Source organism: Crocodylus siamensis, chromosome 6, assembly GCF_052110815.1.
Source record: "Crocodylus siamensis isolate JL-2025a chromosome 6, ASM5211081v1, whole genome shotgun sequence".
Classification (NCBI taxonomy): Eukaryota; Metazoa; Chordata; order Crocodylia; family Crocodylidae; genus Crocodylus; species Crocodylus siamensis.
In genome coordinates, this window is record NC_143400.1 from 9,159,111 (window position 1) to 9,270,689 (window position 111,579).

The following is a 111,579-nucleotide window of genomic DNA, read 5'->3' on the forward strand; positions in this document are numbered from 1 at the left end:
GCTCTGGAGACATTTCACAGCCTGTGTGGGACTGAGACAGCTAAGTGGCACCCAGCCTAGCTTCTCAGCCCAAATGTGGGCTGTGGTTTGCTTTGCAAGTGGCTCTCAGGAAGTGTGACCTTCATTAACCAGCTGTTTTTTGTGTAGGGCCCTCTGAAGAGGAGCAAAACCTTTTAACTTGTCTTTTGAGAAGACCTGCCTCTCACTGCTGTATGGACTACACATCAGGCAGTTCAATGATGCAGTAACTTGACTCCAAGCATGGCAGCGAAGCTCAGCGCGACTGAAAACCTCAAGCAGGGCTGGTTATTCAGGTTAAACCAGGCTAGGATGGAGGCTGTAGGACTGTTTGGACCCACAGGTCCCCTAGGATTGTCACCCAGCAAGAAATTGGTTTGCTTTGGTCTCCCCCCGCCCCCCAACCCCTTCACTCTTTTGGAAATATGTCCCCCCCCACACACACACCTTTCATCCACAGCTTTGAAGGTGCATATCCCAAGACATGAGGACCCATGGGAAAGAGCCGGATTCGTTTCATTCAGGGCCTGATCCAAACTGGGAATCATATAGAAAAAAAATAGGGCTGGAAGGGATCTTAGGAAGTCACATCTAGTCCAACCCCCTAGTCTAGGTAGGATCATTCCTGCCTGAACCATCTCTCCTTTTGGTTTTAAAGGGGCATGTGACAGAGTTGAAGGACCCCTGCCGGGGCAGGGGGTTGGACCTGATGATCTGTTTAGGTCCCTTCCGATCCTAAGCACTATGAAACTATGAATTGAGGATTGAAACAGGGGCCTCTGGGATGAAAAACATGATGCTTTGCAGCTTGAGCTAAAGTAACAGGGGTCACTCTGCAAAAAGCAGTCGAAGTGTCAAGTTATTAGGCTATCCTCATAAGCGCCTCAGATCTTTTACTGACTCTTAGTAGAGATGATATCTTTTATTAGATCAACAAGATTTTTGCAAAAAAAAATTCTTTAATTGCAAGGTTTCGGGCACAAACACCCTTCACTGGGCATTGGAGGAAATATTGTAAAAGTTCTCCTGGGTAGAAATGGAAGTTTATATCTCATAGGATTTCACAGAGGAGTCAATAGGTGGAAAACTCCACTCTACTACGAGTCCTGATTGCCTTTTCCTCTAGACCAATGCAGCTACAACCTGGATACCTGATACATGGAAGATCTTGAGTTTTAGCCGACTTCTTTAAATGAAATTTTCATCTTTTCCCAGGCAGAAAGCAACTGTGACCACCTGACACCTGAGCTCCTGCTCCTGCCTTTGTTTCGAGGTTATTTGCATCATCACAGATCCTCACAGGCTGTGAGAGGCTCCGTGCCAGCTATGAACTGCCTGCCCAGAGGAGTTTTCCATCTATCAGCTCCTCTGTGAAATCCTATAAAATATAAACTTTCATTTCTACCCAGGAGAACTTTTACAAACTTTTCTCCAATGCCTGATGAAGTGTGTGTGTGCCCGAAAGCTTGCAACTAAAGGCTTTTTTTTGCAAAAAACTTGTTAGTCTAATGCCACAAGTCCTGATAGCTTTTTCCTTTCGACCTGGATATCAGATCTTTTATGTGGATTAGGGATAGGCAACACACGCAGGTCACACTGCCTGAAGCATCGGCATGGATAAGTTCTCTGTGGTTCCAATCAGTTAAAGAAGACGACAAAGGCAATTTTCGGCACATGCACTCAGAGATGCCCGCTGGCTTATGGGATGACTTTGCATTTGCAATTCACATCAGTTGTGACACAGACCCAGATTCCAATTTTCCACTGGGAACTTTTGGCTCTCCCTTATTGCCTCCATTGGATCCTACCAGTTTAGCCCACATTCTTGTGTTCTGAGCTAACCCTGTCCTTTGAACACAGATGGCTTCCGTTGTAGATGAAGAAAAAGCCACTGAGAAAAGGGCAGAGCGGGGAGAGGGGGGAAGGGGCTGGAGCATTTCAAAAGAGCAGGGTGTGTTTGCCTCCTTTTGTCACATGCTGCATTTATCCATGCACTTTTACATCCCATGCAGGTGGGTGGCTGCTGGGGTGTGGGGTGCACAAGCTGGCTATGTAAAGCTGTCTGCAGTGCAACACCAGGAAGGCAGGCAAGCCGTGTAATTAGGGTACGTGACTATGAAACAGAGTTCCCTGGGCTCTGCTTCTCCCCGTGCCCCATCTTTACCTTAGACAAGTCAATTTGCCCCCTCTGTGCCTCAGTTTCCCTCAATGGACATCCCGGAAATAAAGGAGGACACATCCCAGAAATAAAGCCAATGAGTGAGGCACCTCCTGTGCCTTTGGAAAGCACCCCCTCAAGGCTGTATGTGCAGATAGAAAACTTTTTAGCTGATGTAAATCAGTGGCTTTACTCCCCAGTGCATCAGTTTCTTCAGACCCAGTATTGCACAAGTCAAGTTTATGCCCTGTACTGTGGCCATGGTTATCCAGGAGCAGCTGGACAAAGATGAACGTCACCCCCAGAAGCAAGGGATCCGTTCGGGATTCCACCTCGGGGCGCATGGGGGTGCTGAATGTCCCAAGTGCATTACAAAAACAAATGTATTTGAGGCATGTACTTGGTAGCCATGTTAGTCTGAGACAAAAATAAATGCGAAACGTCTAGAATTCTTGGTTCGGAGACGATACCCTTTTTATTAGACCAACTGAGAAATTGCAACAGCAAGAAAAACCATATTTTTCTGCAAACTTTCAGGCTCATGTGTCCTTTATCAGGCTCAGGGTAAGTTAAAATGGTAAAAAGGCCCCATATGGAGGGAATAAATAACATATTTGAAGCATTTCAGCCAGGAACCAGTCTTCCTGGGCACACTGGCTTCTCCCTGAAGTTGCTCTTCTGCAGACTGATTACACTTTGCTTTTCCTGTAACTACACCTCTAAATCTCTTCGATCTCTGCAGAAGTAGTCATTGTAACTTCATTTCAATGCAGATTAGTGTGTGGGACACACACATACACACACACAAGTGTGCAGTGAGACTTCAGCCAAATTACAAGTCTTACGATGGCAGGAAGGGGAAGAAACAGAGCACTCGGCTGTGTTTGCCCAACTTTGGCAGCTATAATTATAGCTCTTAGAGAAAACAGGCACAGAGATAACATGGTTTACAAAACAGGAAATACATGGGAGAGGTGGGATATCATCTAAAATCCAGGTTCACCCATTAAACAGTGCTAGGACTGGTAGCCATGACTATTCATTGAAACTCTCAAGCCAAATGGTTGTGCCCTGTGGCTACTCCAGCAGATAAGCAAGATCATTAACTCCTACAGGCTGGCATAACTCTATTGAAGTGAATGGAAAAGCACAGATTGAACACCTAGATATACAAATTTACTCAGAGGCAGATTCAAAGCAATTGCACCATATTCTACTTCAAATCTGGAATTGCAGCTGTTTCCATCAGCCTTAAATTCATCCAACAAGGGCAAAGGAACAAGCTCATGTGATCGCTGTATCCAGCCCAAATACCAACTGCGTGCTCTTCAGTGAGAACGCATGGCAGAGATTATTCAGCAAAGCAGGAAAAATAGGAATAAAGGGGGGAAAACTGTGATTTGTTCACAACTGGGGAAAAAAAATCAGATTAAAAAAATCATTGAATAAATCATTTGTTCTGAAGATTTTGCTACCCATCCATTCGCCAACCTCAAAACATGATCTCTGTTTACAAAGAGGGAAATGCTGAACAACTTACTCAGGGCTGCAATCTGTATCAGAGGTTACAATTCAGAGCTCTTGATTTGGAGTTCAACACTTACATTACACTTCTACACGCAGCTCACCCGATTTCTGCGCTGTTGCTGGGCTTAGTGTCCCTGTCAATTAGGGGAAAACCAGTTTAAAGACGCTGCCTTGTCTTGACCTTGCCAAGCTATGCATTCACGTCAGCTGAAATCCTGGCCCACAGATACCATGTAAGGGGAAAAAAGAAGCAAAGGGGAGTAGTTCAAAGGGAAAGAAAGCCCCAGAATACCTTTGCCCTGTTCTTTTCCCAGCCTGAAAACTCATTTCAGATGTTGCAATCATGACACTTGCAAGAACAATGAAATGCAGAACCTCTTCTCTGCATTCACCGCGGAGCCAAAACACTAGTACGGGCAGAAGCGCAGGGAGGATTCGATGTCTGACTGGCAGCCCTATGATCAACGTGTTCACCAGACTAAGTGCACGTGCACCAAGATAATCAGGAGCGTTCCTCCATCTGCACCCGTGGAGGCTTACAAGGGGATAAAATAGGTAAAACCAGTCGGGCCCATACAGTGCGTGGGTCCAGTCTCCCTCTGCCCTGCAGTTCGCGCTAATTATTTGCACCTGAGCAAAGGGAAGTACAAGGTTTATCAGTGAGTCCAGAAGAAATCAGGAGGTCCTGTAAGGGCACGGAGCTGGTATTCACTCCTTTCACGTTACACCGTAGGGCCTGAATGCACTGAGGTTGCAGAGGGCACGTGAGTCACTGCTGTTAAATTCAGCCCCAGGAGTTAAAACTCGGAAGAATTAGATTATGCATCAGAATTAGAGTGGATTAAAAGGCCTCTCTTCAAAGCTTGCATTAGGATTCACCCTGACACGGGCACACGTGTGCTGGCGTGCACACCCAGTCATCCCCAGCAGAGCCCATCAACTCATAAAGCAAAGATTCATTCCCTCTTTACCCCTCGAGGAGCAGCACATTTACCCGGAGCAAAGCCGGGGCACAACGTATCACATGAGCCGCCCAGGTAGGCAAGCCAGGATAGCAGGTGGCACCAGCTTAAGTGCAGGCTTCCAAAGTAAAGAGGCCAGAAGCTAATTGCCCACAGGGGTCATCAGCGCACGCTTAAAAACATGACAAAGAACAATTTTTCCAACTGTTTAACTCGTCCAATAAAAGATATCACATCTACCCAAAGAACCTCGTCTGCCTACAACATGACACACATCCATGATCTTCCTAATAGCCAAGCCAATGGCCAGGTGGGTCTGTGCAAGTCTTCCAATAGCACCTATTTACACAGAAGATCGTGTCCAACAAGTAATGCCTAGGTCATACAGCCCCACCTGTTAGAGGGGGAGCTTCTTGCAACATTTACAAGCTGGTCCACGATGGAAGTGATGCAAATAGCCCCAAGCGGGAGGTTGGGGGAGGAGTAGGTGGTATTGAAAACCTTGCAACTCCCTGCAAACACCTGTTAATGGCACAAGGTTAAAGGGAGAAGAGAATCAGGTACAATGAAGTTACAGCTGCCTCAATAGCAGGAAAATCAGGTTCTTTGTCTGATAAAAAGGCTCCCAGTAGAGGTGTACAACAGGGAGAGAATAGGCACAAGGCAACTGCAAGTGACTGAGACCCAGCTCAGTTCAGAAGATACGAAGGAATCGCAAGCGAAGCTGGTTGAGAAGGAGAGAAACAATTCTGCAAGACCGTTCCAGGTTGCAGGGTTGAAAATTGACCAGTTCTGAAATGCTCCCAAAACCGCTGTCAAAGAACGACAGGTTTCCATTTAAAACTACATTTTAAAAGGCAGATTCCTGCATTGTGGGCATTTCTTGTTTTCAAAATTGTGAACTCGTTTCCCTCTTTTTTGCCCTTTTTTCCCTGCCGAGTGCCACAGAAGGACTGACACCTTTGGACTTTTTGTCTTGTGCACGGTTTCCCCTATTTCCTTTTTCATTCCTTTAACTCAGGGGTGTCAAAAACACCCCTGGGAGCCCAAAGAACTGTCCATCCTTGGGTAGGATGAAAGGCACAGAGCCAGCCCCAGAGGCCAGATTGGGTCCACAGGCCACCCCCATACTAGATCCAGTGCACACAGTGCCCACTCCAGCCAGCCAGGACCCGAGCTGCATGGAGCATCAACCCCAGCCCCAGCCCCAATCCAGGACTATGTTGCACAGGGCATGCATATGGGGCTGGTCTTGGCCACAAGTTGCATGTGCTCACTCTGGCTGGTACCGGCCCCATGCGGTATACATGGTCCACCCCGGAGCGGTTGGGGTGTGCACCATGTGCAGCATAGATCCCAAACCAGCTGGAGAGGGCACCATGTGCAGGTCCTGGGCTGGCCAGAGTAGGCTCCACGTATAGCTCACAGCTAAAGCCGTGTATGTGGGGTTGGTCTGGCATGTACCGTGTGCATACACTGTGGGTAACTCCTGACCCAAGGGCAGCACTGACCCCTGGGCCATACTTTGACCCCCTGCTCAACTTTCCAAACTCCCCTGTACTGGAAAAGACACCTACTGCTATTCCATAAAGGGGGGAAAGGGTGGAGAGGGGAGAGAAAAGAAAGCCCAGATGGGTGTTGTTCCATCAATTGAATCCAGTGGCAAAAAACCATGGAGAGAAACAGGAATCTTTTTTTGTCTATTTTTTGGGAAACTATAATAATACAACTTTATAGCTAAACATTGATATTTCAATCCAGTCCAACTAGGAGATTTCAGCAAGAACAAAATTCCTTCCTGACGCAAACTCTCCTTTCCCTGCCCTCCTTTCACCCTTAGACTCCATCAGACTCGCGGCCACCACTTCCACTGGGACTCAGCTTATCTCTGCAGTCATGTCCCAGTTTACAGCCACACACCTTGACACAGAACTGGCAGAGCCTTCCAATTTCAAAGGTAAACACCCACCTGCAAATTCCCAGCGGTTGTTTTGTGGCTGTTTCCAGACAAAGGCCCTATTCTAGCTTCACTGCAAGCAGGTATGCAGCTCCTAAGTAACCGTCCCACCTTCCAAACCGCTGGCTGTTCAGCGCTTGCAGTACTCGCTGGAAAACAATGCATCCTTATGCGTGCCCTAAACCAGGAGAGAGTGAGATCCACCACAGTAACAAAGTGTGTCATTTAAAGGGGATGGTGCAATAATGCAAGCCAGACCCTAATTTCACATAGGAGGTGTATATTCAGGGTGCTAAACATGCAAGGAAATCACTTGCTTTAGTCTCAGTCAGTGGCACCCAACGTTCTGGTCCTGTGGACTGGATGAGTAATGCAGAGTTGGTCCATGGGCCATCTCACATAGGGTTGGGTCATGGGTTTGGTCTGTGGGCCTGATCCACCCATACACTGCCCCAGTCTTGCCACAAGGCACCCTGATCTTGTGCTGACTCCATTCAGCCACGTGCCATGGGCCCAGATCCAGCTGACACAGCATGGTGCAAAGGCCGTATTATCTGGCCCACATGACTGGCCACAGGAAATCTGGCAGCAGAAGAACAGTAATTAATGCTGTTACCGCTCCCCCAGAACCAAATTTTTAGGTCCTTAGGGAGCTTCACTGGCTGAATAACGAAGCTCCGCAGGTCAGGTTCGGTTTGTGGGCAGGGGGTTGAGCACCTCTGGTGCTCAATCCAGTCCAACTAGCTTACTGTTGGACAGTACTTTTTGTTAAGTGTTCATTTCATAGTAGCATCTAAGGCTGTTTACACATGTACTAAGTCAACTTAAAATAAGGCGACTTAACTAAATCAACTTAAGTTGAACCATGTCGGAGCATATACATATACACCTGCTTAGCCATAGGATGGCTGCCACCGTGTCAAGTCAACTTAACTAACAAGACTCAAGATAATACAAGTCAAACCATACCCCAGCAGGGAGTCTGGTTTTGCAAAGCCAGGCATATAAAGTGGACGTAAATGATACAAGTGGGGAAACTGAGGCAGCACACGGTGAAGTGATGCTCAACCATGGTGCCACAGCACCTTGGAGATCCTTTTAAGGGTGTTGCAGGATGCTATGCAATATTAGCAGTGAGGTGTGCAAACACCTACACATGATTCCCAAAATCAACCCAGAGATTTCAACAGGGTCAAAACCATTCTGTCCTGTATGCTTTCTGAGTTCTTCGCCACAGAAGAATTGATCTATTATTTCTTCATAGTCAAAAAAATGAGTGAAAGCCAAGAGCTGGCATCTTCCGAGGAGGTGCTGGAGCCTGGCAAGGCTGAGAATTACACTGGCCAAGACCTCCAGGGACCTAGCAGACCTCCTAAGGCTAAAAAGAAAAGCCTACAAAGGATGGAGGACAGGATTCATCTCCAAGGAGGATTATTCTGCACTGGTTTGGTCCTGCAGAGAACAAACCAGGAAAGCCAAGGCTGCAACTGAACTCCAACTAGCTTTGAGCATCAAGGACAACAAAAAGTCCTTTTTCAGATATGTGGGGAGCCGGAGGAAAAGCAAGGGCAACATTGGACCCCTGCTGAACCAGATGGGGCAACAGACGCCCAGGAAAAAGCCAACCTATTATGGGTACTTTGCGTCGGTCTTTCATCAGTCCCATGGGACGCCCACGCCCGCTATGGGACAGAAAGGTTCGGGTGGGGGACATTCCCTGCCCTCCATAAATGCTGACCTCGTGAAGGAACACCTTGAGAAGCTGGATACCTTCAAGTCAGCTGGCCCTGACAACCTGCACCCCAGGGTACTTAAGGAGCTGGCGAGCGTCATAGCCCAGCCCCTGGCACGGGTCTTAGAAAACTCCTGGCGCTCTGGTGTAGTGCCCGAAGACTGGAAGAAGGCCAATGTGGTGCCGATCTTCAAGAAAGGGAGGAAAGTGGATCTGGCTAACTATAGGCCCATCAGCCTGACTTCTATCCTGGGGAAGATCTTAGAAAAGTTTATTAAAGAGGCCATCCTTAATGAACTGGCCGACGCCAACATCCTAAGGGATAGCCAGCATGGGTTTGTTGTGGGTAGGTCTTGCTTGACCAATCTCATTTCCTTCTGTGACAAGGTGACCTATCACCTGGACAAGGGAGATGAGATTGATGTCATATATCTTGACTTCCAAAAAGCCTTCGATCTGGTATCTCATGATCACCTCTTGGCCAAACTGGCCAATTGTGGTCTTGGGTCCACCATGCTCGGCTGGCTGGGAAATTGGCTCCGTGGTCGGACTCAGAGGGTTGTGATTGATGGCAGTCACTCATCATGGTGTCCTGTGACCACTGGGGTCCCCCAAGGCTCTGTCCTTGGACCCATATTGTTCAACTTCTTCATTAATGATGTGGACATTGGAGTCAGGAGTGGACTGGCCAAGTTCGCCGATGACACCAAACTTTGGGGCAAAGCATCCACACCAGAAGACAGACGGGTGATCCAGGCTGACCTGGACAGGCTCAGCAAATGGGCAGACGAGAACCTGATGGTATTTAACACCGAAAAATGCAAGGTTCTCCATCTTGGGAGGAAAAACCTGCAGCATGCTTATAGGCTCAGCAGTGCTACGCTGGCTAGCACTACGGAAGAAAGAGACTTGGGGGTCATCATTGACCACAAGATGAACATGAGCCTGCAATGCGATGCTGCGGCTAATAAAGCGACCAAAACACTGGCTTGCATCCATAGATGCTTCTCGAGCAAATCCTGAGATGTCATTCTCCCCTTGTACTCGGCCTTGGTGAGGCCGCAGCTGGAGTACTGCGTCCAGTTTTGGGCTCCACAATTCAAAAAGGATGTGGAGAAGCTTGAGAGAGTCCAGAGAAGAGCTATGTGCGTGATCAGAGGTCAGGAAAACAGACCTTACGATGACGGGCTGAGAGCCATGGGGCTCTTTAGCCTGGAAAAGCGCAGGCTCAGGGGTGATCTGGTGGCCACCTATAAGTTTATCAGGGGTGACCACCAGTAGCTGGGGGAACGTTTGTTCACCAGAGCGCCCCAAGGGATGATGATGTCGAACGGTCACAAACTACTGCGAGACTTTTTCAGGCTGGACATAAGGAAGAATTCCTTTAGTGTCCAAGCCCCCAAGGTCTGGAGCAGCCTGCCATCGGAGGTGGTTCAAGCACCTACATTGAACACCTTCAAGAGTAAATTGGATGCTTATCTTGCTGGGATCCTATGACCCCTGCTGACTTCCTGCCCTTCGGTTGGGGGGCTGGACTCGATGATCTCCTGAGGTCCCTTCCAGCCCTGATGTCTATGAAATCTATGAAACAGAGCAGATCATTAAAAGTGAACTCCTCCCAAGGCCCCAGCCTTAATTCTTCTCAGGCGAGAGGGACAAGGAGTATCTTGTACAGAGTGTGGGCTGCATGGCTTACCTATGGAGAGCAGAGAGGAAATAAGCCAGTGTCTGCAGAGACGGTGAAGAACAGGAAGAGTCTAATGATCTCACCCCCATTTTAATTAGTGTTATTGCTGCTTATTTTTTAATGCACAGAAAGCTCCGGCACTTACGTGAGCGGGGAAGGGGCTGGAAACCTTCCTGAGTGCAGAGCCCAGATCCTCCTGCAGACATGTCCCATCTTGCCTCTTAAACCACCTGAGAAATTCTTTGCAGGTGACGTCTTTTCTTTTTTAAAAGGAGCAAACTGCCATTAGCTGCCGCCAGACATCTGAAAAAGAAGGGGAAGTGGGATGGGAAAGTGAGAGGAAGGGAAAGAGCGATCTAGAGGGGCTGGTAAAAGGAAGGGGAGAGAGAAGAAAGACATGAGAAAAGGGGGAAGACTGAATAGAAAGGTAGGAGAGCAATGGAGGGGAGATGGGACATGGAATCAGGCTGGAACGGCATTTCCCAATCTCTTTCTTTTCCACGCTCTGTCACCACTCACTTACGTGAGCGAGGAAGGGGCTGGGACTTCCCTGCCAGTGAGCAATAAGGAAAAGGAGAAGGGACACTCATACAGAAACCCACAGGCTGAGCCCCCTCAGGCCAGAGTCACAAGCCAGGCATGCTGGCAGGAAAGAAAGGAGGGAGAGGGCCCAACCAGAAAGTTGAGTGATTGTCTGGACAGGTGGACAGAGATGAGGGGGATGGCTTGTTGTTGCCAGACCTGGCTTTGGGTCCCTGCTCTGCCACTGATCTTCTGCATGACCTTAACCAAGTCACTTCATCCCTCTGCACAATGGAAGTGACAGCACTGAATGATCTCATGAGGTCCCTTCCAGCCCCTAATGTCTATGAATACACTGGGGGACACTAGGTATGACACTAAAGCAGAGGGGCATAAGTACCAAAGAGCAGGAGCATAACTAGAGCAGGATGAGAGGGACACCAGCCCTAGGCACTGACTTGGGCCTACCCCCACAAGGAGTCTTTCTGCAACACACACAGCCCTGAGCAGCCTGGCCATAAGAATCAGGTACAATACTTTACTTATCAGCGCTGAGCCCAGCAGTGTATCTGGTGATGCCCCTTCCTCGCGGTGGGCTTTGCAGCAGTAGCAGCTTCCACTCAAGTGAGCAGAGCCCAGGCAGGTAAGACTTCTCTCCTTTTTTCCTTTCTCTCCCCTCACCTTCCCCTCCAACTCTGCAATGGTCAGTGTAATTTCTCCCCCACCCCAGGTGCTGACACGTTTGTGATGCTTCCACCAAAGAGAGACAACACAGCGAGCACAGGAAGGGCCGGAGACCCAGCAGAGGACAGGAGGTTGCTCTCCTGCACACCAGTGTAATTACTCCAGTCTTGAACTGGGACAAGGGGAGGCTGAAGGAACTGGCCCTGCTGGGCTGTGTATGAAGGCATCATCCTCTTTGCATCCCTGGGAAGCAAGAAATGTCACAGCCCCATTCTTAACCCCGTGCTGTGATGTGCGTTACTGAGCTAGCTAGCCAGGAGCCGAACCCCAGGCCAGCACCCTGCTCCACGGACTTACCCACTCTCGGGTGACTTGGTTTGCAGAGGTCCAGGGAGCTGGCCACCCCAGGGTCCACAACAATGAACCCCTTCCTACCCACTTCAGATACAACCCACATGTGGCTCCAGTGAACCCTACTCCCCATGCCCTGACCAAGCCACCCCCCCCCCCAAGTTCTCTACCATATTTCTGCTATTTAGACCCCTTGGAGCAGGTAATCTGTGCTATCCTGAGCTCAATATACAGCTATTAATATTCGTTAGCTAATCAAGGACACCAGCAAGCGAGGTAAAGGTGGGCCAATAACTGGAGCAGGTAACTTTCTGGGTCAAATGATCCCACCCAAACCTGACATCCCATTAGACTGGCATGCTTCAGGCAAGGCCAGTTTTGGTAGCCGACGGCACAAAGGCTGTGATGGGGCTTGTATCCAGGCACCTGGGCATCCCAGCTCTCAGGGTGGCTGGGTACAGTGAGGAGCTGTGCCCGACACCATGCAGCACCATAATGCCCAGTCTGGCTCATCCATCACTTCCCCCAGTTTGCTAACAGCTTGGCTCAACCGAGGAAGACCAGCCCATTCAAAATTGCACCAAATACCTGGCCCAGGAGGAGCACCAGGAACATCAACAGGAAGGGAAGGAGCAACCTGAGTCAGAAATGCCTCTCCCTTTGACTCTGGGCCTAGAGACCAAATAAACATGCAACATGCTGCACGTGGACACAGCCCACAGCACCCATCCCCCTCCATACCCAACACACAGAGGCACAGACTCCTGCCAATGGACCAGGTGATGCAGGGCAGCTCCATGCCACCAAACAGCATGGCCAAAACTGAGTTCGATCAATGGGAGCTCTCACACAGCAGGGTCCTGGCTGAACTACGTTGGAGTCCCCCGTCTGCAACCCGCCCTGCCCAATGGGACCCCAGCGATGCCAGCTTGCTAACGGTGCGGCTTCTTTCATGAATGGGCATTTAAATGTTGGCTGCCACATGTGTGGATGCCACCAGGGCTGTGCACTGCCTTGCAGCAGTGCCCTGCAGACACCAGTGCCTAGCCCTGCCCCCGAGCAGCAGCTGAACAAAAGTTATTTAATTCTTTGCTAAGCCCAGCTCCTTTAATTTCCATTCCCTTTGATTAGAGGGATCATTCCTAAGGAACCACAACTGCCCTCAAAACCACAGGAAGCAGAGAACCTGCCTGCTGGCCCAAAAACCTGATGTGATTAATTAATATTAATGAGATGCCCATCTTTAAGCCACAAACAAACAGGCTATATAATGAGAGAGAGAGAGAGAGAGAAAAAGTGAGCGTGCAAGTCTTGCCTTGTCTTTCCAGAGCCATTAGCTTTGTCAGTTCCCAGCTATAATTTTGTACTTTGAGCCCCATTATCACTTATGGTTTCTATTGGAAAAACCTCATTATTATTAAGTATTGATTTCATAGTAGCATCTAATGGGGCGTACACGTGTATTAAGTCAACTTAAAATAAGGAGATTTAACTAAATCGACTTAAGTTGAACCATGTTGGAGCATTTACACATACAGCTGCTTAGCCATAGGATGGCTACCACCATGTCAAGTCAACTTAACTAATGAGACTCAAGATAATACACCTCAGAGGTGAGTTATCTTGTGTCACAGTTAAGTCGACTCCGCTCCACATGCGTGTACATTCAGACAGTTAACTAGAAAGTTAAGTTGGCTTAACTGTCAGAAAGTTAATACATGTGTATGCACCCTAAAGGCCCCAACCAAAATGGCAGACCCTTCATACTAGATACTATACAAACACATGAGCCCCTAGAAACTTTCCCGATAGGCTCCTTTTTAATTTCTTAAAAATCATTTGCAGGAATGTGTCAGTTGGACAAAAATTCATTTTAAAAAAGAGGAGGGGAACCAACATTTCAGGGAGGTGAATTTCATTGGGATGGCCTCCTGGGCTTTTGTCCTTTTAAAGCTTACACTTCTCATGGTCTGCACACGATCACCTTTGCATACAAACTATTCTATACAATCACACGATTTCTTAAGTTCAAAATCAAGTCTTTAAATTTATAGAAACTGGGCGTTTCAAATCACCAATTCGTTCATCTTCCGGGGAAGGTCCAACTAGCGGGAGAACAAACCCATGTGGAACGAAACTAAGTTCCAAATGGAAATTGAGAGTTTGGGGCACTGCCGACAAAACCTTTCCACTAAGGAAATACCAGACAGCCCTTTCCCTGAAGGCCTCAAGATTGAAAGAGATGGGAGAGAGGAAGTATGATTTTATCCCTGTGGGATTTTCAAAGGTGCTTAGGCAGTGAGAAGCCTTGGAGGTTTTTGAGATTCCCCACCGGGTGGCTTGAAATGCCAAAATGCCTTAAGGTGTGTTGGTTGGTTGTAGCCGTGTTGGTCTAAGGACAGAGGCAGACCAGGTTCTTTGGGTAGATGTGATATATTTTATTAGTTCAAGAAAAATTCTTCTTTGCAAGCTTTTGGGTACAAACACCCTGCTTCAGGCAGAGGTGAGCACAAAACAACCTGCAGACACTCACTGTGCCTGAAGAAGGGCGTTTGCACCCAAAAGCTTGCAAAGAAGAATTTTCCCAACTATTTGAGTTGGTCTAATAGAAGACACCAGATTTATCCAAAGACCCTTGTCTGCCTGTGTCCTTAGACCAACATGGCTACAACCAATGCCCCTGAAACATGGAAGATACTGAATTTGCCGTCTGAAATGAAAACGCCTTAAGACTCTCTGGGTGTCAGCGCATAGCTTGCTTTTGAAAATAGGGTTTGGGCTCTTAAATGCTACTGACAATTGTAACTTTGCCAACCTGCCCATCACAATTACAGGCTTTGCTTTTCAGGTGCCCCACTCGAGACACCAGAAATTCAGACCTCTTCGTGGTATCTCCCAACTGGGCACTCGAAGTCACTGGTTCTGTGACCATCTGGGTTAATAAGGCTACTTCAGAGCCAAGAACCAAGCCCGCATTCCTGAATCCATCTCTCCCACTTAGCTACAAGCTAAGCTGGAGCTCAAAGCCTGTTGTTTTCATCACCATTTAAGGATGAGGAAGCCAGCGCTTCGCAGCACGTGAGAACCGGCTGCGAGTGATTTAATTTCTCAGTGTGTGTGTGTGCTCTCCACCCAAATAAGCTCCAAAAAGGAAGGAGGGAGCAGTGTGAAAAGAAAACCCAACAGGTTGATCTGGATTACCTCAGTGGTCACACCCACCCCGCTTAATGAACATAGGAGAACAGGTGTTTGCAATGCATTAGCTCAGGGGAGGCAGGAGTTCAAACGTGCCACGTCTCTTCTTCCCCCCGCAGCAGCAGGCAGCTTGGAGCCCACCGCCGGGAGAGCCGGGATGGACGCCCCTTCCAAGGCTTTCAGCACCAGCTCGCTCTCCTCCGGAGGCGCCTCAGGAAGGATGAGCAGGGCTAGCTCCGTCCTCGCCGCCGCGGACTGCAATGGCTGCGGCAGCCCCGGCAGCACAGCCAGCCGAAATTTCAGCTCCGCCAGCCTCAGTGGAAACAGGCCTTCTGCCTACCCGCCCCTGTCAGTGGACAAGACCCTCTTGACCCCGCTGCACCTGGACATCGACCCCAGCTTCCAGGCCATGAAGAACCGGGAGAAGGAGGAAATCAAGGTCCTCAACAATCAATTTGTGGCCTTAATCAAACAGGTAAGAACAGCTCCAGCTTCTGGTGGCCAGGATGGAGCAGATAGATACCCTGCCGGTTGTCAGAGACCTCTCTGGAGCAGACGGATGCCCAGGGCTCTCAGCGAGCTGCTCCTGGGCTCTACATGTTAGTCTAATTTCTCCAATTTGTTTTGCCATCCCATGGGTTTGAATCATCATTAGCTAATTCTGGCACAGGCCCCGTGCTGGAGCTCCTGAGATCCCCGGGAGGCCTCCTGCTAGTAATTGCCCTGGTGGACCACTGGGAAACAGACCCTGGGTCAGATCTGGTACTTGGCTCAGCACCACAGACAGGGACTGTGAAGACGGGGCATGAAAGAGAGGCACTGGTTTCAACCAAGTGACCAGAGAGCCAATGCAACAGCCAGGGTCAGTAATCCTGCTTAAAGTGCCTGCTATGCCTATTTTCCAGAGGCTGGAGGAGAGAAGTTAAGCATAGAAGAAAGGGAAACCACCTTCCTCTGTGAAGGCCCGGGGTATTTGGGGCTGCAAGGCCAGCGAAGGAAGCTTCCCTTTCATCTACGAGTCAAGAGAAGGCAGAACATTTTCTCAGAGGAAAACAATTCATCCGCAGGAGGCAGGTTCCTGCAAAGCCCTGCGTCTCTGTAAACAGATAGTAATCTCCTGAGAGAGGATTGCTTCACGGGGGTGTATCAGCCAGGCAGGCGATGCCAAAGTGCTGCTTTGTTTTGTTTTAAAACCCAGGGCAGGCCTGTGAATGAGCCCCGCGAGATCCCCTTCCCAGCACCATGCATCCGTTCTGCACAGATGCCAACAGCGCCTGCTGGCACAAGCCATCACCCAGATGTGCAATGGTGCCCACTTGAGCGTGCAAAAGGCCATGCACGTTTTCAAGTGCCCATGCTGACAATGCTCCCACGTGCACGGGGCACTGAAAATACCCGCTGGGTGAATTTCACCCCAGTGCAGAAAGGCCAGCACGGGGCCCAAGGTGCCACTGAGTACGGGGCTGGAGCAGGATTTAAGGGGCGCAGCTGAGCAGGTGCCTTTTCGATCGAGGCAGTGAGTGGAGCAGCCCTGGCAAAGCAGCTTTACTTTAAAATGCTGCAGTTCATCTGTTTGGCATTGCTGATCCCTGGTTGAGTCCTGAGGTGTGAACCCAGATGGCAGCTACCACGCAGCAGCGCACTGACTGTCCTCAGAGAGGCTGTAGGTGCTAAGTGTTCCCTGTGCGAGTGTGTGTGGCTGGGCGGATAAAAGCTGGTTGGTGGCTTCCCGCTTCTGACATCTTCCTGGGGCCCCAGACATGGAGCAAGAAAGCTCCATGAGCGGCATGCGCGGCTAATCCTTCTGCTCTGTGCCCAGGGATGCTGCCGTAGGGAAAGCAAGCTAATGTTGCAGTCCTCTCCCCTCCACCCCCTACAAAGCATATGGAAAAGGACTCCAGGAAGAGCATGGCATGCTCTCCCCTCCATCCAGATGCAGAACAGAAAGTTTGCAGCCATCTGTACATCCCAGGAGCGGCAGCAATCAGCGATGCTCCCTCCCACTGGGGTACCAGAGCAGAGCAGCTAAGATGTCCTGTGGCAGCTCACAAACTCAAGCCCTGCTCTTCTGTGGTGGTCTCAGACAGAGGATCTGGGCTTTGAGAGGACTGGGGATCCATTTCCCCAGGCCGCTGTCGGCAGCCCCACGGCAGCATCATTCTGCAGTACTCAGGGAGGCATGGAGAGTGAGCCAGCTGCCCTGTATACCTGGCTTTTGCCAGGACCTTCTGAGCCCTGCATCCATCTGTGGGACTTTGCCCAGTGTTTCAGGTCAGACCTTCCCATAGGAACCACTGTAAGCATCTAGTCTTCAAACTGGGTCCTTTAAAACATGAGGAGCCTTCAGGGATGAGGCAAGATGATCTAGTAGCCAGAGGCACTGGACTTGGGGCCTCAAGAGGCCTGGGCCCTTCTCCCACCTTTGCAGTCCTGGCTCCTTTGCTTCTTCTGCCTCTTGTCTTTTGGAGATGGAAGATGTTCAGGATAGTTGTGCCTCTTGCATAAAGGCAAGCACTCAGAGCTTTGAAGCACTCAGAGCTTTGACTTCTTTGATCCTCATGCATATCTTGGTGGGACCTCCTTGCAGGAGAATGAGTCTCTTAGTCCCAAGAACATCAGGATTTTGATCTCCCCCCTGCCCTGCAGAGAGGTTGTGGAGCGTCTATCATGGCAGAGCTTAAGTGCAAGCCAAGGCAGGGATGGTTTAGACACAGAGAAGGTGCTAGATGGCTTCATACCCCCTTCCAGCTCTGTTTGTATGTGGTCACATATTTGCAGCCAGCACTTTGCCTGTGAACCACCAAAGTGAGACTCCTGATCTTTCCTATTACTCCTTTTATGGCAACACCTTCAAGTCACATGTGGGATCCCATTATGCAAAGGGGTGCACTACCGAATAATCCAGACAGAACCAAGAACAGAGCAGCAAGGTAAAATGCAGTCCTTTAGCAGATGCTATCCCAAAAGGCCAACACGTCTTTTCCATCCCATGGAAACATGAAAGTTGATTCAGCCCACAGCTGCTCAATATACAGGACTGGCAGGGGTGACACCATCACATACACAATGCTGTACCTCTTCATAGAAAGATGCATGGGATGTTGTGGAGGAGCAATTCCCCCTGATGGATTTAAAGCCAGGATCCACTACTGGAGGCAATTAATGGTAGATTAAAGTGATTGCAGACATTTGGTTTGTGCACAGAGCAGGGAAAAGGGGGAAGAGGGGGCAGTGGTTAAATGCTTGAAGCTGGCCCGGTACTTTGGAGATGCTACCACTGCAGGACTGCCAAGCATTAGCACTAGATCACAAAGTTTAGGGAGATTTGAATGGATGGTGGATGGCAATACAGTGATGTCCATGACCAGGCTTCCCCACTCCCATGGCTGGCCAGGATTATGGATTATTCAGTAGATCTCCAGAGCTGGGCATGTTGTTTTACATTACAAGCCTCCAGTCAGATTCATTATTCCAGCTTTACTCCAGTGTAAACCTGCTAATTCCATGGCATATGCTGCAGTAGTGACTAAGGTCAACAGCTGCATTTTAGGGCCAACGGTTCCTAGTGGCATCTTCTGTGACGCAAGTGTCACGTGAGGCCATCCAAGCTGAGGAATATCATAGTGGACTGTGGTGCCCGAATTCCCCAGCTAAGAAACAAATCTCAGTTGTGCTGGAGGCCCAGATAGTCAGAGGTAATTAGGCAAACTCCTGTTTAGGAATCTGAATCCCTGTGTCCAGCCTCTATATGCTCAAATCAGCAAAAGAGGCGGGAATGCTAAAGCTTAGATTGAGATTTGCCTCTTGAATTCATGCAGGGAAGTCCCGGCTGTCAGCTTTGGAGGTCCACAGCTGCATGGTCCCATGCAGTCCCAACCACTAACCTTCCTAAAGTCTCTGGATACTGTTCTGCAGGTCCAAAGCCTGGAGCTGCAAAACAAGATGCTGGAGACCAGGTGGGACTTCCTCAAAGATCAGGACAATTCCTGCTCCGAGGTGGACATCAAGTGCATCTACGATGAGTACGTGGGCAGAATGGAGCAAGAGATGAAGTTGGTTGACCAAGAGAAAGAAGAGCTGGAATCCGAGCTGACAAAGGTGCTGGATTCCATGGACGACTTTCGAGCCAAGTAGGTGTCTACACATGTTCATTGAGAATAGGAGGTAAATCTTCTACCTATTGCCAGGTATCAGGTCCACCATATGGCATAAGCAACAGAAAGAACACGAAGTTGCTGTAATGCATACATCCCATTATGGATACTAATAAGCGCAGAGGGGGCAGATGAGCTTTCCATAGTGGAAAAAACCAAACACAGTTTCTTACTCTTTTCCTGTTTAATGACATTGAAGACAAGAGGGAAGGGCTGCAAAGAGGCGCTATTTCTTTCATGGAGAAAGAAACAGTGAGCAAGATACTAAGGAGAAGCAGGATACAGGAGAACTAGGTGATGATGAGAGTTAAGCTTGGGGAGCATTGAAGCAGAGGCACAGAGAGGAATATTCCTGTGAAAGATTTCCACCACACATGATAGATAGATAGATAGATAGATAGATAGATAGATAGATAGATAGACATGGGTTGGGTTATTAAAATTACATCTTGATCAAAATTCGTCATTTGACCAAAAAGCCATTTTCCATGGAAAATCTACAAGCCACAAGTACAGCAACCATTCGATCCAAACCCCAAAGGGAAACAGGGACCTATGAGCACAAAGCCGAGCACACCGACCTTCTCCAGACATGTCATTCCAAGCACAGCCAAGCACGTATGGCTGAAAAAGCAGCCTCCCAACATGCCCCAAGTCAAGAAAGGATAATGAGCTTCATTTTAGTTCAATTTACAGAGAAGCTGGTGCAGGACACCTTAGCAAGCCAATGGCAGAGCCAGAAACCATGCCCAGGAGATGTGGTTCTTAGTCCGGTGGTCTAATCATTCCCTCCAGCAACAAGGCACAGGGGCACAGCAGATCTCTCTAGGAATTCACATAAGTAGCCAATGTTACCAATATTGACTATATCAAATATTCTTTAAGGGATGTTGCTTATTCCACCATTTGCATGGTAGCACGAACTCTGCAGAAGTCCCAGTGAGTGTTGTGCTAGTTCTTACAGATCTTGGCAGGTCTAATTCCTCAATATACATACAAACATATTCTCCTAGTCCCACAGATCACAATCTCGGGCAAAAAGTCGCCTCTCTTCTTATTCAGTGGCATCAGCATATCCCAGGCAGGCAGAGAGACATAGATATGCCTGTCTGCGCTGATGTGCGCGTATTACCTACAATTGACACTTCCTTTCTTCGATGCGGAAGTTTTTCCCCTGCCCCTGTGCCTCCTCCACTGGTCCGTAATCTGCAGTGAGCCCTTGTCCATGGTCTGAAGGAGGTGATTAGTCTCATCAGTAGGTAGTCAAGTTTCATCACTATCACATCACAATATTAACCCTGAGTTCCAGGAATAAATGAATTCCTGGGCATTGCCACGTGGGTTGCAGTTCCACCTTGGTGGGGCAGTGAGCTCTCAGCAGAGGCGTGATCACTACATGCCAACCTGGATCCAAATCAAGTTGCAGTCCCCACCTACACATCAGTCCTCTTACCCCCCTGCTAAAGGGCTGGCCCATTGGACCAGCTGGCTTCCTGCAGTAAATGGTCTCATGGCTGTAGATTAAAGAAGTGGTAGGGCTTTTGTGAACACGCTGAGACAGCTTTTCCCAAGGGAAAAAAAAAAAAAGCTTGGGAGAAACTTGCTGCTGGCATGACTAGGGTAACCGCTACATTAATACCTCCTTTTTTAATTGCCATATAATCTGCAGATAAAATAAATCAGTTTCTTGTTAGACACAGTGCAGTAGCTAGAATCTCTTCTCGCTGCCAGAGCCTGGCACCACCCTTGCTCGGTCGCGTTCCCTGAAACTCCCAAGCCAAATTTGCAAGAGCGGGCTTCTTCCAGATTAGGCCTCTTAGCTGTTGGCCCCAGCCACCTCAGAGCCAGGTCACCAACTGGGGTGAGATAGAGTCCAGGGTGCAAAGGTGATTTGCATCAGCTAAGCAGCTGGGTATGTACATGCCTAACCAGAAGCTGATGTGCAGTCGCACCTGCACAAGTGCCTCTCGTGTTCCTGGGGTGGTGGTTGTAGCTGTGTTGGTTTGAGGACATAGGCAGACAAGGTTCTTTGGGTAAATGTGGTCCAACTAAATAGCTGGAAAAATTACTCGTTGCCAGCTTTCAGGCAAGGAACATCAAACACCAGCAGACTCTGCCTATGCCTGAAGAAGGGTGTTTGTGCCCGAAAGCTGGCAAAGAATACTTTCCCCAACTATTTAGTTGATCTAATCCAGGGGTGGGCAAAATGAGGCCCACGGGATGGATGTGGCCCGCCAGGCCATTCTATCCAACCCACAGGGCCCCTAAACAATTTAGAAAATTAATATTTATCTGCCTCTGGCTGCCTGTCATGCAGCCCTCGATGGCTAGCCAAAACTCAGTAAGCAGCCCTCCGCCCAAAATAATTGCCCATCCCGGTCTAATTAAACACATCACATTTATCCAAAGAACCTCGCCTGTCTCCTGTTCCCATACGTGCACAGATCCTCAGTTTGCATGTACAGCATGTCACCTGCATGTCCAGATGTGGGAGTTTTAGATGCATAAGCACCCCTCTACCCAAGTCCATCACGGGTGTTGCACTGCATCTTACCTATTCCAAGGAAGGTTGTCCCCACAGCCCAATGACATCTGCAAGCCAGGGGGGAAGCAGAGTCAGAAGAGAACTCAATTCAGTCCCTTTGTGGACTGGTCCACCCCTAACCCATGTAGTGCAGCCTTGCCTAGAAGTTTTGCTTACCCCGCTCCGTTGCAGAGCAACCAGCCACATCATACTCAGTTCTATGTGACTGCCACACAAAAACTCAGGATTATCTGTACAGAGGTCACCACGATCCATTTGCAGTCTGAAAGGAAGTCTTAGCCCTGCCAAGAGCCACCTCTCTGTTCCCAGCCCTTCCAGCCCCAGAGAAGACCCCCCACCCCAGTAGGTGTATTGCTTGCTTTGCTGGCTCTACCGCAATCCCGTTTGATGATTGTTTGCTCCGTAGATGAAATGACCTCAGCACCCTGCAATGCACAAAGCCTTTTTTGGCAGGCTGAGGCAGACAAGGGGTAGGGTGAGGCCTCAGCAGAATGAAGGAGCATAGTATCAGACTATAATTAAGCACAACACGTGCATGGTGGCAGTGTATCTGTCATTCCAGTTTGGGAGCAGAAAAACCAGAAGAGCCAATGTGCCTCCCATCATCCATGCCATCAGGGCTTGTGAAACAGGTAAATACTGCAGTGAAGTGGAGACACTGTCATTGCTTGTTTTTTGGTTTTGTTTCCACAGCTTCCCCCGCCCCCATTGCTCATCTTTTTCCCCTGCATCCAAACTCCTTTGGGTGCTTAAGTTAGCCCTTGAGGTGTAAAAAGTCTTTCTGGTACAAGTTTTTAAAGCCCCAAGTGCTAAGGACCATGGCTTGAAACAGGAACTAAGGAGGAATGCAATGCAATTATTACTACTGCACCTTTGTTGGGCAAGGTCATTCCTTTAACATTTAGATTCAAGGTATTATTTATAGGTTAAACTCTCTCACCACCGAATAACATTGCAATTATGCCTTGTATTGAGGCCGCATTTACATCACAATAGCATGTGCTAATGAATGATTAGCACAGGATAGGAGCAGCGTATGTCACAGAAGGCTTTTTGCCACCGTAGCAAGCCAGAGGCCTTCGTAACTAAAAGTGCAAACTGCACAGATTGGACTTAGACAATCAGTATTCTCCAAAACATTGCAACCAACTCCTCCTCCTCCAGAACAAGCATAGCCTCCATACATCATCTACTACAAACTCAAGGCCCATTTGCATTTCGAATAGGACACTGGTCCAGTTGGGGATGAGGTGACATCTCTGGACTAAAGCAAACATTTGTGCCCTGCTGATCCAGCCATAAATGGGTAGAGCCAAACTTCAAAGCCCTAACTATAATTGTGAGCTTAATTCTGCAAGATTTCATCCCAATCTCCTCTCTCTGTAGATACGAAGGTGAAATGCAATTGCGCAGTAGCTTGGAGTATACCTTCATGGAGCTCAAGAAGGTCAGTAGCAATGGGCTAGCTGTCCGCCTGTTCCTATCCAGGCTGGAGATGAGCTTGTAGATGGTCCAAGTTTCAGTGTAACCATCTGTAGGGTTAATCTTCCCACCTCTTTGTGCAGCAAAGCATTGAGGGCAGGGTCACAACACTAAATACCCTCAAAATGTTCAGGTACTTCAGGAGCAGAAGCCATGGAAGCCCCTCAGAGTGACAGTGGAGTCATGCTGGGTCTGTATTTGAGCAGGAAACCTGCCCCTAAGGAAAACCTAGGGTGCTAAAGGCATTGGTGGTACAGATGAGTAAGGGGCATTTCTCTCATCTTATATCAGACCTCCCAGAGTGGTCTCTACTGTCCAGACTCACTTTCTGAATCTCTCTGTTCCCCTGCGTCATCACCATGCACCTCCCAGCTCGTATCCCTGCACTCACCACTCTGACCCGCCTCCCTGCAGCCTCCCTTACCTGGGGCTGCCCTATCATCCAACCACCAGCTCTGAAGCTCTTCTCTTCTTGATAGGCTGGAGCCAACTGACCCCTTAACTCTAGCTTGCTCCTTATATACTCTGAAATGGGCAGAGCCAAAAGTAAGCTGCTCCCCTTCCCTTAAAAGGGCCCTCCTCACAAATAATGGGGAAAGGAGCCCCCACTGTAAAGGCATCAGACATGAAGTCCAGACCATTTGGTAAAAAGCATGGGGTATTATCTCCAGAGTCTTGAGCAGATGCTGTCCCATCAAGGCTTTTGTATTGATTCAGTTACAAGAACTCAGCCCAGGGGCACCTGAACTCCCAGCAGGGTGACAAACAGGCTGCAGACACATCATGATTTTTCCCATTTCCTTGATAGAAGAAGGACCCCCCAAAATATTTCACCTGCTCTGCAGGCAGGAGACCAGAGTTAATGGGTAATGAGTGCACAGTAGGAAAGATCTCTCAGCCCCAGACACAAATCCCAGCCCAGCCTGCAAACCACTCATGGGCATGTCTTCCTTAACTCGCAGGATCTGGATGCTGGCTCCTTGCACAGAACGGAGCTGGAGGTAAAGCTGAATGGACTTCAAGAGCACATGGAGTTGAAGAAATCTGTATATGAGCAGGTAAAAGGCAGAGATAAGGACAGGAGCGTAGGTATGAGCTGCTAGGCTGGGGAGCCCTTGTCTCCTGCAGGGAGGTTTCCCTATGAATAGGGAATGGGTTCCAAGGGGCCCTACAGAGAAGGAGCCCAAGATGATGCACCAAGTGGCTGAGGCTGTAAGCTCTCCACAAGGGCTCCCACAAGAAGACAGTCCTAACCTCACTTCTCTAACCACTGAGCCCTGCTGCACCCTCAGCACAAGGCAATGGGAACTCAGACCCAGCATATCTACCGATGCTAACTGCATCTGTGGGGAAAAGACCAGTGCCACACCTGTACCCTCAAGGTTGCTCACTTAGGAGGAGCCCTGCCCTCCTGAGACACAGGCCCATCATCTCCTGGAGCTGCTTTGCTTGGGAACGCATGCTGTTGACTTTGGCAGCAGATTGCATTTTTGCATGCGCCCTTTGGGCAAAGTGACAGCTGCCTGCCCGGGCCCTACTCCTCCCTCCTGATGGAGCTCAGCTGCCATGGTGCTCCTGGCTGAGCTAAGGGACATCAGGGATCTTGCTTCAGCTTGGACAATCTCCTCTTTTCCTGTTGGGGGAGTCCAGGGTACAAATCTTTCTCAATCCCTGCATGCTAATCTGTTGCCCATAACTTTTCTTTAGCACAAGAGGTCTCAACCCCTGGCCAGTGGAGCTGTCATCTGGCCCACAGGGCTCTGCACGGATCTGAAAATATGGCAGTGAGGGAGCAGTGGCAGCAAATCGCTTCTCCTTTGCTGTCAGATTTTCTGAACCCAGGAGGAGCCCCAGATACCAAGGCCTTGTGAGCTAGACTGGATGCACAGGGCTGGCAAGCGGCTGATCTGAGTGGCACAGGGCTGCTTGGGGAGGCACAGAGTTCATCAGCACTCATCAGGGCAGTGTGGAGCATATTCCTAGTGCACGGAGATGGGCAAAGGTGGCATGGAGCCCAGGGACTGGCTCCATGCCACTCATCCAGCCTGTGGTTGAGCACCACTGCTCCAGTATAATCCACCACTGGGAAGGAAGGGTCAGCAGTCCTAGTGGTTTGACATTTCCCACATCTCACAGCAGAAAATCTTTTATGCTGCACAGCCTGATGTTAGACTAGGATTAGGACAGAATGGGAGCCAGGACTCCTGGGGTCCATTCCTAGCTGGAGGAAGGCCTGGTAGACTAGCAAGTAGAAAGAGAGCCTTGATTTCTGGGTCCTGTGCCCAGCTCATGGGAGAAAGGCAGTCCAATGGTTAGAGCAGGGAAGGAAGACTCTTGGGTTCTGTTTTTTGCAGGAAATGCTGTCAAGCTCTGGCAAAATAAGGGCAGAAGGGGAAAGAAAGGAGAGAGAAATTGGAAAAATCATCCTGATTTGATTCAAAATGAGAAATGTCCACAGCAAAGCCTCAAATAATCAAAAGAACATTAATGACATTGGGAAATAATTCCCATTTTCTTCCCAGTCAACCCACCCCCACAAAGAAAGAGGCTACAGAGTTTGCCGCTCTGCCGAGCTAGGAAAGATGATCTGGGACACGATTCTGCTCTCGTGGCCCGTTTCACATGCATGTAACCCCTGATTCTGGGCAAAAATCAGCAGCAACGTATTTACTGGCATAAGAAGGGGAAGAATCAACCCTCTGTGTTCCAGCCAGAGCATGCATTTGCTCATCCAGGTGCTAGCTGCCTTTTGTATGCCCCCTAGGTATATATGCACTAGGGATTAAGCTCTGGTAAGAAAGAAACACACTTAAAATCCTATTCCATGAAAAGGGGTTTCTTTTCAAAGGTTACAGTTGAATCATCCAGCCTGGCCTGGCTTTTGTTCTGCCAGTCAGGGAAAGGAAAAGAAAACAAGGTCATTTTTCCTTCTGAACAAATCAAAGCATATCAATGTATAAAGGAACAAGAAGGTGGAATGAAAGCAGAGTGATGGAGATGAAAGGCAGGGATTGGAAGAGGCTTATTCTGCTCCTGCTGGGATAAATCTGGAAGAGCTCCGCAGAAATCAATAGTGCTACACCACTAAAGGAAGGGGAGGACTTCTGAGCTGCAGGGAAAACTATGAAAGCCATGTTTGCCGTGGGGTTAGGAAGCCTTCAGGTTTGGTCTTGCCTGGCTGCAATGTATAGAGAAACATGGTATACAGGTAGGGATTAGGGGTCCTTTCAGATCCACTGAGCTGTATTTGCATCCACCATTGCTCGGATCCTCCCCTCTACCAGTGCCATGACTGTATCAATCATCAAAATAAATGGCCCAGAGCTGGGAGCTGCAGCTTTTGTATTTTGGTTGGCATGTGCTTGCAACTGCTGTGGTTCATCGCCCGGGTTCAGACATTCTCAAGAGCATGAGGTTCACTCTCGGACATGTGTGATGCCGTATTAAAGATGTGTCTCCTCCTGGATAGAATCAGAACTGCCCAAGCATGTGTCCTAAGCCCTACAGTGTTAAGGAGTAATGGAGATTCTCCGTTAGCTCAAGTGCTCAAGGGCATATGCTGCAACAAATGGACGCAGCAGCAAATCCCAGCACAATCTCAGCTACGAACTGTGCAGGTGGCAGGGTATAAATATGTTCCTGCGTTTAGCGCCCAAAATAATCCATGCTGCTGCGTCCCTAGCTCACGTGCCCATTGGAGGAGAATGTGGCATCTGGGAAGATGCACAACCAAAATCTGTTGCAGGGGCAGTGCGCCAGTGGTCTAACCCAGCACGGGTGACAAACTGCAGGTGGGAGAGATTTGGCTGGTCACATAGCTGACCTGCCAGGGCTTAGCTGATGAGAACTTCCCTTCCCACACATCAGCTCCACTCTATTCTCCTTCCCTGTCATCCAGGAGCTTCAAGAGCTGCTAGCAGAAGTGAAGGACATCTCAGTTGTCCTGGGAATCGATAGCAGATGCAACCTTGACCTGCACAGCATTGTGGAGGAAGTGAGGGCTCAGTATGAAGCCCTGGCTGTTCGGAGCTGGAAGGAAGCAGAAGCACATATCTGGAGCAAGGTAGCTGTCTAACCAGCATGGGAGACCCACTGCTGGTGTGGGGGGAAGGGGAGAGAAAAAAAGTACCAACCTCAGTGATAGCTAATGGATGGATGGGTAGATGGGTGTGTCTATGGCTGAATTAATGGAGATAGATGGGTGCACATGAGAATGGGTGGATGGATGAATAGATAGCAATTAGAGGCGGGGAGATGGGTACAAGCAAGGATGAATGGATGGATAGCAACTGCAGAAATAAAGGAGCATGTGTGAGCCTGGATGGATAGAGAAAGAGCGAGATGGGCACAGATGGATGACTGGATGGACAGGCAGAAGGCTAAGTAGATTAGAGAGCTGGTTGATAATGCCTCACCTGCAACCGAAAGACAGGATACTGTGATCAAATAGATGCATGCTCATGAGATGGACAGACATTAGAGAGACAGGGATATGGGTAGACTGGGGCTGGGTGGCTGGAAAGACAGATGGAGTAATTAAATCAGACAAATTGAGGGGAAAGAGGCTGAGAGGGAAGGGAGCAGGTCAGCAGGTGAACAAGGGAAAGGAGAGGGGAGGCAGAGAAAAGGGGAGCTCAGAAGTTGAGTAAAAGATGAGAAGGAAAAGAGAGGGAGGAAGGGAAGGGAAAGGAGGGCACAGCACCATGTCACTCCACTGCCACACACTGTGTTTGCCATCCTGACATGGCCACAGGAGACCCCTTTCCCCACCTCTGAACCCTGCTGCCATCAGGCTTGGTCTTGTCCCCACAAAGATGCGTCTTTCAGTAACCACTCCAGTCCCAAGGACAAGCTCACCTGCTGTCTTGGGAGCTGCCTTTGCTGGGGCTGTCGCTGGGGTGCAATTCATGCCAGACTCTTCCCTGCAGCTGAACGAAGGCGTCCCACGCTCCGCCACATATGGGAACCATCTCTTTAACAGCCGGCGGGAGATTGCTGACCTGAACATACGGATCCAGAAGCTGAGGTCCTGCATAGTGTCCCTCAACAGCCAGGTGAGCTCGGCATCTCGAACAGGAGACAAATGGCAGCTGTGCCCCGCTCCAAGCCAGCTCCCCCCAGGCAACCTTCGTAGAACAAGTCTCCTGGGGTTGACTATTATTTATCATTAGATCCAAGGCTTCTAGCAAGATTAGATCTGCATGGTGCTAGGTGCTGCACACAGACTAGGAGACAGCCTTTGTCTCATGAGGCACTCACACACAGAGATGGGAAGAGAAACTGAGGCATGGGGTGGGGTTTTGGCTTGCTATGATGGTTTCTTACGGAAAGGTACAATGGCTGGTCTCAGGCCTGGCAGTGCTGGGGCCTGAGTCTCTGCCCCTCATCTAATCTGCTGAGGACCAAAATGCTGGAGGCTCCCCAAGAGCTCAGACTGGACATGGGACATCGGGATGAAAGGTCACAGTCTAGGCTATACAGACTGCAGAGGATCTCATTGTCCCTTCTGGCTTGAAGCTGTAGGCAACGCTGAGCCACACTGTCCTAGATGCTCACTGCAGTAGGGCCAGCCCACAGGATACTCCAGAGAGCACAAGGGAGGCCATGCAGACAGCAGGTAGCACAGGCCTGAGCCAAGGATGCTGGGGGGTGGATACTTCCAGCTGGGTCCAAGCCACCCACGTAACTCCTCTGCCATTCCCCTTTGAACCCTCCAGTGCCTGAGTTTGGAAGAAAGCATCAAAGAGGCTGGGGAACAGGGTGAGTTTGCTCTCCAGGATGCCAAAGCCAAGCTGGCCAGTCTGGAGGAAGCCTTGCAGAAAGGCAAAGAGGATGTGACTCACCTGGTGAAGGAGCATCAGCAGCTAATGAACACCAAGCTGGCCCTGGACATGGAGATCCTCACCTACAGGAAGCTGGTGGAAGGGGAGGAGAGCAGGTGAGTCGGGCTGACTGGCCGGGGAAGGGGGAAGAAATGTCCATAAACTGCCCAGGGAGCCATGGCTTGGACCTGTGCCTCGTCCCGTGCGCTTTCAGGACAGCAGAAGAGCAGGCCCAGAGCACCAGCCTGTGCCCGCGCCCTGTCTCTGTTATGAGACCCAGCCTCGGGCTCTGAAACTTACTGCCTTCAAATCCAGGGGTGGCTCCATGGTACCTCTTGACATCACAGCAAAGGTGGTGGTATAACGGGGGGACGGGACCATCCTGCACCCTCAGCTAGCTCCACGCTCATGGAGAAGTTCCCGCAGGCTCCACCAACACCTCCATTTACACCTAAGCCAGCCCCATTCTGGTAGTAATGGCACAGGGGGTCAAATCCTACATCCAGGACCACAATCCCTTGGAAGTCGCTAGCTTCTAGCAGCATGGGTCCGTGTTTTGGGAAGGGGAGCATTTTGCACAAGGGTCTGGCACGCATCAGCCCACCTTACTGCCGGCCATTCATTTCACAGCATAGAGTCTCCAGTGCTCCCGGTCATTACCAGCATCCACTCCAAACCAAAGTCTGGTAAGTATTTATCCCTTTACCTTGATGAAACCAGCAGCAAGGTGGGAGGCGAAATCCAAAACTGCTCCCGTCCTCTCTCTCCTCTACAGCTGCAGCCAGCTTCAGCAGCTCAGCAGCTTCCAAAGCAGATCCTAGAGGAAGGGGGAACCCCACAGAGATGAACCTAAACAGAGGCACGGTGGAGGCTGTCCTCTCCAGAAGCCAGAGCGATGGATCGGCCTCCCAAAACACACAAGCCCAACATGACGGGGCCCGTCCAAAGCCTCGTTCCCTGTCTAACGTAGAAGGCCACCTCGAGAAACCCAACCAAGAGAAATAAATCCCAGGCACCCTGGCAGCTGCACCTGAATGGAGACCACCTGATGCCCAGTCCTAGCCAGCATCATTGGCTAGAACTGGGATTCGACCTCAAGCCCGCCCCTTCCAACCAACACGTGCCATACATCGTCCCAGTTTGCACCTCCACTACCAGTCGAAATGGGAGCCTGTATTGGACATGATCCCCCTTCGAACTTGCCAGACTCTCACATCCAAGCCCTTCCAAATCCCTCCTGACCTTAGGCCATGTGAAGCTTAATATGCTTCAAGATCTTTATACGCAAAGCCCTGCAGAAGGGGGAAGCGTTATCCCGCAAGCTTCGATGATGCTGAACCAGAAGCCATCAGGACAGTCCTTTTTACCAGTATTAGAAAGCTGTTCCTCTCTTTCCTTCTTGCTTTATTTTGTGTGTGTGGGATTGAGGTTGTTCCTTTCTTCTGGCTTACACGGGCAGCGCTGGGTGTTTTCAGCGAGTCAATGTTGGGTCACATACAAGTGTTTGAAGCCCAGTAGGTTTGCAAGATCTAGGCTTGTATCCCACTTTGTGATATTTTCCTGCGCACACTGGTTACTGCAGGAGAATTTGTGACTAATATCAGAATATTTGGTAAGAGGTGGAGATTTTCCTTGTTGCCAGAAGGCATTGACTTTTGCTGATGTTCAGCAAACCATCCTGAGAGCCTGACTCTACTCTCGATAACACCAGAAAAACCTCGTTGACTTCCAAGGCATTTGGTAAAATTTCTGATCTTAATTGCAGTGAGGCAAAGCCAAGATAACTTTAATTATAGGTGTTGCCTCTCATCATCCTTATACTCCCAGAAACCCAGAGTGACTCCAGTTACTTCGCATTCGTGTTGTTGCAGCTGGGATGGTCCAGGGAACATGGCAGAGGATAGATCTGCTTAACGATCTATTACTGGACCAACAGCATACTTGGGAGAGATGTTAGACAAGCTTTCAGGAACCAAATGCCCGTCCTTCAGGCTGGGAAAGAAACTGATATAGCCTGAGCTAAACAAGAGCAGAGCAATGACTTTTGTTTAGCACTGTTTTATAAAGCAGAATGGTTACTCAAAAAACAAAAAAAGTGGGGGTGAAGGGGAAGAGAGTAGGGAAGGTCTCAGAAGTGTCTTCAGATCACGCAAGCAGATCTTAAACCCCGCCTGTCTCTTTCCCATTTTTGCATTACCTGTGCTCGCTCGCTCTGATTTCGTGGGGCATGCAGAGGACTTTAGAAGAGACGTCTGAATATTTACACAAGTGCTTTCAGGCAGTGGTTTCCAAGCTGCAGTCCATGGACGATGCGCCTGGGCACCGCAAGGTGTTTTCAAATTGCAAAGGCAAGGATCGTGAAATGTAAAAATTGGATGCAGGGACTGTGCAGTGATCCATGGGAAATGGAGAGGGGTGACAGTGGTGTGTTGGCCTAAAGTGCTTGGCTGTCACTGCCCTAAGGATGTCCTGTTCCTTGATGGTTCCCATTGGCTTCTGACCTCTGCAAGCTTACGGGGAGAAGTCACCCTTGCGCAGAGAGGCAAGATGCTCAAGATGCACTTAAGCAAGCAAAAGCAGAACTTCAAGCAAAGCCCTGTCAGAGCAAGACCAGGCTTGTAGACAGGGGATGATAAGATCTTGCCTCAGAAAATTCATCCCACAGCCTGGTGTATATACCATTAACAGCTGGGCACACTGCTGCTTGTTCTGGGCTATTTATTGGTCTTCCTTTAAATGGAATAATCCACATGACATTATGTATGTGTATATATGTTTTTTTGGTCATAACTTATAATGTCGCTTTTAACTTACAGGGCCAGGCCTCCCCGATCATGTCAATGAATATTATTTTATTAACATCAGTGGAATGGTTCAACTGATAACAGCGGAGAATCTGCCTTGAAGTATATAGATAGGTCAATGGATTCCTCTTTTTGCACATAGTACTATACACCCTGCCTTGCAATATTTCTCCACACCAGGGCCAAACTCAGCATTCAGCTCCATTCATGCAGCCCCATTCAAGTTAATGGGCTTGCGCAGAAGTTAACAGAGAGGGCCTCTTTGTGTAGTTCTGTTGAGCAAAACACAGTATTTCCAGGTTTCTGTACAGTAGCTAATTGCTGTAGCATCCCTGTAACCAGTATGTCAGGTCCCCAGTGCTATGGTTGTTTAATAAAGTATGAAGTGGGCATGGAAAGGGAAAAGACTGGTGGGTGTCAATGATTTTTTTACAGCATCCAGAAAGCAAGTGCCTTTGAGAAATGGGCTGCTCCTTGCTATGCAAGCAGGGAACCTAGTTTTTGTCACTCACAGAGAGGGGAGGTATCTAGGGGAAGATCAGATGAATGCCCCGAAGAAGTGAATGCATCATGCATATGCTAAGGCTTCCCTCGTGGATGCTCACCTTGAAGAAAGATTAAGCTTGTTAAGGGCACGTTGCTCTGGAATAAGAGTGTCCCCACGGAGATTGAATGCACTTATATGACTTACCCTTCCAAGCTCCCAGTCCAAGATGCAGACACCTACTCTTGCTGCATTTGTATGCTCTTTCCTGAGGATCCCCACATAGCTCCTTACCCACAGTGCACCCTTACTCCAATACCCTGCTAGGAGAGTGAATCAACTGAGCTCCAGGGTGATCAGAAGGATTCTTGGCCAGCACTGATTGAACACATGCCTTCCCCAAGAGCATCCATTGTGCCTTTTCTGTTGTCTCATTGGAGATGCTCTGAAATGTCACAAACAAGGGGAAGAGCTGCTGTGGCAATGCTACCTGGCACAACTTCGCCTGCCCAGCCAGGAGGTCTAAGCGTGCTTTGTTCCCTCTCTGGGAAGGGCAGGGTGGCAGGCTCACTTAGTTCCTGGCCGCCCTTTCCCTGGCTGCCATGGAGCCAAGCCTCTGGCTAGACAATACTGGGCACATCTACACATGCGATTAAGGTAACTGAATAAACTCAGGAGCGGTCTGCACCGGAGTTCATTACTCCAGGGTACGCCATTTGCACGTGCACCTGGGACAGCGGCATGCTGAGCCAGGCTGGAGCAGCCCTGGCTGGTAAGAGGTCCCAGAGGTCAGCCTACCAGCCTGGAGATGCTCTGACTTGGGTCAATGTGCTGCACAGGGGCTAACTGGCGCACGAGGATGCTCCAGTGTGGGGCTAGCCAGCAGGCAGCCCCATCAGCATCTACACATGCGTTTTAGTGCACTAAATGTATCTTGACTTCAAAAAAGCCTTCGATCTGGTATCCCATGATCACCTCTTGGCGAAACTGGCCAATTGTGGCCTCAGGTCCACCACGATCTGCTGGCTGGGAAATTGGCTCCGTGGTCAGACTCAGAGGGTGGTGGTTGACGGAAGTCAATCGTCATGGTGCCCTGTGACCAGTGGGGTCCCCCAAGGCTCTGTCCTTGGACCCATATTGTTCAACATCTTCATTAATGATGTGGACATTGGAGTCAGGAGCGGACTGGCCAAGTTCGCCAATGACACCAAACTCTGGGGTAAAGCATCCACACCTGAGGACAGGAGGGCGATCCAGGCTGACCTGAACAGACTTAGCAAATGGGTGGATGAGAACCTGGTGGTGTTTAATGCTGAAAAATGCAAGGTACTCCACCTTAGGAGGAAAAACCTGCCGAGGCTCGGCAGTGCTACGCTGGCTAGCACTACGGAAGAAAGAGATTTGGGGGTCATCATTGACCACAAGACGAACATGAGCCTGCAATGCGATGCTGCGGCTAGTAAAGTGACCAAAACGCTGGCTTGCATCCATAGATGCTTCTCGAGCAAATCCCAGGACGTCATTCTCCCCTTGTACTCGGCCTTGGTGAGGCCGCAGCTGGAGTACTGCGTCCAGTTTTGGGCTCCACAATTCAAAAAGGATGTGGAGAAGCTTGAGAGAGTCCAGAGGAGAGCCACGCACATGATCAGAGGTCAGGAAAACAGACCTTACGATGACAGGCTGAGAGCCATGGGACTCTTTAGCCTGGAAAAGCGCAGGCTCAGGGGTGATCTGATGGCCACCTATAAGTTTATCAGGGGTGACCACCAGGATCTGGGGGAACGTTTGTTCACCAGAGCGCCCCAAGGGATGACGAGGTTGAACGGTCACAAACTCCTGCAAGACCGTTTCAGGCTGGACATAAGGAAGAATTTCTTTACTGTCCAAGCCCCCAAGGTCTGGAACAGCCTGCCGTCGGAGGTGGTTCAAGCACCTACATTGAACACCTTCAAGAGTAAATTGGATGCTTATCTTGCTGGGATCCTATGACCCCAGCTGACTTCCTGCCCTTCGGTTGGGGGGCTGGACTCGATGATCTCCCGAGGTCCCTTCCAGCCCTAATGTCTATGAAATCTATGAAATAATTTCACCGTAGGATAGCACTTGTGTTTGGCAGTACTATCCTATGACAGAGTTAACTAGTTTACTCTATCCTAATAGCACTTCATGTGTAGAGGGTGATGTTTTACTGCAGAGCTTATTAGGCAACTCCACAGCAACCAACTTTTGTAGATGCACCCACGCTTGCTCAGATTAGATAAACTGGAACATACCTAGGAAGGTGTCTGGATAAGGATACAACCAGGGACTCAGGTTCAAATCCCTGCCCTGCCTGTGCAGCAATCTGGGGCAAGTCACTTAATCTCTGGCTAGCATGTTATATCCAAGGGCTGCTGAATGGAGTACAAGTCTTGGAGCAGGAACTAGGAGCCAAGATATCTTACCTCTCAGGTGCCTGCCCTAGCCATTGAGCTGGACAGCCAAGCTCCCTCTCTCTGGGCCAATGAATGCTTAGATGTTCCCTGCAAAGTACAGTATCTTCAAGGGGTGGCAGGGGTGTAAAAATGCCCCACCCTGGCATATCCATAGCCTGGCCATCAGAGCTCCCCTGGAAAACGGAAGAGGTGGGTATGTGCCCTCTCAGCCTCATATAGAGAAACTGCAAGGGCAACAAAGGAGCAGCTATGGTGATGCCCCTACAATGCCAAAAAACCTTTTTGCTCAGGTCCAGCTCTTTCTACCCCCAGGGCCAGGTTAACCCTGTAGTGGGCCCTAGGCAAACAGCCTCGTGGGCCCCTACTTAACACTGTATATTTATATTACTTTTTTCACTCAAAAATTATAACATGTAAAATAAGTACAACTGGGCCCCTTCTTCACTTAGGGCCCTAGTCATGTGCCTAGTTTGCCCTATGCGTTGATCTGGGCCTGCCTACACCCCTTTCCCCACTTACAAGCCTCTTGGCACCTTTGGATCACAGGCAACAGAGATGCTCATGGTTAAAGATTAGCAACAGTTAGCTCCAGCTGGTCACCTGCCAGCCCCAGAGCAAATGAGTATTGTTACAGATGGGGAAACTGAGACACAGAGACACAGCAAGGTGCCAGGGGTCACCCCAAAAGCACCAGGAGGAGAACCCAGGTGTCCTGAGGCCCACTCCAGGACACTACCCACTCAGCCACACTGGCTCCCGCCCACAGGGGTTAATGAAATCACTCCTTGGGGTGAAGGACTTCAGAATCAGGCTTGCTAATGCTTGCCAGGGGCTCAGACTGCTCTCAAAAGGTGGACCACGGAGAGACCTGACTGCAATGCCATGCATCTCCACGGTGCCCCAGTGCATTTCTCACTGCTGCAGAGCCCCGCTTGGGTGCAGGAAATGTCCCTGGGTGCAGAGCACCCCCTGCCGGCGGGACCCAGCCCAGCCCCGCTCCAGCCCAGCACAAAGCAGGGCTTGTGTGAAACAAAAGGTGCATGGAAGCGGCTCTGAACAGCACCAGCTGCATTGGAGGCAGGGAGCTGCTGGAAGTGCTGGGACTCCCAGCACTGAGCACACAGCACAGTCTCTGCTTCTTGAATGCTGGGGCAATTAAGCCATGGGGCAGGCTGAGAGCCAGGTCCTTGGAGTGGGCTGTAACCCCATTGCAGCCACAGACAGCCCTGCTGTCTGCCCCTAAGCTGGGCTCCCTTTGCTTCTCCCCTCCCCTAGGTCTCAGGACCCACCCCTCCAAATGGCAAGGAAGAAGGTAGAGGAGTGGGAATACAGGTCTGGTTCTGGGACAAGGAGTGAGATCCCACGGCTGGAACAAAAGACCAGGAGTCGTGATCCCCGTGATCTATTCCTGAGTCTAGGAGGGGAGTGAGGTTTCGTGGTTGGAACGGGGAACCAGGAGCTGAGATTTCTGGGTTCCTATTTCTTCCATCAGGGACCTAGGGCCGGCTACTATACCGCTGTGTGCCTCAGTTTCCCCATCTGCCATGGGAAAAGTAACATTAACCAGCCTGGCTGGGGAAAGGGGATAATATGCCCACCAAGGAGCTGGCCCCATATGCAGCTCACAGGAACCAGCTCCAGGTCTCCTCCGCTGAGAAAGCAGCGAGGGATGACAGTGGCAGAGACCCATCCTGCCATGGCCACCCCGGTGCACACACCACGCAGCTGTGCGGAGAGGCTTGAAACAGCCCCCATGCGTGGGGCACTCTCAGGAGGAGTAAGTGTGGGTGGGGGCAGGATGGGGGGGGTGGCATTTGGGGGAGCCCTGATTGTCCCGGAGTTTGGGACGATCAATAATCTACGCTCCCCTCATGCCTGTGCTCTACAAAGCTAACTCCTAAGGGAGGTTTTATGTGACCACCAAGTCTTTGCTCAGTGCCCTGCATCCATGGAGAGCATAGAAGTTGCTCCTGTATCACCTGGAAATGCTCCTCAAAGGTCACCCTGGCTTGCTGGCAGGAGAAAAGCCCCGGTGTGGGGTACCTGGACACTTCAAGCCCAAGGCACGGCCCCGAGGCTGGAGAAACACCCCAAGCCTTGCAGCCAGAGACAAACAGCAGCAGCCCCGTGGGAGCAGGCGGGCTCCTGGGGGAGGCATTCAGCTCTGCATAGCACCACCTGGAGTGGGATCCAGAGGACATGCCAAGGCAGGGCCCCATGGAGATGTCAGGGCTCATCCCTGGCTTCCAAGTGTGGGAGAGGCTCGGGGCCAGACCGCATCCAGGCCCCGCTGCATTCCTGGGCCATGCGCTGATACAGCTCCCTGCACCCAAGGCTGAGCTTCTGGCACCCTCTCCTGGCCAGGTGTGGGCATTGCAAGAGAGGGATCCACCCCTCAAGTCCAGGGGATCCTCCATGCTCTGAGCTGCCCCTCTCTTCCTCCACGCTCATGCCAGGCCCAAATGAAGCTGCTAACCCTGGAACCGGCACGGTGAGCCGCCAGCTAGCAGCCCCAGCCAGGACAGCTCCTTCCCAGCACCGGCGCTGAACAGCCACAACAAAGACAAGGCTCCTGTTCCCAACCCCGGAGAGCTCAGTACTGCAGGCCCCTGAGCACCTTGCAAGTTATTCAGAAAGCGGGAAACTGGGGCACGGGGTTTTGCTCTGCTCCACAAAGGAGAGCCAGGCACACAACTAGCTAGCCCAGCTCCCAGGCCACCGGACTTCACTGCCTCTGCCAGAAGGAAAGCCCGGCGGGAACATCACTATGCTCCTATAACTCGGAGCCTCCTTCCAGCCTGCATTTGTTCACGTGCATGTGTCTACACCCCCTTTTATCCCTACCCCTTCCCAAAGGCAGGCAGCCCCCGTGAGAGCTGGCCTGCAGGCAGGGCACTGGATTCCCAGCAGAATCAAGGACACCAAGAAACCCCAGCGAGTGAATGAATGAATGGCTTCCTGCTCCTTACTCCTTGGCACCTGAGCCTGGGCGGCACCCGGCACTCGCAACACAGGCTAGTGTTTGTGCTGGAAGTATGAGCATTTGTTCAAACAAGGTCTTGGCCCTGATCCTACACAAGCCCACAAAAGCCCAGGTGTTTGGCAAAAGCCCCAGCTCAGCTGCCCAAGGAGAAGGGTAGCCTGTGGGAGTGGAGACCCTCCAGCTGGGACTTTGGCATTGGGTGTCTAAATCCCATAGGAACTGGGCAGTTAAGTCCCATGGAAACCCCAGGCTCTAGTCTATCTGCTATGCAGCCAGGGAGATACTCTGCCACAGGTCTTCTACCATCTTCTGCTCCTCCATAGAAACAACTGATTTGATCAAACAAGCGCTGGCAGAGATGGAGCAAGTCACCTGGGCCCCAAATGGATAGGCAACATTTCTAGCTACTCAACAGGCATCTGGTCCAAAGCAAATTGCTCCCAGCCAGCAACAGCTCATGCAACTCAGCCCCCAGCCAGCAACCTCAAGGCAGTCTCCTCCATGGGGCAATGCAATCTGGGCCCATGCCAGTCTGCAGGGTTCCCATCCAGGGTCCTTCAGGCTTTGGCATGCCCAGTTTGGGAATCCCTCCCTCGCTGATGACTGGATGGGACTGGGAGGTGCGAACCAGCTAGGAAAAGCCCCAGTCCAGACACATGTGGTTCAAAATTGCCCCCCACGGGCTGCAATTTTGCTCCCTGTAGATTCTTAATCCAGTCATTTGTCCACTACAGCTCAACCAGCGCCCCCGTCTCTGATCCACTCCAGCCCGCTCCTGGCTTCTGTGCCCCCAGGCAATGCGATGTGCGCACGGATGCAGACACGGGGACAAAGGGTCTGTTGCCTAGGACAGAAGAATGGGGTTCACCCATGCTGACCCTCTTGCTACATGCTGTTACAATACCAGTTGGTCAAAAGGGGGGACAAAGGAGCCCTTCCTCCACCCACCCGTAATCCCGTCTCTCCCGACAAGGGACAGACAGTGCTGAGGGAGCCAATTCACGTTGCACAATGTGTTTTTAAGGCCATTTTGCTGGCTACAAGGCCGAAGCAGTCATTCCTCCAGGGCACCTCTGCTCCCCAGAGAAGGGCAGAGACGCACCCGGGCCGGGCCACTATCTCCGACTTTCTCAACACTTCTTTCCGTTGTAGAGGCGGAGCCCAAATGTAGCAATTTTCATGGCCATATATGGCAATCTCATCCTTGGTTGCTGGCACTGGCCAATCAGAAGAGGAATGCAAACACCTTGGCCTTACCTGAGATCTGTGCCAGGGTCGCCCCCCCGCTTCCCCCGCTAATACATGTGTAGGGATTTGCGTGTGAAGGGGGGGCAGTGTCGCTGCAAAACTTCTGCAGGTAAATGCTCAGAGTATCTGGTGAGAAAGGAGCAGGGGCAAGACCGCAGGCCTCTACAATCCCCCTGCCTGCAGAGCACAAAGCCCTTGGGTTTGGAGTGAGCAAATGTCACTCAGTGAGAAAGCGCTATACCTAATAGCCCTTCAGATCGCCCTGGGCCTGAGAGGTCCATGTCCCCCCGCTGCCCCCAGGCACAGCCCCAGAGCTTTTGCATACACCAGCTGTTCCAGTTGGTTGCAACACCAAGGGCACGATCTTTAGCTTGGGGTCTGACTCAGCCGGCCAGACCAGGGTGTGATCAGCAAACTGAAAGCAATACAGCTGCAGTTCAATGTCCCCCTTCCTAAATCTACCCCAGAAGGCAATGCTTTGCAAGCACGTGACCCCTCACTCCCCCAAACCCTCCCCAAACTCTTCATATAACTGTTGGGGAGACCAGGGCATTGGGACTTGCAGGATGAATTGCGTGCCAGGATGCAAAAATCTCCCTAAACAGCAACCAAATTCCCTCTTCTGGGTTCCTCAAAATGTCTACTTTTGATCAGAGACTTTTCCTTCCACTGTCAGCCCTGCAAAGCTTGTTCTTTAAGCTATCTGATGCCTTAAAAGCCTAGAGTTCACTGGAAAAAACAAGCTCTGTTGAAATGAAGAACTGAAACACCACATTCAAAAGAAATGTTGGAACAGGCTCTTTTCCACATGATTGCAGAGTATTTATCGGGAAATGAGAGAAAAAAACCCAAAAACCTGGAGTGTTTCAATCAAGTCTGTTATTCACCCATTAAACACCCTGTTCCCAGTCCCTTCTTGCCCACATGCGTGCCTTGCTTCTGCCATCTCGCCCTCACTCCTTTCCCCTCCACAGCTACGGGAAGGTGCTGACAGGGCTCTAGTAGGTGATCACCAGCTTACATTTCATGCTGGGAGGAACTGGAGCTTGGCGAGGTGGCACGGGACTCCCCTTACGAGAATCAGTGCTAGTCGCAACACAGCTCTAAGCCAAGAGCTGATGGTGGGTGAATGTCTCCACAACTGGCCAGCTGCAGCCCATGGGCACGTGGCTGCTAGGATGGGCTACGTATGGCAAGGAAGGCAGGAGCCTGGCATGGAGCTGCTGCAAAGCTGGGGTTTGCTCAAGGGCATAAATGCTGCAGGTACAAGTCAGATAGAGAGACCTCGCCCTGCCACAAGCTGAGACCCCCTTAGCTGGACCCTACTGTCGGTGGGACAGAGCCCGACGTCCCCTCAGTGAGTCGCCAAGCCCCCACCAACTTTGCAGCGGCAGCAGGGCAGGCACGTGCCAAGCCAGCCAGGACTCTGCACGCCAGGCCCTGATCGTACGAGCCCAGGAATGCTCTGGGAAGCCAATGATCCCTTGTTGTGCTGCCAGGACGCAATGTCCTGCCTGCCAAGCGGCTTGGTTAGAGCAGGCGGGATTCCAGAGGGGCTGTGTCAGCTCACCACCTCTGGGCTTGCAGGGTGGAGGCCTCCCCAGGTGCCCACGCCTCTGTCTGGAGGGAGGCCAGGCGCTCATTTGCACAGAGCAGCACCCTCAACGCGCTGCCAGCCCAGCCCAACCGCTGAGGTTTCCACACAGCTGCCCCTAGGCATTGCAAGACCCCAAAACAAAATGGCAGCAGGGGCTGGCCACATGGCGCAGCCCACGGTTCTCCCAGCTGAGCCGTGGCGCGAAGAGTGGGTGCGGGCGCCAAGGGTTGGGTTCCTCCAGAGACACGAGTCAGGAGGATGGAGCACCCCAGTCTCTTTGGCGTTGCCTTGTGGTTTGTTCACATCAGTCAAAGCAGGGGGCGGTGGGGCAAAAGCATCGCCCAGTGGCATTTGGGGGTCCTGGTGGGGTGACAGCATAGGAGAGCAAAGGCCATTTTCTCCCCATCCGTGGAAGGGATGGGTTAGGGACCCAGCCTCCCTGCCCGAGGTGCAACGGATCAAACATTTGCACACACAGGCGGGCGTGCAGACAACACGGTCACAGCACAGATGGATTGCACAGAGCTGTACATAACTTGGCGGGCCTCCTGCAAGCTGGGACAGCCTTAGCAGAGACAGAGATGTTCCCTGTGCTGGAGAAATGCCGTGCCTCAAAAGGTCAGGCCGTATGGGACTTTTGTCACGACAGGCAGACTTGCCTGAGCTGGCTGGAGCTGCCCTGGGTCAATCATCTGTATTACGCTGACATCCAGAGGTCCTGGTGAGATCAGGCCCTCCTTGTTCCTACCTCTGTGCAAAACCACTTCAGATCAGACAGAACTGTGTACACAACAGGGCCTTGAACAGACCCCAGCTGAAGTCAGAGCCGTCCTGTATCCAAAACTATTTGAACCCACACCCAGAGGTAGCTCCCAGCAAGACTGAGGGTGGCCAAACACTTGCAGCAGAGAGTCCCCACTCCCTTTGTACCAGACCCAATGACCAAGACTAAGACGGAATACCACCAGGGAAGTAACTTGCCCAGTGTCACACAGACAGTCAGTGGCAGAGTTGGAAAACGAACCCAGGGCTCCAAGTGCCGGTTTAGCTCATTGCCTGCAATGGTAGCATATGCTGCTCACCGCATTAGCTTAATGTAGTGCAGGGAGCCATAGCAGGAGAAATGCGATGTGGGCTGTAGCACGTGTGAGCAACCAGCCTATGCAGCACTGTCTGCAGAGCGCTCATCCTCTGCTTGGTAGCATGTGCAAACCCAGTGCGGTCGCTTCTTCCTGCCTGCCATTACCCAGGCTGCCTAGATTAACCTAGCAGAGATATGGCTAGCACAGTCTAGCCTAGCATGCAATACCACAGCACCCTCCTTTCACCATGCAGGCACAGATTGAATGTGTACAGAAGGCAGAGACTTCTAGGTCTCAACATCCTCATATTGTGAGCACCCACTGCTACTCGAGTCCCTCGGTGGGAAGATCTAAGGGTATCGGGGAAGCAGAAAAAAAAATAAATCCAGCATGGAGCAAAAATACAGACCAGATCCCTGTCTAAATCAGACGTAGCAAGCAAGGATATTATCTCAGGAGCAGCTTTGCTCTGAGGAGGTTGCCCAGCAAACCCTTGGATACTGCCAGGGGTCTTCCAACCCCGGGTAGGCTGAAGCTGCAGCCTGAGCTACAGGGAGGCCTGGGTGAGTTGAGGCAGTGCCAGGGGCAGGGCAGGGTGGAGAAATTATTTGAGATTGAAGGCGAGGCAGCAGTGAGTCATGCCAGAGCGCAGGGACATGAGCTGCCAGCGCTGCAATCTCCACCCCTTGCTCTGCTGAAGCCTGGGAAGGCCCGAGCCGTGGGAACCAGGACTGGCCGGCAGGTGGGATGGGTGCAAAACCACAGCTGCTGCTGAGTGGGGATGAAAAGAAACCCAGACCCAGGGCTTAAGGAGAGGAGCTAAAAACGCCAGCGCTCAGCAGGTCTGGGCGCTCCACGATTGGCAGCGGAGCCTGGCAGGGTCCACGTGGCAGCGGGCCAGGTATTCACGGCTCAGTGGGAAAGGCGCTGCCTTCTTCCTGCCGAGGCCTGTGCGTGTTTGTGCACTCTGGGGACACACCCTCTGATTCAGGGCTTTGAAAAATCTCAAACGCAGCAGCAGCACCCGGGAACGGGGAACAAAGGAGCCAGCTCAGAGCTGAGGAATCTGGGCATGAGTCACAGCCTCCAGGGACCCAGTGCAGGGGACTGGGTGCCCGACCGGGGTCTGCAGGCTTGGAGGAGATGGTCCGGGCACCCACCCAGGCAAGGGGGTTAAGCTTAGCTGGTGCCAAGGGAGACTGGCTTCTTTAGTAGGAGGGCAGCTAATACAGACAAGCCAACTTTCCTCCCCAGCATCAGCAAGTCTGGGCCCTCATGTGAAGCAATCGTGCCTGGTTGCCTCAGTGTAGATATGCCTAGGACCACCTACTGCAGCAGTGGGATGACAGATCCCCCCCACACCCACCCGTGTCCACAGCTGACTCTGCAAGACAACCCTCCACCCATCCACGAGTCCAGCCCCACGGAGGGTTTCAGCCTGGTGAAAGCCAAGCCTTGCAGATGTCCCTCACTCCCAGCCCCTGGGAATCTCCAGGCAGCAAATGGGAGGTGGTAGCTCAAAAGGCAGCAGAGGAAGGGAGAGCAAACTGAATAAAGATGGGCACTTGGCTTTCCTCTCCATGCCCCCAGTGTAAATCAGGAGCATTTCATCATTTACACCTATGCAAGTAGAGGGAGGAGGGGGACGAGTGTCACTGCCACTGGTTTGCAGAGTTTGGAGCCCCTTGCATTGGGTTAAAAACAATGCAAGGTGCAAGGCCAGGGAGTTGCAAACCTGCAGGCCTTGATGAAGTCCCTCCTTACTCCATTTTAACTACTGCATAAGTCCCTGAATTAGCCTGATCCCCGGGGGCTGTAAATCAGCCACAGCACTAGGAGCCAAGTGTCCAGGTGGGGGAAATCAGCATAGCTCTACTGAACTCAAGGGGCTCAACAGAGGTAGAATTTAGCCCAGCTCTATTGAATTATCCCCATGCTGCTAACTTCACACACTAGACATTTTGTCTTAAAGCCCCAGCACCTGGAGTCAGGCGATGATGTGGGGAATTCTGTATCCTTTTGAGGGAAGTTTCTAGCCCTGATAGTTGCTGGAAAAGCTTGAAAGCAGGACCCCAAACCAGACAACTCATAGAGGAACCTCAAATGTTCTTTATAAAACTCTTGTCATTACTAAGCCGGAACCCTAGGTCCCGATTTTCTTCAGTAGCTGGGGGTTTAAAGGCTGCACACACCACCTGAGCATCTGGCCCGTGTACAGCTCTCAGGCAGTCTGCTTTCCAGCAGGAATTGCTCCCTCACGTCTATTTTCCAGGGCTCGTTCCAAGCTAAGCTTCTGTGTGCCAACCTGACAGGGCTTCCAGGTGTTTTCCAGCAGGATGGAGAGAGATAAAACAGAAGAGCCACCCACGGCCAGCACAGAGGCAGCTCCGTGTGTACAATGTACCCACGTTTATGCCACCCGCCACCGAGAGGGCATGCTCCAACCGGAGCATCAATTCGGTGCTCCCCTGGGGTCATCGCCCACATATGTACCTGGAGTGTGCTCTGGAGGTTGTGCAAGCTGCGTGGGATGACAAAGTGAAGCCTATCCAGAGAAAAGGGTCCCAATCCTGCCAGGGCCTGGGCATCCATAGCTCCTAGGGCTTCAGTGGGAGTGGAGGGCTCTCAGCATGGCCAGGGTAGAACTGTAGCACTTCGCAGGACCCCTCGGGGTGCAAAGTCTGCCACAAAGGCAGGATTGGGATGGTACTTAGATCTTATCCTGGCCCTTGATGAACCCTTAGGATAGGCAAGTAATGTCTGAGGGCCGTCTCTTTGGAGGATGTAAATCAGCATAGCCCCAACCTCAGTAGAGACAATCTGGCCCATTCTCCAGTAAGGGTCAGTGGTTCTCTCTTCACCCTTAGCTGCTGTTATCACAGATCAACCCAGCTTACCCCAAAGACCATCCATCTCCCGAAAAGTCTGCCCTCTCCACCACCGCTTACTTCTGCTGGGAGCAACCAGGGTGTCCTACCAGTGAATTCCCAGCCCTGTCTTGCCAGGGCAAGATGGGACAGTGGTTAAGGCTGTGAGATAACCAGGAGAAATTCTCTCCCCTGCTGCAGATCTCTTCATTTGGACAAATCTCGTGGTGTATCTCTGTGCCTCAGTTTCCCACCCCACAGAGGAGCATATCAGAGCTCTTGCAACTGGAGCTGGAGGCTGATGGGTTTTTTGTTGGGGTTTTTTTTTGGACTGGAAATGTTTTCTTTGGAAATCGCAAAGTCAGCCACAGCATTTCACAACTCCGTATCCAGCTGTTTTAGCTGGAAAAGAAAATCCATTAAAAAAAAAAAGGGGGGGGGAAACACTGTGTTTCGACACTTTCTAAACAAAACATTTCAATATTGTTCGCTTTGCTGAAACAAAGGGATTTGGAGGCTGAGCTTAAATGAATCTGTAAACCAAAATAGCGGTTACTGGCACAGTTCTACGTGTGAGGTGCTCACAGACGTGTGAGTTTTAACCAAGTGTCGAAAGTGCTACCCGAGCTGAGACGATGCTATGACAGACATACAGGACTGGGAACCATGCAGCCTGGCTTAGACCACCAGAGTTGTGCTTCTGGGCTCACATCCAGCAATATCAATCAAAAACCACTCCTGATCTGGCTCTCCTTTGGTTTCTACCTGCACAACTGTATTGATTTAAGGCCGATTCCTGGTTTACTTAGTCCGGGGGAGAGAGCAGAATCTACTCCACTGAAGCTAGATAAGCTAAATCTGAAGCTGGTGGTTTGGGAGTTCACCCGCCTCTCCTTTGCTGATATCCCTGCAATGCAAGCCTCGGCCTTTCTGCAAACTATCCCTGCCATGAGAGGAATGGGGTGGGGATGTTTTCACACAGCAGGTTGGATAACGTGGAGCCCCCACCCGACCACCTCCCTCTGTGCTCACCTTTTCATGCTCTCCTGAAAGTGTTTTTGTTTCTCGATAGCATCTAGGAGTGGATGACTCTTAACAGTCAGACACCACTTATTAAAACACGACTGGGGCACTTAAGAAGCAAAAATTCAAACACAGGCAGGGGGAGATTATAGGGTGCTGAGGAAAGTGCCTGAGATTGCAAACACTCCTACATGTTGTGGGGCTGGGAGGCCTGGCATGTGCGCACGTTGCTGCTCTCAAGAGCTCTCTGGGAAAGGAGAGGTGTGCATAAGCGGGTAGAGGGATCTTTCTCTCTCCAGTTTTCTTGGGTCGAAGAGCAAGAAGGAAAAGCTCTGTGCAATATGCTGCAGGCGTGCATAGGTTTGTGTGGGAATGGTTTGCCCGCGTGTCAGTCTGTGAGCTTGTGCTTGTGCCTGTGTGGGTCCAGGTGGATGCTTGTGTAAGGGTCTCAGTGCCTATGGTTGTGTTTGCATGTGCTAGCGTGCGTACATAACGTGTCTGAGTGTGTGCGTGCTGGTGTCTTGTGTACGGCTAAGACTTTGAGTATGCAACGGCCTGATTCTCAGGTGATTTCAATGGGCAAAAAACATTGTATTGACTTCCCTAATTGGTCCCAGTTAAGCGTCAGGCCCACGGACTGGCTCATTCTCATGGTTGTTTCCTGGAAAACACCCCATGCAATCTCTTGCCATTCAAAGAAAGCACTAGAGTGGAAACCTGAATGGGAGAGCATCACCTGTGTCCCTGCAGGAGGGAAAAGGGCATCTTCTCAGAGCAGCTTCTGGCTGCTGAACCAGAGGCAAAAGAGAAGGAAGGAAAGCTGCAAATTTCCAGAGTCCTGTCTACACTAGCGACAGGGCTGGCTGCACCTCTAGCTAGTGTAGCAATGGGACAAAACCATTTTCAGTACAGGTGCGGGAAGTTTACACAGAGTGGGTGGATTCTTCTCCAACCTCAAATCAGGAGCAACAGCAGGTAAGTCAAAAGGCCCAATTCTGATCTCACCTAGAAGAGAGTAACAGCAGGAGCCCAGCTGCTGTAAAATCCCTTAGCTCCAGTTAGCACTTGGTGAGGCTCCGGACCACCAACTTCATTTGCATTTACACTCTTGCAAGCGTGACCTGACACCTGGTCAGCGGTGGCACGTTTGCTTGATCCAGTGCGAGGTCCGAATCAGAGCTCCGGTGTGGCTGTGTGGCTCACAGTGGATCCTCCTCCCTCCAATAAACTAACCCATTTCCCCGTCCTCCCCCCCTATCCAAATACACCAGAACTTTGCAGGGGGTTGGACCCAAATCCAGACTTTGTTGCATCTGTGGCACAAGATTGTCCCAGGCTTGTGGGGCTGCTTTCTGCCCTTGCTGACCCCCCTGTAAGCCCCTCCAAGGGAACAGACCTTGAAGGATCTGCCTCTTGTTAGCAAGGTGCCAGGGGCTGGGGTCAGAGGCAGGGGTAGCACAGGGGCCCAGCGCAAAAGCTCTGTGACCCCTTTGTCCCTTGCATACAAGTGCCCAGGTGCAGTCAATGGTAGCACCATCCACCTCTGCCCATCCTGTACAAGCAGGAGGCACTGGGCTCTGAGAACCAGGGCAACAGCAGGCCTCCTGCTCCTCTTTCCACCTCACTGGCAAAGGAGCATTCATGCTCCACAAAGGCTGGCCCTGCCCTGCCCTGGAGCAGGATTTTTGTCAGCATTGTTCACAACCGGGGCGGGTCCCAGCCCTGCCTTCTGCTCTCCAGCGTGTTTGCTGAGCTCTGCTCTTTAAGCTGGTCCTTGGAAGGGGAGAGAAGAGGGGAATGATCATAACTATGGTGGGTGGCTAAAACCCATTTTTTTTCCAGGTTTCAAAACAGCCTGATTAGTGAACTGGCTTAAAAGCAAGCCAGCAATTCCCTGGTGGGCAGTCAGAGGGATGCCAGGGGAACTTGGTCCATAGGCTCGCTGCCCCTTGTAGGGCCTAGACCTAGTGGGAAAATCCACTTTCTGTCCTCATCTTCTCTTTCTGGGACCTGTTAGCACCCCTGCTCCTCAAAAGCCCTGGGTGGGTTATATCAGCCCCAAGACTCCACCTCTGAATCTAAACCCAGCAGTGTCTCCTGCCCAAGCAGGAAGGCTTAGCTTTAAGGCCGTGGATGGCTTCTGGTAAGTCAGTCCCTGAGCAAAGAGAAGACAACGTGTGCGTGATGGGTGTGATTAAGCCATGGCTGGGTTTGTGCAGAAGCTCAGCTCTAGGAACAAGGCTGAATTCAGGTGACGATGAGCACACCACGAGCCTTGGGAAACTGGTATGGGCCTGCAAGTCCCTCTCTGAAATATCCCACAGCCTTTTAACAGGATAGGTTTCCTCTCGGTCTTGGAGTGGCAGCTCTAGAGGAACGGGAAGAGACTTCTGGGTAATAGCATACAAATGAGCACCCTGCAAGGTGGGGCATATACCACTGGGGTCACACACACTGCACCCACAAATACTATGCAAATCCATGCAAGCACACACATCCACTTGCAAACACACGTGCTCACGGCCTCGCAGGCATGGTGCAGACCTACGCACACTCAGGCAAAGGCTCATTCCCCCACACCGGAGCCTGTCCTCTGCATGGCTCTTCCTGCTAAGGACACAGGTAACCTTCCCACATATTTTCCATAGTAACTTTTTGTTTGCTGTTCTTTAGAACAGCTCTGCCCCACGTTGAGCCACTCGCTCCCAAAGACGCCTGAAGTCAGCACTTTGCACAAACCAGCTGAAGCTGATCTTTGCTCTTGAACAAAAAAAAAAAAAAAAGAGACGCACACATGTACCCGAATCCAAGAGCAGTTACCAGTTGAGACCTGCCACTTTGGCAGGGAGAGGATCAGTTCTGCCAGTGACAGCACCAGCTAGAAATGCAGATCGGAGTTAGTCCCCTCCCCACCCCCCGTCTCCACCCACCTGCTCGCTAGCCACCTGGGAACCAGGCCAAGGAAGGACCCTTTTTGCACCCCCCCCCCCCAGGGTTTTTGACCTACAGCTCAGGGAGCTGCTAAGGAGCTAATGGATCCACTGCATCCATTGCAACCCAAAGAATATGGGTTGAAGGTCTTCAAGGAAGCCCACCGCACTGATCTCAAGGTAGGTCAGATCAGATATGGAGCCAGGTGCTTCCTGTTCTCCTGGGCCTAAGCATGGCTGCTGTGGTGGGAGGAAATATAAGGATTTTAAGCCCAGACCACTGAGGTCACTTAGGCTGGCTCCAATGTCCCTTCCACTGTCAACTCTCATTGCCATTCACCTTCCAATGCAGCTACAGCCTTCACATATTCTCCGTTGCTTCTTTCTGTTCCCCTGAGCCAAATAAACCTTCCCCAAGCTCAGATTCACGGAAAGCTGAATAGAAGAGCCAGAGCGCAGTCAAGTTTCCCCATGGAGCAGGCCTCCACGGAGGACATCCAGCTTTCCCAAGGTCGCTCTGCTCGGGCAAAACCTGTAGCCCTGCCCAGAGGGACGCGAAGGAAGGAGATTGACACTGTACCATTGCCTTGGAAATCCATAGCAGGACCGGTGGATAACTGCAGAGAGGGCTGGGCAGGAGAGGGGCTCTCACCAGCTATTGCTAATTAGACTTAGTTCTTTCTGACTCAGCTGTTAGGCTCCCATTTCACACTGGTTTAAGGAAATCTCCCCTCCTGCCCACCCTAAATTCCTTGTGTTGGGAGCTAGAAGACCCCAGTTTCAATGAACCACCCTGCTGGCTTCTCTCATGCAGGCCAAGCTGAAACAGTTCTTTCCAGCCAAGGGGTTGGTCCCAGCAACAATGATGGGACAAAGCTTGCCATACTGGCATGTGCCTTTCAGAAGGAGCAGAAGGCAGGTAGTGGAAAGAGGGTTCATTTGCCCTGGCCTTGCTTAGCCCTGATGTGCATAGGCTACAGAGCATAGCTACATGCATCTTATGCTCAGGAACACCTTGTTGGGGGTGGATCAGCCACAAAGGACTAAGAGGGTCCATCTTGGAGCCATTGGCCTCGTCTCAGCAGAGCCTGTGTGGCAAATGCACAATTTCCGGGGCCTCTTTTATGCCTACTGAGGCCAACACCGCCCTAGTAGACTACCCCCATCCCTCCATTCCCCTCCAGCAAGAAGCATCCCTCAGTCTGACTGTGAAGTGGGGGAAATTCAGCCAAGGGGAAAGAGAAGCTCAAACACCTCCAGCGCCATCCCTGTCCCACCAGCATCCCATTCCCATGCCCCAATGACAGTGACACTTCTGGGAGGCCACGGAGATTAAAGGGACAACAGAGGAAAGGAGCCAAGAAGTCTCATTCTGGGGAGACGCCCCGCCGATTCCCTTTGATCTGCCGGCTCTGCCCCTCTCTTTGATGTGTCACCCTGCAGCCTGTTCTCTCCAGGGAGGGCAGGCCTGTTGCAACATGACCAACCGCTTGGGTATGTGCACCTGGGATTTCAGCCACGCTTGCAATGCCGGGCTTCCAGCAGCTTCGGTGTGTTCTGCAGACTCGGGAGTCTCTGCAGGGAGCCCTGGGCAGAGGAGGAGATGACGCTGGGCCACCACCCTGATATTCATTCACAACCAAGCCACTGTCACTCACGCAGATGATGTGGAAGTTGCAAGCGCAGCAATAAAGAGATGACTTCTGTGGGATCTGTCAAGACGGCCCTTCAGGAGCTGAGACAAATGAGCAAGCCACTGCCCCACCCAGTCCAGTGTCCTGACCCTCCTTGTAGGCAATGTTAGATGCCTCCAAGGTGGCTCCCCCCTCTATGCATGAATGCTCACCCCTCACCAGCTGAGCACAGAGGGGTGGAAATCCTTGTCTGGTAAATCAGAAACATTAGCACCCCAGTGCTGGAGTCCTAAGTGCAGAAGAACATTGCTAGTAGATCAAGACCAGGTCAGACCTCATGTCCAGCCTCATGGCATCCAGTCTCTGTGCAGAGGGTCTCCAGGCTTCAGAAGCTGACTGCACAGAGTACACATCTGAGAGGGAGATGGCCACTAGGGATTACTTCATAGGCGTGATCCAACTCCACTGACTCCCAAGTCAGCAGGAGTCTTTCCACGGATCTCACATTGAGTCCTCACGGCCCTCAATGCCTGTGGATCTCAGTGGACTTTGCAACCAAAAATCACTGTCACGGTACCGAGTTCACCGCTGGAAAGAGGGAGGAAAGAGGAGTGTTCAGAAGGGGAGCAGCTTGTCCAGCGTCACACAGCTGGTTAAGAGAGGTAGGAACAGAACCCGCCATCTCCTGCTCTGGTGTCCCATTGACTGGACCATGGGAGTGCATCAAAAGTGTTTGCTCATAATCAATTTGGTCCTAAATACCCATCATAACCTTGACATTAAGATGAATCTTGGCCTCAACCACAATCCTGACCTTCACCCAAATTTCTGTTAATAATCCCAACCCTCTGTGGAAGCTAAACCCAACTGGAAGTCCAACTCAAGGGCAATGTGGATGCTCAGCACTTCAAAAAAACAAGCTCAGGCTCACTGGGCCTGAACTGGCATGCGACTCAATTAAATGATCAGGCTTTCCTCCCACTCAGAAACAAGCAACGAGGTAGGAACAAGTACACGGTTTAGAAGGAACCAATGAGGAACAGTAGATGAAGTTCAGATGAAACCAGAGAGTGGGAGGAAACAGAGAAGCTCTAGACGGCTTTTAGATCTAGAATACAGAACTCAGAAATGGGGGTCAGAGAGAAATGGAAAGATGAATGCTTACATTAGCCCCTATACCGGGTAATAGCTGTGGAAAGGTCTATGAGAAACAGAGAGATTCATGCAAGATTGAAATGCTAGAGTCCAAAAAATAAGGGCAGCACAGGAAGCCCCACACATGCACCAAGTTCAGTGCCTAGGAACCACTGACCCCCATCCAGAAGGACTACCCCCACTGCAGAAAAGGGAGCTCTGTTTTTAGGCTTTCACCAGAATCTTGCAAAGGTGGCGGGGCCGAGTGCAAGGTCTAAGTTGGGTACTGTGCAGTCTCCATGCTCCAATCCCCACCCTGCTTTCCAAAGTGCAGCAGCTCCCCTGCTTTCTCTTTTGCTCCCTGGCAGCCACACGCGCAGGCAACGAGAAGGAACTTGTTCCCAGCTGGCTGCAAGCCACTGAACCCCCAAAACATGGCACGGAGCAGCTGCAGCTTCTGCCACGGGGGCTTGCACCAACAGGCTGCCTGGCTTTCAGCTCCGGGAAGCTGCTTACTGGGTAGGGAAGGGAGGTGGGGCAGAGAATCAGTGCTTGACTCCAAATCCCCCTGGGACACTTTTGGCTTTCTCAGGGCAAGAACGAGGGGACCTCTCTGTAGCCACTACTTATCCACCTAGACAGTCCTGGGGCTGTGAGAGGAGGAGCAGCTTTTGCAGGGAGTGGGGTGTGGGGATCGAGACGAACTGACCCCACCTTGTAGCTTCTCTGATCTCCAAATTAAAACCATCTTCTTCCCTCTGTCTGCCATTGGCATGGGCTCTGCTCTGACATGGGCAGGCTGAAGTCCCTCCCAGCCAAACCAGGTGGCTCTCACCTTTCTTCTTTCGCTGGGGAATTTGTATCACTATGAATCAATTTATTTCCTCAGCCTTTGTTCCGAGGCTGGGCTCTTGCAACCTGATTTTACTGCATCCGAAGCCCTCAAACCCCCCAGACCTGCGGGGCACTGCTGTTCATGGATGCCAGGGGTGCAAGCATGCAGGGGCTCTGGTTCTTGAACACTTGGGGCACCCTGGATAAGGCCTCTGCAAGCTGCCCTTCCCCTCTGGATGGGCCAAAGCCCCACAGGTCTTCTGCATCAGTTGGCAGGTTATCTGTCTGATCTAGCTTCCCATGTCAGGAAGAAAAAGCCATCTCTGCAGCTGGGCCTGGCCTCCTACAAAGCAACAACTAGCAGTTGTCAGTGCTGAGTCTGGTGCAGCTACAGCAGTTCTACAAAGCCAGATCCCCAGTGGCTCACTTGTCCCATAGAAGTGCTTGGCACAATGATCTTGAAAAGCCACAGGCAGGGACAGTCTAGGAGACATACGGATCATAGAAGTTCCCCATGCTGACATGGGCCCGCATAGCCATACTTGTCATCACCAGCATGTGGAGGCCTGGGAGCCTGGGAACTGGAACGTTGGAGCGCTAAACCCAGCCCTGACATTTCTTTATTTGGCTGCTCCTTGGTTTCTCCATCTCTGCAATGGGGAAATTAGCCTTGCCTCGCTCCACAGGGCAGAGGGGGAGGCTTAAGGAGCTAAGGCTCTTTGAAGGTGCAAGGTGTAATTAGCACGTGAAGTCTCTGCAAACAGTGAGCAGGAGCCACCAGTGTCCCACAGCTCCAGGCCTAAAATGGCTGTGCAAACACTCATGAGGTTTCCCTGGCGTCATCCCCATTTTGCAGATGGGAGAGACTTGAGTCGGGGAGAGCTGGAGCATGGATAACAAGACCAGCGCCTAGGGTAGGAATTCCCTGCCCAGGCCCTTTGTGGAGCCCTCACCTAGGAGCTCTTGCATTCACTGCTGTTTGATGATCCCCCAGCAATGCCTCATGCCTGTTTGGGATGGGAAACAGCCATCTCTGCAGGCCTTGCTTTAACGTCTACATTAGGGATAAGGACGTGAGTCCAGACTGGGGGCTCCTACAGAGAAAGCCATGGGAGCGAGCTTGGAGGAAGGGTTCCATCGGAAGCAGGGGAACTTCCTTTCCCTTGTTTTGAAAGAGTGATCCAGACCCCAGGGAAATGGCATTGGCACAGTCATTTCCACACCAGCTGTGCCACTCCAGTATCCCACCACTCTGTTCCCTGGAGATGCAGCTCAACCAGGGGCCATCCCTGGATCCCTGCTTCAGGAGGATCAATACTGCTGAGAGTTTAGAGGTAGCTCCAGAAAGCATCATCACTGGGGGATAGTGAGGGAGTGGGGAGAGAGGTCTCCAGCCCTCCCCTACAGTCAGTGCAACAAGGCAGCTGCTGGTGCCTGGCACATACTGGCTTCTGGGAAGGGAATGTGGCAGAGCACAGAGGGGAGATAGGATCAGGGCACAGAGGATTTTCTCCAGCTCACGGACGTGGGTGGCGCAGACACGGGTGGCAGCCTGGTCTCCTGCTCTTTTACAAAGTGCTGCATGCAAAGACCCCTCTCCTGCTTAGCTGTGAAATGGCCAAGAACAATACTGACCCACCTCAGAAAGGACTTTGAACTCTAGGGAAGAAGGGGGCTGGCTTGCTGCAAGCTCTTCTTTACTCTCGCTTTCCTACCTCTTAATTAAAGCACTTTAGTAAGCCCAGTTGGGAAGTGCTGGAGAGCATTCAAGAAACATTCCAGAGCCCTGCCTCATCTCTAGGTAGGATCCACCAGGCCCTGCCCTGATCTTGCAGCCTGCAGCTCAGAGGCATATGCAGCTGATCGCAGATCCCCCAAATCTCAGATGCAGCATAAGGCAGAGATAGCAAGCCGAGGAAAGGAAAAAAGAGAGAGATTTGTCCATCTGATCTGGGTTCCGACTCCTCAGTGCGTTTACTGTATGAGCTTCAAAGGGAGTGAGGGGGGAAAAGGACTATTTGAAGTTGTATCTATTGCAACCTGTAAGTGCATAAAAGAAGGGCACTAGTCTTTATAGGCAAAACAAGGCCCCCCTCAGAGGCTGGCCATTTGATAAGTGATGATGGTACACACTGACATTGGCATGTTGCTACTATGGAAGGGGTACAGAATAGAGGGCACTTCCCCCTTGAACCCTGGTTGGGCCTGGTACAAGGAGGGCAGCATTTAAAGGACTAACATAGCTATCTTTCTTCCAAGAGTGCAAGCAGGCTTTCATATCGCAGGCCTGCAAGATAGGGTCAATTATGTTGCTGAGCTTCCACACAACAGGAGGGTTTAACCCAGACAGGATAAACATGCTCCAGGTCATTTCCAGAACCAAGTGGCTCCAGGACCAGTAGAACATCTGCAATGTGGACTCCTTGGCCGCATCCGGATGAGCGCGGTCATGCAGTACGTGGCACTGCAGACACATCTGCAGTGCCACATACCACACATTTAGCTGTTCTCTGCGTTGCAAGGGAGCAGTGAGGAGGGGGGGGTGACCCTTGAATACCCAAGGGTAAAAAAAAAAAATAACATGCAAAAGCAGAGCAGCGCATATGGGGGCAGCATGTGCCACTCAAACTTGGAGCCGGCTGTCCAAAGCCATACTCCAGCTGCTGGCGAGGCTCCAAGCAGCAGGATCACTGCTGCTGCAGCAGTGGAAGTACCCAGGACTGCAGGTAAAGCTGCTAATACCAGCACAGTGCTGGCCCCAGCCTCCCCTATCCCACTGGGGTAACCAGCTGCTTGCCAGAAGGTGCATGGCACAGGCACTCCCCAGAGACAACTAGCAGCGGCACAAGGTACCCTACAGCTAGCTGTCCCTGGGGAACCAAACATACATGCTCATGTATACATGGCCCTGGAGAATGACAAGGGGAAGAGAACAAGGAAAGATGCAGTCTACTCAGTTTCCCCAGTCCCATTCTGTATATATGGGAGTGGCAGGTACATTTATGTGTTTGTCAGGTGATTTCAGCCTTATCGCATTTCAGTGGGCAAGCCTTTCTGAACACCATCCACCACCCAAATCTACCAGGCTAGATTTTGATCTCAGATTGAACACCACTAACCTCAGGAGACTTACTCCAGATGTATGCTAGTGGGGCCAAAAGGAGAATCAGGCCCTGGATAATCAGGCTGCAGATGAGATAGGGCACAGGTTACACCATGGACAGGTCCCTTTATCTGTGGACAGAGCAAAGGTGCCCTCATGAAACACTGTAGTTAATCCCTTCTATGCTGGTGCAGTGGTTCTACAGGAGTTTCTTCTTAGACCAATAATATAACCTGCTTTTTGGGGCTGATTGTTCAATAGTGCCCAGATAAATGCTAGATGTGCTCCATTACAGAGCCACTCCTTCCCCTTTGATCCGAACACTGTCTGATCTGAAACACGTGAAGATATAAACCTCCACAAGAAAAACCAGCAGTACGTACATAGAAAAATAGACAGGGCTCTTGAGAGCTGGAGTTGCATGGTACATCAGCACCATCAGCTGGACAATTTGGGGAACAGCAGGCCCAAGACCTATGAAAAGTACCTCTTGCAAAAAGATCTCATGTAACACACCCTGAAGTTGTAGTAGAATACAGCAGGCACAGGATGAGGTTCCTAACTGCTGGGTACCACAGAAGAACTGGAGGCAGATTAAGGATTTGGCTGAACCCTTAAGGAAGTAGGAGAAAACCATGTCCCACTTCCTGTAGGAAGAGTAAAACGTGTCCAGGGTTTGAAAGCGGATCGTGAATTATAGCAAAGGTGTAGGCTAGCATTTGCACCATCCATCTTGGGACTCCACTGAACAACAAGCTGACAAACCACTTGTGGTTCAGGGGCATGGCTCAATAACACTGCTCTTGAGCTTGGATTGGGCACCAGTTCTTTAGCACTTCACTGTTCTCTAGCATTACTCTTGTGCGCCAGCTTACCAAGAAAGTGTGTCCGTCTTTTAGTAGTAGATAAAACATGAGGCCTGCTGGGGTAAGGAAGTTTTTGTGAGCATCAGTCATAGCTATTTTCCTTTTTTTTTTTTTGAACTAAGCTGCTTTACTGAAAATGTTCATTTAATTAAAACCATTTTGATTGGCACATACTGTTGACCCAGTATAAGCGACCTAGACTGCAACTGATCGGTACCTTTGAACCCCAGCCACCCACTGCATAAAAAACACACCTGTCTAGCATTATTCAGAGATTCCAGGAACTGGCTGCTCCCTCCTCACATTCAGAAGTCCTTGGCTGGCTGGGCATGGCAGTCAAAGGGGTTAGTTTTCAAACTAATGTCATCGTGAGTTCACTGGAACAGATCAAGGCTCTTAAATTTGTTCAAGCACTGAGCATAATGATAGTAATAGCCAGAAAGAGCCAACAAGAAAAACAGCCATAGCACAAAAGAAATTAAAAAGCATTTCCATACCTATAGAGAATCTGGGCAGAATGCCCAACAGCATGAAATGTTAGACGAGAACTCCTCCTGGTGGAGCACTGTGGCACTAACATAGGTCCCTACATGATACATTAATGCATTAATTGTATTCTATTAATAACTTACAGTATTAACCACTCAAATATGACAATCTATAGATTAAGTCATCTGTATCACTAAAATAAAGCTAGTGAGAGAAAGGTGAATCCATTAAAAATCCTACAATATTTATTGATTTCTTAACTTTACTAGATTTTAAGATGCAATTGATTATAAGCAACCTTAACTGAACATAAACAAGTTTTTAAACCTACCAGATTCTTTAAAATAAGGTATCATGTCACCGAAGGCCTCCAAAATAATGAAATATTACTGAACTCCTTTTGATTAAGACACAGGCAGAGGCATATTTTTAAGGGAATTATAAAAATCATTGTACAAAATTGTACTTGGATAAGTTGATTGGTTGAATGGGGGAAAAAAAGAATACAAGAATAAAAATAAAAGATGATCAATAACGTGCGTTTGGCAAAGTAAAACTATTCTTACTGCAAAGTTTTTCTTGAAAGAGCTCTTGCCATTATAGATGCATGTTCCATAAAAGCGTCATTCTATGAAAGGAAGATCAGGCTGCCAGAACTTTCTCATGCCTAAAAAGTTTACTGTTACTTCTTCTACATCACACCAACAGCAAAGGTGCACTGATAGTACAGGGATCACTCCCAACACCAACCCAACTCACATCCCTTCCATCCTTTCAATGCCACTTGCAAATGACTAGGAGACAAACTGCACCACAGAAGTTTCTCGGAAAAGTTTGAGAGAGAAAACGCTACACAGGCAAGATAAACACAGACCATGACAAACAGATCTGTTTTTATTCCCCTTCCCTTTGAATTCCTGGGAAAGGCAAATTCACAGTTCTTTCATGCCAAAGCCCCCGCATACAAATGAAACACTTAAATTGGCACTTAGCTTCCAAACCGCTCAAAAAGAACAGTCATTAACCCTCAAAATACAACATGAGGTAGGTTAAAAAATAATTCTCCCCATTTTTCAGAGGGAGAAAATGAGGCATAGCAAGGTGAACAGGCCAGCAAGATCCACCAAGAGAATCAGTGAGATACCTGGGATTTAGACTTGGAAGCCACAGACTCAACCCACTAAACTTCAACTCCCTTCCTCTCCAGGATGTTGTCAGCGCCAGCGCAGCTCTTGCTCATGGGACTTTCTGAGTCAGTGCATTTGATTTAAAAAGCAAAAGGCTCCTGTCCCAGCTGGTGCTCCCAAAGCAGCACACCAGCTCCATGGCACCGTCCCTGGTTAAAATCTGGGTTACCTTCTCAGCCATGTCCCCACTGATGGCAAGAGATCGGAAGTGATCGAAGTCGTTTCTGCCCAGCTTCCGGAGGCGGCGTGCAGCGGCTCGGTAACACTTCCAGGGTTGGGGTTCAATAAGCAGGTACTCACACAGAGAGGTGAGGCAGGATAAGAACTCCACCAACCCGTTATCCCCATGGTTCAGGTGGATCCACATAGTCACCGACATGCAGAAGCAGATATCAAAGGTGGAGCGGCCAAACCTGCTTAGAAAGTTGCTCAGAGAGGACTCCCTGGCACCAGAATCCATGATATCCAGGGTGGTATAGTGGATGGAGGCAGGAAAAGGGCTGCACTGCTGGGCCCTCTCAATCAGCGCAGCATCAATGTCACAGCATAGAAGGTTCAGGTCTTTTGCCACTACAAGCTGATCGGGGCTGGCTTCGTTCTCCGGCAGACCAAGGAGATGTCGGTATAGAGCAACACTTAGTTCCTGCAGGAAGAAAAACCAACGTGGGCTCACACATAACTAAGTGTATGTGGGCTCCCCAAAAGAAGAGCCAATTTACAGGCAAAATGGAAGCATTAAAACCATTAACTTGGGATCATTCCCTGAGGGCCCAATCCAAAACTCATTTAAGTCAATGGAAGTCTCTTTATTGGTGCTGTTGGTCTTTGAATTCAGGCCTCAAGTCAGCAAACCCAGGAAAAGAGTTCAAGTATCCTGACACCCAAGATTCTAGTTTAGCTCGAGAGATTAATACCATGTCTTGTGAATACGCCCTTCCTTTGGGAGATAAATCCTATGTTTGACCTCCCACAATAGGGCTCAAAGGACCTATAACGGGCTGCAGGCTGGCAGTCTGGATCAGTTACGCAGTCGGCAACAAGCCACCCACGTAGGTAAGAGGCCTCAGCTGGCAGGCTATTAATGATAATGAGGAGAAGTGACTGGCTGATTGGAAATAAAAGAAAAGGAGGGGCAAGCAAGGGAAGGGTGTTGAGATGGAGAGGGAGGACTCCTGTACAGAAGAGCACAGGGCAAGCGCTAACCTATGCTGGGAGTGTTTATTTTGGATTGTTTGATATTTGCAATTGAACCCTATAATGCAGATCAACCCTGGGGTTTTGAAGCTTGTGTTGCTGGGACCAAGCTATGGGCACAGTCTTTTGGATCGTTTTGCTTTTGGCTGAGCCCTGGGAAGCAGAGGAATCCAGGGTATTACAGCTTGTGGTGTTGAGCCCATAGAAAGATTGTGTTACTGAAATCAACAGAAGGACTCAAGGACTGATTTGAGCTAGGCAAGCTGACAAACTGCTACAGGACCCTTATAGCAAGAACAACCATTGATGAGGCCTGCATTATAGTAAAGACCGGATCAGCCTTATCCACTCATTTCTCCAAGTGCTATATTTCAATATACTTTGAAGCCACAGGACTGTGACATAAAATAGGGTTCTTTTTTCTATTTCCTTTTGCAGGTTAGACTACATGAATCTTCTCTTACAAAACAGCTGACATCATCCACGAATTTTATCACAGAACAGTTATCTGAGTACAACTTCAGCATCCAAAAAAGAAAAGAGTATTGGGCTAGACAGGAACACACTGTCCTCTAGTGGACAAAAAGCCTTTCCAATGCCTTCTGCCTCAACGAGAATTACAGCCTTGTGACTAGATTCCTGGCTCGCCAGTGTTAAAATCCCTTTGGAAATGAGATGCAGTGTACTCCTGTAGATAATGCAAAGAACCAAAGCAGCATACAGCTTCCTAAAAACCATCATAACAATGACTCTGCAAATGCAGGCAGCAAGAATGAAAAAATGGCCCTTTCATTATGAACTGTTATTATTAATTTATGTTTAAAGACACACACACATGTTACATAAGAGAGTAACAGAAAAAAAGCTATGTACAAAATCCCTCATGCAGACTTTAAAAAATTGGCTGTCTTCCCCACAGCAAGCCAGAGTGTAGAATTTGCACTCAATTTTTCATATAGTGTATTCTGTCCTTCAGAAATGTCAAAAAACATTCTTTAGTGCCTCTCAATATAGCACATAAAATACAGCTCTAAAAAAAAGCATAAAAAGGCCAACTACTCATAATCAATCCCACATGGGTAACCAGTCATCATTACCAATCCCACTAGAGTGACAAAGTTGTAACAAGAATACAGTATCACTGTCTGTGTTTGGACCATGCAAACATTAAGCCTCATTGTACTAAGCTAATCTACTGCTGCTGAAAATTAAATAATGAAAGCTTGCCTTGCCTCTTATGATAAGCCTCACACCTAAAATCCAATGGGAGCTGGGCCTTTACATCCTTTAAGTTTGATACTCGTGGCCTATCTAGCCCCACAGGCCAGATGAGCTGTGCAGGATCAGGATCATGGACCACCCCAACCCCCACACAGTGCCTGGTTCAGCTACTCCAGGACCCAGCAAGAGGAAGTCCTCAGACACTTCCCTCTGCCACGGGAACAAACAGTAGGCTGCTGGGACTCTAGTTGTGTCCAGGAGAAGTTCCCTTATTGCAGCCAGAGTCCGGGCAACAGTTTGCAGGCCAGAAGACCCACCTCTGAGGGTCCAATCCAGCCCATGGACCAGACATTTGACACTCCTGCTTTAGGCATCTTCAAAAACAGCATCTTTAACTACCTGAACCCCTGGTCTTGACCTGGGAGCAGGGCTAGCGCTCCAATCGTCAGCCAGGGGACCACAAGATCTCATTAATGCAGCATAGCTGGGAAGCAAACACCTGCACATGATTCACCCGACAAAGGCAGAGATCTTAGCTAGGAACCCACAGCTTTGGGGACATCCTGACCTGCTGCCATCATCCCAAGTCTGTTACAGTGGATGACCGGCTTCAGTACTTTTCCAAGGCCAGGAATGAACAGAAGGAAGGGCTGGACTCCCCTGGGCTGGGACAGAGCACTCTAGTATCTTAATTCTCTCCTCCAGCACTTGCATGGGCTGCTGCTACAATGGGACGCACCCAGAGAGCGGTAGCGGATGGGTCAGCGCTGACCTGGAAGGATGTGGGCAGTGGAGTTTTCCAAGGCTCGCTCCTTGGACCAGTGCTATTTAATATCTTCATCAGTGACTTAGATGAGAGTGCAGAGAGCACCCTGTCCAAATTTGCATATGACACCAAATTATGGGGTAAAATAAACAAGTGGATCTGGACAGGTTGAAGAAGTGGGCAGAGCAAAATAGGATGCGATTCAACAAGGACAGGTGCAAAGTGCTGCACCTGGGGAGAAGGAATCATCAATGCATTTACAGGCTGGGGGACAACCTTCTCAGCAGCATAGCAGCAGAAAGGGATCTCGGAGACATAGCTGACTCTAACATGAACATGAGTTGTGAATGCGATGAAGCAATCAGTAAGGCTAACCGCTCTTTATCGTGCATCAGCAGGTGTATCACAAAAAGCTCCAGGAAGGTGATGCTCTCCCTCTGTGCAGCATTGGTCAGACCACAGCTGGAGAACTGCGTCCCGGTTTGGGAGCCGCACTTTGACAGGGATGTGGCAGCATTGAGAGGGTCTGGAGGAGGCCACTCATGTGGTCAGGGGCCTGCAGCTAAGGCCCTGCGAGGAGAGACTGAGGGACCCCGGAGCTCTTCAGCCTCTGCAAGAACAGGCTGAGAGGGGATCTTGTGACTGCCTACAAATTCATCAGGGGTGGGGGGTGGAAGGTCAGCAAGGAATAGCAGATGCTCTATTTACCAGGGCTCCCCTTGGGGTAACTAGAAACAACAGAAACAAACTGACGGAGAGCAGATTTAGGTTGGACATCAGGAAGAACGTCTTCACAGTTACAGTGGCCAAAATCTGGGATGGGCTCGGTAGTGCCCTTACCTGGGATGGGCTCGATAGACTCCCTTACCCTTGGGGGGTCTTCAAGAGGAGACTGGCTGGGGTCATTCTCCCCCTGTCCCCAGGGCAGAGGAGCAGATTCGACCTACTGAGATCCCCTCGGATCCTAAGATCTATGAATCTCACGAGAATGCTCTTGGCCTCTATCCTAGGCTCAGCCAAGGGGCCTCTCCCCTTCGTCCCGGCGGTGCTCAGCACCCTCTTGTACCTCCTTAGCCCCCCGGACGCGCTCACCCCCGAGTTGCAGCCCACGTCGAACCCCAGCAGCGGGCGGGCCCGGGCGGGGAAGAGGCGTCGGAGCAGCCCGCTTGGCAGCAGGCGGACACGGCCCTCGGGCGGGTGAAAGCGGGAGTAGTTGGGGAAGTTCCCGTACGGCGCAGCCCCAGGCTCCAGCCCACCCGGCGCCCCCACAACCCGCCCGGGCGCCGCCGCGGCCTCGTGCCTCATGGGCGCCGCCATCTTGAGTCCGCCGGCGCCTCCTTCCGGCCGGCAAAGCCGCTCCCGCCCGCGAGTTCCGGTGCACAGGGGTTCCGGGTGGCGGAACTGCTGTGAGGGAGGGTGGAAGGCCTCCAGGCTTCTGTCCCACTAGCCGGAGTCGGGAGAAAGGGGCGCCGTGCCGGCGGTCCCGTGCCCGCACACCCACACTCCTAGCAGAGCCCTGATCGCACGGCTGGATAAGTCGACGGTGCAGCCAAGTCCTCGGGTGCACCTGCCAGCTGGCCTGATGGCCTCCAGAGCCTGAGGTGACCTTGCAGGCAAGGTTCTTTGGGTGAATCTGAGATCTTTTCTTAGACCAACTTAAATAGTTGGGGAAAAAATTTTTTTTTAGCAAGCTTTCAATTTAAAAACCCTTCATCAGGCTGAGGAAGTTTCTGCAGTTGGTGTGCGCTCTTCCTGGATAACAAAGGTGACCGTGCAGCTCATTTCTTACAAACATTAAGGCTCACAGAATCGGAGAACGTGAGGGTGGGAAGGGACCTCAGGAAGTCATGTCTAGTCCAGCCCCCTGCTCCAAACAGGACCAGCCCCAACTATATCATCCCAGCCAAGGCTTTGTCTACCCGGATCTTCAATACCTCCGAGGATAGAGAGTCCACCGCCTCTCTGGGTAACCTGTTCCAGTGTTTTCCTACCCTCCTCATGAGACTGTTTTTTCTAATGTCTAACCTACATTTCCCTTGCTGCAACTTGAGTCCATTGCTGCTTGTTCTGTCACCTGCCCCCACTGAGAACAGTCCAGCTCCGTTGTCTTTGGAACCACCCTACAAGGAGTTGAAGGCTTTAATTAAACCCCGCCTCAGTTCGTCTCTTTTCCAGACTAAATAAGCCCAGATCTCTCAGTCTCTCCTCGTAAGGCATGTGCCCCAGCCCTCAAACCATGTTCATTGCCCTCCACTGGACACTCTCCAATTTCTCCATATCCTTTCTTTAGTGGAAGGCCCACAACTGAACACAGGACTCTGGATGTGGCTTCACCAGTGCTGAACAGAGGGGAAGAATCACTGCCTTTGATCTGCTGGCAACGCTCCTACCAATGCAGCCCAGGATGCCATTAGCCTTCATGGCAACAAGGGCGTGCTGCTGGTTCATATTCAGCTTTATTGTGCCCTGTGACCCCCGGGTCCTTTTCTGGAGAGCTGGTGCCCAGCCAGCCAGCCCCCAGCCTGTACTGGTGCATGGGATTGTTCTGTCCTAAGTGCAGGACTTTGCACTTGTCCTTCTTGAAACTCAAGGGATTTCTTTTGGTCCAATCCTCCAATTTGTCAAGGTCTCTGTGAATCCTAGCCCTACCCCACATTGTATCTACTACACCCCCCAGCATGGTGTTATCTGTTAACTTGCTGAGGGTGCACTCCCTATCTTCCAGGTCATTCTCCTTTGACTTCACTGCCTTTGATATGATTTCAGTAGTGGTGCTCTACCTTTTGGCTCTGCGGGCCAGATGAATGGTATGGGGCCAGTCCACAAGCTGGATCAGGCCCCTTGCTGCCTCACCGGGATCAAGACCTGCACGCCCCCCCATCATCTCCACACACCTGGATTGGGCCGCTTGCTGCTTCTGTGGGCCCAGCATGCCCTGATTGGTCCTGTGCTGCCTTCAGCTAGGTGCAGGCAGTGGGCCAAGAGTGAACCATGCCACCGTCACCCAGCCCAGCACATCAGGATCAGGCCATGCCACCTCTGCTTGGCCCAGCGCATGAGATCAGCCCCTGTGCTGCTTCCGCTGGGCCTCATCTGCTCAGTATAGCACACACGGCCACGTTACCCAGCAAGGAAATAATAATTGCTGCCAGCCAAATTTTCAGACTCATACGGAGTCTTTTGGGCCAGACAGCACAGCTTGGTGGGCCGGATCTGGCCCATGGCTGGGGGTTGAGCACCTCTGAATTACAGCATCACAGACAGGAAGAAGCCTCAAACCCTGTACTGCGTACATGCTGCTGCGTCAAGGACACAAGATGTCTCTTCTTTTGAGCATGGGATGATTGCATCAGGCACCAGCAAGGAGATGCAAGTGAGTTAAGCAAGACCGCACCTGCAACCTCATTCCAAGGAAAGCATTTTCCCATATGGCAGCTTATGACCCATATTTTAGATCAACAGAGAGTCAGTCTGGAAATTAGGGCATCTGTGGGCTTTTAGACCTCATTTTGGCAGATGCAGTCATGACAGCTCTCATGATTTATTAGCACATATCACAATTTCTCACATACTATATTTCCTCACATACAGCACACCCCAAATAAGATATGCACCTTCTTTTTGAGAGGCAAATGAAGGAAAAAAGATCTCTCCTTGAAAACACTGTTAAGTAGCAGTAACAGTGCATCTACATAAGTAGACTTAAGTTACTGAGCAGTAAAGTGTCACAATCTATACATGCATCACAATTAGGGTGCAGTAGATAAATTTACTCTGGTGTAGGGTACTTCTGATAAACACAGGTACTATCTGACAACAGTAAATTACTGTGCTTAAATGTACATGTAGATGGTGACATTGGGATTAGTTTACCCCAGCTCAAATTGCACCAGAGTTTATTCAGTCCCATTAATTACATGTGCAGAAGTGCCCACTGACTAGCAGCAGAAAAGGTGCCATCCATACTCATCCTGCTTCTCCCTATACACCACATGCAGCATTACTTTTGCTTCTCCCTGGCAGAGACCTACACTGTAGAAATCCCTATTACTGTAGTTCCTCACTTATGTGCACCCCAATTTTCAGCAGCTGTTTTTTGAGGGGGGAAGTGCATATTCTATGTGAGAAAATATGGTATCGCATACAGTCCACATGCAAAAGTTGTTCTAATAATATGTCCACCTTGCATTTTCAGGTTCAGTTTTAGGGAAAATAAACTGGCTTTTTCCCTGAATATAAGTCCATAACTATAGAAAAAGAAGTGGAATGGCTATTGCCCTTTGAAAATCCCAAAGAAAAATCAAGTAACTAAGGAAAAGATTAAATACAGTAAACTATTACAATTAAAACCATACTGGAAACAACTGCTGGATTGGTATTTTCATGGTCTTCCCCCCCAAAAAAACACTACAAGGAGCTGCAGGAGTTTTGAAACTCCTGAACTAGAAGAACTGTTGGCATCCCATCCAGCTTGACATTCCTGTGGATCTATAGCTGGGGGAAAATAACCATGGGCTGAAGCATGTGATTGTTGTGCTCTGAGGGCTGGGGCACCACTCCTGGATACCAGAAGAAATGGGTTCTCATTATAGCTCGTTGCCTTGTTGGGTGATCCAGACTAGACTGGAAGCTCTTTAAGGGAGGAATGCTTTTTGCCTGCGTGCTTATGAATTGCTTAGTCACTGGGTCACTCATTTTAAGCAGGGCTTTCAGGCACTCATCTCAGATTCAGAATACCAGACCGTAAATAATAATGAGGTGAGTGAATAAATAGGCGGTGCTTTTGGTCGCTCTCCTTGAATGCCAGCTTCTCCTAGATCCCTCAAGATCTGCTTTACTTCTGAAGGGCTGTTTTTAAGGACTGGTTTTATTTAATCATTCAGTTGTAATGACTAGTATTATTTGTTCTTTGCCAGATGGCAATCCAAGTAATTCCACCCTGCCTCCTCCCTCCTTTCCACCCTTCGCTGTTGGGAGGTGGTGGGCTGTTTAAACAATGCCCCCTTCCATCCCAGCAACAAGTGCATTTCAAAGGGGGCATTTCGAAGAAGTCCCATGATGGGTTTGGATTCTGGGAGGATGGAACAATGTAGTTTCAAGGGATTATGCCAAATAAGTAGAGATCTACTAAAAAGAAGAGGCTCATCTGTCAGGCAGCCCTCCCTCTCAGCACTGATGGTGGGAGAGGTGGGACCGCACAACAAGCAACCTTCCCACTTGTGGCAAGGGTGGCAGGCAAATGCACACAGAGAATGGCTTCATCATATTGTTGAGTGTCTGTGAACCTACCTTTCAAGCTAGTGATGAAGACAAGAATGGTCTCTTTTCTGTGAGTTTTCTCAATCTCTTCTTCAAGTTGTTGGGAGACGACATTAATACTAGGGCTGTACGAATCGAAGTGCTGGCTTCGTTAGGCTTTCCGAACCACTTTGGAAAAGCGTCAGAGCCGCTTCGGAGATCCGGCCATAGGGTATAATGGGGAACCAATGAAATATCTATAACTTCGTTGTTTTTTTGTCTGATTTGGATGAAACTTGCAGGGGTGGGAGTCTATGCTGAGAGCATAAAGCCTGCCAATTTTCACAAAGATCGGTGTAGGGGTTTGGGGGGAACTGCACCCCCAATCTTTGAAAGCAAAACTCAGGTCACATGTGCGTGTTACACCACAGCAGAGTCAAAACTCTGGTCCAGAGCTCCAGATGGGATCCCTGGCAGCCAAAGCAGCCGGATCTGAAGCCGGATCAAATAGCTTCCTACTTGCACAGGCCTAATTAATACATTCTGTATTAATGCATGTGTAGACACTTGCACTGAATATCTACACATGCATTAATATACTTTAGTTAATGTGCATTAAATCTAGTACCTCCATTGTCAGGCTGATGCGTGTCTTAATGTGCATTAACTAAAAAGCACGGGGTGCCTATACATGAGCAGGAAGGCTGCTCTGACATGCTAGAATTGTGATTAATTGAGTCGGCTGCAGCCTGGCAATTACCACGCTCCAGCAGCCTCCCTAATCTCATGTATCAGTGTACTCATGCTTCAAAATGGCAGTGAGGGCACTTTATCTAAATCTCATTTGATGAGCTTGGAACATGTATATAAACGCCCACAGCTGACATAGGTGAGAACTGTGGTATGTCCCGAGGCATCAAATGAGCAATTAGTCCAGTCAAGAAAACAGCTCTGTTGAAAGACTTAAACAGAAATGCTGAAGGACTCCTAAGATATCACTGTGAGCAAAAGCTGACTGGGATTCAAAAAAGGGTCAGAGAGTTATAAGGGAAATGAGAATATTCACCATTGCAATGAGTAAGAGGAGATAAACTGGGAGTGATAGAAGCTCCTGCAGTTCGAGGAATAAACCAACCTCAGAAAAAAAAGACTAGACAGGCACAGCTTGTACCCTTTCCTCTCAGACAGATTAACTGGGCTAGATGAACTGCTGCTGTATGACAATTCCTAACTGCTTCTGATCCAATTTATTATGAGTACTGCCTGCTACGATACATGACATACACTCAGCTGGGATTGACCAGCAAATTCAACCCCATTCATCGAATGCTGAGCATCAAAGTCAGCATGAATCATCAGCAGTTTATTTTGTCAGTGATAATTAAAGGATTGTGGTTCTGTGATTAGCCACAGCAAGTTGCTCACTAGCTCTCTTATGTAATGGTTAGTTAGGGATAATGATGTTTATGCAGCACCATCCCAGTTCAGTTACTCCTTCAGAAATGCTATCCTGTGGTTGGACTTAAATTATCAATGGCAACATACTGCCAAATTGTTGTACGCTACTACAACCCCGGGTATTGTGAGAACTAAGCCACGAGTGGGTATTACTGCAATGCATTACATGGCTGTCAAAACACCAATGACACACATAATACTACATACACCCAAAACACCAAGTAATGTGAATTCATGTTGCATTTCCCACTACCTGTGGGCCAGCAGCAGAGAAAGCCAATACAGCTTCCTGCCAGCTGTAGGGCATTTTTCTACCCCTACAAAAGCGGGTAGTGGGGATTCACAGGAGCCATGAAAAGGTTTGCCAGACTGCAGGACAAAAATCTAGCCTGAGAGCAAACAGCAGCAGTGGGAGATGTTGCTATATTTACTAAGGAGACAGCTATTTTAGTCAAGGCACCTGAAATACAGTTGTGGGCTATATAACTCTGAGCTGTATTGATCTCTTAAACTGAGCAAAGTCAAAACTGGGGTGGAGAGCGTTAGCAGAATTTGCAAGTATTACCAAGTATTATCTGACAGGTGTCATGACATGAATGCTTCTGCTATGGCTCCTCTGCCTAGACAACTCATGCAGAAACAGTCAAAAAATCCCAAAGATATGGCGAGATGCTCAGGCAGTGGCACTTCTAAAGCCAGGGAAAGGTCCATCTGACCCGCAGAGCTTCAGACCTATCTCTCTGCTATGCCACACATACAAATTGTACAAACGACTGATACTGAACCGCCTTGGCCCATATGTGGATAAGCACCTAATCCCTGAACAGGACAGCTTTTGTGCTGGAAAATCAACAATGAACCAGCTGCTCAATCTAACTCAACATGTTGACGATGGTTTTGAAAGACGCCAAATTACTGGAGCTGTGTTCATCAACCTAACAGCTGCCTACAATACAGTTAACCAGTGGTGACTTCTCCATAAAACCCTGGAAATGACAGAAGAGCTGCACTTTACAGAGTTGATATGAACCCTGCTTGAAAACAGACTCTTTTTTTTATCAAACTGGACATAGAATGAAGCAGACAGCGGTGACAGATTAATGGCCTTCCCCAAGGAAGCATGCTTGCACTGCTATTAGAATAACTTCTATAGGAATGATCAACCAATTGATTTGGAAACAAAATGTTTCATCTATGCAGGCGACTTGTGCAGAACAGCCCAAAACACTGGCTTTGACCACACTGAAAAATCCCTAAGCGAGGCACTAATTGGCCTAACCTCAAGTGAGGCACTAATAGGCCTAACCTCCTACTACACTGAAAACCAACTACATGCCAACCTGGCGAGAACACAAGTATATGTATCTTCCACCTGAAAAACCGTGAGGCCAACTGCCTGCTCAACTTCACCAGGTCTGGGACCACTATCCCACTGTCCAAATCCAGTTTCCCTTGGAGTCACCCTAGATCAAACCAGCTCATACAAAAAACACACCATGAAGACAAAAGCAAAGGTGAGCACTTGAAGAAACGATACACGCTCACCAACTTGAAATGGGGAGGTAGCTCCTCAGCCATCTGAACCACTGCTCTGGCGCTTAGCTTCTCCTCTGCTGAGCATGCATGCCCTGTATGGGAGAGATCCATATACGCCAAGTGCCTTGGCCCCATGCTGAATGATAGCTGCCGATGCATCACAGGATGTCTTAAGCCTACCAGCCTAAACAGTGCATGCCTGCTGGCCGGCATTGCTTCACCTGGCATCAGAAGAGCGGTGGCTGGCCAGCACGACAGAACCGCTGAGGCAAACTGAAGATGAGAGACACCTTGCAGTACCCCCATCTTGCAGCACACAAATGTCTGAAGTCATGCAGGAGCCTCCTTACCAGCCCCCAACCTCTCACCGCCACATTCAAGGATACACGCCTACAGATGTGGGATGAGCAGCAGAAAAATCTGACAGTGAAAAATGGACTTTCCAGCAGCTGAGTCCTTACCACCAAGGGCTGACGAACCGTGCCAAAGGTAGTGATGTCTCAACCGCCTATGTAGGATGTTGCAAGGAAGGAATGAAGAAGTGGGGCTATACCATTGGTTCAACCACCCGTGACTGCGACAACCCATTAATGCACATTTAGTTTAAAATAACCTAATGCTCATTAAAGCTCCCGTGAAAACACGACCAGTGACTTCAATGCCAATGTAAGATTCAGATGTAGTTTTGAGAATTGGCCTGGTATCCTGGGCTAGCACAGAATTGGTAAGATGAATGCAAATGGCCAATGAGTGTTAGAGCTCTGTGCAAGTCAAATATACATGTGTTACCAGCTCCTGCTTTGCTGGGAAAATCACAAGAAAGACATCGTGGAAACATCCAAGATCAGGGCACTGGCACCAATTAGATCTAGTGCTGATCAGGAAATCCTGCGCGTGAGGTCTTATCACAGTGCTGACTGTGATGCTGATCATTTAGTTGGCTGCAAAGTTAGAATCAATGTAGCAAATTAGAACCTGTTTAATGAATTACTAAGTAAATGCACCATAACTAGAGTTAATGCCCAGTAGCGCTGGCGCAAGGTTATTTTGTGACGCTTACTGTGTATTGGCCTAATAACACTGCGCAGCAGGCTGTTAGCAGTTTATAACCGCCATGCTACTGTGCAGTGTTATTAGGTTAATGTGCAGTACGTGTCTCATGTAGACGCGCCCTCAGAGCCTCAGACTATGCAGCACTTGCTGCAATGCCTGCTGCTCGAAGGCATGTGTGCAATGAAAGAGCTCGCAGAGTGCAATAAAGGAGCACAAGCACGTGTAACAGTATGCGGTATAAAGACACAAGAGGAAGAAGGCTGAGCAAAGTGAGCTTTGTTTCTCAAATGCTGTGTGCCAAAATCGGTCTAAATTGTTAGCTCTTTATTCTGTTGATATTAATTACAGGATTTTCCTTAAGGCATTGCCAACGATCCTTGTTATTTGCATGTTAATTGCTATCATGGTGCTGATGTGGTAATGTCCCAGTTCAGTTATATTTCTAGGAAACTTCTTAATCAGATTGTTACCTGTAATACCTACATGCTTGCGTTTCATAACTTTGTGCAACAGCAAGTGTGGGCAGAGTGATACCGAGGAAATCAGTGTTCATTGCTGCAGAATTTCTGTAGCTGTTGAAACACCGATGACAAACTAGTAGCGATAGGTGCTTCCAATTGTCCAAGCCATGTCAGTACATACAGAATATGCCTATTGTGCTCAACATCTGTGATCCAGCAGAGAGAAGACCAGGGCATTTTTCCATAGCCCACCTAGAAGTGAGGCATTGGGGGAATAAAGGAAAATGTTCCCATAACATATAAGCACTCTTGGGCCTCATGAGCTTCATTCAGTGATCACCCAAGTCAACAGAAAGACTCCCACTGGGTGCCATGGGGCCTGGGTCAGGAGCTGTGGTTGCTAACCCAAATCAGACATAAGTACACAGCCACGGGGAATGTATGGGCATTCTCTAGATTGGTTGCACAGAGGTCTTGAGCAAAATTATCTAGTTCTTGGATTCCCAGTCTAGAGTTGATGACCTCAGGGATGACAAATGGGGTCCTGTAGGGTTGCCAACTCTGTTTGAATCTATTCCAGGAGGTTTCCACAATACCAACGTGCCTGTGACACATAATGCAAATAAACTCATGTGCTTGTGTAGATCAGCTGTGGATTACGGTACATAGCTTTTACATCAGGAAGGCAAATTCACATTACTATTACATTTAAAAACCTCACTGGACTACTGTATAAATCAGATTCAACATTTAATGTTCATTTTCATGAATGCCCTATCATTTATCTCCCAGGTGGTGCTCACCAGTCTCCTGGAGTTTTATATCTAATTCCTGGAGACTGCAGGGCAATCCTAGGTCCTTGCAACCCTAGGTCCTGTTCTCCGTACCATTCCCTACCTTAAATTGGAGCTGGGCCCTGGCTAGAGGGTGGGAGAATGAGTGGCCTCCATATGACAAAAAGTAGCTCTGATCCAGCTTTATGCTTGTTGGCTAATTCCTAACAGTCAGTTCTCCACTTGTTTTAAGCATCTCAAATCAGAGAGCATCCACCCCTATCCTAATTAAGGGAGAGGCCATGACATGTTTTACCCTGACCCCCAAAAGAGACTTCAGCTCTGCCTTTGACCTGCCAGTTGACCTCACAGCCCAGCTGCCTCTGCCCCCAGCACTTCATTAATCCCCTTTTTTCTTCACATACAGCACTCACTTTTCTCCCTAAAATTAGCCATTGGAAATTGGGGTGTATGTCTTACACAAGGAGACTGATTCTGAGCGGTCTGATTCTTTTTTCTTCATTCAGCCTTCCCAAAACAAGGTGCATGTCTTGTGTGGGGTGAATGTAAGTAAATGTGGTAATTGGATGCTTTTTCAGCCCTTGAGAAATACTGAGTTCATCTTTAGAAAGGCTCACTAGCCGAAGATTGAAGAAGGCTGGTCCCCAGCCAGCATGAGATTACAGTGGGGTTATCGCTTTCAGGGGGTCTGAACATGGCTCTGGCCCCTCCGCACCCCTGCTCTTAGTAGCATATTTTCTTGCTCCTCAGAATAAAATACACACCTTGTTTTTTGAAAGGCAGACTAAAGAAAAAAAAAGTGTGTTCCTTGTAGTAACTAAGCAGCAGCAGAGAGGGAGCTGAGGCTGCTCTTTGTTCAACCCCCTGTGGATTGCTGCATATTTTACCAATAAGCGGTGGAAACTGCTCTTACCATATTTCTCACATATAAGACACACTCACATTTCCAGCAGTGGATTTTTTTTGGAGAAAGATGCGAGAATATATGGTATTTTAATAATTCCCGCCTTGCTAGCTCTGAGGAAGGAGATGTTAGATGGTGTGGAAACACCCCGGTGAAATGCCATTGTAGCAGCACTGTCTTGGCTCTCCAGAATTCAAACCAGCTGCCTTGGGAAGAAAATCTCCTGAGTTACACACAAGGCAGAGCTAGGCATGCAGATGTTGGGTGGCACGGGGCAGCTCCCCATGCAGCCTGGCTACGTGGGCTAAGAATGGGGGAAGCTCCGTGCCTGCGAGCTGGGTAGGAACAAAAACCTCTATCCAACTAAGACATGGTGCATCAATAGATCTGGTGTTCCCACTGCAAACCTCTGTGGCCCTTGGCCCCTTCCAAGTTCATCCAAGCCAGAGCCCATGGACCAATGGATCCTGGACTCAAGAACCAGTGCTTGCACCCAGATGGGGAGCCCCAGTCACACTGAGGTGTGCAATCCTGCTGTTTGCCCTGCATCCCACTGACTCTAAAGCAGAAACCCAGCTACACTGTTTGAATGAAGTGGTGGAATGAGAGCAAGAAGTTAAATCCCAGGCCCTACAGCTGTGCAAAAAACAGTTATCTCCCCTCCTCTCTGAAAGAGGGTGCAGGGGGTTGGGCTTCGTGGTCACAAAGCCACTAGCCATGCCCTGTTGTCTGCCACCCCCCTCCTCCATACTGGTGCAGATGAAGACCTGAAGAGCCCACAGAAACCCATCGACACAGCCTCCTGCATCTTGCCCTTCTCCCTTTATGTCTTCTCCTGCTGTCCATGCAGATTGGCCTTGATGCCCATGGGGCTGTAAGTACAATATATAGATTTCCTCCTCAAGTAAAACTGCTCCAAGCTGGTCATCCCTTTCCACTCAGGGCCCTGTCTTCCGACTGCAAAGGAGTTGAAACATAGGAGAGCCTTAAGGAGCTCTGTCTATTTTGCTTAGCAGAAAGATCCAGATGTAACTTGACTGATGTATCTCACTCTTCCCAGGGAGAAAACAGCAAGCACTAGAGGGTGGAAAAGGGCACTGCAATAACCAGTCGCTGGGAATGAAAACCAAATCCATGTTGGAAATTAGGCGTGCACGTTTTTTACAGAGAGGCTTATTAACCATTGGAACCAGCTATCAGTGGGAGTAGTGGGCTCTCCGTTCCCTGAACTCCTCAAAGAAGGGTTGGATGTCTTTGTAGAAGAGATGTGCTATTGCAAGCGATTGGGTTCTCCATAAGGGTAACTGGATATGGTCTGTGTAATACAGGAGGCTGGACTGGATCAGTGGCTCCCAAACTGCAGCCCATGGAAAGTGGTCAATAGCTGGTCTGCAGATTGCGCTGGTCATCTCCCTTTTCAATTCAACAGTTGTAAAAAAAGAGGGCATAGCAGTCTGAGAGAAATCCTGAGGGCCAGCAGTGGCCCGTTAGTCCAAACGGTCTGGGAACCACTGGACAAGAGAATCTAATTAGTTTCTTCTGGGCCGAAAAAAAACCTCTCCCTTGATGGATTCAGCTCTCCATGAAGCCATCTCATCCATTCCAGAAAGAAGGATAACAATCTAAGATCTTCCCAGATTTGTTTTGCAACAATTTATTAGCAATGTCCAGAGAAAATACAAAATTTTATTTACAGTGAAAACAACGGAGCGGCCAGAGGGAGAAGCACACAGGCCAGATGCAACCAGGATGCTGAGTACTGAGAATAAGCACACAGGGATGGAGATTAACAGCCCTGCACTGCCCACACTCAGCTGGAGGAAACCTAGCCCCTGCCCTCCAATATTTCTCCTTTACGGCCCCTATCTGGAATCACCGAAGCTAGCGGGGACTTCAGCAGGCATGTATACATTCCTCATGGCAGAGGGCCTGGGACCTTTCAGTAGAGGGTGGTACTGGGCCCTTTCCTAGGATGGCAGTGTTGGTTGCAGCAGAGGGCAGGAGGGACCAGAGGAGACATGCAGGAATGGGAATGCCCGCACTTCCATTGAGAAACACGAGGGGGTAGCAAAGCTATTGCGCACGGTGCTGGCCGAATGGCTTTCAGAAGGGATAGAGCAGATGCCCTGCAGACGCTTTGTACTGGGCAGCGTGGGCCTCGGGTGGCGGCAGTAGCAAGAGGCGATTTGTCTCCATACTCGAAGACGGTGCAGAAGCAGGGGGCCAAAAGCAGTTCCAAATCTCTCCCAAAGTCCAGCAGGGATATGGCTCCAGGGCTTTGCTTCATCTCATGGCATTGGGGCCAGCTGCAGGGTTCAGATCCCGGTCTGGATTTCACGGCAAGGCTCGTGGGCGACCAGGTTGGGGCATGCTAGCTGGAGAAGTGCACGCAATAACCAGCCACCTGCTCTTCTCAGCCCTGGCTGCCTGGGGGAGGGGGCTGTGACATGGGAAATGGCTTCTTTCTTTCAGGGTGAGGGTATCTCCAGGAAACAGCTCCCACCTCAACCTGACTTCAGCTGCTCCATCATTTCTCAGCCAGGACACTTGCCCCTCTCCTTCCCCACTCTGTCTATGGTATCAGGTGCAAACAACTGCCCTGACATGGGCACTTTAAAGACTGCCCGCTCCTGGAGAGAAACCGAACTGCAACTGAGTGTCATAGGCCCCGTATTGCCAACAGTTCATGGAGATTCTCCTTTAGCTGCAGATGGGTGAGCTTTTGGAGCAGGAGGATTGGTGGTTTAATTTTGCTATTTCTTTGAAGTGCTGCATGGCTACTGCATCCAGGACAACACTAGCTAGGGCCTACGTGATCACAAATTTGCTACAGCGTGGGACTCCCTATTTACCTTGACCTGCTGCTTTTTTCTTCTTTTTTTTTTTTTTTGCACAACCTCTCCTTTCATGACATAGGAATTTCATAAACAAATTATCACTGGAACAAGGGCTATTGATTAAAAGGGTGCATGCTCAAACACACAGGGAGGGCAGAAACATTGGGCAAGAGATGACTCGGAGACCTGCATGAACCCATTGTCTCCTTGCTCTGATGGTGTCAGACGCTCAGGCCTACTTTTCTACTCACCTGTCCCAGGGTTCATTGTTTGCACCAGTGCAAAGCACAGATCTCACTGGCTACTGTCTGAGCCCCACTATGCACCAGCATCAATGAAAACCCAATAGAGAAATGGGTCCCAGAGCTGGGAGCCATCTGCAGCTGGCCCAGTGAGTATGGAAATGTCTCGGGACATCTGAAGAACAGTTTTTGCATTTCATCCTTCCACCAAAGCAGCAAGGGCTTTATCCATGGGAGAGGTTCCTAGGCACCACCACAGCAGACTTATTAGTAGTAATACCGATTCACAGCCCCACTGGGGCTGATGTGGAGGGAATGCACAGGCCAAAGGCTTTGATGCTGCAAACGGCTTCCTTTAGTACCAGTTTGAATTGCCCATCTGCCAGCAACAGCTGACGAGGATCTGGTCCCGAGGGGCCAAACCCAGTGTTTGCTGCATAATGTAAATCTGGAATAACCCCTAAGTGGCACAGCATCACCCGAGTACCTGGCAGCCTGAGGTCTCACACAAATGCATCAATTGGGATTAAGGCAGCAGGAAAGGGAAGGGACATGGGAACAGCCTGAAGAGAAGCAGGGAGACCAAGGCTTTGCTTCTGACAGCAGTGCACAGTAATTTTCCTCTCCTTGGGCACAAGTGGCCAGGGTATGCAGTCACGTGAAGGGTAAAAGCCAGGGCAGCATCAGTGGAGGAATGTACACTATTGAGCCTTTGGCATGGGCTCCCCTTCCAGCACCCTGCAGTCGCCAGAGGCAGCTCGGTGACGCATATACCCTGGCATTCTTGGGGAGATGGCAGATAAAGCCCCTATCAGCTGGAAGGATCGCCTTTTAAAGAAGACTTAAGGCTCTCTTATCGCAGCCTCGGGCCTGACACTTAGAAATCAGCCATTGGATTCCCAAATGGGGAATATTAATAGGGTGAAGATGGAAAGATAACAGATGCACTCAGCAACATGTGAGCCAACTGCAGCAGTGGCTCACCTCGGAGCTGGAAACGACCAAGCTCAGGGCAGAGGTGACAGCTGGAGTAGCAAGGGGGTGGTGCTGCTTTCATGGCCAAGAGTTGTTCAGTATGAGCCGAGCCTTTGGGCTAGGCAAATTTCAGGGAGGCAAATAGTTTTACTTAAAAAAAAAAATTTTAAAAATGCAGTTTTGGTCACCTTGAAACTGTTCGGTAATTCGGCAAATGGTTTGACTGAAGAAGACTTGCAGCCAGGCCATCTGAAACACTAATGGGGCTTCATTTGGGCATTCCCAGGCACCGGCTTGCACTTCCAGGCTAGGTTCGCGCAAGACAGGAGTCATTTGCAAAACTGAAAAGCAGACAAGGACCCTTCCCCTCCCTCCTTTATACACAGAGGGTCAAGACTAGTGATGGGGGAGAGCTGGGTGCAAGACTCGACTCTGCCTGGTCAAAGGAGGGGCTCGAACCAAAAGCCTCCCTTATGCTAGGTTAGCAGCCCAGCCCCTGCTTTTCTCAAGCTCTCCTGCCAAAGCGGTTTCATTCTGGATAGCACACGGACTGAATTCAGCTCTCTTGTCCAGCACATCCTAAGGGAGCTCCAGGGTAAGGGACACCTCCAGTCCCCTTCGTGCTACGAACAGTGCCAAGGTCCCCACAAGAGCCAAGCCCTTTGCTTTTGCTAAGAATGCCAAGAAAAAAAACGCAATCAGTTTGTTTCAGGTCAAAACAGATTCAGTCCACCAGAAGCACCTATTTTTTTTTTTCCAGTTCACTGCAACTTTTCAGTAGTCCACTCCTCCCCTCCTGGCCCTGCTCTTCAGACACCAACCTGCTCAGCTTCACCCAGGTGCTCCTTGGAGATTTCTCACACAACCCCTTAAATAGCAAATGGTTTTTCTAGCTTGGGTGGCTGCTAATAAGACCTGCCTGGCCTGGCTGCCAGGGTGAGTCAGGAGTGCTCTGCGTCTCTTAGCAGGCTTTGTAAACCTGGGCCCCATTCCAGATGGATCTACTGAAGGTCGCCACAGTAGTCCTTAGGGACAGGTGTACATCTTGGGCACTTCTTGAAGCATCGGCCGTGCTTAGCTCAGATCATCTTCTAAGGACCTGGGCTGGTTTCCCTTGAAGATGCAATGATGGAAGAGAAAATGCTGAGTAGCTCCTTTAAAAAAAAAAATCCTTGCTGGTGATATGGACTTTTTTATTATTATTATTATTAAGGGATGTCCTGTCTGGATGCAACTTAGATCCTTCTCCATCCTCGAAATCTGACACTTGACCAGCCTCCATTCGGGACACCCTTGCTGCTACGGTCAAGCAGTGGGCCGAGTAACATGCTGTGGGGTCCACCTTGTTCCTGGGGTACCACATGCGCTCCCAGGCAGTGGTACAGCAAAGAGCAGGGAGAGGAATCCACGCTGGATGCAAATTCGTACACAGCAGGGGCCCAAGCTGTCGCATGGAGATCCTGCTTTATGGAGCATGCTCTTGGCACTCTCTGCAGTTCCTGGGTCATGCAAAATGAATACGACTCCAATATTTATGAGCTGTAACATTCCCCACAGTCTCAGTAGCTCAGAAATGGCCTTCTGCTGCCCCTCTGCCTTACTCAGTGGCCGGAGCACCCAAGAGGAGAAAGGAGTAGGGTTGGAGTCATGGAAGTGGGGGCCATGGAGACTTGGTCAATGGCATTCAAGCTACCCCATACAGGTGGGGGTAAAGCATTCTCCATGCACAGCAAAGACAACTTCTCCAGCTCCCTAGGTCCAACCTGCTGCCCAGAAAGCCACCCATGGGGCATGTCTCTATTGCATTGTGGTCCAAGACCCTTTGTCCTTTTTCAAGCTGGGGACATTCACCCAGGTATATGCCATGGGTGAAGATAGCCCAAGGTCTTGGATCCCATATGATGGACATACAAGTCTGGGTCTGGCCTCACTGTTTTCTCCCTAGCCACCTTTTCCATCCCAGGACCTCCTCATCTTCCTCTCCCATGACCCACCTCCCATGAAGTCAGGATCCTGCCACGACCCTTTCTCTCCCCATTGAACAATACTGGGCCAGGCTTTTCCACCCTCCATATGGTCCTGACTCCCACATTAGTAATCCAGGCCTTAAAACAGCCCCAGTCGAATCATGCCCTGGAGATAGGTCAGTGGCATCAGTGATCAGACAGAGCTGGCTTGGGGTATAGCCTTCAATAGGGAATCACATGGAAGGGAAACAGGGAAGATCATTTATGAGGTCTTTTATGGGGCTACATCAGATGTACCCACTGAGTGCAAAGATGGTTGCTGTTCATCTCCTGCACCTAGGCCTAAGAGGCATCACTTTCTTTTGGGCTGAGTTACTGCTAAAGGTGTGTGATCCTGTACGCAAGTGCAGACAGGAAGGGAGCAAGGGCGAGTGTTTAGGGCATCTTAAAATCCCTCTGATCCAAGGATCCCTCCACCTACTCTCTGCCCCAGCTGATTGCCCTGCCAGGGACCCAGCCCGTTCCCAACCCCCATCCTTTCCAAGCGAGTCTGAATGTCTCAGTAGCAGGCAACATACTGAAATCCAGATGGGGAAACCTGCTGCCTTTGGAAGAGCAAACCTCTGGACTGGTGCCCTATTCTTCCTACAGCCCCAGCTCAAGTTTGATTTCAGGGCGCAGACAGGGGAGGTATAGCACTGAAGCCCTAGTTTGCTTTCCAAGTCACAGAAGGTTAACAGCATATATACAAGCTGCAGAAGGAACCCAGGGAGCTGTGCTCAGTTGATGGAATTGAGCCTAAGGGGCCAAAAAGGTTATTTTTTTTCTATTTTCTTTGTTTTCTCTTTTTTCTTTGACATGTTTATGCATTGTCAGGGGGCAGCAGGAGCCTCCTGGCTGCACTCACTCCTGGCTGGAGCCAAAGAACTGCAGGAGGAAGGAGAAGATGTAGATGATGTCCAGGTAGATGTTGAGGGCACCGAAGATATACTCCTCCGGGCTCAGTGCATACCGGCGGTTCCCCATCAGCATCTGCATGTCAAACGCCAGGAACTGGGGAAGGGGAGAAGACGTGCGGAGAGGATCAGAGAGGATGCAGCTTGGCCCAGGGGCCGTTTCTCTCTAAAAGTCCCAGATGCTAGGTGCGAGCACGGCTTTCATTTCCCCCCCTGCTTAAAATGCAGTTGCTGCTTAACATCCCACAGGAACGCTACAAAACGTTTATCCCGGGTCTCGGGCAGCCTGGAGTCTAGCTGTACCAGAGCTAACATCCAGTACCCCACCGCACATCAGGTTTCTCCCCGGGTGGCGGGAGACATGGGTGGTCACCCAGGGACTGTCTGTTAACAAAGCATCTCCCTCTAGCTCTCATGGGGGAGAGCAAGCCTGCGAGCAATCCCTGCCTCTCCTCTACCCCTGCAGCTCAGTTCCAGGAGCACACGAAGAAAGAGGTGCATGTCAATCCTGTCTGGCCCCATCCAAGATCTCACTGCTTGCTGAAAGCTCTGTACCCATTTTCACCCAGCTTCAAAACAGCCTTTTTAGAGAGTCAGGTACCAGCAGCAGGTAGGGCAAGCATGGAGCAATGGCCATGAGGGTAGAGGAAAGGGTTGGGTAGGCAATGGGGCATCAGGGTAGTTAAAAAAAACTAAATCATGGAAACCTGCAGGCTCACCCCAGACTCTCCAGCTTCTGTTAGGTGTTCAGTTAAGTTACCCTGTCCCTAAGCCTGTCCTGACCGTCAGATAGTTGCTAAACTTTATCCCAGCTCTTCTCATCAGTGCCAGGCTTATCTAATGATCCTGTTCCCCTCCCCCGTCCACGGGGCAGCTCACTGCCACCAACTCGTATACCCTGCCCAGGCAGCCCCCCAGCCCAGAGCCAGTCAGCCCCCCGTGCACCATCTTCAGCAGCTCATGCCCAGGAAGGTTTACTCCTCTGCCATTAGACAGCTACAACCTGTCCCAGGGCTCCCTGGCTCAGACGTCCCCATGCAGATCAGGGGATGGGGACGGCTATGGAGGCACAAGGGATTTTAGGGTGCCTGCTGGGAGACCCTGGGCAAGGAAAGGCAAAGGAGCATGACCCCACACACCACACACAGTGGGGGAGCAGGACTGGCTATGCAGCTTGCCCAGGAGCAGGATGCAGCCCCGCAAGGTTTCCAGGAGCTGCAGTCTCCAGGCTTTGGCATCCAGCTGGCCGTGCTACAGCAGACAGACACCAACCCTATTTCCACCCCCGTCTCAAGGAGCTAAGCCCCTCTCCATACCCTCTTCTGGAAGCGCAGGGGTTGCCAACCAGCAGCCCCCGCAGGTTAATTCTCCAAGCTGTGTTTTTTTGCAGGGCTCTCTCCATTCAGGTCTTGCAGGTTCCAAGCACCACGTCCCTTGAGGAGATAATGCCCCATTACAGCAAGCCCAGCTGTCTTGTATGTAGCCTTTAGCCAGAGTTACAGCCCTACTTGGGTACCAGGGGCAGTCGAGATAGCAGCAGCTGCCGCCAGGGTCAAGGGCAGACTGGTGCCCTGCCAGTCACAGCCCTGCTTGCAGGGTAGACGTGCCCTGTGAACAAAGCCAGCAAACCACAGCACGGCTTCCCCATAGACAGGGAGTGGGGGCTAGCGAACAGCACGGTAGCTAGGGAGCCAGAGCGCCTGGGCTCTGTTCCTGGCTTCCCACTTCTGTCCCTTGCCTGCTCTGCCTAGCAGCCCAAGGAAAGTCACTTTGTCGCTCCTCTACCCCGCCGCTCAGTTCCAGGAGCACATAGAGAGAGGCATATGCCAGCTTTGTCTGATGCCATCCAAAGATCTCACTACTTGCTGAAAGCGAGTTAAAAAAAAAAAAAAAATCATACAATATGAGAGTTGGAAGGGACCTCAGGAGGTCACATCGAGTCCACAACCCCCTGCTCAAAGCAGGACCAGTCCCAACTACATCATCCCAGCCAAAGCTTTGTCTAGCTGGGTCTTAAAAACCTCCGAGGATGGAGATGCCAGCACCTCTCTGGGGAACCTGTTCCAGTGCTTTACTACCCTCCTAAGGAGAAAGTTTTTCCTAATTGCTCCTTGTTCTGTCATCTGCCACCACTGAGAGCAGTCCAGCTTCATCTTCTCTGGAGCCACCCTTCAGGGAGTGAAAGGCTGCTATTAAAATCTCACCACACACACGTCTCTTCTCCAGACGAAATAAGCCCAGTTCCCTCAGCCTCTCCTTACCAATCATGTGCCCCAGCCCCCCAACCATTTTCATTGCCCGCTGGACCCTCTCCAGCCTGCCCACATCCTTTTTGTAGTGGGGGGCCCAAAAACTGGACAAAGTTGAGTGGGACTAAGTCCTCCAAGACTGAGCAGGCTTATGTGCAGCACCCAGCACAGCAGGGCCCGTCTCATCCTCTTGTAATAAAAAAAAAATCACCATAAATGACCTTGATTAGACAGATCCCAAGCCTGTATAAAAATGAGCCTGGGCAGATAGAAGTGGAGCGGCTGGAGTCTGACTATGGAAGTTTATGAGTTAATTATAAGCTCTTTAGCCTACATATTTTACAAGGCAAACATGAATCACAGCTAAAATGCCTGAGCTCCTGCAATTGACTTTCAAATCATAGGAAATGAGGGTTGGAAGGGACCGCAGGAGGGCACCTAGTCCAACCCTCTGCTCAAAGCAGAACTGTCCCCAGCTATTTCATCCCAGCTAATTACTAGCTCTTAAATATATTGCTCAACTGCTATTGCGATTCAGTGAGGCCAGATGGTACCGCCTCACCCCAAGGCCACTGTCACCTTGATCCCCCCCAGCAGAGGTGACTCCCCCATGCTCTCTGCAGAGACACCCTTACATTGCACACAGCAAGCAGGACCCCAGTGAAAATCAGCCTGGCAGCACTGTCACGTTCATGCCAATTTGCACTGGATTTACAGCCTGTTCTCTGCCTGCTTTTCTAACATGACTCTGCATTTCTCCTACCCATGGTACACCCCCACTACCCAGTCTGGGTCTCCCCAGTCTCCCGGCTCAGCTGCAGCCCCCACCAGGTCTTGCATGTGCCCATCCTGATGGCAGGAACAGGGTTATGATTGAGCAACAAGGCAGCCCTGGGCTCCTCACTCACCTCTCAGCTTCAATTCTGACTTCTGCCAGGTTTGATGTCCTATCACACACACTCCTGCTAGCACACTTCAGTTGTGCTCAAGGGCACCAATTATTCCACTGCACTGTCTTCCCAGTGCCCTTTGCTGTTCCACCACAAGTTGTTCTTATGCCAGCATTTACCCGTCACACCAAAACTTCACCGTGTTTGTCACATACTAGGGACTGCGCAGAGGTGGCCAACCGATTGCTACGTGCAACCCACGTCTGGCCAGGAAGTGGTCCAGAGGGGAAAGTAGGGCAAGACCTCACTTGAAGTATGACCCTGCCTATCCTAGGTAACTGGTGTTTTAGGACCCAAATGGTTTGTTCTTCTTCATTGCATTTAACTTCTAATCCCTTGGAGAAGAGTGCCACTTACCATGGTAAAGAGGATTGCACCCAGTACCGCATATATAGCATGGAGCCAGGGGACCTATGGAAAATAGACAAGGCACCGCTCAGTTTGAGGGAGGAAATAAGCCTACAGGTGAGGCAGATCTTCTTCTCACTTGGAGCCCAAGGACATAGATGGAAGGACACTGGGGAACCAGCAACTGGCTGGACCCTATTGAAGACACTCTACCGCACTGGTTTTCAACCTGCGGACCCCTGGAGGTCCCCAGACTAAGGGATCTGTGAAAAGGAGGACTATGGTCAATCAAGACTATGCAAATGCCCACATTTACAATTCAAAGGGGTCTGTACCTCCATGCCAATGTTTTTAGGGATCACAAAAAGAGGTTGAAAACCGCTGGTCTCGGGAATGATTAAAGCAACTCCTGCCATTGTAAAGGGTCACTTCTGACCAGTTCTGGCCCTGTCCTGGTCTCTCCCACCCTAGGGGAGTGGATCAAGGGGAGCTGCTTGGAACCAGCCTCTTGTCTCATCGTTTAGGCCGGGGATTAAGTTTGCAGGAGGCGGAGGCCGTGCGCCCAGTCATGGGTCTGGAATAGGAGCCGGGCTCTGCAGACAGAACAAGAGGCCTATTGTTTCCCCACAGCTCAGTCAGGCCACAGCAGGCAGCTCCATCCCCAAGTCCCAAGCAGGAAGGGAAGCAAGACTCATGCTCTGGCAGAGGTAGGGCAGGGCACGGAGACAGCGGCAGATCAGCAAGGTTCAAGGGAGCGCTAGGGTGTGAGAGATGAGTAGAGCAGGAAGGCAGACGAGAAGATGAAACTCCCACATTGCCAAGCAGAGCTTGGATAAGGAAGCTGGAAGTACTATAGGGCAGCAGGGAAACAACTGCCCCCCCCCCCGATTGCTTCAGCAAGAGCAAGGAAGGGACTGTACAGGAGGTGCGGAGAGGAAAAAAAGAGGCCACTCACATATTGGAAGGGGAGAATCACGGCCATGATGATTCCACCGAAGACCAGCACCATCAGCATCACGAAGAGGACGCCCTGGCAGGAGGTGAAGTCATACTGGGGGAGAGAGAGAGCAGGGCGCATGCTGTTGTAGTAGGGAGGGGTACAGGTACCAGGCCCCCAACCCTCGCCCGCACCCCAAAGCCCTTGCCCCCTATATCCCAAGCCCAATACCCCAGAGTGCATCATACCCTGCCTGCACCACAAACCGTGTGATCCAGCCCTTGTATCCCAATCCCCATATCCCAGACCTCACCATACCCACTGGTGCACCAAATCTTATATTTCATTACTCCTTGTACCCCAGACCCTGTGACCCCAGCACCCCTTATAACCTACATTCATACCTTCCCTTGTACAACCCAGCCATACCCCAAATGCAATACCTTCATACCCATACCCCCAACCCCATCTCTGTTGTACAGATCCCCCACCCTCACCGCCAGCCCAATGCCATTAGCCAACCCCCTACACATCCAAGTTCATCCACTGCACTGCATGTCCCGCTCTCCTAGGTCCCCTCTTCATGGACAGACCTGTGCTTCTCTTCCCCCATCAAGGCCCTCTTCCCCATAATCTGCCCCCTGGAGAGGGACTAGCTCAGATCATCCCACCTTGGTCTGGAAGCTGAAGATGGTGACAGAGAGGCACACCAGGGCTGTGATTCCCAGGCACAAGAGGACTGACTTGGTGTCATAATAGCTGCAAAAGTTGCATAAAACCCACCCCCCCCAAATTCCTAATAAGAGCCCAGTAATCAGAGTATGGGAAAGACAATTGGGTAGAGGGAGAGATGGTCCCAGCATCAGGGCCTTGGCAGGTGGGTACTTAAGTAATAGGGGCAGACAAAAGGGAGTGGGGGGTTGTGACCATCCTGCACTTGCCATATGGGTGGCCAGATGGATAAGACACAGGAAAGCCAAGGAGTGTCCTGCTCCAGGCAGAAGAGCATACCTGGCAGGACATATGGCAGGGGTGGGCAAAATATGGCCTATAGGCCATATCTGGCCCATCAATTGATCCTATTTGGCCTGTCAGCCACCACCACCAGCTGCGCCCCATGCCTCTGTCCTGCTACAGCCAGGGCCAGGCACGCAGGCTCCTCTGCATCCATCCTCCACCTGGCTTCCTGTTGGTGCTGTGGCTACCAACTGAAGGGCACCAAGTAGCCAACCTGCTTGCTTGCTGTGATGAGCCCCTGCCATGGCATTGCTATTCCATGCTGGCTGCAGGGCAGGGGGGTGCTCAGCCCAGGGCAGCCACACAATTTTCCTGGTGCAGCAGTGGCATATCTCGGCAGGCGGGTGGGCGAGTTGGCTGCATCATGCTTGGTCTTGTGCAGGCTTAGCCATGGCAGCTCCAATGCCAGGACTATATGGTGCCAACAGGAAGCGTTGCGGGGAAGTGCAGGGGTGCAGAGGGCTCCATATGCTGCATGGTCCGGCCTGGCCCCAGCTGCGACAGAGCGGAGCAGTATGCAGCGCAGCCCTCCCTCCTCCAGATCCTGGCAGTGGCTCACAGGCCAGACAGGATCAATTCCCCACCTCCGAGCAGATCACTGCCCAAATAATTGCCCACCCCTGGCATACAGCCTTAGGCCTGGCATTTAGGAGCACAAGGCTAGAGGGGACTGGTTTTATCATCAGGGCCCATCCTGGGTGCTGTAGGTGATGACATCCGAATTCCTTTCTGGGGAGAGCTAGGACTCGGCACCAACCAGGGAGGAGGAAAGATGGCTCCGAGTCCAGGCTACGGGCATAATGTGCAGCTGATCCTTCCCTGTTGCTTGCAGTCGAGTTACACCAGAGAGAGCGTGGGCCAACGCATCTGACTGGTCTCTGCTGCTCCTTCTGAGATCCTCTGCATTATCTCGCTGTTACTGCACCCACCACATTCCTTGCCCCCAGCACCCAAGCGTTCCCAGCCACTGGCACACTCACCCGGTCACCAGAGACCCACGTGAGTTGGGGATGATCTTGGGAGTGAATTGCAACAGCAAAAAAACCCACAAGTAGTGAGTTATATCAGCTCTGGGCCATGACAAGAATTCCTCGTTTGAGGGCAGTGTTCCTGCATCGCACCCTACAGCACCTTCTGCTGGGAAAAATGGGGCGGGAGCACATGGAAACCTCCCCAAGGCCCCTGGTCCCTACAGCTGTTCCTGCTGGGAGAGGCTGGAGTGTGTGGAAGCCACCAAGGACAGACAGTGCCTTTGCCCCATTCCCTTTAGTAGCTCCCTCCTGAAAAAGGCCATATTTGGCAGAGCCAGTGCTCCTGCCCTGCTCCACGCAGCACTTCTGGCTGGGGGTGGCTGCAACAGGGAGGGGAAAGAAAAAGCTGTCCGAGACCCATTGGATTGACCTACCTGGAAAGCATCCCAGTGAGATAGGACATGGAGAGCGTCTGGTAGGGAAAACAGAAACAGTTATTGCTGGGTGGGACATGCACTCAGCTCCTCCAAAAACAATCCCACAGCTACCTTAGAGATGTCACACGGTCACCCTGCGTGGAGGGGGGGCAGAAGGAGCATTGCTGGTGACCTGCCACTCCTTTCCATTCTGGAGATGGCCATCGTGTTGGCCAAGGATGGTGCGGGGGGTAGGTGGATCTTTTTGGAGGCCCAGGGGTGTTGCTGACATAGATGGTCTGTACAAACCGCCCCCATCCTGCCCACAGGTTCACTCCCACTTTCCTGCATCTGGCCCCTCAAATGCTAGACATCTGAAGGCTGCAGTGCCCAGGCAAGTAAAATGTCTTCTTACAGCTTCAAGGCTTGTCCTGCAGTCCAGCTTCACTGCACCCAGCTGGATCTGGATACCCAGGTGCTCAAACTGGGGAGCTAGAAGTGGCCAGATGTGATCAGAGCCACATTGCTCTTGGCTGAAGATGCTGATGGGCCCGAATGGCTCTTCCCAGGGATGGGCAATTATAAAAATTGGGCAGAGGGCCACTTACTGAGTTTTGGCAAGCCACTGAGGGCCACATGACAGACACCCAGAGGCAGATATATTAATTTTCTAAAGTTTGTTTTTTTTTTTAGGGGCCCCACGGGCTGGATAGAATGGCCTGGTGGGCTGCATCCGGCCCCCGGGCCACATTTTGCCCAACCCTGCTCTAACCTGATGGGGCTTCTAGGCTCAGAGGGATCAATTCTATAGAAGGTGCACTGGCTTCCCATGCCCAAGTGCACAGCTCATGAAGAGACAGGCATCCATGTTAGACCATGTTCAGCTAACAAATGCAAGCTCAAGAGCAAGGAAATCACCCCAGTGGACATTCTTTGTACATGGTTTCTGCTCCCATTCAAAGCAGGGTTTAAAATGAGGTCATATCCCAACCCTTAAGGCCAAGTATATTCCCTCCAGCTGTTTGTAATCCCTCAGCTGTGCTCAGTAGAGCACTGCCATCACCCTCTCCTTATCTAGTGCCAGCCCAATCAAAGTTCTTGGCTTCAGTGCAATGCAATTACTGGAAGAAATTGCCCGTGTTATGCAGGAGGTCAGACCAAGGGCTTGCAGTGGTGCCTGCTGGCCTCAACATCAGTCAGATCCATGACAGGCAGTCACCATTCAGTGGCAATACTTACAAAGATACTCAAGAGGATCAGATTCCATGGGAAATACCTCCTGAAAGCAAAGCACAGAGGGCCAATCAGCACTTCTGCCCAACAGCAGAATCACCGAAGAGGGGCTGCATCGCGTGTTGCATAATGGGGGTAATAGACCTAATGATCTGTGCAGAATATGGCAGGGAGGCAGCGATATGCTAATTCTAAAGAGCACCTAAAGCTATGTAGATACACCCACACAGGAGGTTTTTCTCCGCTTCATCGCAACTTGCATCTGCTTGCAAATGCATCATGTAGCCCCACACAACCACTCTCAGCACCAATACACAACTGTATCCTTTGGGAGACGCACCACTGCATTCACGCTACAAAACACACCAGGACATGACCTCAACCCCTCTGCGGCGCACACTGCAGCATCCGAAGTTACCTTTAAACTGAGGGTCTCTCTGCCAGCATTTGATTTGGTGCAGCATGCAAAGACCCTTGATTTGGGACAGGCCAGGAGAGCATCCGCGGGCCATTTCATTATGCTGTGCAATTCAGAAAGGAGTTATTTTACCTGGGTCCAGAGCAGCAAGCCAGAATCATGTACGTCACGAAGAACACAGCACTGCAAGAAAGAAGAGAAAAGGAAGAGAGAGAAGCAGAGGGAAGGTTAGGAAGGAAAGTCCCATGTCAAACATCTCTCAATACCAGGGAAAGGAAGGACTCCTTTTCAGCTAAGGGCTTTCACTCCTGCATTTTCTGTGATGAACCGCAGAACCGGTTCAGAGCCCCCTGCAAGATGGACACGGTGGGTGGGTAGAACAATAGGTAGAGACATTATCTCTTCACCCATCCATCCATTAAGACAGAAAGGCAGGAAAGAGGGATGGGCATAAAATGAGAGAGAGGAAGAGAAGGAGAAAGTGAGAAAGGAAGGGAAAGCCAGCCAGCCAATGATCCAGGAACACCGCTTTCAAATGGAGCCTGCAATAGGATACTGTCTGGGGTGAAACAGGTTTTCTTCCCAACAGAAGAGTGAAAAAAGAGAGACAGAGATGGAAAGAGATGGGGGAAAAAAAAAAAAAAAAAAGAGCACTGGGGACCTGCCTCGAGAGCAGAGGATCTGGCCAGCAGACTACAACATCTGTCCAGATCTCAGAAAGGCAATGCTGTCTTTCAAATCTACAAAGTCTAATGCCCATGGAGGAAAACAACTTGCCCCCTCCTGCACCTCAAATACCAGCCTCCTCTACTGCTATTTTCAGTCTGCCTCCAAAGTTATACAAGCCATAGTCCCCCCCTCAGGGCCAGAACACAATTTGTACCTTGGGCATGAACTCATTAGAAACAGGTTTAGAGCATGTTCTTCACTGTCACTTGCATCTCACGCCCTGTCAGTTTAATCATGGGCCACGATGCAAGCCATAATCCCTTTGGAAATGCTGCAGCAGCAAATACCTTAGCACTGTGGGCACAGCTATAAAAAGATGTTCTTGGCATTTATCCAGATCTGGAAGTGGGCTAGCATGCCTGGCGGGTGGGGCCAGAGGTCCAGTCTAGCAAGCATTCATTAGCAGTTTTCTCTGTGACTCGGATCACAGCAGCTACACCCAGTCTGAGTTGCCTCGGGGCCACTGAGGTTATGATTTCCACCATGGATTCTCCGATGGCTGCCGAGACAGGAGGAAAGACCCTAGCAAGTGCAGCTCACAGCAGCCCCCTTGGTTTCAACAGCACTACATCAATTTACCCCACACAGCCGAGAGCGGGGGAGTTTGATGCAGAAGTGCCAAGGAGCCAGCTGTGCTGCCATAGAGGCGTGGCCTGGTAGCAAGCCTGGTGCTCCCTGGCACAGTGGGATGGCTTTGGGACCCAAGTCCTACCTAGGTGATCTCTCCCAAACCCTCTCTGCTCTGACTTCTCCCGAGTTCAGCAGGTGAGAAGGCATGATTTCAAAATCGTCTGTCCAGAGGTTTCTCAACAGGGCTTTGCTTACCATGCACAGGACCACATTTGACAGCACAAAGTGCTTTTATTGCCTCCATCCGACTACAGCAGGACACCTCTAGCTAACATCACATGGCAGCATCCCCTGCACAGCTGCGGCCTTTTACCTGCAGAGCTTTCTAAAGAACTGCCCTTTGCAGGTGGGATTTCCCCCATCTTTGCTCTCATCCTCAAAGGACGGTCCTTCCCTCCTTCCATCTGGGACAGTGGTTCAGGTCCAGCAGGCAGCAAGTTGCCTCTGGATAAATTCAACCATTTCCTCTGCATCAGGTTAGCATGGACTGCAAATGGTTTTGCCTTCCTCTGTAGTATGGGCGATGGTTAGTAGATACTTGGAGGAAGACCAATTACTAGGCCTTGTCTGGAGTACTCTATCCATTTTGGGGCTCCACACTTCAAGAAGGTTGCAAACAGTTTGGAAAGAGTCCGGTGCAGGGCTAAAACAAATTATTAGGGGCCTGGGAGGCAACACTTATGAGAAAAGGCTGAGAGAACCAGTTATTTAGTCTGGAGAGAAGATTCGATAACAGTGTTCAAACACTTGGAAGGGCAATTACAGACTGCCAGGGTGGCGATGGGCTTTTCTCTGTGGCCATAAGGGATAGGACTAGGAACCAGTGGCCTCAAGCTGCAGGACAGGAAATTTAGGTTGGAGATGAGGGGGAACTTCCAGACTATGAGGGTGGTCAAGCTACCTAGAGCAGTTGAAGACTTCCAAGGAGGGAGATGCCACCAGAGCAGGGTAGAGCAACACGTTGCTGGAGTGGTTTAGTTAGGGACAATTCTGCTTCGAGCAGGGGATTGGACTCAATGACTTTAAAGGCAAGTGACACTTAAGTGTGGACAGTGCAGGGGCACAACTCCTTGCTGCTGCCGCCACCACTGCTGGGCAGGGGCTCCAGCCACGCACCCAGCATCCCACCTTCAGCACAAATCTCCCCCCACCCATGTCCCCCGACATGCCACCAATGCGTGCAAGTTCCCTTCCAGCCCTACTTTCCTATGATCCTAGTGTCCTGTCGCTGTAGTGGCAGCGCTGTCGTCTCCCCCGTTTTGACCTATAGCGCGTTACAGGATGGGCCTAGTGTGTGGGTCTGTGCTTCGTAGCAGTGTGTGGGGGTTTGACACAGTGATTTGGGGGATTCCCTGGGTTGGTGGTTGCCTGAAAACTCAGAGGATGGTACTGGCTGGCCCCGTTCAGCCCCTTTTGAGCTCTTACAGGTAGGAAAGAAAGCCACTGGATACTCACTAGGAGGCCCAGTACCAGGCTGGGTGGGTCTGGATGTAATCTTTGACTGGATCACTGCGGGTGAGAAAGGAAAGGGATGTGAGAGTCATTGAAAGCATGCAGGGCTCACATCTTCATTTCCAGGCTGCTGCTGTAACCGCACCCCTCCAAAAGCCCATGAGAAAGCCATCCAATTCATGGCCTGTACTCACAGCTCCCTAAATCTGCATGTTAAATTATAAAATAACATGTTTCTGCAAGTGCTGGCTGTACCCATCCCAAGGTAAATGATCAGGAAACCATGTTCAGCAAAGGGAAACAGCTTTTGGCATCTAAGCTAAGGGATTTCGCGGTTGCAGTTCAAGCCACAAAAATTCATTATTCATCCCAGAGGTAATTTGAACTCTAGAGCTCAGATAACTTATGGCTTCAGATGCACAGAGCGATGGCTACTTGAGTGAAGGTACTCGCTTCCTTGAATGCGCATCACCTACAAGCTGCCCCAGTATCAGTGACAGCACCTGCCCAATGGAAATGTACTCCGATTCCTTTGGGTATTATAGGTCACCACGGTAAGGTAACAGGTCTCTGGGTGCCTGCAACCCATGAGAAAGTGAACCACTTGCCCAAGTGACTAAGAACCCAGGAGAAGCAAGACACCAGAGCTGAGGACTGCTGTGAAACCAGGCACCTACCAGAAGGTGAAGAAAGCCACAATGTTGACCGTGACCAGCAGCTGGACCATGAGAATGGCATAAACCTGAAATGATAAGCCAGCACATCCGATTTGTGTGGGCCAGGCAGTCCATAGGCAGGAAACTCTGCCCCCATGCACACTCCTCCCACAGGGACGAGGCCAGATCCTCTGCTGGCGTACAAGTCCTCTCTGCTGCACTAATGGAGTGGCAACGATTTACCCTGGCTAGGAGTTTGGCCCGCTTGCTTCAGTAGCACAACACTGGCTCATATCAGATGGGAACTGGGCCTGGGAAGCCTGCACTGCCCTAGTACGACATAAGGGCACCCACTCCAAGTCTCAGGACCTGGTACGACTGTGCTAGCACTCCCTTTCTATAGCCCTCTGGGCTTAGGCTCAGCCGTCAACAGAGATGGGTCTGAGCTGGGCAGCTCAGATGCAGATCCAAGCATGCCCCAGGTCATGTCAGTAACTGGGTGTCCCTAGCCTGGTGTTTACAAGGGCTATGCCTGGCTATACCTGCAGAGCTGCACACTCCCTTCCTTCTCCAGCCCCTCTTCATCCAGGAACCCACTAACCGGTGGGAGCATCTCGGAGGAGGTCCGAGGCACCATCCAAGACATTACCTTTCTGATGAACACTCTGCGCACATTCCTGTCATCCCAGCTGAAGGTGGTGAGCATCTCGGTGTCCCCTGGGTATCCTCCACTGCCATAGCTTGGGCTGGTACCTGAAACGGATGCGGACGGAGGACACATCAGTTCGCAGCCCTGCTCCCCAACATGCACTTGGGTGTTTCTAAAGCCAATTGGCAGAAGGCCTGGATTGAGTCAAAAGGTTGAGGTCTCCCGTCAATAGTACATCACAAGCCCAGGGAGGCACTTCCTCCAGGATACACCTGCTCGCTTCCCACTCCTGAAGGAAACATGCCAGGCTGTAAACTGTCAGCCCCTTTTAGCCCAGGATAACTCAATGCATAGACCCAGGTCTTAGCGGTTTGGTTTGAAAGGGAACCAGACAGCTCACAAATGCACAGAGAGCCAGTATCAGTCTCAACTCTGACCTACTGCCCCTAGACACCTTCCTTGCAGTCAGGAGACCCTCCCCTGTGGCCACATCAGTGCCGAGTATGTGAACTGCAGCTGTGCATGGCCATTAGTCACAAGGCAATTTGCGTGAAGACTAGCATCTCTGGGATCCAAGCCCTGTAATGGAATGTAAACCCAAAGCTGAATCAGGCGGACAGGCAGCTGCCTACAGCAGCCTCACAAGATCCAGCCCGAGTAGGTGGGAAATTTTGCATCGGACACAAAAAGTGAAAGGGAAGAGCGAAGGTCTCTGCTGTATCCTTCGTCTCCATCACAGCAGCAACAGAGCACATGAGCACACTGGGCACCAGCTTGCTATGCAAACATGCACAGCAGTCAATAAAAGGCACGTGGCACTGATGACAGACCAAGGAGTTGTTCACATCCTTACTGGGATATGTCAAGTCAGGGTCCCAAGAGTGGCCGTGCAATCATGTCCTGCTCTACCCCCAAGACACTCCCCACCCCATCTCACCTTCCACACCTTGATGGATTATAAATGAATACAAGAGGGAGGCTACCTACAGACCTGGCTAGGTCTCTACAGTCCACTGTGGCCAGCTGGGCAGCCAAAGCCTTACAGGCTAATTGCATAACCTACCCTAGCACACCCAATGCCTTGCAGGCATTACCAGTATATTCCTTTTCTTGCAGCCTCAGCCTCTGCCCCTTATAACATAGCTAGGGCTTCTAGCCTAGGCCCACTGAATAGGACCTGGCTTCAAGGCACTGGCTTCCCTTGTTCTTTCTAGGCACCAAGCCCCTGCTTCCTGCATGCTGGGACCCAGGACCCCCTATAGCTGCACCCCTCTCAGATGCCTCTCTCCACTCAATAAGTGTTTAAGCCCCAAGTCTGCTCTTGGCAGGGGTCAAGGCAATCAAGTGCCCCTCTCTAGACACTGCCCCTATAGCCTCATTCACAACCCACCAGTTAACACAACAGAAACACAAGCCCCTGAGCTATAACATAAATACCAACATGTAGCAGCCTTCCACCCCTGCAAGAATATAAACCCACACCAACCCAGCATCCTGGACTCCCCTGGGCAAGAACTCCCTCCCTGGTAGCAGCCAGGAAGAGACTACCCTGCTAGTGCCAGCCCTGAGCTTATATGCTCCCCTGGCCCTGCAGGCCTCCAGGCATCTGACCACCTGCAGGTGCTGGCTAATTATCCCATTAGCCAGTTGCCCTGCCCCCTGCCTGCCTGCAGAGCTCCCTGCCTGGGCTGCTTGTCCTCTTTAAGTAGCAGAGATGCCTGGGGCTTTCTGTTACAGGGTCTTACTAGTAAAATACAGAAGGCAGCTGATGGCAAGAAAGGTTTACCAAGCTACCGAAGCCACTTTGAGCTCTCTGGCCCTTTACACACACAAAAACCTCCATGCCTTTAATAATGATGGGCTCCATTCCGCCTCAACAGTGTCATTAATGAGGCTTTACAAATGAGGGAACTGAAGCAGAGGTCTTGTTCATGGCCATGCTGGGAACAGGCAGCAGAGCCAGGAATTGAACCCAAGAGTTTTCAATTGAGATCAAGGTCTCTGCGGCTGCAATCTTCTGCACCGAGACCTCCTCTGCTGTGTTCCTAGGGAGGTTTTCACACACATATGATCCAGTGCAATGCAACCCTCGCCCTCCAGCATGCCACGTCTCCATGTCAGCCTCTGCTACCCGACGTAACTCGATGTCATCACACCCCCCGCAAAGCCAGGCACGGGTCTAATCAGGGAGCTCCGCAGCCCTAAACCTGCAGCACAGCTCATGTCCTCCTCCATGCCACGCAGGCCCTGAGTCTCTGCCATCCGCCCATCCCAGCTCCAGCAGACTCACCTGTTCCCCTGAAGCATCCCAGGACATTGGCCAGGATAGCAGCTGTCCCATCAGCACATAGTATTAGGTGCTGTGTCATCCCAAGCCTCTTCCCCTTCTGAATCACTACTAACTAGGGTTGGCAAGATCAAACTGACCACTCAAATATTGTCAATTGGCTATGTATTTTTTGCCCAGTCAACAATTTTAGCAATTTTACCCCAAAAAAAGCCTACATTTTTTTGTAATTTTTTGACAGACATATGCTTTTTTATTGTTTTTGACATATTTCTTAATGAAAAACAAGTGTGATTTTTCTGTGCATCATATGGACTTTTTGGCCATTTCTTTTACAATTTTGGACCAATATTTGACCAGGCAATTGCCTGAACTTTATTTGACCGCTCAAATACCCAACCCTACTATTAGCGTGGCTGCCAGATTCCCTCTCACCTGTGCTGACACCCTTACCTCCCAGTGGTATTTATACAGCCCCTGTTATCAGGCTAGCTGAATGCCTGGCTGTCTTTGGTGTGTTTCTTTTCCCAACACTCTCGGCAACCATCTCCATTTTACAGGCCGAGAACTGGAGCACAAAGATCCCGATCCAGGAACCGCTAAGCATTTAAACCCTCACTTGAAGCTGATGGGAATTTAGGTGTGTAAATTGACCAAAGGGTCAAGACTAGGCCCTCGGGGTGAGTGTGGAGCAGTCTCGTGGGTGCAGTTTCAGCTCTGGACTTAGGTGGGCAGGCCCAATGCTCCACCAGCCCTGCCACTGACATGGTAGAGACAGGCTCTAAGCTGTATTGAGCGGCCTTTTGGATGGAGCCAACCCTCTGAAACCCACGCCAGTTCGGGGCCAAAATACCTCTGAGGAGCTGAGCCTAAGGAACGTCCCCATTTTACATGCAGGAACGATCCACTTATTCCCCTGCGATGCCCATGAAATTCCCTCTTGCTCAACTCCACGAGAAGTTTGCTGAGTATAGGCATCAGGTTCTGGCCTGTACAGAGCCAGAGAAATGCCTTACCCTGCCCTGTCCACGGGTGGGCAGGGAGTGTGGCTGGCCACATAAAAGCCAGCCCCTCCTCTTTCTGCCTCAAGATATTTTGTGCACTACCCAACCGCCGTCCACACAGCCCAGCGGGATGGCACACGCACTGCCCAGCCGTGCTGGGGCCACAGAGGCTGACACCAGAGAAAGAGGAGGTGGACACGAAGCAGGAGCTACAGGGGCCCTAAGTCAGGAGCTGCTGGGAAAGGGAGGGGGGTCAATGCAATGATCCACAGAACCGGGAACCGGGACCATGGCTGCAGAAGGGGAATCTGGAGTTGCAACATCCCTTTGCCGTCACAGGCAGGCGTATCACCGAACCTCGATATCACAAACGGCAAGGTTTCAATGCATCCCATATGCCTCAGTCCGTCACCTTGCATATTGATCACCTCTGCTCAGGACGCAAGCACCAAGGCAGGAGATTCAGGCAGGGTCTAAGGGTCCTAAGGGAGCTTGACACAAACATCTCATGACTAGCTCCAAGCCTCCCTGCAGCCAGCCGTTCCCATGGGCAGACCTCCAGCGTCATTGAAGCCCTAGGGCTGTAGTTACAGGATGCAAGAGCCTGACCGCGCGCACACACACACACACACACACACACGCCCTAATCTGGTCATTAAAATCAGACAAGCCAAAAAGGGGGTGTGGCCAAACTGGATCTCTGTATTCAATATAGCACAAAACCACAGCACACAGAGGTGATGCCATGTTGCACACAGCATCCACATGGGATCTTGCAGCTCCGTAGTCCTTCTGCTCAGAGAACGAGCCCTTGTGCCCCTGTTGCTCAGGGTGAAAGGAGTGCACTTAGCACTGGCTGGGAGCAGAGGGGCGAACAGGACAGTTGAGCAATTGCGATTCCACCTAAGAAAGGGAATGCAGCATACGCACAACTGGTCATATGCACAAATAATGCATGCACACAGACACATACCCAGTCGTGAGGCACATGGCAGCGAGATGCATACACCTCCACACTCACAGGAACAGCAGTGATGCATGTATATACGCGCACCCGCACGTGCACACAGACAGCAGCGATGCATGTGTATACATGTGTACATGCACACACACAGAAACAGCAGTGATGCATGTATATATGCCAGGGGCTCTCAACCTTTTTTCATTAATGAGCACCGCGCTGACTAACCCTTTTTTCATGGAGCATTAAAAGAAAATCACTAGATCTACATGTCAGCTCACCATCAATTATGCCTTTCGGTGTGATTCTTGGCGTGATTGCTAGTGCTTTTGAGTACCGTTTTGGGACTTACTAGAGAGCGCTTAATACAACCAGGAGAGCACTATGGTGCTCGCGAGCCCCAGGATGAGAATGCCTGATATACGCACATGCACGCACACGTGTGCGCACACACACATTTACTGCCCTCCTCCTCTGCATCCTGGTAGGCATAGCTCAGCTGCTATCCATTTCCCTTTCTCTTCTGCACAGTCTCTCTCCGTCTCTGCAGCCATGGGCCCCCTGCCCACCTCCCCAGCTGCCTGGGGCAGCCAGAGGAGGAGAAAGCAGGCTGAAGAAGCCCCATGGGACCTTTTCCAGCATGCCCAGTGGAACAAGGAGCAGGCACTGCAGAGCCCCTGCCCATCCTCCCCAGGGCTTGGCTGGATCCTGAATTCTCCCTGCTTGCAGCATTTTCCCTGAGTCAGGGGCCTGCTCATAGTCAGACCTTTGTTCCCTCTGCCAGGGCCACATGGAGGCTGCACAGGCTATCCAGGGAGAGAAAAGCCATTTGTGTACTTAGGAATCAGCTGTGGCCGCAAGAGCCAGCTGGGGTGAATTTAGCACTCGTGCCCAGCTGGGGGGTGGGGGGCATTTTTAACCCTAGAGATAGTCTGAGTTCAAACCCTGCACAGATGCACAGTCAATGTTGGCAGATACATCAGTGGTGTCACTTCAAGTGGCGAAGAGAGGAGTGGAGGCCAAAGGGAGTATTACTATGAGTCAGGATACTTTGGCTCTATCCCTGGCACTGGGAGGTTGTATGTGCTAGTGGTTAGTGCAAGAGACGGGCAGCCAGGAGTCCTGGGTTCTGTTCCCCAATATGGGAGGGAGTGGGACAGGCAGGGAAGACAGGACCCAGCTGTGAAAAGAAATAGGGTCTCTATGGGTCTATTCCAGCCCTGGCTGTGGGAGGGAGTGGAGACTATGTTTGCTCATGTAGGATGGATGCACAAGGACTCCTGGCTCCGCCACCAACTTGTCCCATGTCCCTGGCCATGACTCTGCACCTCAGCATCTTCAAGACACTAAGTCAGCATCCAGGATCTCATAGCAATGCAAGGGGAGGGAGAACTCACTTGGGTCCACGTAGGCCCAGCTGGGATGGAGCGGCACTGACGGCGGAGTGGGGTAGGCCCCTGCTTTCATTCCTTCCCCTGACGTTGCCTCCTCGTAGCTGGGGGGTGCCGAGGGGGCCACTGCATTGTCCCTCTTGTCTTCTTGCCCATTGGAGTTGGGAGGCTTGTTGTTCACGGAGAGCTGCATGGCAGAGAGAGCGAGGTTACAACAGACAGACAGGAGGCGAGACCCATCCTGCTGCCGGCAGGTCACAGGTGCCAAGTCACCCCCGGACTGGGCCCGCTCCGGCGCTGCCTGGAGTCTATGGAGAGGCACCCATTGACCTGTGGCTGAGTGGAGTGAGCATTACTTTGTTCCCTGCAGACCCCTCCACTCCTTTTACTTGGCTCTGTCCTGTCTCTGGAGTGGGGTCTAGTGGGTTAAAGCAGGCAGCCTGGACTCCTGGGATGTTCAAATGCTCCTAAGTGCCTCACTGCTGCCAAAGCCAGGGGAATTAGACATGTCACCCACCTGTCTCCATCTTCACTGCCAAAACACCTTCAAAAATCTGGTGTTATCCCATGTCATCAGACTTGAAGGCAGAATTTGAAGGAAGAGCTCAAGGAGCTTCCCTACTGTGAAGCATCAAGACCTGAGAGCAGTGGTTTCCAACCAGCATGCCATGGCACAAAAGCGTGCCGTCAGAAATGAACAGGCGTGCCACTCAATTTTGCCATGGCACTGAGCTACAACGAGCTGCCACATGTATGAGGATGGTGTGCCGCGGAAAATGTTTATGAACTTAAGCGTGGCCTTGGGTCGGAAAAGGTGGGGAAACACTGCCTTAGAGAACCCCTCTCCCCAGTGAGCCCTACTCCCAAATAGGACCAGGCCAAATGCATTTTGACAAGTGTTTTGCTGGCAGACAAGCACAGCCAGGAGCAAACGCTGTGTCCCTTCATTCAGATATCCTGCCTTGTGCAGGCTACAGGATGCCAGCTTGCAATTCCCACATCAAGCATCCACGTTTTAGGTGCACTTGGGCACAAATCAGAGCAGGAGGTGAAGGCAGACACCGGAAGTTTGCTAGATAATGATGATGTAAGACAGGGTCTAAGACCAGTGGAGGATCCTAGGCTGTCCAGTGGGCTATTCAGACCAGATATAAGGCACAGACCAGATATAAGGCACAGGCTTTTATGCATATGAGCATCATCCTTCACTCGAGGCCCAAATGGACACACTCCTACCCTGCTGTGATCTTGATTTATAGAGTCATGGAAAATTAGGGTTGGAAGGGACCTCAGGAGGTCACATCTAGTCCATTCATGTTAAACCAGGATCGAGAAGGGACAGATGTACAGCTATCCTGATATAACACACACCTGGAGGCTGAGCAGGAAATACCTGGTTGGCCTTTAGCAAATGCTTACCCTGGGATGGATGCAGGCAGATGAAACCTGCACTTGTGTTAACAGACCCAGAGAATTTTCCCCTTGCTTCCTTCTGAAAAAAGCATCTAAATCTTAGGTGCCTACCTTGAAAAGCCCCCAGTATCTTGCTGTGCCAAGCACCTTTCCATGGTCCAGAGAACCCCCCACGCCATTTCCAAACAGGGCCAGGCCTGCAAGAGGATCCACAAAAAAAACCTCTTCCCCAACCAAAGTAAATTTAAAAGTAAACTCAAATGGACAGATCCTATTCCAGTTAGCAGGTGTCCAAGTGGATGTGGGCCCGGAAGAGATTCGATTCCTCCCTGCTCAAGTCCCTGGCAAACAACTGATGCAGTTCTTGCTGCTTTATATGACTTAGTGTTAGGGGTAAGATGATGGCGTGTAACAGAAGTGGCTGCATCCTTGTTTTCTTCACAGACTTGAGCAGGGGGGAAACAAAATCGCATATAGGCACCCACATCCATTTGGATGCCCACCAAGTCCAATACGGTTGGGCCAAAGGCTCAAGATGGTTCTCATCTTGTCCTTTGCCATCCTCCAGGTCCCCAAAAGACCCTCAGGCTAGCATAGTTTCTGCAGGCAATGCCACACAAGGAAGCGATGTAGTCACCATCGTGTCCCCAGACACCACTTACAGCTGGATCAATCTTTGGAGGAGGGCATGAACCCAGTCGTGCCTCTGGAGCTGCAGCAAGATCCCGTAGCCACTCTGCCCCTCCCTCCCCCTGAGAGCCAGGATTAGACAGGATATTGCTTCATGTTAATTGATGGAATTAATCCTTTCTTGCAACCTGATCCCAACCTGATCCCATTACAGACACTCCAGCAACAATACCCTGTTTTTGCTTTAAACTCAATGCAGCTGCACCCACACAAAAGGCTAGAAAAGTGGCCCATCAGGCAAAACAGAAAAGAAAATAAGCAGAACCACAAGTGGAGAACTAAAACGGGCTGTGGGGATCATCAATGCTGTCACTCGAGTGACACCATTAGCTTCATCCTGTTTTACGCCACTGCAGCTGAAAGTGCATGGCACCCTGAAGAGACCGCCATAGGCAGGAAGGAAACCTGGGCAGGAGCTGACTGTGCATAACGTCTTTCCCACCGCAACGTGACAGAGATGCATGAATGAAAAGTGCTAGGTAAGAACTAGGTATTATGAGAGCAGTGTTATGGCAGCCGTGCGAGAGAGCAAAAGGAGTTCACAAATACTACCAAACTGCAAAGAAACCCAAGACGCACCTGTACCTACACACACACCGATAACACACCCATAAAGGGCAAAGCAGGTATGAATGGAGCCCTTGCAGTTTAAACCACCCCGTTCTTTGGCCCAGCCCCATATTATTATGGCTGCCTTCAAAATTCACACCAGTTAACTCCAAAGGGGCCAAATAAATGCACCAATACGAACCCATTGCTGATTGTGCCAATTCAACCTGCCGCTCATTTGGCCTGCGACCAACCACAGGCCCCTCGGCCTCAGCGAATAAACATCATTTGCTAGGTGAGACCACTACCGGTCCGTCACCGGCTGATTTAATGATCACGGGCCAATCAGCGGCTAGGCAAAACCCACCGAACGTGGCCTGTGCCTGCCATTGCTAAATCCCAGACATTGCATCCACGCCACGTGTGCCAGGGCAAAAATGAACTCAGTCCGCAGGGGAGAAGGAGGCTGATGGTGACGAATGAAGGAAAAGTCCTTGCAAAATGGTTGTTGAATGGGATGACGCAACCGTCTCTGGTGCAAGAGGAAACAGGAAACAGAGCCTGGTATCTAGCCTCTCCCACAGATTCCCTGCCATGCTCCACGAGCGTTACCAACTGCAATACCAGCCACGTCTCATCCCCTTCCTATGAAGGACCACCCTTGCATACGGATATAGCAGCCAGAACAGGGGTAACTTGCTTTGTCCTAGCTCTGGTCAGTCTGATGACGTAACCCTCGGACACTGGGCTTATGTAACCAGCCCAGGGATAACACGGTGTCTGGCAATTGTCTGCGTCCGAGCAGCCGTGGACTTGGCCGTTACAGTTACGGTGCGTCGTGCCTGCGCAAGGCTCTGGAAACCCTTGAAAACAGAATTCAGCTGGAGAATACCGCAGCCCAAAATCATCCGGGATGGGGAGCAGGGAGGATGGGGGAAACACCCCCACTATTGGCAACTGGTGGATGCTGTGTTACCATGGCATCTTGCAGGGGAAGAGAAAAAATCGGAGCCAGAGGGAAGGGGGTGAAAGATTCGGATGCCCTCTCCTTCTTGGCCAAGATGCTGATGCCAGGAAAAGAATCATCAAGCAGCAGCGATGGAGCCATCCCGCATGGATGGGGGTCTGCATCAAAACGACCACCCCCTGATCGTGCAAATCTCCCTGGCGTTTCCCTGCCAAACCCCCTCGGATACCCGTGTCACGCAGCCAGGCAGCATAGGGATGCCCAGCTCGCTGCCACATTGCAACGCTTCGCTATTGCTCCCCTTCCCCAGCAAAACTGGGCCAAGGGAGAAGGAGGGTTAGAGACATCAGCCTGGCATTTGGGGTCCCAACCTACCTTCCCCTGAGTCATGGTGCCTTGCTTGGGACGCAGGCTCCTGGGCTGCGCCGGGGTGAGCCGGGGTGCGGAGAGGGAGCGCCTGGCACGCCTGGTCGGTGTCTGCCTGGTCGCAGGGTGGCTGGACGCAGTCGCTGCAGCCTCCGCTGATGCTTTTACATTCTAGCAACATCCACCGAGCTGCCAGCCGGCTGGAAAGAGGACTGTACCATTTCCAGCCCACAAGACAGGGGAAGCTGGGAAAAGGGGGAGAGGATGAAGGGGGGGGGGGGGGGGGGTGAGGGGTGGCATTGCAGCTTTGCTAAGGGGGGGGCGGGGGGAGGGAGATGCAGAGTCACATGCCAGAAGAAAAGGCCAGCAAATGCCAGAACCGGGCTGAATTGCAGAGAGAAGGGCAGATGCAGCCAGAGGAAGGAAGGGGGCCGAGGGGTGGGGGCACACGGGAGCTAGGATGCTGCTTTCCCACAGCATTGATCCCGGCTAGGTCACACACCAGAGCCTCCTGCAGCCCCGGGGGTTATGAGCTCCCCGGGGTCATACGCGCCGCGTGCACCTGCCCTGCAGCCAAGCAATGAAGAGGTCAGCCTCTAGCAGCTTATCGCGGGCACTGCTCTCGGCCGGAGAGGACAGGAAGGTCCCTGAGGATACCCGACAGTGCGGTGCCATCCTAGCTCCAGGGCGCGGAGACCTCACGGTCTGGAGGGATCGGAGGCCTGGCTCTGCCCCAGCCCTGCCAGGTCCCATTGCTAGACCCAACAGGCACCGGCTCTATGGCCCGCTGCGATGCCAGTTATATCATTAACGTGATCAATACCCTGGCGGGCAACGAGGAACAACGCAGCCTCGGGGTGATATAGCTGGGAGAGGGGTCCTGCTTTGAGCACGGGGCCGGACTAGATGCAACCTTCTGACATCCCTCCCGACCCTCATTTGCTATTCTGGATAGTCTGCAGCTTCCTGCCCCAAAACCGTATCCCTGATGTGAATTCAGAGCCTGGAGAGGCCCTGTTTTGCTGAGCTAAGGGAGGTGCAATCCAGGGGGCTGCTCCATGTGAAGAGGCTACCATAGAAGACAGGACTTCGTGCCAAATTTCGGAGTGGGGCAGGCACGAGGCAGGACGAAGAGGAGGTTTGGCTCTGCATCTTCAGTGAATGAGGTGCACCACCCTCCTGGTCACATAAAGACACTCGCACCACCCTCCTGGTCACATAAAGACACTCAATATTAGCCACTCTGTGACGACCCTCTGGGACACCCAGTTGCACAGAGAAGTCGACAGTCTGAAAGGTTTGGGTCCTATGGCGTCATAAAGCAAAGCGTTGGGGATGGATGTGTGTGTTTGCTTTTCTCCCAGCAGCAGACGCAGGTTTAGAGAGGGCAGGGGGCTGGTCGGAAAACCCCTGCCTGGCCACCCAGGGAGGAGCTCAGCGTGACTGTGACCCTGCTGGAAAGCTGGGGACAATCCCAGGAGCCTGACGCTCACTCGTGTCACCAGGAAGATGAGGTGTAGTAGAGAATGCTCTGAGCAAAGAGAGACTTCCTGGAAACCGGAAAAGAAACCCCCCAGGCAGAGACATTTAGGTGAGTAGGTATGATGAGTATTTTCCTACTCTTCAGTCAGGACTTCCTCAGATGCAAAGGAGGAACCCCTCCCTGTGGTACTTAAGCAACCAGCAGTCATGTCATCAGAGGAAACGAGTCCAGGGCTGGCTGGATTATCTAGGAGTGGCATCTGAGGTCAGGGACATATGGGCAGCTGGATCAGAGGCAAAATAAACCTTATTCGGAGAAAAATAAGGCACAGCATGGGGAGATTGCCCCTGCGGTGATCCTCCAGCCCCAAGGGTTTCACGTGCCCCCAGCCCCTGGGTATCATGGCTGCCACGACCCCTAGGGCTCGGGGGTGCATGAAATCCCTGGGCAGGGCACACCCCTGTAACTGGGAGCCCAGTCAGCTCCCATGTGCAAATTACATGTACATGTGCAAATTAAAGCTGGATAGCAACCAGCCGTCAAGTAGTATTAAGTTAATACACATTTTCAAGGTCCAGCTTCATAGCTGGCAGGAGCTTTTTTATAGATTTCATTGAATTCATAGATTTTTAGGATCAGAAGGGACCTCAGTAGATCAAGTCCAACCCCCTGCCCTGGGCAGGAAAGAGTGCTGGGGTCAGATGACCCCACTAGGTGTATGTCCAGTCTCTTCTTAAAGACCCCCAAGGTAGGGGAGAGCACCATATCCCTTGGAGGATTATTCTGGTTCTGGTAACCCTTACCATAAAGAAGGTCTTACTAATGCCTAGTCTGACCCCCCGCTCTTTCCTGCCTAGGCGGGGGGTTGGACTTGATGGCCTGTTGAGGTCCCTTCTGACCCCAACATCTGTGAATCTATGAATAAATCTGCTCTGTGTCAGCTTGTGGCCATTGTTTTGATTGTGTGATACCTACTTTGCACATGTAGCTGGTCTCAGGGGGACTAGTTAAGTGTGCAATACCTGTAATGTGTAATGGGGACTATAAATGTCTTTAGGGCTTCTTGCGTGATCTACAAAAGAGCCAAAAAGAAAGCAAATCTTAAACGCTGGGTTAAATCATCAGATGCTTTTTCTGCTTCAACAAGTCAGGTTGGGAGGGCCTGTTGCTTCCTTCGGAGTCTCTTCTCCCCCAGTTTCCCCATTCCTTTCGTGCCCTACCCCCGGAGGCAGAAACTGATTTCAGCTCAAATGTTTGTGTTTTGTTTTTCCCAAAGAAAACCTGGAAGATTTGGAAGGAAGGAGATGCTTCCCCCCACATTCAGTCAAACCCCAAGTTTCAAGCCAAAAATGTTTCAAGACAACATTTCCGTCAACTACTGCATTAACACTTTCAGCCCCATGGCTCAAACAACCACCACGATGAGCTTAATATAAAGGGTGGGTCATAAAACCAAGGGTGGGTTTTGACTCCGTTAGGCTGGGGGCCGGTGACCTTTATAAAACACTGGCTGGAAAAACCCAGCTCCTGTCCAGCATGGGCCTGGTGGCTTTGGTGGCACAAGAGCAGCAAGGGAGTTTGCCCGCACTAGGACCAAGCAGCTGGAAGATGCACCCGTGCTGCTGCTACTTCCCCCAGCCCCTGCTCCCCGAGTTCAGCCTGAATGCAGCTTCCAACCAGATAGCAGAGCCACTGGGGCCAGGCACCTGAGAGCTGCACCTGGACCATCACCACTTCTCCCTGATCCCAGCTACAGCACAAGTGCAGCTGCTATCCGGTGGGGAACTGAGTCAGGAAACGCTCTTGTGAGTGGTCACTAAAGCCCCTAAATGGCCTGAATCCTGCACAGCTGTGCACCTGCTATCACCATTTGTGCAATGTGGGCATACAGTGGCTACCCGTGTGATCGCGCGATTGCTCACCTTTCCTTTACTCTGCCCTAAGTGCCTCTGCAAGGCATGGGGCAGGGGGGATGTGAGATTCGATGTCCTGCTTCATGGGAGAGCGGAAGTATCAGCAGACACCAATACCAGATATGCTCAGATGACACAGAGTGAGTCATGGGAGGGGACGCGTTCATTATTACTAGGAGGAAAATTGATTTGTATTACAATAGCATCGACAGACCCCATTGCTGGACCAGGACCTGCTTGCATCAGGAAGGTCCCAACCCAGAAGGTCCCAACCCCACAGGCTTCCAGGATCAAAATGCTAGGACCAGCATAATGCTTGTGTCTCATGCACAGGTGGAATATCACTGAGCTCTGCAAACCTAACCTGAAAAACAAATCAGACTCAATAGTGTGGTTGCAGGCCTGCCTCCCATTCCCCTTGCCAGCCTGCCCTGGCATAGAGGGCTGATGAAATAGGCATTAGACTGTCCCCTGGGCATATTGCCTCCAACCTAAGAGATCTTTTGCAGGAAGTATGGTGCAGCCATGCCCTCTCCTACTGCAGGAACCATCCCTGGGCTTGGCCACGGTGGAGTGCTGGAGGAGGAAGGGGCTACGCTGCTCCTACAGTCAGGTAACTGTGTTTTTGTAATGCTCCATCAAGGCATGATTTAGAGCAAAGGTGCCGACTGCCAGCAACCCCAGGATAGGGGCCAGAGCAGTGGTGATGAAGATCTCTAAACCCTGAACTATTTTAGCATTGCCCAGTCTTCTTGCTGCAATCCATGTCCTTCCTCATCCATCCCTCCTGGCACCTAGCTGTGGTTTGTCACAGCACCATCTTGCATCACATCTAAAATTAGATTGTTCATTGAAACCAGGCACTAAACCAAGCTCTTTCTTTCCTTTTCTTTTTTTTTCCTGCTTCTTTTGCAAATGACCCTGCATGTCTGGACCTCTATAAACAATACAAGATGAAGGAGACCTAAAACAGGCTGCCTATGTGGGGGAAAAACAGCGCGTTGCCAGTTACCAGTTACCATCTCTGCAAAGCGGTGGGTGGTTGAAAGGGTTAAGAAGAAAGCATGAGCTGGGAGTGAAAGAGCCGTAGCCAGCTGGCATCGGTACAGAGGTTTACTGCACCATTCAATTGGAAAGAGATTGGATTATCTCAAGGACTGCAGGAACTTGTCAGGATTATTCAGAATCAATGAAATGGCTGTTAACCACAAAGTCTTCAAGGGCTTTCATTCTCTGCTGGAGCCAAAATATCATGCAGGTCCCAAAAAAGCAGTGGGGGGAGGAATACAAGCCAGAGGTGCTGGTTCTCTCCCTGGCTGCTGATGAATGGGAATAAGCCATGTGATGCTTTCGGAGGACTTAGAATCACAGAATCGTAGAAAATGAGGGTTGAAAGGGACCTTCGGTCACATAGCTGCCGATCGTTTCAAATGACTGAAGTCACTGCACTGCGATTGGTCCTGTTGTGATGTGGGGTGGGGGGAAGCTATGGAGGTCAAAAAGGACAAAACGCTGCAAACTCTGGAGGCTCTGCCTAGCCCAGCCCTATAGGTTGACACCTTTGTTACTGGACCATGCTAGGGAACCTAATTTTACTTCGTCCCGTCCCGGTCTTTATCAACTCATTAGCAAACCGCAAAAGATGCTGCCTTAATTAGCAAAGAGGCAAAGCTGCTCCTGGCCTTGGGAAAAAAGGAGGCAGCTGGCATCTTACAGTCTGCTGGTGTATCAGGAGCAGACACCGACGGCCCACAGACGCACTGATCCATCCAACTGAGATTGCGGTGTGCCCAGACCTGCACAAATGATGCCCTCCCTGCTCCCACCTCCCCCTTCTCCACTACCAGGAACGTCTTTTCCTTACCCTTCAGCAATGCTAGAATAAGGCCTGGCCACCCTGAACCTGAGCTAGAATATCTCACCCAATCCCAAGGAAACGCACTGCTGGGAACACTGGCAACCTGGAACGAGCTGAGACACGGGCAAGGAAATCATCTGAGCACCAAGCCATCGAAAGAAAACAGCTCTGCTTCCCCTGAAAAGAAGACAGAGCTGTATCCTTCTGGGCTAGAAGCTCCAGCTCCATTCCCCAAAGATGTCTCCGCCAGGTTCCTGAGCGTGCAGACGTATTCAAGAGCATGAAGAAACCAGCTTGTGCAAGAAAGAAGTAGTTTAGTCAAGCGGGTGTGTAGGGGATATATAAGAACAGGCTCCAAATCCCTATAGGATGCCCATCAAGGCAGAAAGAGATGTACTTAAGATTGTCCAGAAGGAATAAGACTATATAGCGGTGAGGCCTAACAACTAGCAGGGAGACAGAGGGAAAATCTGTGTTTAATCACCCGGTCTTTCACTGGCCTCTGGACCAGGACCCAAGACACCTGGGTTCAATTGTCAGCTCTGTCACTGGCCAGCTGAATGTCCTGGGCAAAGCAAGGTGGCATGGCTTCTCTATCAGTCACGCTGTACGATGGGGAAGAGTGAACCCCCTCCCTTCTACTTACCTGTAACCCCAACCTGGCTGCTTGTTGGGTTGACCTGAAACCACCTGAGTGCTAATAGTGAAATACTGTAGCCCATGAGAAACAAGCAATTATTTCAGCCACAGGACACAGCATTGGTAACATCTATGGAAACGCCCAGAATCTCAGCATGGCATCTCAGGGAGCCAGCGACGATTACTGAACCACATAACCAGCAACAGCTTAGCTGCATTGTAGCTGCAAAGTATAGAGGGGAGTGACACAAGTTTGCCCAGAGCAGTTAACACCCAAAAAACCATAAGGCATGAAGAGAAAAAAAATTGTGATGTGTTTCTGGCTGGAATTGGCATGATTTGGTGGGCGGATGGCATCTTTCCAGCATCAGCTGTCATTAAGACTGAATTATTTATTGGTTCATTCTTGTGACGGCTGCCCTTTCAATTCAAACCAGAGCTTAGACGATGCAGAGGTCTGGCTTACGTTAGGTTCAAAGCCGCAGGGGGCTCATCGACTTATCACCTGCAGCTCCGGGTATTTTTTCACCTCTGTATGAAGGTGATTAGAGGCTGGATGAACACCTTGCTGGGGTCGTTTGGGCCCAGTACTCTTTCCTGCCATGGCAGGGGGTCCGACTCAATGATCTGCTCAGGTCCCTTCTGACCCTACTAACTATGAAACTGCAATCGTTTAAACCAAGGCAAACCTTTAGCAAACACAGAAGCAGCTGCCTGCCCTTTCCTTCTCCGGTGTTAGCCCCTGGCAGCGTAGGTTGATGCCTCTGAAAGCTCCTGCAGCTCTGAGTTAGTCTCTAAGGTGCTACCCAGCCCCACTTTCTGCCTGCTTCTTTCTCTGAACTGGAGTGCGTTTGCCACAACCCCCCCTGGGATGCAGGTGGTGGTCTGGAAAGCCCATATGGACTGGGGCTCTGAATATGCAGGCTTTCAACCCAGTGCTAGTCCACAACACCTCCATGGGAAATGGAGACGCTCTGCTTTAAGCCTCAGCCTCAAGAAATGGGACTAATAATGTGTGCCTGGAACAGAAGGGGTAGGTGGTGCGTGGGTGAAGATTTCCCAGCAGGATAATAATCCATATGAATTCATGGTTAAAGTGTCTATAATAGATGGCTCCTGTTACTGCCTCATGGGAGATCAGTTCCTAAAGAGGCAAGAACACAACTCTGGTTGCTCGATTGTCCCCCTCTCGTGTTACCTGCCGGAGGACAGGGATCGACCATGTCCCCTGCTCATCCCTTTAACCTCTGCTTCGAGCCAGCTTCGACAGCCAAGCTTAGGATCATGGAGCAAAGGGCTGTTATTGTGTTGGTGGGAGGATCTGAATCATATTCGTCTGCATAAGGCAGAGGGACTTTTCAAAAATGACGAACATTCGTCAATTAGAGGATTATTTGCAGCACCCATCACAATCTGCCAGGAACCTTGAGGGATTAAAATACTTCTCTTGAACACCCAAAGGTGTCAAAAATATGTCAAGAAACAAAATGAAGTGTTAATTAAGGCAAGTACCATATTAACACAAACGATTTGGTAATGGGCCCTCATTGCTGTGGAAACATGATTGCACATGAATGGCAAAAGGGGCCGAGATTTTACCCCGAGGCCTGTAGATGATAGCAGTAAACAAATGATAATGGATGATAAATGCTAGGTCCTGGCTCCAGCTCTGCTTGCTGTCTGCAAAAGGAGCAGAAATCCTCAGGAAATTCAGACTGTGACTCAAGCAGGTTTTGACAAGGGATAAGTAAGCCCTCATGTGCCAGCTTCCGGCTCTCAGGGGCCAGGAAGGAAGGGTATGTCATGCCAGGATGTCTTGCAGTGGCTTACGGCTTTTTCCTAGGAGCATAAGAGTGGAAGGGACTTCCTTGGTGGTTGAGACCAGTAATGATCAAGTCCCACCTTAGAGCTAGTTAGGCTGCATGCCCGCCCCCTCCCCCTCGGGAAGGATGATGTTTGGGAACCCTTCTTCAAATGTCTAGCCTAAATTGCTTCCCGTCTCATTTGCTTATACCCATTTGTCCTTGTGGCAACACTACCCTTCAGTCTAAACGGCTCGCCCTCCTTTGAACCCAGGAGAACTTTTACAATCTTTTCTCCAATGCCTAATGAAGGGTGTTTGTGCCTGAAACCTTGCCTTTAAAGAAGTTTTTTTTTTGCAAAAATCTTGTTGGTCTAATACAAGGTTTCATAGACATCAGGGCTGGAAGGGACCTCGGAAGATCACTGAGTCCAGCCCCCCACCCGAAGGGCACAAAATCAGCCAGGGTCATAGGACCCCAGCAAGATAAGCATCCAATTTGCTCTTGAAGGTGTTCAATGTGGGTGCTTGAACCACCTCCGCTGGCAGGCTGTTCCAGACCTTGGGGGGCTCGGACAGTAAAGAAATTCTTCCTTATGTCCAGCCAGAGATATCATCTCTACTACGAGTCCTGATGGCCTTTTCCTCTAGACCAATGCGGCTACAACCTGGATAGCCTCCTTCCTTTGTGGTGCTCGCTTTCCTGATCTGCTTAGAGAGAGCCATCATTTCTGTTCCCAGCCTTCACTTCGCTGGGCTGAACAAGCCAGGCTTCTTTAAGCCTCCCCTTGTTAGCTGGGCTCAGCCTTCTCCATCACCTGCCAAACAGACAGTACCAGAGCCGATGGAGCACTGCTCCGATCCATCTGTCGGTCCTCACACCTCTCTTCCTCTAGACCACGCAGAGGTGGAGCCACATCCAGGGTTACAAGTCTTTGAGCTTGGACAAGCATGTGGTTTTCTGGATCCAGGAGCCCCCAAATCCCACCCTCCCCTAGTCTATTCCAAATGAGCTCGGCTTGTCTAACACAGCAAAACAAAGCCTGCCCATGCGTTCTCTATCAATACATCAGTGGGGAAGGAGTGAAGCTCTTTAAGTAAAGGACCGCGCTGGCTGTGTTTCTGGCAGTATTGCAATGCAGCAGTGTGTGTTCAACACCATATCAAGTGTTGCCTCTGCCTGCTCATGGGGAGGTAGGATACAAATTGTCTAAACCAGCTAATTTCCTTAGGTTTCAGCATCCCGTTGTCTTTCCATGGGAGTTGGTTTCTGAATTGTTTCGGAAAAATATCACCCTCGTTTCATTCAGCACCTGCAGGTCCGAGGGGTGCGCATTTAGCCTCATCGCCCTCAAGTGACCATGGGGGCAAAAAAAAAAAGGAAAACAGAAAAGGAAACAAAATGTGCGTTCTCCCATAAGCAATTTAAAGTACATTAGAGGACGAGAAAGACAAATACAAAGCAGAGGCACTCCCTGGGGATTAAACTGGTCATGCATTAAAGAGGACAAACTACCGTCATCGCTGCCAGAAGAACACGTTGCTACCTTCATAGCGCAAATCAGATGCTGTTAGGTGAAGCTGACTACACAAGCGTACCTGGCTGCGTCGCTTAAACCAGGAGATTAGGACGGGTTCAGGTCTCATTTGTGCACGGGACTGTCAGGCCAGTGGGCGAGCCCCATCTTTAAAGTAAACTACTGGAAAAGGGCTTTATGTAACACAATCCAGAAACATGAGCAAATGAAGTTTTTAAATGCTAACCAGGTGGAGCAATGGTCGACCTGGGCCCTTAAAGAGACCGAGCGATTCAACAGGGGAGGCCCAGGTAGTTATGGTGCAAAGGAAACTAGAAGTAGGTATTTCACCAGTCTGGCTATATTTGCTCACAGGTTTCTTTAGAGCAACAGTTTTGATTCACAATTTTGATTTTGACTCTAGTTCTAAAACAAAGCAGAAGCAGCAGCCCCTTGAAACTACCCTGTGGTAGGAACAAGGTTATTTTTTTTTCTGCTTAGCAGGCTGAAATCCTATTAACATACTGCGACAACCATCTATCAAAGCTACATTTGAGGTCAAATTTATTTCCCAAGTTGGTCTAATGAGCAAAACGACCCTTTACAACAGACCTACCTAGGGATTTGAGTGGACAGGATAAAACGTTCCCCAAGAAGTTGGTACCCAGCTCCAGCACTGCCTGTAGCCCATGTGAAAAGCAAAAAGCTGATATAATGGATAGGTCCTGATCCCACCAAAACTCAATAGGAAGGAGCTCCCTGTGACTTCACTGGTCCAGGTTCGTCTACTTACATTGTCAGCACTTTAGGGCGCAAACATTTTGCTCTGTGTTTGTACAGTGGGCTCCTAGTCCATGAGTGGTGCTCCTTCGTGGTCTTCAAATAACAAGATTTCCTTCCCCGTGGTACTTCTCTCTGAGTTTTCATGACTTGCTCATGATCTCCCAAATCTATTAACAAGCAGAGTCCCATAGTTATAGACCCAAC

General features: G+C 50.6%; 3 protein-coding genes across 4 annotated transcripts; 1 reads left to right on the forward strand and 2 right to left on the reverse strand.

The window, feature by feature from the left end:
* The first annotated feature begins 9,343 nt into the window (after window positions 1–9,343).
* LOC149860912 (keratin, type II cytoskeletal 80-like) lies at window positions 9,344–31,996 on the forward strand. 2 transcript variants are annotated; one of them, XM_090055970.1, is made up of 10 exons: window positions 9,344–11,206; window positions 14,447–15,268; window positions 18,688–18,923; window positions 22,879–22,939; window positions 23,937–24,032; window positions 26,873–27,037; window positions 27,903–28,028; window positions 28,692–28,912; window positions 29,427–29,482; window positions 29,572–31,996. In XM_090055970.1, exons 2-10 carry the CDS (start codon window positions 14,951–14,953, stop codon window positions 29,799–29,801), a joined length of 1,509 nt encoding a protein of 502 aa, XP_089912096.1. In that variant the 5' UTR covers window positions 9,344–11,206; window positions 14,447–14,950; the 3' UTR covers window positions 29,802–31,996. The 2 variants fall into 2 exon arrangements, with proteins under 2 accessions (XP_089912096.1, XP_089912095.1); XM_090055969.1 differs by lacking the exon at window positions 9,344–11,206 and adding an exon at window positions 11,797–12,536 and having other exon boundaries at window positions 14,913–15,268; window positions 18,709–18,923.
* A 24,700-nt stretch (window positions 31,997–56,696) lies between these two features.
* Window positions 56,697–62,025, reverse strand: BCDIN3D (BCDIN3 domain containing RNA methyltransferase). The gene is made up of 2 exons (XM_090054396.1): window positions 61,770–62,025; window positions 56,697–58,139 (listed from the first exon to the last, which is right to left on the reverse strand). Exons 1-2 carry the CDS (start codon window positions 61,992–61,994, stop codon window positions 57,546–57,548), a joined length of 819 nt encoding a protein of 272 aa, XP_089910522.1. The 5' UTR covers window positions 61,995–62,025; the 3' UTR covers window positions 56,697–57,545.
* Window positions 62,026–73,792: 11,767 nt separating this feature from the next.
* Window positions 73,793–101,617, reverse strand: FAIM2 (Fas apoptotic inhibitory molecule 2). Its single transcript, XM_090053413.1, has 12 exons — window positions 101,391–101,617; window positions 97,403–97,583; window positions 91,754–91,857; window positions 91,126–91,190; window positions 90,452–90,505; window positions 87,770–87,820; window positions 87,226–87,265; window positions 86,005–86,042; window positions 84,254–84,341; window positions 83,601–83,696; window positions 82,655–82,708; window positions 73,793–79,195 (listed from the first exon to the last, which is right to left on the reverse strand). Exons 1-12 carry the CDS (start codon window positions 101,403–101,405, stop codon window positions 79,046–79,048), a joined length of 936 nt encoding a protein of 311 aa, XP_089909539.1. The 5' UTR covers window positions 101,406–101,617; the 3' UTR covers window positions 73,793–79,045.
* Window positions 101,618–111,579: the final 9,962 nt, after the last annotated feature.

Excerpts from the sequence above, each read along its gene's own strand:
- FAIM2 (XM_090053413.1), bottom strand. Across the intron at positions 83,697-84,253 it reads TCTTCAGCTTCCAGACCAAG|TATGACTTCACCTCCTGCCA; the intron begins GTGGGATGATCT and ends TCTCTCCCCCAG. Across the intron at positions 82,709-83,600 it reads TGATTCTCCCCTTCCAATAT|GTCCCCTGGCTCCATGCTAT; the intron begins GTGAGTGGCCTC and ends TATTTTCCATAG.
- BCDIN3D (XM_090054396.1), bottom strand. The coding sequence starts at position 61,994 with ATGGCGGCGCCCATGAGGCACGAGGCCGCGGCGGCGCCCGGGCGGGTT. Across the intron at positions 58,140-61,769 it reads ACGTGGGCTGCAACTCGGGG|GAACTAAGTGTTGCTCTATA; the intron begins GTGAGCGCGTCC and ends TTCTTCCTGCAG.
- LOC149860912 (XM_090055969.1), top strand. The coding sequence starts at position 12,506 with ATGGGACCCCAGCGATGCCAGCTTGCTAACG. Across the intron at positions 24,033-26,872 it reads AGAAATCTGTATATGAGCAG|GAGCTTCAAGAGCTGCTAGC; the intron begins GTAAAAGGCAGA and ends CCTGTCATCCAG. Across the intron at positions 29,483-29,571 it reads CCACTCCAAACCAAAGTCTG|CTGCAGCCAGCTTCAGCAGC; the intron begins GTAAGTATTTAT and ends TCTCCTCTACAG.